The sequence below is a fragment of the Blennius ocellaris genome (genome assembly GCF_963422515.1).
Source record: "Blennius ocellaris genome assembly, chromosome: 9".
Lineage (NCBI taxonomy): Eukaryota > Metazoa > Chordata > Actinopteri > Blenniiformes > Blenniidae > Blennius > Blennius ocellaris.
The window spans coordinates 20,654,654-20,776,549 of NC_137658.1; the positions used below are offsets into that span (position 1 = coordinate 20,654,654).

At 42.6% G+C, this 121,896-nt stretch overlaps 7 protein-coding genes across 9 annotated transcripts; 3 read left to right on the forward strand and 4 right to left on the reverse strand.

Annotated features, from left to right (window-relative positions):
• Nucleotides 1–62,806: 62,806 nt before the first annotated feature.
• Nucleotides 62,807–73,895, reverse strand: hspa9 (heat shock protein 9). The gene is made up of 16 exons (XM_080502753.1): nucleotides 73,564–73,895; nucleotides 71,863–71,921; nucleotides 71,689–71,776; nucleotides 69,907–70,088; nucleotides 69,675–69,799; nucleotides 69,528–69,601; nucleotides 68,620–68,726; nucleotides 68,360–68,522; nucleotides 67,478–67,570; nucleotides 67,189–67,398; nucleotides 66,420–66,647; nucleotides 66,115–66,337; nucleotides 65,248–65,342; nucleotides 65,080–65,172; nucleotides 64,764–64,904; nucleotides 62,807–63,389 (listed from the first exon to the last, which is right to left on the reverse strand). The coding sequence occupies exons 1-16, from the start codon at nucleotides 73,642–73,644 to the stop codon at nucleotides 63,303–63,305; spliced, it is 2,049 nt and encodes a 682-aa protein (XP_080358879.1). The 5' UTR covers nucleotides 73,645–73,895; the 3' UTR covers nucleotides 62,807–63,302.
• A 1,218-nt stretch (nucleotides 73,896–75,113) lies between these two features.
• Nucleotides 75,114–79,039, forward strand: rab33ba (RAB33B, member RAS oncogene family a). The gene is made up of 2 exons (XM_080501724.1): nucleotides 75,114–75,420; nucleotides 76,742–79,039. The coding sequence occupies exons 1-2, from the start codon at nucleotides 75,193–75,195 to the stop codon at nucleotides 77,237–77,239; spliced, it is 726 nt and encodes a 241-aa protein (XP_080357850.1). The 5' UTR covers nucleotides 75,114–75,192; the 3' UTR covers nucleotides 77,240–79,039.
• A 180-nt stretch (nucleotides 79,040–79,219) lies between these two features.
• On the reverse strand, nucleotides 79,220–83,179 carry LOC308134145 (uncharacterized protein; the record flags this gene model as incomplete). The annotated part of the gene is made up of 6 exons (XM_080501775.1): nucleotides 79,220–79,332; nucleotides 79,644–79,701; nucleotides 80,015–80,161; nucleotides 80,784–80,915; nucleotides 81,039–81,098; nucleotides 83,015–83,179. 6 exons carry the CDS (start codon nucleotides 83,177–83,179, stop codon nucleotides 79,220–79,222), a joined length of 675 nt encoding a protein of 224 aa, XP_080357901.1.
• Nucleotides 83,180–83,861: 682 nt separating this feature from the next.
• setd7 (SET domain containing 7, histone lysine methyltransferase) lies at nucleotides 83,862–90,692 on the reverse strand. 2 transcript variants are annotated; one of them, XM_080502102.1, is made up of 8 exons: nucleotides 90,570–90,692; nucleotides 88,270–88,399; nucleotides 87,702–87,903; nucleotides 87,442–87,631; nucleotides 86,404–86,485; nucleotides 86,008–86,125; nucleotides 84,702–84,859; nucleotides 83,862–84,628 (listed from the first exon to the last, which is right to left on the reverse strand). In XM_080502102.1, the coding sequence occupies exons 1-8, from the start codon at nucleotides 90,607–90,609 to the stop codon at nucleotides 84,454–84,456; spliced, it is 1,095 nt and encodes a 364-aa protein (XP_080358228.1). In that variant the 5' UTR covers nucleotides 90,610–90,692; the 3' UTR covers nucleotides 83,862–84,453. The 2 variants fall into 2 exon arrangements, with proteins under 2 accessions (XP_080358228.1, XP_080358229.1); XM_080502103.1 differs by lacking the exon at nucleotides 83,862–84,628 and adding an exon at nucleotides 85,835–85,903 and having other exon boundaries at nucleotides 84,729–84,859.
• A 1,849-nt stretch (nucleotides 90,693–92,541) lies between these two features.
• Nucleotides 92,542–96,191, forward strand: mgst2 (microsomal glutathione S-transferase 2). Its single transcript, XM_080502732.1, has 4 exons — nucleotides 92,542–92,621; nucleotides 93,707–93,806; nucleotides 94,760–94,912; nucleotides 95,005–96,191. The coding sequence occupies exons 1-4, from the start codon at nucleotides 92,561–92,563 to the stop codon at nucleotides 95,120–95,122; spliced, it is 432 nt and encodes a 143-aa protein (XP_080358858.1). The 5' UTR covers nucleotides 92,542–92,560; the 3' UTR covers nucleotides 95,123–96,191.
• An 899-nt stretch (nucleotides 96,192–97,090) lies between these two features.
• LOC308134881 (short coiled-coil protein B-like) lies at nucleotides 97,091–99,955 on the forward strand. 2 transcript variants are annotated; one of them, XM_080502721.1, is made up of 4 exons: nucleotides 97,091–97,199; nucleotides 97,870–97,938; nucleotides 98,008–98,088; nucleotides 98,617–99,955. In XM_080502721.1, exons 2-4 carry the CDS (start codon nucleotides 97,923–97,925, stop codon nucleotides 98,757–98,759), a joined length of 240 nt encoding a protein of 79 aa, XP_080358847.1. In that variant the 5' UTR covers nucleotides 97,091–97,199; nucleotides 97,870–97,922; the 3' UTR covers nucleotides 98,760–99,955. The 2 variants fall into 2 exon arrangements, with proteins under 2 accessions (XP_080358847.1, XP_080358848.1); XM_080502722.1 differs by lacking the exon at nucleotides 97,091–97,199 and having other exon boundaries at nucleotides 97,282–97,938.
• Nucleotides 99,956–101,326: 1,371 nt separating this feature from the next.
• Nucleotides 101,327–119,821, reverse strand: LOC308134146 (alpha-1,3-mannosyl-glycoprotein 4-beta-N-acetylglucosaminyltransferase B; the record flags this gene model as incomplete). Its single annotated transcript, XM_080501776.1, has 15 exons — nucleotides 101,327–101,421; nucleotides 102,378–102,490; nucleotides 103,017–103,080; nucleotides 104,274–104,361; nucleotides 106,415–106,608; nucleotides 108,750–108,857; nucleotides 109,431–109,561; nucleotides 109,650–109,764; nucleotides 110,752–110,827; nucleotides 111,003–111,116; nucleotides 113,550–113,596; nucleotides 114,375–114,508; nucleotides 115,932–116,042; nucleotides 117,193–117,360; nucleotides 119,728–119,821. The coding sequence occupies 15 exons, from the start codon at nucleotides 119,819–119,821 to the stop codon at nucleotides 101,404–101,406; spliced, it is 1,575 nt and encodes a 524-aa protein (XP_080357902.1). The 3' UTR covers nucleotides 101,327–101,403.
• Between the last annotated feature and the right edge of the window lie 2,075 nt (nucleotides 119,822–121,896).

Below are 121,896 nucleotides of genomic sequence, written 5' to 3' on the forward strand. Positions count from 1 at the left end.
TAATGTGGTGCAACAAGCTCTCGAGGACAGGACCAAGGTGAATTGGGAAAATACACTTTGAAACAAAACAACCTATGTAAATATGTTAACAAAAAAAAATGGGATCATATGGTATCTTTAAAGGCAAAAATAACTATGAGTCAGAACAATTTCAAAAAGTTGCATTTTCAGTGACCCCGAGCACCACTGTGGTGTAAATGGTGTAAGTGGATATCAATTAAAAACATTTTTGTAAAAACTGGGGTTGTATCACAAACCACAGCACCAATGTGAAACGGTGAAAATATTTTAACTTTAGAGTGGACACATGAACCACAGTTGAACATATCTCCCACGTCACATTGAAACTGGCAAACTGCATCTTGTTTGTAATAATAGCTTGCAAATAAAGACAAGCTCAGTCTGTAGTTGTGTCTCGTTGTTCAGAAGTCATACGGGGAAAGTCTGGTGACAAACTGTACGGAGGGAAAATGTGAGCTGAGTGCAGCTATCATGCACTTCACAGCCCCGCTGAGGTCAGACATTTGCTCAGCCCTGCTTACCACACTTCAGCTGCTTCACCAATTACCACACACACACACACACACACACACACACACACACACACACACACACACACACACACACACACACACACACACACACACACACAATATATATATATAAACGGACACACATGAGCAATCCTGTCCAACCCTTCTCCATCTAGGTCAGACTGTAACTTAGCCCTGCTTACCACACATCAGCAACTTATTGAACACACACATGCAAGCACAGACACACACACACACACACACACACACACACACACACGTCTTTGATACATTCTGGGGGATTCACACTCCTGTGGCTGTCAGTTACATGCGCCCGCATTTTCTCTCGCTCAAAAGAAACATCTTTCTGAACTATGATTTGAACTATACTTTGATTTTTGTTTTTTGTTTTTTTGTGGGTTTTTTTGCCCACAGTCTGATTTCAGAACACATCACTGTTTGTCAAAGATTGAGGGGGGGCTCTCTTGAGTGTGCACCAGAGGTAAAAAATAAAACATTTCGGACATTTCTCCACACACTGTAGCCCTTCGAGCCTGCAGCATTGCTGCCACTCCGCTGCTGAAGCAACATCAGCAAAAGGGCAGCAGCAGTTTAAGTCCACTGTTTCCGGACCTCGCTGTACTCTCCAACTCTTCAAACCAGGTCAATCCCTATTTATATGAGACCGCAGCCTGCTGTCTCAAGCAACACGTACAGTAACAGCCCTCACAGCAAGACTCCACGATTGGCAACGTTACCAGAAAAATCAATAGTTGCACAAAGAGCTTGGATATTGAAGTTGGAGTGCCAGAAAAAAGAAAAAAAAAACAACAAGATGTAGATCTAAAGAGACAGGCAGGCTTGGTTTTACACATACAACATGGTGAAATCACAATGTTTGTTACTATTCGGGCTTTTGAGCCCACTGCACATTCTCATTGAAGCGTGGGACCAAACAGGTCAACGAGAGAGCCACACATCCGAGAGAGGCAGCCACTGAATCGGTGAAGTGCATATACACCTACACATCTCGAAGCCTTGTTATAGACTTTCTCTCCAAATACAAACCTTAGAAATCCTGTACCAAGAAAGTGTTATGAGCAGAATGGTATTTCTGGGCATTGGTTCCCAGGGGCCCTGAGGTTCTCTTGAATTCCCTTGAATTGACAAAGCACCGTAGTGAAGCCAAACATGGCAGACACGCACACTTTTAAAAAGTTTACTCCATAGTGTCTTCGAGGAAATTGCATTTGTGCCATTATTGTGAGTTCATGGTGTGACATTTTGAGCGAAGACAAAAAAAAAACTTAATCTGAGCAAACAAAAATGTACTCTACAAATTTATTTTTAATGTTTACAACTATCAACAGACACATGCAAGCCTGTTTTTCATCTATTTCCAGCAAATCACAGACTTGTACAGGGTCGTTCTGCTTGGTTGAGTCTATCCAATCAGGTCTCTGTTTCACCCTCCTCTCGAGCGCTTTTACAAAAGATACCTGAATCAAATGGAGTACTGTGGTTTACCCTGAATTACGACTAATTTTAGATGAGTCCTTTATTTTTTGCAATTCAATAGTACAAATACTTGCTGAATATAAGCATATTCATAAAGTTCCACCTTGGAAGCTGTTTCCAAAAAGTCACATATTCAGTTGCTCCAAGCACCATTGACATGTAAATAGCAACCAAAAACACTACAGAATTTTTCCATTTTCACTCAAAAAATGTTGCGTTAAGAAGGCCTTTTGTTATGTTAAACTGTCACCTGGTACAACATTAAAGGCTCATACATATGCTTTCGTGTGATTACCATCCCGGAGTCGGTTCTCGCTCTGGTTTGTAGTCGGAAAGCATGTGTCTGAACACCTCGCTGTTCAGACTATAGGGATAAGATGGTGTTTTATTTATGCGCAATGCTTCTTGCTCGTCATGCAGCAGCCCGCCAGTAGTAGGAGAGACACAGCTGTCGGAAGGCAGTGCTCGAGAATATACCAGCTTTCAGGCAGCACAAGCAAGATGTCCTCGGCAAAAACTTTCACAGGGTGCCAGTACTTCATGAAAACATGTAGCCGCCGCAACCACATGAAGCCACCACTTAAAGCACTTTTCCACTAGCTCCTATTGAGCCTTACTGGACTTGAATCGACTCGTCTCACCTTCTATTAGTCAACGGAGCTTTTCCCTGTCATGCACAAGCAATCACTCCCGACATGATGAGGAGTGAACGTGCATTGGCTATCAGCTCAAATAAGAAATTAAATAGGATATACTTTTATGTGTTTATTAACAGTATTACAAAATGTGGATCATTACGATGGTGCGTCACTGTTCAGTGTTTCACTGGTGTCCCTGTTAAGTGGTGTCTTCCACCGCAAGCTGTGAGTAGCAGCTGATGTTAAGATAAAACAAACGAAGAGTACGATGCTTCAGGCTTTAATGGAAATGCAGTTAAACAGCGTTTGCCAAGACAACTACGGATTTTGGTCAGATTTTTAACATCTGCTGTGAAAAAGGGACACTTGAAGAAGACGGTCACCAGTACACAGGGAAACCAGCCAATCCAAAACACCACGGTTTGGAGACCTCCTGGTATTTGTCGTTGCTCCACGGGGTTTATTCCTGTGCGTCTGTCTGTTTGTGAGCACTGTTGTTGTGTTTGGGTTTAAAAATGTCGGGGTGAAGGAGCTGCCCTCTGACTCATCTGTGTCTTCACGACAATCAGCGGCCTGCCATCTGCCGACGTCATATTTTCTCCTCGCCTTAAAGTTTTCAAGAGGTTACTGGTAGATGTTGAGTCTGAATACAGGCTACGAAAACAATGCTAAGTGCTAACCTCCAGAGTACTGCATGGAGCAAAGCACTCCAACTGCCGCAGACTTGCTTCAGACTCGCCTTGATTAAAAAAATGTTTTCATTTGAGGTTTCATTTTCTCCAAACATAATTACTGGATGGCCTTTAAAAACAGTAAGAAAAGTAATTTTGCAGCTCCAAAACACTCTTTGACCTGTTGGGAACATGAAACATGTTTTAATCTCAGCCGGGAGATCTCGAAGGGCTGCAGTGTTTTTCTTAAGGGCAAACAACATAATTATGATAATATTAACTATATTAAAAAAACTGGATCCAAGAGACAAATGGAATTGATAAAAACTTACAGTATCACCTACTGTTTGAAAGTCTTAAATAACATTTAAATACCTTTACGCCTTGAGACAAAATTTTCATTCCCATCTGACTTAAATATATATGTAATTATTTTTCTTTTTCCCTTGTTGTTGGATTGCTGGGATTAGAGGACAGGAGTGAAGAGACAGCAGAGCAGCCTGAGGAGGCAGCAGGACTCCGTAGACCCCAGCAGGGGCCCTACGGACAGAGGAGGAGGAGGCCTGGCGGACGGCTGACAAAGCGCTACGGACATGAAAGGAGGAAGACCCACCGTGGCCACAGCAGACCAGAGCGCATAGGAAGGACCGCAGGCTGTGAAGTACGGCCCAACCGAGAGTCTGGGCCTGTAAGGCCCCACAGGAGACGGTCGGAGGAGGCATCAGGATTGTTGGAGGAGTGGTTCATGCAGTCAGGGATGTAAAAACACACCTGTATTTCACATCAGAAGATTTCATTAAAATTGTTTTTATGTTGAGATTGTAGTCACTTTAAGTAGTACCGGTAATTGTTATGTTTTGTGAGAATATAGACATTATCATCACATGTACTTGAAGTTTAAATCTAAAGATTATTATGGCAGTTTTACCAGTCCATGCCTGTCAAGATGAAAATGTTTGTGGCCCGTGAAGTACAATGAGTTTCATTATCCTGGAAAAGAGAGCCAAATGTTTGATACATGCTCAGATATCTCTTAACTATTTGCTTATTGACTGTATTAAAACAACTACTTAATTCATCTACAAACCACCACGGTTTGTTCGTGTGTTCACAGGTGAACTCGAGTCATATTCATCTTTAAAGAGAAGCACAGCTCCAATCTGGAAAACTCAAACCTCGTGCTCCCAAACTTCAGTGAGAATCAGCTGCTTCTCATCATATTACCATCACACATGCTCACTCACGCAGCGTCCTCAGTGATCCGTCGTCCACGGCAAACATCCGGAACGCGGAGTTAAAGCGATGAAGCAGTTCATCTCCAGGACAAACAGTCGAGGACATTGTCGATCAAAAGTCTGCTCCCTCCCTCCTTCACTCTCATATGCTTTCATATGCCTTCATTTTGATGTGTGTTGATGCAACCAAAATGTAGTGGAGTGTGAGGAATGAAGTTAACCCAGGACACACACACACACACACACACACGCACACACACACACACACACACACGCACACACACACACACGCACACACACACACACACGCACACAAGCTTACGACTCTGGCCTTTTCATTGATATAAAGCATTTCCACTCATTTCACTAATCATAGCAATGTTGAAAACTTCACCTCATTTACCTCATTAACTCACCACGTATATACTCTGAGACAACAAAGGGAAACTTTTACATTTAAATTAAAAGGTTATTATGGCACTGCTTTACTGGTCTGGCTCACTCAAGATGAAACTGGGATGTATTTGGCCCCTTAACTAAAATGTGTTTCATCTAACTGTGCAGAATGAGTTGTACTATGGAGCTGCACATGATGATGGAGGAAGCCATAACAAATAAATCCAAATACCGCAAAAAGAGTAAGAATGGGAGAGGATTGCAATGTGCAGGTTGTGTGATGATAAGAGCAACACAAGAAAGGCCTAAGAAGGGTTACAACAAAGGAAATGTCATAAAGTCAGTAAATGACCACAATCATGTGAAATGTTGCTTATAAAAATAAGATGCACTTTGCCAAGACATAATGTCAACACTGTATTTGTTTGTCTGAATACTAATGAAGACAGAGTTCATCCCCCTCACGGGAACTCATGTCAGTGTTGAAATGTCATCATAAATCCATCACCCGCTGCACTGTACACAAGGAAAATCTTTCATAGTCGGAGTGTAGAATGATAAACAGTCAAAAGTTGAGCTAATTCTACAGGAGCTCTTCTTCTCATTATTGAAACATAAATTCAGTCCTGGAAAAACACTCTGAACCACATGTTGACACAATGGACTCCCCGACTTAGTTTTGGTTGGACCCTGCAATGCTTTCAAAGTAGGAATGCACAGATACCAATACCAGTATCATGTATCAGGTCTGAGTACTCATACTTAAACAGGCCAGTATTAGCTGACGGCATCCATCAGCAACAAGTATGTATTGATATTAGGCCTAATAACGTTGATTTAGTACTCGTATCAGTATTCGGTATCAGCAAGTAGCTAAAGGTTAGTAATCATACTTTAATAATGTGTTATCGGTGAATTCCTATTTCAAAGCCAGTGAAACAGAAGCTAAATCCATATTTAAAAGCTTCAAAGTCACACTCCAGCTCACACACCCATGATATACTGTTTTTAGTAATTCACACTCAGGTAATTCTAAACTGGTGGCAAAAGGGCATTTGGATGAAATCTGGATCTCCGGGAAAGCGTCTGCCTGTTTTTGGTGCTCGTTTACCTACATGTTCGGGTATCTACGCAAGAACGTGTCTGAAACCTGAAGGAAAAGTCCACGTCTCTAACCTTATTGTAACCCAGTGCTTCTCAAATGGTGGGGCGCGCCCCCCTGGGGGGGCGTGGTGGGGTGTCAGGGGGGGCGCGAGGCGGGCGCGACTTTCAGTATTAGTGTCTTTATTCATGCTTGAACAATAAAAAAAGGGCCTCCAGCCACTAGGTGGCAGCAGTGCTCAAACTAATCAACAGGCTGCCTGTTCAACCAGTAGAGAAGAAGTACTACACATGAACACCGGTGTACAGAGCTGGAGGAGGAGGAGAGGTGGAGAAGTTTCTGACAGGAGTGAAAAGAAAAAAGGATGAGGCATCAGAGGAAAAGAAAACAGGTGACAGTAACCGGTATAAACCTAGTAAGAGCAGGAGATATGACGATGCTACATAGCCCTTGGGTTTACCATGAACACGGTCGGAAACGAGGAAACACCCGTTTGTGTTTTATGCCTAAAACCTCTGGCAGCGGAGCATGAAACCAAATAAATGAAGACGGCACCTGGAGACCATACACCATACACCTGGAGACCATGCACCATACACCTGGAGACCATACACCCATTATGTCAGTAAGCCACTGGAGTTTTTTCATCGTAAACTCCATGAGTATCGCCAACAAGCCGCTCATTTCGTCAGCGCGGCATCAGTAAACAAAAAAGCACTGTTAGCCTCTTACAAAGTTGCCCACCACATCGCAAGGTGCAAAAAACCTCACACCATAGCAGATTTATTTTGATAATCAGGCGATTGTATGCAGAATGCTGGTGCCAGCAACTCATACAGTGGTTTATACAGATAAATAAATATTATCAAGTTCTCAATGGTAGTACAATATGGGGGGGGGGGGCGCTGAAAAAAATTCTGTCCTCTAGGGGGGGCGTGACAGAAAATAATTGAGAACCACTGTTGTAACCCAACCTCATTTTATTCTCAAACTTAACACAACATCTGAACTCAGTTACTTACTTTTTAGAGTCATAGCTCGTTTTTATCAAATAGAAGTTACAGTTAATGTTGGAGTAACTCAACAGGAAATCAATATATGCACAATGAAAATACCCCGAGGCGAAGTCTGAATTGTTTTAAACATGTTTGTGTGGTTTTAGAAAGCTTTTTTTGTGAAAACTAAAGCATGGGGAGGTTCTGGTCCGGGTCGGGTCAGTTGGTGGTGATGCTGTGAAGCAGAGAAGCCTTGGCTTTGCTTTGGGGCTGAGTCGGGACCTTTCTGTACGAAGCGTCTATGTTTACTCTGTTTCTGCGTGGGTTTTCTTCAAACTAGCTTCCTTCTGCAAGCTAAAGAAATGCTGGATATGTTATGTGAAGACTTCATAATGTGGAGAACGTGGCCTGTATGTTTACTCGATACACAAAGGATACGTGAAGGCTCCGCGTTGCTGCAAACCTCCTCCACACAGCCTCTGTGCCGATGCTACGCACACCTCCAACAGCCTCTGTCTACACGATCGGCACTAATCGCCATAATAATACGCAGATCAAGGGGCATGTGAAGAAAGTCTATAGCTCGCCACTACAGTCTGATGGTTTCACCCAAAGCTAAAATTCACATTGCCACTGTCAATCTTGTGACAAATTGATCGTTATTGGCTGTAAAATAAACGCTACCAACAACTTTTGACGCAGTTTCAACTAATCCTTCTACGCCGCCTAGCCTTATGGCAGGAACTCCGTTGCAGCACATACTGTACAAAATGGCACAGAACCTCCTGGGTGGAGTGACTGAGTAGAGGCTACGCACTGCCCTATGTACTGTAGAGCAGCACTCCCCCATGTTTTCTGCACCACGGTCTGGACACACTAATAAGAGTACAATATAAACTCATGTTCTCTTTACCTTTACTTGTAAATGTAGGAATGTTGAACCTAATGTACTCAGTCGTTCTCTCTACAGAGAGGAAGGTGAACTAAACTTGCTTACTTCCACATATTTAATTGTGTTTAAAGTAAAACTGGCAAGACTGAATATCTTATTGACATATAATGTGTTACAATCCATGATTTCTGACGTCCGCCAAAGGTTGACCTGGACTCAGAAAAAAGATGCGTTTCCAGATGACTTTCAAAAATTAATGGAATCTTCAATAGCCTATCTATCTGTGGTGACAATTTAAATAAAATCCAAACAGTAGTTTTGACATAATCTTGCTAACAGACATACAGACAAACAAATATACGCCAATGATTTTAGTACGTCATTGGAGGATGAAATTATAGAAAGTACAATGGTGACTAGTAGTGAGAAAGCTATACGGTAAACTCTGAGTGCAATTTGTGTGTGATTCTGTGATCTGAGGGCAGGTCCAGCTCAGGGTTGCCTAAGTGTTTGATTTGAATGATGAAGAAAATACATTTCAAGTGCAAATCTGCTTTAAAATATTTCAATGTTCATTTAATATAATGATTATTTGTGTTTTAAATCACTGCACCGCATGTTCAGCTCAGCTTGGAAAACTGTGTGCGTGCGTGCGTGCGTGCGTGCGTGCGTGTCGCTTCTTTTGATGCATTGCCCTGAAATCCCCAGAAACTTTTGCTGCCTAGAGATTTGAGTTTCACACTTTCACCCTCTCGTTGTTCTCTGTCTGTGCTAAATGAATTACTTTGATCTCCTGGGTGCTCTTTTGTAAATCTCTCATCTGTGTGTCCCAGGTTATATTCCAGCGTGCGCACACACACCCACACACACACACACACACACACACACACACACACACACACACACACACACACACACACAGAGCAACAGAAGAGTGGAAGGTTCGGACATGGTGAAAGAGGGATGGATGAGGGGGTGTCACCAGGGACAACACGGTTCCATAAAACAGAGAAATAGAAGCAGACGTGTGGTTAGGGGGTCAGCGTGGCCCTCCTATATCACAGTCTCAGAATGTCATATATGCTGCACCACACGTGACGTATTGTGTGTTTGTCTTCGGTTTAGCCTCAATGCTAACAAGCTGCAGCACAGGATGAGTGACAAAATAGAGTTGGTGAAATTTGTCCTGCTTTGCTTCCAGATATGGACACTTGCGACTTAAACACAAGTGTTGTGTAAAAAGAAATGCTTTCTAAAGGGGATGGAGGATGTGAGCGAAGCACATTCTCTGAGGTTCACTCTCACCTGATGACACATTTTTCGTACAGTTTACGCAATACATTTTCAAGTGAAAATATGATCTTTTTACACAGCAATGGTGCTCAGAGTCACTGAAAACACAGCTTTTTGCAAACAGCTCAGAAAGTGGAACTTTTGCACAAACGCTCCGACTCTGTGGAGATGGTGCTATTTGTCATGTGCACCACGGCCGTAGTGACTAGTTGTTCTGCACGTGCTCAGTAGATGACCAAGTCTGGGACTTGGTAGTTTTATTGTTGATTTCACTGTAATTGTCCATACAATTGAGAGACTTATTTCAATTTTTCTAACATAGTGTCCCCTTCACATATGTGTGTGGTTTCATTACAAAAACAGACAACAGTATCCACCACTGGGACAACATGAAACTACACAGTTTTCAGTGATTCTGAAACACTAAAAACTATGTAGGTTCATGTTGTTTCTGTGTAAAGGGACATTGTTTTCAAAACTGTTGAAATGCTAAACATTTCTGAAACGAAAACTAAAGACGCTGCGCATTTACTGTAAAAGTTGTTGTGTAAATTGGGCTTTATTCTTTTAACTGAGGGCAGTCAGTCCTTGAATATTCGAAGACCAGACTTAGGATTGGAGGTTTGCAGGTTAAAATCCCACCGATGACAAGTCCTCCCTGTGCCTTTCTGACCAATCCCGGTGAGCTGTACGGTGGCAACCCACCGCTTCTCGCATGGAGAATCTGATTAACTTTTAATAGGATGGTTGAATGCATAATGGATCTCTGTCTGCGGAATTGAATGGAGAACCCCTTACCCTTACCAGAACCAGGGTTTGAATCCCTCTACACAATCTGTCTGTCAAATCATATTCCCTCCTGGGAGCCAAAACCCAAGAAGAACTACAGAAAGTCTCCAACTCTGAATCTGGTTCTGCAAGTTTCCCCCCTCTTTTCCATCCCCTCAACCTGCTCATGTGTAATTATTGAGTTTTCTCCGTAAAAGTGCCTTGAAATGACTATGTTGCATTTGGCGCCATACAAATATAATTTAATTGTATAGGAGTACTTTCTCCAAGATAATAAAGTTTGCTTTCACAGTGTTCTAATGTACAAATTGTCCATCAATGACATCAGTGCTTCAAAAGAGAACAACCATTTACCTAGTGTCTATTTTGACTTTCAGGTCATTCGGAGCACAAAGCACTTTTAAGTTTAAGAGTCTGAAAGAGCCAGACAGATAATCAGCGTTGTGTAAGAGAGCACCTTGAATATCTGCTCTCATCTGAGCAGGTAGTCGATGGACAGAGGACAGCTTATGTACTCATACTTACCCGCTCCACTAAGAATACAACCTGCCTTTTATTGATCCACCCACAGACCTTGAAAACAGTCTTCAGACAAACCTGAGCAGAAAAAATTACAGTCAATGGGTTAGTGTGATACAAACAGCATTATGGCAGATATATGACTGGCTCGATAATTGTGAGACGGAAGAAGGCCCATTTATTTGCCTCATTTGTATGAATATCAAATCCTGTTGAGGGTATCATGCATCAGACTGAAGCTATCCCAACAGCAAAGTCATCAGGTTTGGTTATTTACAAATGATCTTTTCTGTTTTCTATTATGACATTATCAGTGTAACTGCAAACCAGAAGTAAAAGAATAAAAGGTGGCGCCATCAGAATTCAACATCCCACCCAGTGGTGCCAAGTTAGAGAAAGACCAATGGTCCCAAAGCAGAACCTTGAGGAACTCCATGCTTGACAAGACAATGCTCTGAAAGATATACATTTTCAAATGTTATACCTAAAATAATCTATTAAGTAAAACACACTGATCATCTGCATCAAAAGCTAAACTCAAATCCATTACCAATAAAACACATACAGACTTTGATCCACAGTTGGCAACAAATAACAATACACTATAAACACCAAGTCAATGAGAGACGGTTGGCACTGACTAAAGCAATATCTTTGGCCAGAGGGAGCTTGCCAAAGAAAATGATGTCATTTTATTCACCAAGCGTGTCAAACTTTCTTCTTGTTCTCAGGAAGTATGACTTGCCCTGTTTACATGACAACATTTTCAAGTGAAATTGGAAAATTTCCATTTTCATGACAACGGTGTTCCGACTCACTGACAACACAACTTTTTGAAAATGGCTTCCAAAGTGGAACCTGTCCTTTTTGGGGGCCCGCTCCCCCGAGGAGGGACAGCTCGCTCCCCGTGTAAGGAAAATGGGAAACCACGGTGAGTTTAAGCACCAAACATGAAACTTGAGAATGAAATCAACACATGAGTTTTATTACAAAGCAATATATATAAAACTTACAGAAATATTTCTGGGTTCGAAGAGCCGTTCACCACACAGGTGGATCTTGCTTCTCTGAACCAAAAACCGGACCCAAGTGGATACGGCGGAAGAAAATGGCAAAAGAACCCTGGCTCAGAATTACTGCCTCCTTTTCTCTATCTCCTCCAAGGTCTTCCTCCTGTCCCCTCCCGTGCTTCTCCAGTCACGGGACATCAAAATGGAGGAGTAAGCTGGTTTGCACCGGTTCTTATCAATTTTAGCAGGCCCCAGCCAGGACAACTACAGCCCAAAATCAAAACAATTTTAACAATTTTTGTAGGTGGGGTCAATGGGAGCAGTAATTCTCAACCCGTGGCAAACACATACATCAGACCATCATTATTTTAATAAAACCCACACTATCACTAAGTCAGAGTAATCACACATTACTAAGACTACTTTAACCTTTTAACCTTAAATCAATATTCTTCGTGTTTTGTAGGTCCCTCTTTTGGAGTGATCCAATCAATCACTCCATAAAACCTTGTAAACACAATACAAACAATTTTTCTGGACACAGTTTTAATTAATATATTGCCATGAGAAAATCCTTTGATCATAACATGGGCCTGATAAGTAAGCAAGCTGATTCAAAACACATTCTTCACGCGAATCAAAAAGCAGAAATATAAGATTACATGAATGCTGACCCACCCAATACCTCACAAAACCTGGTCTTCTAAATGCAAAAAATCAACTGTCAAAGGGATGATGTTCCGGCCATACGGGCCTTCAGACACTTTAATTGTGATCTTAATTTTACTTTAAAGCTTTGGACCTCCTGGGTCGGTCTTGCACCGTATCCAGGAGGGAAGGGAATTTTAACAATCCCTCTCTTGATGTGTGTCATCACACATCATATATGATCATCCTATGGGAACGCTTCGTCTTCTGGGTCAAAATTACCAGGTTCGCCTGTCGGAGTTAATAGAGCCGTGTTCACCACATTTCTTTTGTCGGGTGATATGGCAGTATCAATCAACCGAGTGAGAAGGGCTCTGATACATGGAATACAACAACAACCACAGAGAGTAAGAATGGCTGTAAACACTGCAACAGAAATCAAAACCGACATCACCAAGTCCTTATACTTACCAAACATGTCAGTCCTGCCATCCCACACGGAAGTGTCTACACCTGAATGATCCTTCATGTTTTTGTTGAGTGTGCACAAACCTTCCAGGGCCCTTGTTAAAGTGCCATCTGCTGCTGTGTTGTTAGGGATGAAAGTGCAACATCTATCGCCGATGTGAGTGTGTTTACGGGGTCTAAATACACTAAGGAGCTAGTACCTTTGTCTGTGGGATGAGTGGGCTGAAACATGTACCAAAACCAGGGTGACAGAACAATTAGCAATGCAAGTATGAGTCCACACAAACATTTCCATGATCCGTACATACGGGGCCCCCCAAACAGTTTCTCCAACCAGTCCATTTTCTGGAGAGTTCTTTGAAAGTTCTTTTGTAGAGTATTTTTTTTTAAAATTTCTATATCAGTGCTGCTCCTCGGAGATTTCGTGTTTTTGTGTGTTACGCGGAGAGGATCAGGACCACCCCTGTCCTCCCGTCTTGCCTTAACAGTGTCTCAGAGGTGGTGTGCGCCCCCTGGAGATCCCTTATCGCCGGTGTCCTCTGGACACCTGCGATGATCTTCTCCTGGTGCTGGTCCCGTGCAGGCTGTAGGCTCTTTACTGTCGCTGAGGTCGTCCTGGTCGTCAGATTCCCAGTTGTCCTCAGGAACGATGATCTCTCTGTCAGGTGGAGTCGCCTTGGCGCAGTGATGGAGATGGAACCACGCGTGATGACCTTCGATCTTCACGGCGTGTGATGTCTTTTCTGTCACCCGGAGTGGATCGTACCACCTCGGATTCAGCCAGTGGCGTTTGAACCTTTTCATCCACACCCAGTCGAGATCTCTGGTATCAGCACCTTTGGGTAGCGGACTGCAGTCCAGTCCAGTGCTCTCTCTTGGAGTGTCACAAGGTCATCCTGGGTCATCGCACCGGCCAAGTCATCATCAGTCTGTTCGTCAGTGTCAGCGTCCTTCGTCTGTTTTGTCTCTGCTAACAAAACATTGTAGGGAGTGAAGCCTGCTGCGGCCTTGGCTGCTATATCAGCTTTATTGTTTCCCAACGAGTCTTCATCAGTTCTGCCTGTGTGTGCTGCACATTTTCTTACTGCAAGCTCGGTAGGTAACATGATAGCGCGTGCAAGTCTTTGTACCAAGTCTGAGTGTTTGCATGGTGTTCCTGATGTTGTTTTCCAGTCAACCCTTACCATTTTGGTCAGTTCTCTCGTGCACAATCCATAAACATACATTGAGTCAGTTACGACTTCTCCTCTCTGACCTTCCAGCAGTTCTAATGCTGTACCCACTGCTTCCAGCTCAGCCCTTTGTGCTGACATTCTTTCTTTATCATCTAGACTCTCAGCAACTTACTGTTTTCCAATCTCTTCCTTCTCTCTCCACAACCGCAAAACCTGCTTTCAACATTCCTTTCTCCATGTCCCTATGACAACAACCATCCACAAACAAAACTCTCCTATTGCCTGAGAGTGGCTCTGTTTTCAAGTCTGGTCTAAACCTCACATCTTCCTCAACTCGAGGGGCACAATCATGTATGGGAAACGATCTCACTCCCGACACTGCAAGGTCATCTGGGGCTTGGAATGTTATGTGTGGTTGTAGAATGATTTTTCTCAATCTTTGTGTCCGATGTATGCAACTACTCCATGTTCAGAAAGAACACTGCTTTACCGTTCCCTCTCTGTTGAAACAAAACTGCATTCACAACCCCGTTTTGTTCAACAACTTCTAGAAAGAATGGTTTTCTTACAGGGAGCAGTGGTGTGTTGGACCGTGAATCTGTAGGAATCAATACTTCTGCACTTTTTAGGCCTTCAATTGTGTCTTTGATGCCTAAAGCAGCTTCTGGTTTCATATGGTATTGAGGTTTATAAATGTAGTTGTGAGAAAATGACAGTTCAACAGGGGGAACGTCAAGTATTCCTACATCAAAAGAATGTTTTTACACATGGGTCCTAAGTTTTTAGCCTGACTCTTTAAACGTACTGCTAGTGAACAATGAGGTACAGAGGTAGATGACATCATGTACCAAGTGATCTGGGAAGGAGTCAAATCAGCAACAGCAGCAACACCCTCTGGGTCCACAATAATGTCTGAAGTAGCTACAGTTAAATCAATAGTGGACGAACAATGGTCCCATCTCTCCTGGTAGGCCTCGTCAGGGTCTTGGCGGTAGTACAGGGTAATATGAGGCGGGTCAGGGGGAGGCACATATTGTCCACATGCATCAATCCACGGCTTCCACAAAAAATGCATTAGTCCCAGAGCGGATCTCTTCTCAGGTTCCAACAACAGCCAATAGATATGAGCTGGGTCAGCTGGCTCATCAGGCACATCAAACGGATGCAGCGCATACATTGTACAATCCGAGGCAGGGCTGGCTGTGTTTACAACTGTACCATTCGGCAAAGTCACAATAATTCCATCCGATTGTTTTTGTGGCGGTTGCTGTGGATACTGTGGGGCCATCAATGGCGCTGGAGCCAAATATGGCGCCTGAGATCCTTGTGGATGGTTGTGAGGTTGGACTTGACCTCCAGTCCATGGACCAGGGGGCTGAGGGACATAGGGCTGATAGCCAACAGCTCCTTGAGGACAATTGCGAGCCCAATGTCCTTGTTGTCCACAGACATAACAACAATCGTTGTTGCCAGTGCGGGGGCCTCCCCTGCCTCTACCACGGCTACCGTGACCTCCTCCCTGACGAGGTCTGCCCTGATAAGGCAGTGGCTGTTGATAAGTCACAGGTTGCACAGACATAACCCAAGCGGGCATTGTGAGACCAGCTGTTGGAGCGGCGGCTGAGGCTGAGTTATCTGAATGTCTTGTTTTGAAATTGTTTTTGCTATTCCATGTGTTGAGATTATCATTTTTGCAAAGTGCTTTTGCTACTGTTACAGTATCTGGATGTTTTGTTGGTACTATTTCTACCCAATTAGAGAATGTGTCTATTTTCACTATTCTGGTTTTGGAAATTTACCTCCTTTTTTGTCTTCTGTTTTATACAGATTATACATACTGCTCAAAAAAATATATATATTTTTATTATTATTTTTTATTTATTAGTGTGCCATCCCTCCTGTTGAGGCATGGCGAATACGCCATTTTGATACGAGTTGCTCACCAATCTCTATTCTATCACCACACCAATTGTCCGGTCATTTGGAATTACCCCGTCAGACTAGTTCTCTGTAGAAAATTCTATTTGGTCCAAAATCTGCCAAAATTCATTATCAATTTCAAAATGGCAGACTTCCTGTTGAGCTGTTGATATGAGTCCACGAGACTTTTTTGTGAGGCTTGGGGTGTTACATATATGGGTGTGACGAGTCTGTCGACTTCCAATGCTCTAAGCAAAGCGGGATCTGGGGGCTGAATTTTTCAAATGTTCCAGGTGGCACAGTTGAGCCTTTTTTCCAATCACGTGTGATTCCTCCAAATCATCACATTTGTCTGATGACCATTGCAAAAGTTATGTATGTTGCAAAAAGTTATGTATATTTAGCCCCTCAAAAATGCGTTTTCCCATAATGAAGAAAGCATAAGAGTTAATAATAGTTCATAATAGTTTTATCATTAATTCACAATTCACACACAAACACCACAACAGTGAATTCTAGAAGTCTCTTCCATCATAATCTAATATTTAACATTTTCAAAGAGATTCAGATTTTCACCTGCAACCATATCATCACCCTGTGAATCCACTAAAATCCTGCTCTGGTGTCTGGTGTCTCCTCCTAGGTGAATGTTTTTACTCTGTAGTTCCTCATCATATATATATATATAAAATACAAATGGTCCGTGCTTGAAATAGGTCATAAACAGATGGGGTGGCTTGTCTCTGGTCAGTGCAGCTCTGTGATCCTTACACAGTGAGGAAAAGAGAAAAAAAAAAACTTTTTCACACACACACTCACACCCTTCAGGATAAGCTTTAGAGAAGACAACACATCAGGGAAGATGGTCTGGTTTTTAGGGCTATGACATTTGAACCATCTGTGTTCTTTTTATATGATCTATAAACATTCTATAACATTTTTAAATCTGATTTTGTTAGACGGATAACGTTTTTGGTAGACAGTCAAACTGTCATGTCTCGCATGATAAGATAGTTTGTTTTGACGTAATATCACAGACACTGTGTGCAGTACTTTCAACGTTAGTGGTTGAAACAGCACCAGTGAAGCCTGCAGTGCTCCACCGAGGCTCCTCCCACCACTTGTACACACAGACAGCGCATGTGATTCACTATCAAGTTTCATAAACTAGCCAGATTATGCCTGTTAATCATTATTTTGTTTATGCAAAGGTAACAATCTATTATCTTAAAAAAAATTGAGAATAATTTTCTTAGTTTCTTATTTTTTAATTTCTTGTTTGAGGTTTTGTTTTCTTGTAAGCTGACTCTTTCCAAACTTCATCTAAATGTTTAGTCTAGTTTTAGTCACTACGTTTGTTTAGTTTAGTTTCACTAATCTATTGTTGATTTTATAAACCATTTAATTCCTGGACCTCTGTAAAAGGTCTTAAATTTCATTGCACACATCAAATTCTAATTTTGATCCTCAAACTCTCAAGTTTAAACTTCTGCCTCTTTGTTCCTACTGGAATGTTATTAACACTGTGTGTTTGAATCCCTTCATTCTCCCACTGTGGGTGTGTGTTCTCATGGTACGACCTTGGCACGCTGAAGTGTATTTTACGTCGCGACACGGCATGTTCGTCATTACGTTGAGAGTTTCCATGTTTGTAGTCCAACCTAGCGCCTCCACAGCCTCTCATTCCTCCACCAGCAACGTCTGGTAGAAGCAGAATGGGATCGGAGCTGTGGATTCTGTTTTCTTCAATGTCCTCGGTTTCCATAACAGCTGTTTGATAAGGAGGAGCTCTGATTCATGCATATACACCCAAAGTATTTGTTCAAGGATTCCTTTGATTCATTTATTTCATCCATTTACTTTATTCAGTTAATTTAGCAATTTTTATTTATAGATTTTTTAAGTTTAAATTCCAAATATGATAAGTTTATTTCCTCACTAAACACACTAAAGTAGTCTCGAACATTACTTAGTTTTCGAGCAGCTTTAAAAGGTTGCTGTTTTGTTTTTGTGTTATCTCGTCTGAGGCCGTTCAGTGTGGAGACGTGTCTCCTACACACACACCGAACTGTCTCTGCTTCCCTCTTTCCACGTCCGGGCGTGCAGCTGCTGAATTCCTATTCTCTTTTCGGTTTTTTTTTTACTCCTGACTGTCTCTCTTGTACTTTAAGTTGTATAACTAATTTTACACACTCTTCTGATTGCAGTTTTCATTTAAATCTGTATTTCTTTTGCTTTACTGTTTTAGATATTGAGTCAAGCGAGGGTGAGTTTAACTCATAAATTTGTATCACCAACTTCATCACTAATTAGTTTTTGTACAACAGCTTCCCATATTTAATTTATGTTGCCAGTGCGATCTCACTTCTTCCTTGAAAGATAAGCTTCTAGGGCACAGGAGTAAGAGCCGTTTTAGATTTTACCCCAATTTCACCTGATGAGTCAGCAATAAGAGATTATTTTTACTCCCCAGATAGAGCTCAGTTGACACCGTGATGTTTTACCGATCATCTGGGTTTCGAAAATAATTTCTCTTCATACACACAGTCCTTTGGTCAGTCACACAGTCACTCGAGTACTTTTTGTTGTTATTTATATAGCGCTTACCATTTTTGTGTGCTGTCATAACCTTTTTGCATCTTTTTAGGATCCTTTTTAGTTTTTTCTTTAATCGCATCTTGTAAAACTGTTATTTTATTTTATTTTTTTATTGAGGCTCCCGTCGAAGCCATATTTTGTAATCAAGTTATCCAAATGTTTTACATTTTCTTTGCTGCAGCGTTCTACATATTTCCAATCTTTACAATTTAATTTATCGTGCGGTTTAGATTTTTTGGTGTAAAAGAGGGCTCTAAATAAGGTGGTGGCTTGGTGTACACTTGCGGTGGTGCAGAGGAGGCTGGTGCTTGTGTGGTAACTAGGAGCTGCTTCCTTTTCTTTTGTGGAAGTTTCTCCGGAAGACGGTCCCTTATATACGGGTGTCTGACTAGGTGGAGGCCCCTCATCCTTGTGGGCTCCCTCCAGTTTGATCATTGCGTCTCTGATTCCTTTCAGTATGCTAATGTGAATCGCAGAGGTATATTATTTTTCCTTGGTATTTATTTTGTTTGCAAAATAGTGACCTTTTGGCAAGTTCTTTTTCATATTGGAGTTTGTAATGGTCCAAGGTCATTTGTTCAACAGTCAGTTGGTTTTTAAATCTCTTCAAGAATGGTCCTGTGTCATGTGCTTTCGGCCACCATGGCTTCTTTTTTTCTATTCCTTCAAAACATTTCAGTCTGTGTCTCAAGGTCTCCGGTCTCTGTATGTTGTCAGATGATGTCAAAAATCGCTTTACAGCGTCCCACATATTTTCAAAAGTTGCCATAATCTTACTTGTTGCTTACAATGTTATATTTACACAAATTACCACACTTCGCTGTCTTCGCAGGTAGAGGTCAGTGCCAGTAGTGTCCACTCCAATAGAGGAAGCTTCTACACAGCCGGAGCTGTGCGCCTCTACTCTGGGGGTTATTTCCCGGAGCAAAACACTACTTTTTCTACCTTTGATAAAACAACGACAGAACTATTCCAACCCACAATTTCCCCACAGAAATGTGTATTTTTCAGAACATTAGCCTGATGCAAAAGCACAAACACACATGAACCTCCCACACATTTCCCTTGTCAATAAAACATATTAATACACTGCAGGTTTCTCTTTTTTTTTTTTTTTTTTTTTTAGCGCTTTTCTAATCTAAGCATCCCAGATGCTGTGCCCCAGGCACTCGGTAGGATTATCAATAATCCTCCGAACTAAGTTTGGTAGTTCCCAGAACTTCAAACTTAGCGGGTCCCAGACCCTTGAGTTCCCAGAACTCCTGATTATAATGGATCCCAGATCCGGAGGTCCCAGACCTCGAGAGGGTTCTAATAACCACTCTCCTTCGGCGAACCCCAGGCTCCCGGTATGAAACTCCGTTATTCCACTCTCAAGTTATTCAACTTTTATTATTTTTAACGTTTATTCTATAAAATTTAGCACTATCTCACGGCCTCAACTTCACGTACCACAGAGCCAATTTAGAATCGCCAATGTGCAGTTTTCGATGAAACAGGAAAACTGCTTACCTTACCCGGGTGGTCGGCTCTGGGAAACGTTGGGCTGGAAACCGATACTCACTGGACCACTTCGTCCAAAACTTCCTTTTCCTTACGATTGAAGAATCCTGCCGACAACGCCAAATTGTCCTTTTTGGGGGCCCGCTCCCCCGAGGAGGGACAGCTCGCTCCCCGTGTAAGGAAAATGGGAAACCACAGTGAGTTTAAGCACCAAACATGAAACTTGAGAATGAAATCAACACATGAGTTTTATTACAAAGCAATATATATAAAACTTACAGAAATATTTCTGGGTTCGAAGAGCCGTTCACCACACAGGTGGATCTTGCTTCTCTGAACCAAAAACCGGACCCAAGTGGATACGGCGGAAGAAAATGGCAAAAGAACCCTGGCTCAGAATTACTGCCTCCTTTTCTCTATCTCCTCCAAGGTCTTCCTCCTGTCCCCTCCCGTGCTTCTCCAGTCACGGGACATCAAAATGGAGGAGTAAGCTGGTTTGCACCGGTTCTTATCAATTTTAGCAGGCCCCAGCCAGGACAACTACAGCCCAAAATCAAAACAATTTTAACAAACCTTTTGAAAACACGCCATAGAAACGCTGCTAAGTGTCCTGCGCACCACAACTGTAGTAATTAGTTGTTCTGCACATGCTCAGTAGATGGACAATGAGAACATCATGACTCCCAGTCCATATTCTCCTGGGACTTGTTTTATAGTTGACAGTCGCTATAATAACAATCCAACTTGGCGGTCTGTCCATAAAAATGTCCTTGTACTTCCATTGTTAATGTTCATAGCGTTTATAGTTCTCTGCACCCATGTGAGTCTGTTTTCACACAAGACAAAATGCTCCAACATGAGCAAATGAGTGGAATGGAAAAGTGTGTCGACCTGTGAAGGCTCTCATTCCTCCCACCTCTCTCTTCGACTTTGTCATCCTCTGCTCAGTGCGGTTCTGAGGTGGAGAGGGAGTGAAGGGCGCCTGATGGAGACGTGGCCAAAAGGACTCTGCGGTGACGATCACACATGACTGCTTGCTGCTGTCGTCCATTCAACACACGCACCAGCGTCTGGAGGTGTGCTGAGCGCTGTGAGGCTTCTCATATGGTCCCACCAAGGACTAGGTGCACACACACACACACACACGCACACGCACACACACACACACACACACACACACACACACACACACACACACACACACGCACGCCGATAATCTCCCCCTTGATTTCGTCTTTCTAGTTCAGTAGCTTTTGACCTCCCCCCCCAACTCACTGCAGCAGAATCACTCTTAATACTCTGACGGAGGATGAAAAATATGTCTCCGCCTCAGAAGCTCCAGCAGCCAAGTTCAGATCGTAAATCTAAATTAGTAGATTCCAATAATTTGGTGGTTTTACTCAGAATAAATGATTTGAAAAAAATCCTAAATAGTGGTGTTCTGCTAAACACTAAAAGGTAATTCGGGGGTGGGGGGGGGTTGGATGAATTCATTTCTGTGGTGGAAATACATTTTGCTTTTATCAAAACATTATAATGTGAAAAATTTGCTTAAAGATCATTTGCATGGTCAAAAAACAATCCCTTTGACAAAGAAGAAGTCGGGTGGCTCTTAAAAATGACTTCTTTATTGTCTATTGTTGAGGGATCAAAAGGGTAAGACTGTGTTGGATGCATTTCATGGTTTGACAAAATTAAGACATAGCCAAAGTTCAATATAAGTCTTAGCAGCTGAAAGGGTTTTGACTGACCCTCAGTCCGCTGTTCGCTGAGCCACTGACGTCAGTTAGCTTGTTACCTTAGCCCGTCAACTGTGAGCTGTGAATCCGTCCGAGCAGTCCTGAATCTCTGAAAACAGACGAGATCAATGCACTTAATCCAAGACCACCGGAACGAGTCCTGGAATATCTGCATTTTTCTATACGGCCAGGATCGCGCTGGACCTGGTTTCAAGAACAATAAATCTAATCCTCTGACATCACAGAGCGGATGGGGACAGATTTCTTGTCTGAGACAAATAAAATAATAATAATTCTGTCCTGTTCCATTCTGTTTGCAGCATGTTTAAAGGCCCGTCCATCGTTTTCTCTGTCGGACCATCTGCTCAATGCAATCTGGCTGATTGGAACCAATTTGCAAATGACTTGCGACACACGCACTGTTCCACTATACTTCTCTCAGAAAATGTCAACATTTGTCAGAGTCACTCCACTTACCAGATTACTATAAATAATGCTGTGTTCACTGCTTGAATGTAACTGCTGCAGTTTCTCCTCTTTTACTTCACTCACATGAAAAAAACACTATGATCCTACGTAATCAGACACAGGTGGTTTGTTGTGTGTGTGTGTGTGTGTGTGTGTGTGTGTGTGTGTGTGTGTGTGTGTGTGTGTGTGTGTGTGTGTGTGTGTGTGTGTGTGTGTGTGTGTGTGTGTGTGTGTGTGTGTGTGTGTGTGTATGCGAGTAAGGCAGACTTGTCATATTTAATCAGATACTGTGTTCAACCTTCCTTTTGGCAAGGTTATAGTGGAATCTGCACACACACACACACACACACACACACACACACACACACACACACACACACACACACATACACATGGACAGAGAAGGATCAATCAATATGTAAGGTATAATTTCTTCTCAGTCATATTAATTTAAAAAAAGAGACGTGTAAATATACAAATAAATATGCACATACATTATATAAAGTAATAATATAGATTTATTCTTAAATATTTTAAATGCAATCTTTTTCACCTCTAAATGAGAGATCCGTTGCATTATAATAACACAACGATACTTTATTGTTTTGGTGTTCTTTTCTTTTTGTTTTTGAGAATTTACTCAGAATAATGTTTTAATTGCATTGTTTTCCCAGAAAGTACAGTATTGAAAGCCATCCATGCATCTTCCATACAGTTTTATCCTGTTCAGGGTCGCAGGGTATTGGTGCCAATCTCAGCTAAATGTCGGGGAGGGCATGGTTCATGGAGACCAACACACTGAGAGAGACAACCATACACAACTTTCCAAACATTTATAATCATCATACTCTCCAGAAAAATTCTGCGAAAGTTAAAATCCAAATAAAGTGTAACTGACTATGAGTTCAGGCGTCTTAGTAACTGTTGCTCAAACTGCTGCAAAGGTTATTGCTTGGACTTGTGGGGTTGTTTATTCTTCAGAACAGCTCGACCCGTCTCCCACCCAAAGCACCATCACACCGAGGTCAGAATTGATCTGAATTTAGCCACAGAGCAGAGAAAGAGGGTGACTTGACCTCATGAATCATATTCTCTTGGACTGATGACAGGGTGCATGTGTGTGGCTTACCTCGAGAACACATTATACCAGGATGTACTGGAGTGTTATGCTTCGGGCTACGTCCTGCTCTGAAACCTTGGGTCCTGCCATTGAGTATCGTTTCAGACATTGTACACTTTCATGGGAACACGCTTCCTGATGGCGCTGGCCTCTTGTAACAGTTTTTTTACTTTAAAACGAAAAAACTATGACTATCTATTGACTATCTATTGACAAGACAATGGTGCTCGGAGCCACTGAAATCGCAGCTTGACAATGCACCACATGCATGTAATGCATAGGTTGCAATACAATAAACCACTTTGTTTCAAACCTAATAACTTGTTTTTTTGATCTCACAATATTTCAACATAATTCAAATGATGTTGGGATTTTAGTGTTGCTGTTACGATTCGGTTCCCCAATATGGCCCAGACTCGCCAGATTTAAAACACCTTAGGTCATAAAAGGTTAAAGTACTTGGTCAAAACTATGTTGGAATCCTCCCAAACAAAACCATAACCATAAGTTAATGAAAAGAAAACCCACGTTCACAAATGAACCTCAAAATCACCTAAATAATAAACAAAATCCTAAACCTTGCTAAAACTATAATGCAACACCCTCAGCTTGCTCTTCCTCTTGGTTTAGCCCAGAACCATTTTAAAGGCATCTGCCTCCTGACTGGTGACGCACCCCGAATGGACCTACAGCAACAAAAGTTTCCGATAAATATTTTTTAAATGACAGCCATGTGTAATCTTTTATATGTGCAACATTTTGCATTATCCTCAAAGTGCTGGTGGTAAAGTGCTGTTTCTCTACCAGAGACAGTCTGAAATCGTTGTCCATACGCATTCTTTTGACAGCAGATGTCTTCCCTCGCAGTGCTTTTGTCATTTCCAGAAATGGTCATCTGTGGTTTATCAGTAAACCAAACAGGGTTTGTTTTTTTTCTGTTCTTGTATCTTCGCCCACCTATTTTCTCCTTTGAGAGGCAATTTAGAGAACTGTACTCTTCATCTACTAGCAGCTCTCTGACAAGACTTGAGCTTCTCTGAGCCGGCAGTTCTTTATTTAGTAAATTCTGTCTGTGATGGAGCTGCTTTTCTGTCTTTGAGCAAACAAAGCTTGATGTATTGATCTGATCGTGTTTTGAATACAACTGATTGCCACGTACTGGCCTCTTAGAGAATATTGACTTCTGACGCTCTGAGTTATTTTGATGTTTCACAGCAACAGTTTCATTTAGCCGAACCTGAAGTCTCCGATGAGTTATGTTTGATCACATTTTCAATGAAAGAATTTTTTTTAAACAGGGAAAAGCAATGTTACAATTTTCAGATACAAAATCCCCCAAAACTATTTTGTGTAACGTCGAAATGTTTCACAAATTTGTTTGGTTTGCTTTCACACTTTTGCAGTGGTAGCAGTGGTGGCCGGTCAATAGAGGGCGCTGGGTGGAAGCAAGAAGAATTCTTTTTTTGACATAAGATATAAGATGAATAAACTGTTTAATTTGCTTCTCTAAACATACATCAGTTGTTGCTTCTAAACTGTTTTAATTTAATTAATTTTTTCTTGTCATAGTTACTTGTAGAGATTACAGTACAAGGTTTTATAGCATCTGTTTTATTCTGTTTAGTTATCAAAAAAATATGTCCTAACTTAGCTTGCACGATAACACTTCCTTGGCTCATGAGAGTATGTATGTATGCTGTAAATACCGTTGTTTTCCCCCAACGTTTAGCTCTACGTTTCCAACATGAACTGAATGGATGTAAAGACGAACTGTGAAAGCTGCAGGGTAAGTGCACATGCAGATTAAAAAAAAAAAAAAAAGCAATAATGTAGATGCTGGAAAAAGGAAAAGTAAATGCAATTGTAGAAGTAGCAGGAAGAAGAAAATCGATGTGGGTCAGGAAAAATATTTAGTGTGAACAAAAACATCTTGTCAAGGGAATGAATCAGTCGGTGAATGATGGCAGCCCAGTGCTTTCCCTGATGACCTGCATGTCACCGTGAGAGGAGAAAAGATGAGACATTGAGTGCTACGTACAGTGAAAAGACGAGATCCTGTGATGGTAGCGATGCACTCAAACTATCAACACAAACTGAACCAAGGTGTTTATGCATCTATCCAGTCGTTCCTTCATCTATACAGACTTCAACAATAAAATAAGTATTGACTGATCTCAAGAAGTGATGCTGAGTTCAGTATGCTGGGAGTGTGTGTGTGGGAGGGATTGGTGTCTTGTTATATTACTTTATTGTTTTATTGTAATGAGATTATGAGTTTGTAAATGTATTTTTTAAGAGTAAATAAACCTTGTCTGAAAATCCTATTTTTGACGCTTAAAAGACGATAAAAACTCGAACAGGATCTTCATCAGTGTCATTATTTCTTTGCTTTCTTTCCTCAATGTCTTGTATCCAGCACGTGATCAAGTGTACTGAGACAATGTCAAAGAAGAGGTGGCAGCGACCTGCTTGTTCCCTGATCCCCACTCCCACAGTCATGTGGCTGCATGCTAAAGACCTCCAGGATTCAAACAACCATTGAGACTACGGGAAGCAGGTTGGAGAGGCAGTCAATAGGATCTGAGCTCACCCAGTCATCCACCTTCAGCATCTGTCCAGGTGGTGAAGGAGGATGAGTTCTGTCCCAAACACACATGTCGAAGGAAAAGGAAGAGGGGGAATTGTTTGAGAGATCAATGGGGGAAGGGCCGGGTCACCGAGTTGACTGCAGAGTGACTGCTCTGCTTCTCCAGCTACGTGATGGATCCCACTTGAGGCTTGATAAATGTCAAGGAGCTTAAGGGCTCAAGGCACCATTGAAGGTAAGTGTTGGCATCAAGCAGAGCATTCAGGGGTGGAGTGTACAGGCTCCCAGCTTTTCCAGTCAGCATTAACTAACACGGCACCACACTTCTTCTGGACCTTCCTTTCATTCTCCTACGCTTCAGGATTAAGATTAAGTTATAGTCACTGTAATTATTAGAGTTTTCCCCTTCCAGATTAATCTGTCTTTCATGGTGATTTTCTTTTTGCCCTTCACCATCTTTCATTAAATTGATTTTATGTTAAACGTGCAGAAGCGTTGCGGCTTGGATTCCATGTGTGGAGATTTGAAACCCAGAAGCAGACCAGGAGGCAGAGCAGGTGCAATTAGCAATGGTTTATTGATATTGCAAGAGCTGGGAGATGAGGAACGGAGACTCCGGGGTGCAGAGTGCACAGGCGAGAGGACCGCAGCAGGGAGGCGTGCCGCACGGGGAGGAGGTGCGCTGAGGACGCACGGAGTGAGGAGCTGTGAAGCGCATTCAGGACCTCAGCAGGAGAGAGCACTGTGTGGAGAGGAGAGGAGAGGAGAGGAGAGGAGGCTGGCCGAGGACGCTCAAAGCAGGGCGTCGTGGAGCGCATTTAGGAAGCAGGTGACTCAGAACAGAGACACAATCTTCTGGCACCACAGCCACCTCACTGCAGGGCTTAAGGGGTGGGAGCAATCTATTAGCAAATTACCTGCAGGAGTGTCAGTGAGGGAGGATCCGGTGCTGGAGCGAGGTGTGGATCCTCACAAGAAGTGGATGTGGAAACAATCAAATTCACTGGTGGAAGCAGAACTTTTGTCCTGGCTGTTGTGGTTTTCGTTTGGCATGACATAAGGTCGTTATTTTTAGCCAAAGGCAACATTTCAGAGGTATTTCTCAAGCCAGAAATATATTTAGATTATTGTCTTTTCAACACCACGCCTTTGTCGTATCTGCTTGTGTGTGCATTAGGTTTTTGGAGTCTCTTCTGGGGGACAATATCTGCAAAAAAGTTCAAAGATGCCGAGAAAGTTTGATTCTAAATGACCGAACAGGCCTGAGGATGGGCTCAATTTTGTAAAAACTTTTAGTCCCTTTTCACAGTCCACCTTATCTTCTTTTCTTCATAGGGTCTTCATCTTGCTTCTCAACTTTTTTATTTTCTCCAGAGAAGTCCCATGTGCTCCCATTTCTATTTAACCATAAATTTGAGGGGGAAACCCCTTTGACCAAGAACAACAAGGGAACTTTCATTTAAGCAGCACAAAACACACGCACACACACACACACACACACACACACACACACACACACACACACACACACACACACAGAGAGATACATACCTTTCTTTCAGCTCTTACCAAACACCAAAAGCGAAACGGACCACCACCTTTCACCTTTGCTGTAATAAATTAGCTCGCAGTGTAGCACCAGGAGGCGAGCAGAACATTCTGGCTTCCAATAAAGAGGAAACGTGTAATTAAACCAAATATTTCATCCCAACTAACAACATGTAATTTAAGTTATGCATCTACCTACTTTATTGCTTTCAGCTCTTTCTTTAACTTTACTTGTGTAGTTAGTGTATTGTGTAACTTTATTGTTATTGTGTAACTTAATGGTCATTGTGTAACTTTATTGTTATTGTGTGACTTTATTATCATTGTTTAACTCTATTGTTATTGTGTGACTTTATTATCATTGTGTAACTCTACTGTTATTGTGTAACTTTATGACACATATATACATATACAAGGACACAATGCTGCTTATGGTTTTCAAATCCAGCTCGTATTATTTGTTGAACATTTTCATACCAGGCCATTTCATGTGTGATGCAATATAGAAATAGTAGGTAGTGAAATGCAGATCATGAACAAGCATCCTACAATAGGGTGTTACTGTATTTTGGCTTTTTATCGATCATATCCAGTGACGATCACAGCGAGCGATTCACCCTCTCGCAGTGCTAAAAGACTTCATGTATGAAATAAACTGCTCCAAAGCCTCGAGGCATCAACAAATAAATCAAACAAGACTAAAAACAACTTCTGGCTAACCTGCATAATAAAGGTTGGTCATGCTGGTGAGATAGAATATTGATGAGGACTATTCCCTTTCTAACCACAAAAGTCAATTAAACTTAAAGAGTTGTATGTTGTACTGTGTCTGTGATGCTGCTTTCACTTGTTTTGCTGAAAAGAATAAAATGCCTTCAGATGAATATTTCTACCTTCACCTTTAGATGGCTGCAGGGGTTAGAGATGGAATAGAATTAAATGGTGCAGATGATTTTACGATTTTGCGTCCTTCAAGTAGTTCAAGACTGGTACAACCAAGACGTCCATATTTTCTCAACGATAAGTCACAATTTTTTAATTGTTTGGGTGGTTATGCAATTTATATAAAGAAGTAACTTTTTACATGAAAATATACAGTACACACCATCTGTTACCACCGGATGGCCCTTTTGGTTTGAAGATCAATGCTGAAAGACTGGTAATGAAGTGTGTTTTCAAACATTTGTTAAACAGACAGCGCCATCTAGTGGCTTCAGAAAATGAAGACTGTGGTTCACGAAGCTTCATTTGACCATCACTGGGTCTCTTCATTTGTGAAGGTTTGAAAAATCCTGTAGTGTACTTATATACATATATACCGTACATACTTCTGTCTGTCCCAATATATTTCTGTCCATACAGTTTAATTAATTAATTTTTTCCTAAAGAAGGGGACTAAGTAAGTCGAGCTGTCACGCGTTGCCAATCTTAAGCGGAAAAGAGCAGGACGCAAGTCTTCAAACCAGGAGCCATCATAGCCACACCAAGAAGTGTGCTTGATACTCGGACATCCCATCGTCTTACGAGACGGTCAGAGGGCGACGACGACGACAGTTTCATACGGTGACTATATTTTACTAGCAGGCAGGAGTCAGCTTGTTATTCTGGTTATTGGATAATTCCACAAGAAATCCGATCATTTTGAATTGATCTTGCGTTGTCTTGCAGAAGTGTTGTAACAGATCCAGGAACATGAGAACAGGATGTACAGGGAAGAATTTGTGCATCCAATAAAACATGTGTCTGCTTTTTCTGGTTTCACCCTTTTATTAGTGCAAAAAAAATGTGTCACTCATCAGTGTCTGTATTCTTGTCAACTATTCACCATTCAGTATTTAATGAAGTTGATTTTGTCTGTTGTCCTCAAGGTCCTTTAAGATAACCTAAGATATCTCATCTTACAATACATTTTATTACAAAAGAAGAAGAAAATATGAAAGTAATGAGTTTATATGAGGGAGGAGCATGAAAAAAGTGTATGTAAGATTCTGTTTTCTTGTCATTAAAACCCCTCAGTCTATTTAATTGGCTTGTTATCTCTGCAGAACGTGTTAAATAAACAAATAATTAGCTGGCTAAACTGAGTAAAACTCAAGTGTATTGCTTATTTCATTTAAATAAATGCAATTCCTCAGTTAGGAGTCAGACTGTCCTTGTCCGTGCACTGAGAGTTGAAATGTATTTCACTATGAGAGGAAGCAAAAGTTTAAACGTTCTATATTGTGACTTTTTTTTTTCTAGCAGCCAGTACAGGGTGTCCTCAATGCTAATGTTTGTAATTTTGTTACAGTGAAGACTATATCTTGATTTGCATAATCTTCACCATGAAAAAACAGGTCTGCTGTTTGTATGCATGCCTCTTTTAATGCTACTTAGTCTACTTAGCAGAAGAAGAGCCACAGCCTCTTCCTCTGCTGTATGTAAGGGTGTGTTTACACTTAGGCACAATGAGTCACGAATATCATTTTCCCATCAATGACATTATTTATGTGACATAATGTATCTGAATAAGATTCTTAAATGGGCTTGTCTGTGACAAATGAACAACAACACAACAGAAGTAAGACTGTGTGAATGTTTCTACAACATGAGTACCTGAGTTTCAGGTTAGCCAAAACACATTACAGTAGCTGAGCTGTTAGCTTCAATGATATGCAAATAGAAGTAGTGTTCTCAGTTTCTTAATTTCTTTTTAACCCAACGTGAAGCTTTGGGATGAATAATGCTGAATTAGCATCTTGTCGGTTAATTTTGAAGGATGGTCATGAACGGAATTAATAGCTATTCCCTGCTGTTCACAATTCATGTACCCAGAGTGACCGTCAAGCTGTGTGTGTGTGTGTTCATCAAGACCTCCATCGTTTACATCTGAGGAAGAGGAGAAGCATCCATTAAGGCCTCCACAGACTGAAAATCAGAGTGCAGACGCATCAACAGTCATCCGAGGTTTTAGTTATAAAAACAGAAACCAGTTGGAAGTACACCTCTTTGTATTATATGACTCTTATTGTGTGCAGGAAAAGATATGAAGAATTGTGTGTTTGAAGTGAAGAGGTCCATTAGTCTGGGCTTCAGTGTCTTGCTCAAGAACACTTCAACATGTGGACGGGGGGGGGGGGGGGGGGTGACTACTTCTGTGCTACTTCCAACCAGTAATTTCCTCTTCTGAAGTGTACAGGTTTACATAAAAACAGGAATATGACAACCTCCTGCATTCGTTTATAATGTTTCAGCCCGTCCTATCTATGTTGGACATGCTGGTATAAGAGCAGTGATCCAGCACGTCAGCCTCCATCAGGTGGTGTCATGTGGCTTTTACAAGTGGTTTTGAAGGGAGCTGGTCTGCAGCTCAGTAAAAGATGTGTAAAAGATGTCAGTGCGTTTGGACGGGAGGATAAAAGCTGCTCTGACATGAGAGGACAAATGCGTCCTCCTTTCAAGGCTGCGACCCCCCCCCCCCCCCCCCCCCCAGAGAAAACTCAGTGAAACCATTAGTGGCCTTGTTCATCTCAGAAGCCTTTTATTGTTTTATCTTGTGCACAGAGAATCACCTGAGCAGCACCAGGATACAGCACCGGATACGGTTTTGTGATTATGTTTGTTCTTGTGTATGCCTCTTTAAGAAGCAAGACCTAAAGATTACTATTCCCAACCATGTCTTTTTTAATCTTCTGGCGCTGTTTTTTGGCGAGTACCTAGTCCCCACACTGTTTGGAGCACATGCACAAAAAGTACATCAAAACATGCAAAAAATGTGGGAATGGTGCGCTATGAAAAATGTGAAAAACGGCAAATAATCCTACATTCAAAGCAGATGGGATCCAAATGAAAAACAAACAAAAAAATATCCTCGCTTTTCAACATCAGGTGGCAACGCCATACTTTCAGCTCGAGACTATATTTCACTTTTAAAACATTGCCACTCTTCTCCTCTAATCAGACATGAAAATATTTTTGATATCTCTGCCAAATTTTACTTTTACTGTAAGCATTTGTACGTTTGATAAAGTTTTCAGCTTTGTGCAGCATTTTACAGCAGTATGGATTTAATCTACAAGTGATGGTGAGTGCCATTTTTTTTTTTTTTACTTTTTCTGGATTAGATTGGCGCTGGTGTTGGCATTTGGTGCAGTTTTTTAATTGTAAAGTGTTTTTTCCCATACAACCGTGCACACAGACAGACAAGCGCACATGCATGACAGTGGTGCGCGAGAGATTTTATTTTCATATTCAATGTTTTTTGTTTTTTGTTTACTTTTGCTCAAAAAAAAAACTTTTATATATATAAAAGTTTTTATTTCAAGCACAAGTAAAACTTTTTTTTTTTAAAGCATATATATATATATATATATATATATATAATAAAATATATGTATAAAAAGACAACATTTAGCCCTTTTTTAATATTTTTGCCATTTCAAGCATGGTAGCTATTTTACCTAAGATTGTTGGCTTCTGGGGGCCTTGAGCGGCCCCCCACATCCCCTCAAAGCCCACCCCCACCCACACCTACAAAATCCCGCTTTCCTCTGACGTCACCTCATGACCTTCATCCGAATGAGACACGGAGGAAGAGTAGAGCTATGGAAGAGCCATGGAAAAAAATATTCCAAATTGAAACATGAATATTTCAAGAATGTGTGTATCTGCCAAATAGCAAGGTTGCAGTGGTGTTCAAGCTTTTATTAGAAGACATTCGACTCACAGAAATGGTTCCTGAAGAAGATCGGGCTTTGTTGTGGACTTATGGGAGGAAACTAGTGTCGTAGCCATGTGGTCCTAAATCAGTCAATATTGTCTTAGCCTAAGCCATTAGCAGAAAGACAGGAGATCTGACGCAGGGAGATTTGTCTGTTGTTGTGGGGCGTTCCTGCTCTGCAGCGGTCAAGGTCCATCAAAGACAGTTCAAGAACAGACAAGTCCTGTACTTAAGGATCCGTCGCTTCCATCACTGCCACAGTGACCACACCTGGAGACGGTTTCAAGGACTTGTTCGAGTCCAATATGTAACAACGACCCGAGTTGTTATAAAATAAAATGTAATAAAACCTGAAATGTAGTAACTGGTCAATAATGTAATAAAAGTGCTGAGTCAGAAATGTAACTTTTTTTTTTTTTTATATATATATATAAAACCCAAAATGTAATAACTGGTAAATAATGTAAAAAGATTTAACAAGCATTTAAATGTGATCTTAATATGTTTAACGCTTATACATTATTTTGTGGTGATGATTGGAGAATTTGATTTTATTTAGAGAACCAAAGACTATATAGATATATAAATAGATAGAGTCCAAACTTTTAGAACTCATTCTTTTCATGTTATTCAAATTGAAGCAGTTCAAGTACAAGTCTGAATGATAAATCATTGACTCACTTTATGAAGTGCAGTTATTACTACTTTATGAAAGGAAAAATATTTTTGCCTTGCCAATGATGTAATGTTAAAAACGTTTTAAGTCTTGGGCCTTGTTACATTATCAGTTGTTAATTACATGTCAGGTTTCACTACATTGCATTTTATAACAATTTGGGTTGTTGTTACATACCGGGCTCTAACAGGACTTCATGTCTCCGTTGGTCAGGGCAGTTTTGGCAGCAGAATGGGACAACGCATTATCAGGTAGGTGGTTAGAAAGTTTTGGCAGGTCTTTTGTGAATGTCTATGATCCATAGAGGATCTGTGCCTGTCCCTGATTTGCAGAAACACCATCCAAGTGTTTGAGGAGACACAGCAGCTGCTGGCATCGGGACATAACGAGAGATGAATTATTTACTGTGCGGGAAAAATCTGCTCATCTTCTTTACAAACTTTATCCAGGTGAGTCCAGCTGGATGTTATTCCAACCACATGTGTCCAAAAGGTACGGTACGTCCAGCACCAGCAAACACATAGAGACAAATCTTATTTGTATTTATAAAACAATAACTATATTTAGAAATGGAATAAATCCTGAAAACAATGTGATATTTAAATTGGTAAAAAAAAAAAAAAAAAAAAAAAAAATATTCAAAGAAACATTGAGTTAAAAAACAAAAACAAAAAAAATGTCTTAAGAGCATTAAGCTGCCATGAAAACTAGTCTGTAAAAACACCCATAATGCAACAGCTAAAGGAGAAGTTTTCTGGGCATTTTAGTGTATTTTGCACCAGATAGTTTGATTAAAAATGGCTTTATGTTGAGATTGGAGTCATTTTCAGTTGTAATTGTTTGGTTTTGTGAAACTATAGACATGTTCATAACATACACTGTGCGCCACAACAATTAGAGGTTTAAAGTTTAAATTGAAAAGATTGTTATGGCACTATTTCACCAGTCTGACCCACTCAAGATGAAACCAGGCTGTGTGTGGCAAGTGAACTGAAATGTGTTTAACACTAAAACTGAAGGATTCTTTGTTTGTCGCATAGTCAGGTACTACTGTGCAGCACCCAGGAAGCCTTAGAGAGCCTTAGTGACTTTAACTTGGAGATTTATCTACATTTTCTTTCAAGTATAACTCTTTACCACAAGTGTATGTTGCATGAAATGTAGTTCTCATGACAGTGAGAAACCAGCTGAGTGTGGAGGTTTGCTGTCCTGGTGTTCGGGGACGAGGTCTTCTCGGCTCACCAGCCTGGGAGAGCGGGGGGGTGGTGGGGGGGGGGGGGGGGGGGGGGGGGGGGGGGGTGGCGGCAGTAAATATCACTCCCACATCAAAACACGTTACATAAAAGTGGGCTGAGAAACCACAGGAGGCAGACGTGAGGGAAGGACACCAGCTGACGCACTACCCCAAATGACATCTGCCCCATCAGAAAACAACACCCCCACCCACCCCGAACCAACCCACCCCACCTCAAACCACCGCCACCACCCTTCCATCCTCATGAATACATGGAGGAGTCTCGTCCCAATGCTGTGTGAAAGCATTTCAGCCACACCTTGTTGTCTCTTCAGGACACAGACGCCTCAGTGATGAAGGTCAAGGCGATGGTGAGGAGAAGAGGAGCTGCTGCAACACACACACACACACACACACACACACAAAGTACAGTCACAGCTGTGGGTCAATCAGGTTTTCATCACAATCCGAAACAATGAAATGTTCCCAAACATCATTTAGTCCCATAAAAGTTTTTCATCTTTATTCTTGGGTTTTGGGATTTTTGTTTTGTTGTTCAGATTTACATGGCTGCATTTTGAAAATGTTGTCTTTGAAAAAAGAAGCAACAACGCTAAAAACGATGTAGTTAGAATTCCAGGCCACCAGTTGTTGTTGTTGTTTGTTTTTGTAATGAAACGACACACACACAAGCAGCAGAGAACAATGTGCTGTAAACATTAACAATGGGAGACAACCGAGTTGGATTGTTATTACTGTGACTGTCAACTATAAAACTACCAAGCCCCGGGAGAAGATGAACTGGGAGTCATGACACTGGAGGAAACATTGCTACCCGGTACCCGGTAAAATTTGAGTTTTCAGTGACTATGCGCACTGAACTTGCGTTCACTGCCTGCATCCATTTTCTTAGATATTCTTCGATATTTTACCTTCAATCTGAAATGTTCATCTTTATTGCCAAAATGTTGACTTCATTCTGAAACTTGGAATTCACTTAAATTCACAGAATTTGAATTCTATTGGTTCACATGCATTGAAATCCTTTCGTTATTACACTTATCCAAACGATTCAGCTGATCTCGAAGACTGTTCTCCAAATTCCTGACTGATTTTCTTCTAATACAGACACAACAGCTCCAACAAAAGACTCCCTTGAATCTTTTAAAATCCAAACACAAGAAATCCACGAAGAAAGACTCATCAAACGGTCTCCAGTGAGACGCTTTGTGCCGTCGTGGTTGGTCTCTCCTTCCATCGCTGTGCACAAATCACGCCGAGCTGCAGAAACACAAACAGCAGCATCAACTGAAGCTGGTGTCGATGCAAAGAGAAAACACACCTAATTAGTGGTCAATGAGCGTCTAACACTCTGCTGCTTTACACGCATCAGAATTACACAATTAATACCAATAATCAAGTTACTATTACTTTTTATTGCACACTATCAGATTACAATACATGGAACTGCAGATTAGATTACTTTTAGTTGAGTCACATTAAATACAAGTTCAGTGTTTGCACGGAAGGTGAATGATCCTTTGATTATTTAATGAAGTTCACATCCAAAAGAGATCATTTTCTTGACGTCTTTGCGTGCACGTGCAATAACACACAACCGACACGCACAAGGTGAGGGCAGATATCTGATGTGACACTGCCCCCAAGTGGAGGGAGACGTGCAGGAACAGCTTTACGTGAAGCGCGGACCCTCATACTGTATTATTCTCCACTGGGTGCATGGATTCCTGGAGAGGCTTTACGAATGGCCCCATGACAAAGCTCATGTGTTCTGAATGTGACCGAGTCACTTTACTGCGGTTGAATTGAAGGAACTGAGGTGTGTTTATTCAAGATATTCTGTGACTATCACCAGAACCATATGAAGTGTGTCTGTTCTTTAGAAGATGTGATGCAGCCGTAGAACACCCGACACACAAACTGAGACTGACCGGCACGTCTTTTCAGGTTCAAACTGCCAGGTGGTGTTACATCCAACGTGTGAAAGACATTCAATTAAAGTGAGAGTGTAAAACATAAGACCTGTAGTCCAAAACCCATGAATCTACCAATCAAATTGTAAAATATAATGTACGGAAAACAGAGATTTCTTTTCACAAATAGCTTAAGAGAAGCAGAAACGAGACGACACTGAGGCCCAAACTGAGATAACTTTATTTGTACAGCACTTTTCCAAACATAGTTACAAAGTGCTTTTACATTAAAACCACAATAAAATCTGCAATAATGAAATACAGATCATAGAAAAGAAAATTAGAACTCAGAGAAACAACAAGAGCGATATCAGTGATGCTGCCAAGAAACCCAGCCGCAACAATAGCCGTTGCTATCAAATTAGCCTCAAAGCCATGCTGTCAGGGTGAGTTTGTGAAAACATGCATATTCCAAACATTATAGTAGAAGATTCCTTGACATTTCACTGAGCTACAACAAATTAGATCTTTACTCTGTTACTATTTTACCACCTCAGCCCACTCAACATGAAACTGCGCTAAAATGTGTTTGAGTCCCAAGGACTAGTCCACTGCAGGGCAAACACAGAGCAACAAACAGTAATATATCTTTGGAGTCATTAACTAATCTAACATCCATGTTTCTTTGAAGCGTCAATGAGAAATCCATGTGATCTCCACAGAGAAAGACCGAGCTGAGTCGAACCATCAACCCTCAACTTCCGATGATCAAAATGTACTCTTTCTGTATAAATCTGTTTTCCACAAAATCCACCAGCAGGGCGGATGTCCAGCTGTCAGAGGGGAGTCGGACTGAGCTGACAAAATGAAGCGTCAGCACATTTCAGGGCTTAAAAATCTGGCAAAAAATGCAGAGGATACATTCCTCGTCCTCGCGGAGCTTCCACCTGTTTCACCTGAGGAGGTTCAGCTCTTCTGGACGCTTCAGAGCTTGGAGGGACTGAGCAGGTTGTGGTCGATCCAAACAACAAACTCTCTGCTCTCACATAGTCGACGAACAGATTACTGCAGTAAGATATGTATGAAAAGTAGGTTAGATTGTGTGTGTGTGTGTGTGTGTGTGTGTGTGTGTGTGTGTGTGTGTGTGTGTGTGTGTGTGTGTGTGTGTGTGTGTGTGTGTGTGTGTGTGTGTGTGTGTGTGTGTGTGTGTGTGTGTGTGTGTGTGTGTGTGTGTGTGTGAGAGAGAGAGAGTGACTCACCTGTATCATACCCCTGCGTGTTTCACTACACTACTTCAGGCAACGGCGGGGGCAGCACAGGATCACAAAAAGGTTGTCGGTGTGAATACCCAAAGCGGTAGAGAGCATTGCAGGATACAGGGAAAGACAAGTGGTGGTTCTCCCTTCCACCATAACAAACCGTGACGTGCCTCAAGGCCGTGCTGTGGACTGGGAGAGTTTAAACGCAGCAGGGCCGGCCAGGCAGGGGAAAGTGATCTAACGATGTAAATAGTCTGCAGAGAGCGCAGTGCAGAGAACTGACAGGTGGTGCAGGATCGGTGGGAGGTGGAGTCTGCATGGAACAGTGCTGCGTTCACAAAGTCATGAAAGAACAAGATACAATGCAGGAGACCGCATCTTTTTCTTTACACGCTTTTTATAAGGAAGGCTGTTTTTACTTGATTTATTTTTGTATTCTTCAATGACACCACCATCTCCTCCTATTTATTTGCAGCACCTGCAGAGAAGTACAGAGGCCGAGGAGGGTCATCACATGGACAATTAACAACAACGCAAAACAAAAATACAGAAACCACAGGACGAAAATACAAAAGTCACAACAAAAACACAACAACCAAAATTAGCCAGACCACAAATAAAAACTTGCAGTACAAATGTAGCACAATTTTAAAAAACATATAAAAAGACACTACAAAAGCTACGACACAAACAAAAAAGCTCCCAAACTAATAAAAAAAGCTACAACACAAATACAAAAGCTCCCAAACTAATACAAAAGTTAAGCAATAACACAAAAGCTACAACACAAATACAAAAGCTCCCACACAATACAAAAGCTCCCACACAATACAAAAGTTACAGCAATAGCACAAAAGCTACAACACAAATACAAAAGCTCCCAAACTAATACAAAAGTTAAGCAATAACACAAAAGCTACAACACAAATGCAAAAGCTCCCACACAATACAAAAGTTACAGCAATAGCACAAAAGCTACAACACAAATACAAAAGCTCCCAAACTAATACAAAAGTTAAGCAATAACGCAAAAGCTACAACACAAATACAAAAGCTCCCACACAATACAAAAGTTACAGCAATAGCACAAAAGCTACAACACAAATACAAAAGCTACAACACACATCCCAAAGCTACAACACTAATACAACAGCTGCAACATAACCACAAGTCTCAACACAAATACAAACGCCACATGGCTACAAGCCCCACAACGTGAATGGAAAGCCAGATTGAAGTGAATGAGCAGATGAGATGGCAGTTTGCTGGCTAAAAGAAAGAATTTTGAGAAGTGAACCAGACAGACTGTACCATGTGACTAATAAGTGATTCAGTCCACCAGTAAAAACCCTCCTGTTCTCTCTGAACTGGTTTCCTTCATGTGTTGTGTGTTTTGTGGATGCTTTGTGCCTTTTCATTGTGGGGACTTTTCTGGGTCACTGTGAATTTCAGCTTCTCCTCCATGTGCATGACTGAAGACACCGCCATAATCTGCTGCTGACATTTATCACCGACATCTTGCAAGTCAAATTCCAAAGAAAATGTCAGTTACAAAAGAGCAAACCGTAACATAAAGATCTTCGGCGCGGTTCAGCGTGCGGGAGCAGAGGTTAGTCCTGTACTTCACAGGAAGAAGATCATAGTTTCAATCTGCTGATTGATGCTGCCTCTCTGAAACAGCGAGATGTGTAACACTGCTGAAAGAATACAAGTAAAAGTGCTAAAAGGGCTATAACATCCTAAACAGCTAAAATAGACAAATGGCGTCAATAATAGCTAATCAAAGAACTAAAATGACCACAACAGCTTTAAAAGACTCACAATTGAAAGAGGGCTAAAACTGTTAAATATGATAACATGCCAGTAGTTCCTAATTGTAGATTTTAAATTTCATGAGACAAATTGTGTCTTGATAGTTTTTTGTTTTGTGAATATTAGAAGATTTATTTGTTTTAAAAGTTTAAAGATAACTGGCCTTTTTGTTCATAAAGGTTGTGAATCTATGCCCGAAGCAGAACAAGCTAATATATAAGACTACTGAATCAAATTAGCTTTTAATTCAAATTATTGTCTCCCAATTTTGTCAAAATGAAAGACAATGACACGCCTGAGTAAAGCAGTTAGAAAAGACAAGGCAAAGGCAGAAACATCGGAAATGAACCAATGTGCGCAAATCTCTAGAAAATGAAAGAACAGAACCAAAACAGAGGTTAGAAGGCAGGTTGATAGAAATGCAGTGATTTTAAGCAGGAATAAATCAGACCTTAGGATGTTGATGGCAAAGATACAAACCTGTTTTAATCTGGTCAGTCTGAAATGATGAGGAAAAAGTAGAAGAGAAACAGCCGGTGGAAATTCTATAAAAAGTTCGAAACAAACTTTGTGGGAACAAATACGAGACATCCATGAGAATGACTAAATGCTGTGTGTATCTGTGATGCAGTAAATGCTGAGGGATAGTGGTGTTTAGTGGAGGCAGGCCTTCCCTCATTGCAAATGACAATAAATGATTGGAACCATAAAGAAGAATGGTAACGATGGCTTGAATCAATGCTGCTATTCATCACAATGGAATTTACGTCTGCTCAAATCCACCGTGCCATTCTTACAGCGGGGAGAGAGAGACCGGAGGCGGCCGAGAGAGCGAGGAAGCATGGAGTATTTGTTTTCATTCTGTGTCCGGCTTTTGTTGGAGCCAAGGTCCAAAGATACCATTGATCTGTTTCTCTTCTACTGTTACATTCTCTCTCTGCTCCCAGTTTTCTCTTCTTCTCTTCAGCATTCTTATACTCCTCTTGAAAATGTCGTATTCCACCTGGGTGCACGGTGACAGTATGGCGAGCAAAGCAGCCAGGACGTCAATGTCCTCTGCAACCTTCTCCAGGTCCTATGAAAGAACCCAGAAAGTCCCAGACCAACCGACACATCCTATCCCAGGTCTCCTCCCAGGTGAACCAGCCTGGTTCATTAGGAGGAGATCAACTGCCTTCCTAATCAAATGTCTGAACCACCTGAACCGGCTCCTTTCAATGTCTTTGGTCTTCCTGGATGGTTGATGTCCTCAAGATGTCCTGTGAAGGAAACTAATTCCATCTGATTGAATCTGCAATCTCATTATTTCAGAATGACCCAAAATCCTTGAGCATAGCTGATGGTGAGGATGTACATCAACCCATAAACAATGAGCCTTGCTTCACAGCTTTGCTCCTTCTTAACTAACCGAACTTCTGAACTGCCCTTTGCGTACTACAGACGAGAGAACGCCGAGGGACCGAGCTCAGTGTGTGCTGCCACACAATCCAGCCCACTATTAATGTGCATAAGTCATTCTTTAATCCTGTGTAGCATGGAGCATCGCTGGTGGAGTCCACAAATGCTTTAGCATGTAGCATGCAGCATGTAGCATGTAGCATGTAGCATGGCTCAGAGTTCCGTGCTGAGAAGTTAAACTCATGAGCAACATCAGGCTGGTCCAAACGTCTCTGCTGGTGAAGTTGCGGGTGTTGTATGATCTATTTCTCTCATCCTCTTGATACTTTGGCAGAACACCATTTATACTGTCTTATTTTTGTTTTCTCAGTATTATTAATGTATCTCCATCCTTCAAACTTCACTCCTCCTGCTGTTGATGTTGCTAATGGTTGACATCACGTACTCGCGAGGTTGCATGGAGGAGCTTTGTACATGTGTCAGTACACCATGCAGTATCGGGCCCGACAACCGATACTAGTATTGGTGCAAATGAATCCCTAGTGTCAAGCAAAGGCTGAAATGATGGTGTTAACGTTCATCCTGTTTTGCAGAACGCGTTGACTTTAAAACATTTGAAAGAACAATCGGAGCAGATACATCGATTTGTCATCCATCAACATGTCATCATCCCATTAATGCGTCTCGCCTCACTGCCACTCGCACTTGTTTGTGCATCCGCGTTGCCACGGCGGCATGTGAGCAGGTGCACTCACGTTCAACGCTGGCAGCTGTCCACAAAGATTTGTCCTCCGCGATCGGCCTCTTCAGCTCTTCAAGCTGTCTTGCTGAGGGGCACTTCAATAAAAGGACAGGGACAGACGAGCGGGACAGCGACGTCACTCAGCCTCCTCTCTCCTTCCTGCCGCCTGCCCTGTCAAACACACTGCTGCTAGACATTACATCCACCACCTGCATGTCACACACGCAGCAGCCAGTGGACACCGGCCTGGACATGGCGGGCCGACGTGCTACACTTTCCCATTAGTGCCGACAGCAGGGCCATTGCACGCCCCATAAAGTTTGTGTGCCTTCACCCCTCCTCCCATTTTTTTTTTTTTTCGCAGCTGGCCAGCGTTCTGTCACACACCCTCAAAACAACACATCATCTGGATGTGTGCTCGCCTGCAGACACAACAGAAAGACATTTGCTTTAGTGTGTGTGTGTGTGTGTGTGTGTGTGTGTGTGTGTGTGTGTGCGTGTGTGTGTGCGTGCGTGCGTGCGTGCGTGCGTGCGTGCGTGCGTGCGTGCGTGCGTGCGTGCGTGCGTGCGTGCGTGCGTGCGTGCGTGCGTGTGTGTGTGTGTGTGTGTGTGTGTGTGTGTGTGGGTAGAATAACAAAACCCTGATCTTTCTCCACACTTACTATATGATAACAGAACAACAGGGAATAAATCTTCTTCTTATCAGATCACGAACTACTCGACAGCTCAAGCTACAGGAAAAAAAATAAAGACTTTCTGAAAATCATATTTCGAGTTCATATTTCATTTCTTGGCTGTTTCCTTCCACTTTTGTCCAGACTGCCCCCTCTACTGGCACTGATAATTAACCCATGAACAAGATGGATCGTTGAAACCTTGTTCCGTTCACCTTCTTAAAATACATTTGATTCAGGTGTTTAGTCAGTGTTTACTTATAAGACGTGCATTCATTCATTTATATATATATGGAAATATCTTATTTAATATATTTCCATATATTTTCCTATATGTATAACATTTGCCTGTAAAGGAAAAACCTTTCTGAAACAACATAAAGAAAAAGTTCACTTGAAACGTGCAAACAGGGTCTCATGCTAATCCTCCTGTGCTGTCGCTCGTGGTGAGAAGATCATATAAAGCAAAATCGTAATCTATTTACACGATAATTCATGTCGCTGAGTGAATCACACCCTCGTAGAGTCCGGCCCTGTTACAGGTTATAAAAGAAAATCTTCAGAGAAATGTGTCAGTGTTTTTCCATTCTTTTTTTATTCGTCTTCCATTTGTCGTTATTGTAATTCAGCCTTTCCTCGTTCCCTCCATGCTGTTGTTCTCCATTAGTCCTTTATGTATTCCATCTGACTGTGGCCTCTCGTCCGATTCATCTGACTCCTGCAGCCCTGCCAGACACCAGCATTTGAATAGATTACAATACAAAGGGCATTTTCATTCATCTTAACTCTGCAGCAAGTCTGTTTTTGCAGGTTTGCTTTATGCGTCTGCAAAAGCTCCATATATAATGTTTCATGGTTAGCTCCACCTGGGGTTGGAAGCACTCATTCATAACAGTCACAGATGTGGCTGCGTTGATATATTGGGAAGCCACAGCCATGAAACTATTGTTAAATGTTTTCCAATCCAAATCGCATTTTCATGCAACAAATGAGAAAAAGACTGAAACGAGGGATCATCATGTGGATTTATGGTTCAAACATAAGGCCCGCAGGTTAGAACAGTTGCACAACAGGGTTCATTCCACATCAACCTTGCAAAGGTTTGTCTTTTGTGTAGCTTTACTGCTCCTAATTTGTCGTCTCATCACACAAAGATGAGACAAGCACACAGCACTAAGACCCTGTGTACTCAACATTTTCCAGTCAAAATGAAAAACTTTGTATTTTTGGTGTCCGTTTCCATGACAACAGGGCTTGGAGCCACTGAAAATGCAGCTTTTAGAAAACAGCATCCAAGGTGGAACATTATCAAAACACTCCAACTCCGTCTCCGTGGACACGGGGGAAAATTCTACTATTTGAGAACGGTGCTACTGGTCATGCACACCACAGCTGTAGTAAATATTTGTTGAGTTCAGTAGATGGACAATAAGAACAATGTTTCCTTCAGACTGTCCTGACTCCCAGTCAGTATTCTTCTGGGACTTGGTGGTTTTATAGTTGACGGTCACTGTAAGAACAATCTAACTTGGCCGTCTGCCATACGAATGTCTGTGCTCTCCCATTGTTAATGTTTAGGGCTTATTGTTCTCTGCACACACGTATGCTATTTCATTGCAAAACAAACAACAGCAACCACTAGTGGCCTAACATGTTAACTACATTGTTTTTAGCGAGCTGCTGCTTCCGTATATACGGATATTGTTTTGCACACATCGTGGAAATCAGAAGCTTTTCTGAAACAAAAACAAAAACCCCTGAGAGCCAGAACTGGAAACCTTATCACTCGCGAAATACGTGATTTGCCAGACAACATTATTCAGGATGTATAGGTCCAGTACATGTCCAGATCCCATACAAAATCTGAGAGATAATGTATTTCCGCTTACATTGTGCCCAGTGAGCAACATAATGAAATGATGGATTTATTCATGGTTCCTCCCAAGGACGTTATAAAGTCATTTCAGGCAATAGTCTGAGGACTCTATTATATCTAGAGATGAGGAGTTAGACTAAATGGAACACAGTCCAGCAATGATGGAGGTGAAAAGAATTGTACTGAAACACAAAATAATGCCTTCAACATAGAACACTTTAGGAAGTGTTCTATGTTGGGAGTGGATTCTGCCATGGGTTGGCTATCATCATGGGCTGAGATGTTTATCCTGAAGACTCATGAGCTCATGAGAGGGACTTTCAAGCCTTGTTTCCCCTGTGCAGTATCTACCGGTACGGTATGGCACGGCAGGGTACAGCAAAGCACACCCAAACCCAACTCTGTTGTGGGGCCCTACTGCAGAGAGTACATTTAAAATGTAGGCGGGGTTGTGAAGGCCACGTAATGACGCAGGTATGTGACGTCATCACGCGACAGTAAACATTTCAGGACCAGCAGGGAACACTTCTTTTTCTGTTATTAGCACGGAACTTGCTTGTTGAGTTGCAGCTCAGGCACCCGAGTGCAAAGCTGAACATGTTAACAACAGAGGATTCATACAGCCGACATATTGAAATATTGAGGGCGTGAAGTAAATCACTGACCAATCAGCAAACGACTCCTCAAAACCAGACCCATTCTGTTGTCCTGAGTGCCCCAACGGAAGGGTGATGGAAGAGTGTCAACCTTTGGAGTGGTTGTTTAGGTACCATCCACAATTCTTGCGGTGGAAACCCAAACCGTATCGGACCATCCCGTTCCATCCCTGTACTTTTTGTGCCACACAAATGGGGTTTTGGTTACGGTTCTTTTGGTACCGTCCACTTTTGCAGTGGGGACGCATGAAAACCCGAACCGTACTGTGCCATACCATACCGTACCATACCGGCACATTCTGCACAATGAAAACAAGGGCTTTTGGATTGGCTGAAATTCAGGACATAGGCTGAGTTTAGAGAAAATGCACTTTTAATACAATGTTGTTGGACCTCTGACACCAACGTGAAATTGTTGAATAAGTGTATAATATAGGACCTTTAATTCTGGAGAGTCAAACTTCTGTTCAGGGGCCACATGCATCTCGCACAATAATCTTTAAAGAACCGCAATACTCAGTAAATAAATACCACATTCACAGTGTTATTACTCCATTGACATTAAATCCTTCTTCGGTTTTCCATTGCGTCCATGTGTGTCAGTGTCCTTGGAGAGATGGTGAAGCTCATGTTACTCCCTGTGCTGCGAGTGTGTGAATGGCTAAGTCAGAGCCCGCTGAGTTGTTGGTCGATATAGGCAAATGCTAAAGGTGCCTCCAGGGGGTGCCACTCAATTGAGAAAAAATTCACTTTCACTATAATTATCTTAAAACTAGTCATTACTATAAACTCATGAAGTGTAAAAGCTCAGTTGAAGCACATTTCTACAGAGCAGGTTCGTGTCATCACAACCTCCTTGAATGATCCAGCTGAGCCTTTGGCTCAGACTCTTTATACCTACAAAAGAACTCGTCCTTCCAAGACAACATCAATGATAGTTTATATTCCAGACGGGAAGCCCCCCCCCCCACTTTGTCTGCTGTAATTCAGAGCCAGCTGCCATCTAACGGCCCGGCTGTGTTCTGGGACCAAGACAACAGAATATTATCTGGGAGGAAATCATAGCTTTATGATCCTACTTTGTAGATAAAACTGGCAGCCCCAAACAGACTGGCATTTTCACTGTGCAGATTAGAATGAAGTGAGGAAGGGAAACGGGCCCGGCACGGGGGGTTTCATCTACAGTCATAAATCTTAACCAGTGGCCACTAAATGAAGACTGAGTCCTCCTCTCAGTCCACTGGGTTCATCCACACAGCTCTTTATTCTGGGTGAAGAGGGAAAAGGTGATTTCACTGGAATATACAGCTCCTGCTTTCTTGTTGCTTTCCTGGACACTTTATGTTGCTCCTGTTAAACAAGTCTGCAAATGTCAGCGACTCTGCCTGATGGTCCAAGATGATAAATACATCAGCTGTTCGCGAGGTGGACTTGTCCCCGAGGAACTATCCTGGTGTTTAGCATACTGCGCTTTATTGCAACAAGGACTGGAGGTACATACTGATTTAGTTTCAGGAGTGAAGGTGAAGATAGCAGGACAGTGTAGAAGAGTCTCAGGATCTAATTGCACGTAGGAAAACATAACGGTGAGTGTACAAACATACTGAAGCCACTCTGCAATATGTGCCAATATGGTAAGTTACGGTTTCTGTTTTTGTTAACTCAGTTTATTGTAACATTGGGTCTTTGCTTGGGTCCGAGCAGGGCTGCATCGACTGTCGCTTAATCATGCCAGATACCTGCGTCATTACGCGGACATGATCAGCCCCGCCTATGATTTAACCGTACTCTCTGTGGTAGAAGCACACAACAGCTTTGGGTGTGGTTATGTTTTAAATCGAGCCACGGTCGCACCGCACCATATGTGCCAGGACGAGGCAGGACGGGTCTTCATGCATCCCCACTGACAAAACTTAGAATGGTACCGAAAGAATCAGACCTAACGGTTAGGATTTTTCATCACACCTCCATTGAGGTACGTAGCACTACAGAACAGTTCTCATAAAAGTATGGTTTTAGAATATTTGTGTACATGTTGGCAAACAATCTCTATCCAATAGTGCAAAAAATGTGTCCTTAGTTTGTTTCTTTTCTGTTTTTGATCATGGTGATTGGCAGATGGGAGGAAGATAAAACTGAGAATCGGGGCCTCATAGGGAGAGATTGTCACTGGAAACAAGATCCCCTCAAGTGGGTATTGTCAGCTCTGTTGTGACACACACACACACACACACACACACACACACACACACACACACACACACACACACACACACACACACACAATTAAGCAGGCCATTTAAGCTCTAATCACAACAACGACACCTTGTTTGACTTGAATTATTCAAAAGTGCTAATTTTCCAGTTATCAATCATTCATAGGCCGCCGGTCAGGCGTGACAGCGTCTACGTGCTCTCCTGCCTGACGCTGACAGATGCATTCAGCACCCGACAGCCTGTTGTCATCCTGTCTTGGAGGACATCTTCTTCAGGCCATTTCACAGTCTCAGCCTGTCAGAGTGGAGTCCAGAGAGAGGGGGGGGGGGGGGGGGGGGGGGGGGGGGGGGCAGGGACGCAGACAGCAGCGCAGACAAACAGATATATGGATGACCGAGTTGAGGAGGGAGGAAATGTCCCAGACAGAAAGGCATTTAATCACACTGCAGTCTCTGCAACAGCAGCCCGGAAGAGGATCCCGCCCAGAATAAATCACAGGTGCACTCTGGTTCAGAGTTCCTCATGAACTTTATATTCAAGCCGCTCTGCAAGACAACTGAGTGCAAATGTTTCGCTCACAAAATCTCTGCTGTCGTAGAAGGGTGTGTGTGTGTGTGTGTGTGTGTGTGTGTGTGTGTGTCTGTGTGCATGTGTCCACTGCTTTCATCCATCATATCAGAGGCTGCAGCCAGTATGTGATCCTACATTGACAAAAGCAAAAATCAAAAATTGATCGACGATTTTCAATTATAGTCCAACTGTATCGACATTATTTACAGCACAGACAGTCGGGGTGGGGTGTGGGGGTTGCGGGGGGGGGGGGGTAGTAACTCTACAGACACCTACAACCTTAAATATCCACAAACTCACCACATCCCAACACCACAGTTTGCACTGTGGTGACCTTTCTGTCAATTCAGGTCTTTTCTCACTTGCCTACATGTTCACCATGTTCCATGGTTCTTCTCACCTGTGTCTCATCGTCTTGACTTCCTCTGTGTTTTGAGCTTTTACATTACAAACAACATGCTGTGTCATGTCTTTATTTGTGCAAAATATTTTGACTATTGGCATCGTTATTATAAGGAATATAACTGTAATCTCAGCCTGGGCAGACTTTACTGTAAACAGACACGAATGCTGCCATAAATGTTGGTAAAAGTTTTCAGTGTTGACTTTGGTGAAGCTGTAGGGACTATGGTGGCAGTCTGCCGTCAGTGAATAATGGCAGACATAGAAAGTGTGCAGTATTCCAGAGGGTCACTGAAACGCCTCCGGACTTCAAGCGCGGTGGCGTAATAAAGCAAGTGGAGCACCCAGAATAAAAACTGACATCCAAGCACAAATCATACTGTTATGATAACACAAATACAGCATCTACAACAAAGATCCTCATACAGACTGCAGGGAGAACTAAAGAAAGTGATGTTCAATGTATTATTAAATGCGATACCTGTCAATGTAGAAAAAGTCAGAAAATTCAAACCAATAAAACTGAACAATAACAAGTACAAAGTTGTTTTATCCAATTTAATGAATGTAAGTCAATTAAATCTTATACAGACAACATAACTCAATGTGATATATTTCACCAAAATGTGAGTCAATGTCAAGTAATTCAAATGTCAATCAAAGGTATTGCAGGTGAAATAAATCACTGTAATGTAATTCAAGGACAAATAAGTCAGTACAATCTAATATATCAATGTAATAAAATCTAAATTAATACCTCAGTTTTATGTAAATCAATATATTGCACCTCGATGTCATTGTGAAGTCAAATTCAACAAGCGTTGGATTGTTCACCCACTAATAGTGAACGTGAGCTGTATTTAGACCGTCGTGAGCCAGGTTAGTTTTACACTACTGATGATGTGTTGCAATAGTAATCCTGTTCTGCAGTCGGTGAGTGGAGTCAATAAAGTATGAATCAATGGACAACAAGCTAAGGGAACGTGGCTTTATATGTCAATCACAGTTCAGCAATAATGTAATTCAAGGTGCTTTACATTAACAAACATGTACAGTTGTCAATGGAATAGGCAGATGAGAGCAAGAAAAAGGATGAAAAAGTGGATGAAAACCATAAAAAGCTGAATAAAACAAGAAAATGGTGGATACAATGAGAAAAGTGTGTGTTAAAACAAGGGAAAGTTGGATTAAAACAACATAAGTTCATAAAAAAGATAAAATGACAAAAAAGGTAGATCAAAACCAGGAAAACTGTGGAAAAAAACAAGATAAAGGTTGATAAAAACAAGACACAATTGGATAAAAACAAGATAGCAGTGGAGAACACAAGAAAAATAAATACTTTGTTAAATCAACCAATACATATAATGCTAATTGAGTATATTTGATGCAAGTCCACATACAGAAAATGAATTAAGTTGTTAATAAATTTCAATCATAGGTTACGTGAGTTAACATAACATTTGTGAACAAGAAGATCAATATAATTAAGTTAGTGTAACAAGTAAGACAATTCAATGTGATGGCAGTGAATGTTAATGTGACCCCAGTCAACAAAACTTTTTAAGTCTGTCTAATGTGAGTCAATAGGAAGTACCGTAAATGAATAGTGGTGAAGAGTCACTCCAGAGAAAGGATGAGCTGGTCATGTTTGACCGGGAATAAAAGGGAATAAAAGAGTGGACAGTTCTGGTTTTCATCTCCACTAGAGTCAGCACACTGTGTCACATTAGATGTGAAAGCTTTGGATCAAAAGGTCACCAGTTCAAATCCCTCAAATAGAATCTGCTTATTCACTTTACAGCCAGATATGTTATTTATTCTGCAGAACTCATTAAAAAAAGGAATGGAAGGTATTCATGATAGACAGTTGCTCCACGTTGCTTAGTATCTGTAATATGCAAGTGTTTGAAACACCAATAAGCTCTCCACCATGTTTCTCTGCATTGAGGTTTCAAGCCTCTTGGCATGAGCTGTCAGCAGCATTTAAATCCATTAAAATAATTAGTGGTTGCCAGCCAAAGGCATACATGCTTCATTCTCAGTGACCTTGCTGTTTGCCAGTGTTTCTGTGTTCAGAACCGGTGTTGGGAAAGTTCAATTTCTACATGAACTAGTTCAAAGTTCAGTTCCCAAATGTTAAAATTAACTAGTTCAGTTCATAGTTCATAATTCAGTTCCAAACATGAACAAGTTCATTGTTCTTTTGTTTTGTCAATATGTTGCAGCGAGCTATTACCCTCAAAATACTGGCATTTCCCTCTTGTTGCCCCCCCCATTCAGTCACACTAGTAGCCAGCTGCAGCTTCACATACCTACAGTATATTCTCCTAAACCTGAGGAAAACCTGCTTGAATGGTCTTTTTTAATGAGGAATTATTAAAACAAACAAAAAACGAGAGTCCTTCAGGTCCAAAGGAAAATATACCAAGCATCTTAAAAAGACAAGTGAAAGGCTGATATCCTCAGATTATCTCAGATTCAATCCAAAATATGTCAACTACGTCAGATGTGGGGTGCGTGTGAAAAAGCTCAATTTACACCACTACACATGACAATATCTCACTTCTTACTGAGGAAGAAACTCAGAAGGATGTTTAGTCAGTTGGTCGGATCAGTTGATCAGCCAGATATTTGGTTAGCTGGTTGCTTCCTTGGTCAATTGGTTGCTTGGTTGGTTGTGTAGTTGGTTGGATATTTGGCTGGTTGCTTGGTCGGTAAGTCAGATAGTCAACTGGGTGGTCAAGTCAGTTTGTCAGTTGGTCGGTTCGTGCTTGGCTGGCCATTTTCAAAAAAACTGGAATAATCCTCTTATGATTGCATCTCTTCTCCAACTCTTGAAATTACAGGACTTGACAAGAGACACAATACAGAAAAGATCATATAAGAAAATACTTGAATAGAAGTTATTGAGAGCCAGCTGAGGAAATCTCTCTAAGTTGTATCGATGTTGATGGTTTGTTTTCGTACTTCATAATTACTGTGTGTATGGTGGAGCGATTCGAAGGCACTTTTAACGTTGTATGACACAATGACAAAGAGGAATATATTTATCTAATGTGTATTATTGTGCCTGTTATTCAGTGGGTCCTGCTAGTGGATCAGCTTCCACGTGCGTTTGTGCGTCATCACATTTGCACTGTTCTTCCACACATAAAACTTCAATCAGACCTTTCGTGTGATGAGAGTTTGACTTTGGTGTTTGTCCCTAATTCTAGAGGCTAGGGGGGGTGGGGGGGGGGGTACATCACACCCTTCGTGAAGATAAGAAATGTACAAGTAATGAAGTGCAGACTTTCCCAAGATACTGCGAAAATTGGATGAACATTAATTCAAAGTGGTATTTCACCTCTGGTAATCGCAGATTAATCAATTCACCTTTGAACAAGAGTAAACATGCTTGCCAACGTTAAATAACTCTGGAGAGTTTGCTTTAAGAATGAACATAAGAAAAAGAAAATGCAATGTCCTTGGGGGAAAGAAACACCAGTGAATTCTGATTGGTTAATTAAAAAAAAAAAACCTTTTCAACAAAAAACCCACAGACTTGGACATGATGCACGGTTGAATGATGATTTTCCAAAAGGAGTAATCCCGAGAGACAAGCGGCTCATGCTGCTGATGGAGAGTGTTGTGAAGTGTTGACTCGCTCTGTCCGAGTCCTCCTCTCCGCTGGCTTCCACTCCGACTCTGCACAAAGTTTGAAACTCCCTCCTGCAGGCCCGGGCTCAAAGTAAATACTGTGAAGAGACGAACGCAGCAGTCAGGGCAGTCGGCTTTATTGCAGAAACAGTCAATGATGGAACTATTGGAAACACAAGACTGGTTTGCTTTCAGCTCATCCGCAACACGAATTACAAAGAAAAGCTGATTAACTTGGCAACAAATGGGAAACACAGTTCACATTAAGCTGTGATAAAACACAAACAGCAGCAAAAGATTCAACTTCGAGCTCCTTCCAGCGTTGTCCAGGATCTGATGGCACTCTATGAACTTTCCCTTAAAGCTCACCTTTCTTCTTCCTGCGCTAAGGTTCCTGTGCCCATAAACCTCCTGCACATGCAGGGTGCAGGTTAACCTTTCAATGACTGATCCCCTTTAAACCCCCATTACACATCTGGAGTGAGCCCACCACCCAAACTCATCAGCACAGTAATCGCCTTCCACCGTTGTCCTCTTCCACCGCGGCTCAATAAATGTTGCTTTCCCATTGATTCTAAAAACGTTTTTCAGCCCAAGTGTTTCTTGATTCTGGACAAACTAATTACTTTCAGAACATCCATCAGCTTATAGAAGCAGCGAAACCTTGTTTAATTCTCGCACAGCAAGCTCCGTCCCAGCTTATCAAGGAATAATCCAAGTGTTTCAGGGTCGACGAGGCAGACGAGGGGAGTGTACGAGACTTCTTCGTCAGGCCTGATTTCTCCAGGGACTCCTAAGTGGACGTCGTTCATCAAGCGCCATGAAGGGCTTTGTCCTTGTCTCGATCCCATTCTGCATTTAGGTGATTTGATTCATGGCCAAAAAAAAAAAAGTTAATTCCTACTGTTCATCATCAAAAACAACAGAAGCCTCTGGTTCGTCTTCATCTGTTTTCATCGGCACTCTCATCCTGTAAAAACTAAAGTATAACATGGAATCTGTATAAATGTGTACATATATTACAACCTGAAGAGGACATGATCCATATAGGGTTGGGGTAGAAGGAGGGTGGGGTTGATGACTGGATTATTACAACTTAATTTTCTTGTGGGTGCACCAGAGATCAAAATCTCTTTTTGTTGCACACCCATTGAGATATATATACAGGACATCCAGGCGTGCATGGGTTCCATAGTTAAATGTTTTTTTCTGTGACATAAAACACAGGACCACACATGCTTTCACCTGATGGCCAGAGAGGAATGTACATAAATATACCACTAGCATCCAACAATAATATTTCTAAACAGCATCTATTTGCACTTTCACACTCTTAAACTCTTGGTTAACTAATGCACCTCTGATACGCATACCGAAATTCTACACATGCTACATAATATCGACTTTATGTTGAGATTGTAATCATTTTCAGTACTAACTGTTTGATCTTGTAAAAATATAGACAGTTTCATTACAGACACTGTGACCACAACAAAGAAAAATGTTGAAGTGTAAATTTAAAGGTTATTACAGCTCTCACACCAGTAACATTGCTAAGAAAGCAAGACAGTGCCTCTTGTGTTTTTATACAAGCTCTGTGGTTTTACTCAAACTGCTAAGATTGTTTTAAATGTTTACTGTTGTGTAAGTGAGAGTGTCTTAACCAACTGTATTACTGTGTGGTTTGGAAATCTCACTCTGAAAGAAAAAGCAGCCAGCAGGACCATTGGCTGTACTTTGCTGCTGCTGGAGGACACACATAAAGCTGGACCCTTGAATCCAGCTGTACAAATCATGAATGACGCCTCTGGACACCCTGTCGGGGTCATTTTTGAAATGCTTCTTTCAGGGAAAAGATGTTGCTCAATCAATTGTTCCACTGCTCACCATTCAAACAGTTTCTTTGAATGAGAAGCTGTGATGACTCTAAACAAGCCACTTTCACCTTGTATGGACTTTTTATTGTACAGTGTTTTATCCTTTGTACCCTATAGAATTGTATGTGGCATTGATTGACTGATCGTCTGTTTTGTTTTTTTTAAATCAGGAAATGTCTTTTAAATGTTGACAGTGCACTTTGAGCTCCTTGCACATTTTTCTTTCCCAATGTGGTTTACATACTACAAATGGCTAATAAACTGAATCTGAATCTGAATCTAAATAAAAACATGGTTAACAGCCTAATTCCAGTTTATTGCAGATCTTCGCCCCAGTGTTGAATGGACGTCATAAACTGACACGCAAACCATCAATGGTTCATTAAATATCGAATGTTCAACATTCCGTGTTTATTTGATCTTCCCTCCTTCATCATGCGTCAAAGAGTGACAATTGTGTAACTCTATGTTATCATGTAAGCTCTCCTCTGCTTTTCTCCTTCAGTCAGCATGAACGACAAAGTGACCCTACCTCAAACCAATCCAAACTCTCTTTGTCCATGCAGCAAACACTGTGACGTTGAAGAGGTCCTGATCTGACAGAGCGCACCGAAAGCCCCCAAAAAGTCGCAATCACCTCTGTGGAGTCCCGAATAACCATTCAGTCAACCTCTGCTGTCATTCATTCTGTTTCCTACACATTGGTTGGGTTCAGACGCTGTTTAGACCCAGTGTTACAAGTCAAAAGGCATTGCTTTTGCCTTTTTGTTTTAAACATGTTTCACATTTGCACAACGACGTTTTGAAAACAATGCACGTTTACATGGAAATGGCAGAAACACTGAAAACTATGTAGTTAGTATAACAGGCCACGACTTGTAGCTGTTGTTTGTTTTGTGATGAAACCACACACACGCACACACACACACACACACACACACACACACACACACACACACACACACACACACACACACAGCAATAACAGCATATCAGAAAAGCTGCATTATTCACCATTTCCAAGTTAAAGGATTCTGAAAAGTTGCGTTTTCAGGGGCCCAGAGCACTGGTGTTCCAAAAACCAAACAGCGCCTCAGTCTTCATGTCTGTGTGTGTGTGTGTGTGTGTCGAAGCCTCACTGTGTAGGTGTAGTGGACTCCTCTCCACCTCCTCCTCCTCCTCCTCCTCCCTCCTGCTCCCTCTCACTCTGCCCGCCCAGTCAGCCTCTCATCTATAAATGATCAGCTTTGGTGCATTAATATGCTTCACTTATCCACTTCTAATTATCTCCCACATTTGGGCCACAGCCAGACCACCCTGCCTCAGTTAAATGGAGCTCCAACAAGCCGGTGCACACACACATTTAATGACAGAGTGGGTCACAATGTCGCGGGGAGCCGTCACAACACTTCACAACACTTCACAACACTTCACAACACTTCACAACACTTCACAACACTTCTTAATGTGGCTCATAGGGGATTATTGGAAGTCAAACTGGTAAAGTCAACATGTCTGATTGGTCATAGCACTGAATATGAATGTAATATAACACTTTGTCCTTTGATGTGAGAAAGCAGAAATATGAACTTGTATTATGATGATGATGGTGATGATGATGATGATGATGATGATGATGATGATGATGATGATGATGATGATGATGATGATGATGATGATGATGATGATGATGATGATGAAGACATAAGAGGAATTAGCAAACAAGGCTAACTGATGATCACTGTGAAGGTCCAACTTTGCAACTTTATGATCTTCTGTTAAAACTATTTAGGCCACTAATACAAATACTTTCACATTTTCAACTTAATGATATTCTTAAAAGTATTATATCAAGACCGTTTTGTTCACTTCAACGGTTTAAATTAACACGATTTAGGTTGATAAATACTAATGCATTGGGCAGTGTGAGGTCTTTTAAGTGTTCATTTACCACACCGTCATCTGGATCTCATGTGGAGTTTCTTAACATGATGTCGTAGAAGCTAATTCAATATTCATCTTTCTATCTATCATGACATTCTGGATCTATCATGTGCATAAAAACACATCTAACAGCTGGACTGTGTAAGTGAAAGTTTAGGCTTTAACCAGGCGTTTTCTTCTGACAATACCACCTTCTGTACTAAAATACCTCCTATCTGTCATCCAGCCATATATTGATAAACGAACTGATGTCTGAAATGTAGTACGAAATGAACTAAGATAAATGAAGTGTAGTCCTGCTCACTGACTGAACAGACAGAAAGAAGAAAGCTAGAAAACTATTGATTAAAGAAGGTGCAATGACACTGAGCGAAGGTTTACTTTGATATGAAAAGTTGACCAATACTCGGGCTGCGCTTTCCCCTGAAGGCTTCCAGGACAAGTGGAAGGTTTGTGCCCACAGAGAGCGCTGAAGCTGCCTCTTCACCTCACAAAGACAAGTACGACAGATCAAAGTTTGCCACGTGGCAGATCAAAGATGAACATCAGCCATATGAATAGATCAGTCCTTCGCTGAAACTCCTGGGGGTGTGATGGTGTGAACAGAGACGGCATGAAAGAGGTTTGATGCAACCTGCTGTAAACCAGACCGAGGCAGCAGGGAGGGAACAGATCTACTGGAGTGGAGTCTTTACGGTGAGACACATCCAACTTCGCCCACGACCAGGAACATTATGTACAGCATCATTAAATGGATCCTCATCCGATGCTTATCTTGTAAAGGGTCACCAATTTTCACCCCCAACGTCATGACCACTGACCAGTCACGTGAATATGATACGGCACGTTATCACTTTGCGTCTGAAGCTTTTGATTATGTAGCGCGTCTCTGATCCGCTTTGCAGAAGTTAGCATTTGGCTTTGAGGCTAATGCTCGTCTGGGTCTCAGAGTATTTCATTTCAAAAACTATGAAAAAGTCAATGTTTTCTGTTTCTGATGCTGTCATTTCAGAGCTTCTCGACACCCCTGATCTTCACCCTGGAAGCTGAGGTTGTATGAGCTGCGAAGTAGTTCACCACCATAACACTAGGGGGCTGGGATGATCGGATAAACTGCATTAAACTCATTGGTAGTGTTTATTTTCCAGTGATAATAAGCATTGTGTTACAAAGATTGACCGTGGCTGTGAATTCTTGCTTTGGGTGCCAACCAGCAGACTGTAGCGGCGAGCTACAAGCCAGCCTCCTGCATGATGTCGGCCATATTATTGGAGGTGTACAAAGCATTGAGGACAGAACCAAAACTATAACGCTTTGTCCTGCACTCTTTAATCTAACAGCTTCTTCAATAAAGTGCAGAATTACTACACAATCATCTGGATGACGGAGTGGAGGACCAATCGCAGCCTCCGTGGTCCATGACATAGTAGAGGTCTCCGTACGTCCCCTTGTATTCTGTGTAGTTTAGAGCATGTTCAGAAATTGATGGAGGTGTGCATCGGAGGTGGTTCGCTGCAACATGTATCCTTTGCATCTGGAGCATGAATTAGGCTATAAAGGATTTAAAAGATTTCACAGAGGTCTTGTGAAGTCAATGATTCCGGGCTCTTTTGACAGCAAGATGCAGGATCTATACAATATCAGGCAAGTGGTCCTGATTTTGTAGTCGAGGTATTCTTTGTGCAGTTGGGTTCGTCTCAAACTCCTGCACTACTTAATGAGTGAACGTGACCGTTGTGATGCAGTATGGTTGTTGTAAATACCTCTGCTCATGTCACACTCTGTCAGTTTTCACACCACTTTGTCATTTTTGACGTGGTCGGTTACCAAACTTTACCAGAGAACGGTTCCATCTGTCTGAAGGCTCCTCTTCAGTATCTGATGACCAGATCTACTGTCGTTCAGCTCTCGGGCCGGTAAATCTGTTGAGCTGATGAGATTGTAGTGCAGTAAATCTGGATCGAGGCACGTTTGTGCTGCAGAAGAAGTGGTAGGGAGACTCTGAGACCTGTGTGTGTTTAGAGGATGTGGGCTGCTGCTGCTGCTGCTGCTGCTGAAGCACCAGTGGAGCTAATTAAGTGACCGGCTCTTACATAATTTACAGTGTTTTACGTTAATGAGGCAGAGGAATGACGGACGGCCTCCTGGATGCCGTTTCTGGGCCAGAACCAGAAGGATTGATGCCGCTGCTCAAGACTTGTGGTTGTTTTCCCGGAATCTCCCCTGGCTCTGGCTGCCTCCGAATGTACACCCGCCACTAATACAAAGTATTCAGCCACTTTAATGTTTGACATTTTGTCAATTATATAAATGGAATAGGGGTCAATAAGGTGAGCTGTGTTTTTAACAGATGGCTGGAGAAGAATAAGTGACTCTAAGGTACAAGTGTGTGTGTGGTGGTGGTAAGCACTCTTGCTTTCTGTGTGGAGTTGGCATGTTCTCCCTGTGCACCACTATTCCCTAAGGACTCTCATTATTCCAGTTCCCTGTAGTCCAGGCCTGAGCAATTAATATCCTGGTGAGGACCAGAGGTTCCAGGAGAACAATCATCTCCAAACAATGGGAGGACATGACATTGGTTACGGTTATTATTACAGTGACTGTAAACTATTAAACCACCACGTCCAGGAGAACCTGGCCTGGGAGCCATGACACTCTGGAGAAAACATTGTTGTGATTGTCCAGCTACTGAGCATGTGCAAATCAGAAACATTTAGGTATCTTCTATGTGTTTCCATGGCGACTGTGTTAGAGCATTTCCAAAAAGTTCTACCTTGGTTTTCACAAAGTTTCCTTTTAGTAGTGATGGCCAAATGAGCTACATGAAACTCTTTTTATTTTCTGAAGCCACGAGATGACACTCTATCTTCAGACACTCTATCTTCAGACACTCTATCTTCAGACACTCTATCTTCAGACACTCTATCTTCAGACACTCTATCTTGAAACCAAGAGCGCCATCTGGTGAGGTCAGGAAATATAGAAAGTGGTTCATGAAGCTTCATTGAAGCCTCATTAGGCCATCACTGCCTTGTAGACCCTGTTCACATGAGCCAACACAGTCTTTTTTTTTTTTCTTCCCATCATTCTGAAACAGTTTCCACACACCATGAAAACGACTGAAAACAATGCAGTATATATGCCAAATTTATAGGTGGCGCTGTGACTCTGCCACAAAAATACACTAAAAACAGAAAAGAAGACACGGAGCGGGCAAAAGTCCTTGTACTGGAGAAATCCAATAATGACAATCGTTTTCAGCAAATATGCATCTTGTCTCCACTCCGGGATCTGTTTTCAAAACAACTTAATTTTCAGACGTCTAAAAAGCTGTGGATGATTGGCCCGACACAACGTCATGGAACAGCATTCTCGTGTGGACAGGGCCCGAGTTTCTCTGAGTTGTTGTGTAAACAAAGACCTAAGACACAGCAAGTGTTTTCCGTTTTCACTTGAAAACAGCCGAATGGTGCTGCGGGTTTGGGGCAGAGCAGTCTGATGTGTTTCTTCGGATCACATTGCATGAGAGTATTAAAAATAAAAATACCTTGACCTGCGTGGCTGTCTTGTCCATATCATTATTTTTGCTGTAGGCAAAATGTATCAGCCTGTCTGTCAAAATGTCAAACGTGAGCAATTAAAAGCAGTGGCTGGGCTTCATTACTTCTCTCTCACATGTCTGGATTCTCCCCTCGGGGCTGCCAACGCTAATTAGATAACGCTGTAATGTGGATGTAATGAATCTCCAAAGAGGAAGTCATTAAAGGATGCTGGGAGATGTCACAAGGTGACAGGTGAGCGCTTACGCAATGTTTTGGGAGGAAAGATGAAACAGTGAAGAGTGGAGGTGAAATATAATGGAGAGTTTCTGTGCCGGGATTCCTCCTGTTTGCCCCGAGACTCCGAACAACTTTCAACCATCTGACAGTTCATACGGAGGCGAAGGCACAGAAGAGCTGCTGTCAATCTCACACACACACACACACACACACACACACACACACACACACACACACACACACACACACACACACACACACACACACACACACACACACGCACACACACACACACATAAGAGGAGCCAACATCTATCCCAGGGTTATGTTATAATGAGAGCAGAGGTTTGTGTGGGTGAAGGAGACTCTTTGACTGATTTTCCTTTAATGTCATATTTCTACTCCATAACAAATCCATAACATCATCTAAATAATAAAGTCTGGGTAGCATTTTTCAATTAGATGATACGTAAGAGGAAACTCCCCAATTGAACCAGGGTTTGAAGAGAAAGCCTCCAAATCTGAGTCTGGTTCCATAAGTTTCTTCCTGTTCAAACAGGGTTTCTCCATTTCCTTCATCTCCTCTACTTGCTCATGTCTAATTGTAATTTTATTTTATTTTATTTTATTTTATTTTATTTTATTTTATTTTATTTTATTTTATTTTATTTTATTTTATTTTATTTTGTTTTATTTTATTTTATTTTATTTTATTTTATTTTGTTTTGTTTTGTTTTGTTTTGTTTTGTTTGATTTGATTTGATTTGATTTGATTTGATTTGATTTTGCCATCCATCCACCCATCCATGCATCCATACATGGATGGATATTTTATTTTATTTTTATTTGTACTAAAATCAAGAGTCTAAAGTCCCATATGTTTTGATGCTGCAGAGTCAAAGCTTCAATACTCGCTTCATTTTTGCTTTTTTGCTCTCACAATCGACGGGACCCGAGCACAACCAAAGGATGCACCTGGGAATTATCCACAGAACGGGTACAATCATGAATTAAAAATGTTTGGATGAATGGGACAGAGATGGAAGCAAATAATCATATTAAATATAATGTGTGAAAGAGAAACTAGCCTCCTCATGGTGAGAAACTTAAGAATTTATCGTAATGTGCAGACTATTGAGCACACCTAAATATCAGCCACACCTCCCAATTAAAAAAAAAAAGAAAAGAAAGAAAGAAAGTGATGCACCTGAACACATCATTGTTGAAGCCGTAGGTTTCAAAGTCTGTGGAAAAATGGAGCGTCTTCTGGTACGGATATTACGGTAGTTTCATAAAAGATTGAAAAAAAACCACAAGAATCAATCATCGACAAATGTTAACAAGATCCGTCCTGTAATATCATTTTGTGCCAGCAGGTGGTGCAGTGAGTCACTCCATTAGTCTTCTTACCTTCAGTCAAACCAGCAGATGAGGAAGAAGTGGCAGATTCTGAAACTGTGGCTCTCTACTGTCACTCAGTGGACAGAGGCGGTATTATTTACATCAGGTGCGATTACCCACGAGGAATCCAAGGGAAATGATATGAGTTTTCTCTGTTTTTGTCTTCTTCTCTCACATGTACGAGCAACTTGTTGTGCCTGCGTGACGTGCAAACACCTGAAAAAGGGAGACGGGACGTACTTTGTTTTCTCTGTATCGACATTGGGAGTCTGAGCTTCTCCACTTTCTCTCTCCTGAGCTGAACTTTGTTGATGCTCATCACACAATCAGCAGCACTTTGACATTTGCGTGACATTTTGCACTCCGGCTGGTCGTTTTTCTCCCCCTGACGGCATCGCATTGTGATGGAGAAACATTCAGGCTGCCCGCTGGCTAATTGTTGCTATTCTTCATTCAAGCCAACGAACACTGACGTCATTTAAATGCTTTGTTGAATCCAAATGAACACTTTTGGAGAACTACTCAAGAAAAAACATGCCAAACATCCATTTTTCTTTTATCATGATCCAGTAACACCACTGATCATGTGGTTGGATTAAATCTTAATGTAATTATTTTGCACTTTGAGCTGATTTTTGATCATTAGAAATGCTTTTTTTTTTTTTTTAACAAGGTTGTCAGAATTTGTATTATTAATGAGAGCCTGGGCTGTTTTAATCAACAAAAGGGCCATTGGAAGGGCTTTTATATTTGAAAGAAAAACAGGAAGTAATGAAGTTTAACATTTATCAGCTCAGTTAATGTAACACTGGTTATTCTCACTCAAGGCTGAATATTTCTTTGTGACCTCGTGACTAAGAATATCCTATTGTTGGAAAGTCATTTGAATAGTGCCACACATATGAGGAGCATTTGTTGGATGAGCAGCTCTTTTCTTTGCTGTTTGCTCCTGGTTGGTAAATAGTTACCAGCAGGGAAAAATTGTTTTCTTCCCCTTTTCCCTTTTTGCCATTTTATTCCTCTTTTTTCCTTTTGCTTTTATCCTTGTTTCTATTCAATTTTTCCTCTTTTCTTTTTTCCCTTTTTCTTCTTTCTTTTCCTCAAAGCTACAGCGGACTTATCTAATCCAATTTATTTATTTGTTTCATCCTGGAGAGTCAGACATTTTTTTTAAATTGGGGAATGCAAATAAATGTTGCTGCGATATATTGTAAAAGCAAGAGAGGAGCTGAAGAGCCACATGGTCATTTGACATAAGAAGTTACTCATGCTGTAGTGTGATCAGTTTTTGACAACACTGTTTCTTTATTTCATTTCATTTTATCTATGAGGGGCACTACTTGAAAAGAAAATCTGACTTCTTGAGGTATTGGATAATTTTGGAGGAAATGTAATGAAGTATAAAAAGAAAAACTTGTACATACCACCAGCGACCACTAGATGTCAGTGTCAGACTGTGTCTGGTTTAAGAAATACTCTTTCCAGTTAATTTCGCTGAAGGAATGTTACAGTAAAAAGTCAAGTTATTAAAAAAGACAAATGTGTGGTTGTGGAAAATGTAAGAAGTGATGCAGATGTCTCCTGGATAATCTTCCAAGTTCCCCTCCTGAATTTTCAGTTGCTCATTTCCTGCCTCTTCTCTTCTGTTTGTATTCTGTTTGTAATCCTCCTGACTCTTTGATGGCAGCAGCAGCAGCATTCAAACACTCCAAATGACTTTCAGAGAAGTCGATATTAATCAATCAGTGCTGTGCAGGAACCACATTCATGTATCTGAGCCTGTGTGGTGACTTTGCTCAGCATCACGTCTCTTTCACGGGTCCATTAAGCTCCTTGACGTTGACGGAGGAATCCTCCCGGAGGAAGAGTCTCCTCTGGAGGTTGAAAGGTGAAGCCATGCTTCCCCCTGATGGATCTGTGCAGGTCTCAGTCAAATTGCTTCATGTTGTGATTATAGTAATTTTCTATAACTTTAGTTTTTGTGAAAATTGCACATTTTCATCATGTAGAAACAACAAAGAAAACCTCTAAAGTTTAACGACTGAAATTATTTCAGTGGTCCAGACCACTCCAAGGTGAAACTGGGCTGCATGTGGCGGCCGAACTAGTGTTTGATGGCCCGAGTTTACACCAACAATGACAAACTGCAGTAAACAGACTCTATGAAGGAAATGGGAGCAGTGAAAGTTTCTCCATTCGTCATAAAGCACTGTACTGCTGAGAACATGTTATACTTTATAGTAACACTGAAAACCAGCACATCATTTTCTAACTACACAGCCAGTAAGTCTAGTTAGATTTTTGTAAACACTTATAACAGGAGCACTGTACCTAATCAAGAATAGGTACAATTTAAGAACCACTGGAGCCATTTACACTTTTTGAATTAGAAATAGCGACATTCCCAGTTTTGGTCACATTAGTATCGTAAAGTGGAAATCAAGTATAAATTATTTTTAGTCGGGTGATCAACTTCAAACTAAAATAAATGTGTAGATTTATTTTTCAATCCAGATTCCCGTGTTCGTATTTTACTCTCAGCCACCCAGCGTTCTCACAAATAACCACACATTGTGTCATTTGAATTTTATTAGAAAAGACAAGTTATGACCCTCACTCTTCACTACAGTAATATAATCACTTTTTTCCAACTCCACCCCCAAAGGAAAACCCTCCTCGACCCCCCCTGTTGCCTTCTGTCTGCCTCTGTGGATCACTATCTGGCAGGCACACAGCCAAAGTCACATAATACAGAGAAGTTTGTGGCAGCGGAATGACATGACGGCCGGGCTCGGTTTTCTCCCAGCATGCACTGCTCCTCCTGCGGCTGCTCCTCCTCACAGACGTGGGACAGATTTCCAGAATATGAAGAAAAGAAGCGAAATGAAGCAGAAGAACTGTACAACTTGAAGTGAAGCTCAGAAAACAAAAAGAAGAATCTGATATTGGGATTGTGGAACAGATAAATTACAGACGTAACCGTGGAGAAGGAGACGATTTCTTCTACTACTGCCAAAACACAGTAGAATAATATAATTGGAGTAAGAATGACTCGACGTGCCCCCCCCTCCCCCCATGTCCCCATGTCCCAGCCCAACAGTCCTCCATTGTCATGGCAACCAATAGACAACAAAGTGCAAAGTGTCTACTGCTGCCCCTCCTTCTTCTCTCCCTCCGAGCCGGACGAACTGCTGCTGCTGCCGCCGCTGCTGCCCTCGCGCTCCGACGCCATCTGAGGAGGAGGAGGAGGAGGAGACCAGGAGGTTAGAGGGGGAAGAGACCAGAGGAAGAGGTTCGGGAATCTGATCAGGCTTCACTGCTAAAACCCCTCGTCTTGACACGCTAAACCAGCAGAATCATCCTGTAATTTGACACCAGCACCAGTCCTGCATGTACAGGGTTTCCTCGACATTCATTTAGTAGTTGCGGGCCGCCTTTCCGAAATCCTCACTGCCGCTCCTTCAAATTTGTCTTTTCCCCCTTTTCCTTCTTTAATTGAGGCAAATTACATCAGCGCCACAAGCCTCCACCTTCACAGCAGAGTCCTGCACTGGGCCAGGTAATGGTGAGCTCGTCCTCCGATAGGGGGGGCGGGAACACACAGCCAGTATTTTGGCTGCTAAATCCAGTTTAAGTAGCAGCAGCTCCATTTCGGTGCACCGTTTCAGGCAGCGAGCCTCCAGCCGTCATTTGAACGGTCAATTTTTGAAAGACGGCTGAATAAATAGCAGTTTGCTCAAAGCCGTCTCCAACATGTGTACAGTAGAACCTTGGATGAGGAAACCCGATTAGAGGCAAGATGGAGGTTTTAACTGGTAACGCACCGAAGTGAAGGGCTCTCCCATAACATGACACCACTGTGACTCCTCGGAGTTTCACTTTAATACACCAGGAGTCAAACATAAGGCCCGCGGACCAAAACCGGCCCCCAAAAGGCTCCAATCCAGCCCCACATACCAGCAAGCAAGGTGGTTATTAGAGGCTTCTTTTCTTTGACATTTCACTGTATTTTGGGGCAGAATGGGTCATTAAAATTGACTTTATGTTGAGATTGTAATCATTTTCAGTAGTAATCGTGTGATCTTGCAAAATTATAGACAACTTCAAAACATACACTGCAACCTCAACAAAGCAAAACTTTAGTGTAAATTTAGAGGTTATCATAGCAATATGTTACCAGTGTGGCCCACTCATGATGAAATTGGACTGTATGTGGAGTATTTATTTCATATACCTCTTTATATATAGTATACATCATTATATTAGTTCAGTTATGTGCTTTTAAACATGTACATTTGCTCCATAATATGTTATTTGGCATTTGGTTTGCTCAATTCAACTGGTCCTACAAATTATCACGTCACAATGTGATTTTTAGTCGTCCACAGTGCATCATGTACCATTTAAGGTTTATTTTGTTTCAAACTTTTCAGGTGTTTGGGAGTGGGGGGGACCAAACTTTATATTCCATATATTTCCAGCCAGCCATTTGCACCAGGCTTCCACTGAAGACTGATTACATGACATGTGAAGACGAGTCTCCGTGTGACGGCCAAACTTCATGATCAACATCTGCGCCTGCATTCTGGGTGTCAGCCGTTCCTACCTTCTTGTAGGCCATCTCGAAGAGTTTGAGCGAGGCCTGCTGCAGATTGGTGGCCGCCTGCTTGATGTTCTCGCCCGTCTCAGAATCCTTGTTGGCCAGAAGATTCCTGACCTTGGAGATCTCCTCCTTCAGCTTGGTGCACTGCGAGGAGAGAGCAGCCGGTGAGGAGAGACTGGAGCTCATACATTCAGGGTAATCCACCCGATTACTTTTGAATCTTCTGACAAATTCACATTGTGGGACTTTTTCCTGAAATTGGCATGAGAAATCATGGCACTTCTCCCTTCAAATAATCATAATGAGAGTGAAGGAGTACCTCATCAGCAGGAAGCTGGTCCTTGAACTCCTCCATCTTGGACTCTGTGTCGTGGACGATGCCCTCGGCTGTGTTGACTGCCTCCACTCGCTCCTGCAGGAGAAGAGAAAGAGGTGAGGAGTTCTGACTTCACTGCCTGGAGGAAGAGCAGGTGGTCTCCAGACTGACCTTTCTCCTGCGGTCCTCCTCTGCGTACCGCTCAGCGTTCTTGACCATGTTCTCGATGTCGTCCTTGCTGAGGCCTCCAGAGGACTGGATCACGACTGAGGAGGAGGAAGAGGAGGTTAAGACTCTCCAGGGTTCACTGAAATGAAGGGCACATCTGAATAGTCCCTCCTTTCTCCTTTCCTATCCACTTTTCCTTAAACCCGTGGATGACATCACGGGGTTAAGAAACGGTGTTGGGAGGCTTCCTAAAGGAGTTAGTGAAACACTGGTGACGTAATAATAGTCAATCAGCAGCGAAGGTAAGTGATGTTAATTATGGTGAGAAACGGAGTAGAAAAAGTGCATTTATATCACTTTTCCCTTCTAACCACTGACGTGTCAAATACCACACAGTTGGCAGGTGAATAAATAACCAATCAAACTGAGAATACGCTGCACAAAAAGTTTACAGTGTTCGTTTCACAGCTTCTGCATAACGTTCATAGTTTGGATCTGGGTTAAGATTATTTAAAGTTGTTTAAGGTATATTATTGCATGGGGAATTTAACATGATCTGCGGTGAGTCATCATGAATTTCCGTGAACACTCGGATTAACGGGTCCCTTTAAATTTTGTGGCCATAAGGGATTGTGGCGCAGCATGAGCTCGCCTCTTTTGGTAAAGGAAGCATCAGTGTTTCCTAGGCTAAAGGAGGTTATAAAGGAAGCATTGAGCCTCCTTTCCTCAACTTATTGAGAATTTGAACGTTCCATATCATGGCTGCCACTTAACCACTTCCAAGGGTTAAGGAAAAGTAGATAAGAAAGTCGACGGAAGGGACTATTGGGATGCACCCGAGGAGCCCCAGAAAGAAGACGCTTCACTCACTCTGCTGTTCGCGGCCCGTGCCCTTGTCCTTGGCCGACACGTGGACGATGCCGTTGGCGTCAATGTCGAAGGTGACCTCGATCTGGGGGACTCCCCGGGGGGCCGGGGGGACTCCCACCAGCGTGAACTGACCCAGCACCTTGTTGTCTGCGGCCATCTCCCTCTCACCCTGGCACACCTTGATCTCCACCTGAGTCTGCCCGTCGGCCGCGGTGGAAAACACCTGCGGGAGGAAACGGAGACGCCGTGAGTCCACACCGAGCTCAATGTTAAGTCGACATCCCGGCGGGGGCAGCGGCTCCTACCTGGCTCTTCTTGGTGGGGATGGTGGTGTTCCTGTTGATGAGTTTGGTGAAGACTCCTCCCAGGGTCTCGATGCCCAGCGACAGTGGCGTGACGTCCAGCAGGAGCACGTCCGTCACGTCTCCGGCCAGCACGCCGCCCTGGATGGCGGCTCCGATGGCGACCGCCTCATCCGGGTTGACGGACTTGCTGGGGGCGCGGCCAAACAGGTCCTGGACCGTCTGCTGGACCTGCACGAGCCACGAGAACCTCATGAAGCTTCCATCGAGGGAAGATGGGGACATTTCTGAAGCAAACCGACTTCAACAAAATTTTAGGAGGTGGGTGATTTCAAAAACTGCTCCAGGTCCTAAAACCTGCTCTGGATGAACATCGATGTGGCTCACATGTTTAGAAAAGACTCAAACATCAGAACAAGTCCAAACTATCTTTAAATTCAAACTGAAGCAGCTTTAATTCATAAAATGTCGAGTGTAATCCCATGTCTGTCCACCAGAGGTCATAATCCACCACTAAAGAAGCTTCTGATAATAATGTCCATGACTTCATTTAAAGGACATGAAGAAGTCTGGGGGAGGAAGTCTGTGTCAAGTATTTTTTTTTTTTATAGTTAAGAGATCAACTGTTTTGTTTTTGTTTTTTAAATACAACAATGTTCAAATAAGGTGATAGTCTTACATATTTGAGGCAGCGTCATGTAGATAAGAAGCTCAGTCTGGTGTGTTTTGAGTTGTGTTCACTGCTTCGTCCTCACAGGTCCGTGTTGCGTACCTTGGGCATACGGCTCATGCCTCCCACCAGCAGCACTTCTCCGATGTCTCCTTTGGACACCTCGGCGTCCTGCATGGCCTTCTGGCAGGGCGCCACGGTGCGGCGGATCAGGTCGCCCACGATGCCCTCGAACTGAGCGCGGGTCATCTTCATGTTGAGGTGCTTGGGCCCCGAGGCGTCCATAGTGAGGTAGGGCAGGTTGATGTCGGTCTGCGAGTGAGGGGACAGAACGTGTGAGCGGTGTCACACCACTTCTTGCCAACATCATCCCAACAGCGCTTCTCATTACCTGCAGGGACGACGACAGCTCGCACTTCGCCTTCTCAGCAGCTTCTCGAACTCTCTGGACGGCCATGTTGTCCTTCATCAGATCCACACCCGACTGAACAGAGAGACAGATGAGGATCAACCACACCACAGGGAAACTTGCACGCTGACCTGCTCACACGCTCCACTAGGGGCACAACGGTACTGCAAGCCAACGGCTGTCGGAAAATCGGTTTTGGTCAAGTTGTTCTTTCACTGGTGTTGCCTTCTCAAGTCCTCAACTTCCAGAAAGTGTCACCTCAGGACTCTCACGTGACTGATACATGCTCATAATGCCTTTTAATTATGGGACATTACAAGCAACATTTATAGGCAGTGATTTTTATGTAAACCATTTTCACTCCCTGGTCGCATCAACAGTGAAACTGAAATGATCCAGTGAAAATACAGCATTCAGGACCTCCCTTTTCTGAGGAACCGTAACGCAAGACTGAACGACATGTCAAGGCAGCATTGGGGAGATGTGACTCCTAAAAGACAGAGAATTTAGGACACAGCGGCACAGAAGTAGACAGCAGAGCGCCTGAAGGCAAAATAAAGGGAGGGAGGTGGTGAGCAGGCTAAAAGCTAACAACGACCTGCTCTTCCAGCTCCGTTTCTGTCTATCGTCGCTTCCTGGACAACAACATCCATCTGCTCAGGCCTGAACTTTCACAAAGGGATGAGGAATTGCTGCATCTATCTGCGCACTGAGTCAGTCTGAACATACATACAAAGTACTTTACCTCTGCCATGCTGAGCGCAATCATTAACAGTGATTAGACATCAACTCACTGGGAGGGACACAGGCAGCACATGGTTCAATATTTTACAGAGAACCGTTGCACCCCGACCACATACATACCTCTCTCTTGAACTCCTTGACGATGTACTGCAAGAGGTGCTGGTCGAAGTCCTCTCCTCCCAGGAAGGTGTCACCATTGGTGGACTTGACCTCAAACACTCCTTTCTGGATCTCCAGAACGGAGATATCGAAGGTTCCACCTCCCAGATCATACACTGCAATACTACACACACACACACAGGAGAGTAAACCTAAATGTAACTGCCTGAACTCCATTAAAACATTCGTTTATCATGCAGAGATGTTCCTCTTCCACTCACATCTTGTCTTGAGTTTTTTCCAGACCGTACGCCAGAGCAGCAGCTGTTGGCTCGTTGATCACACGCAGGACGTTCAGGCCGGCGATCTGACCTGCGTCTTTGGTCGCCTGGAGGAAAGAAAAATCAAACATGACGAGACTAAATGGGAAAACACCAAATGACACGTTTAAGAGTGTGTGCTGTTCTTAACTTGTCCACTGAGTGTCACCATTTCAGAAAATAAAAATGAGCACTATGAAGTAAGGCTTCACAGATTCCCTTTTTTAAAAGGATGTGTACAAGTGGGAGGACTAACCCTTAGCTACTTGCTAGGTTAGGATCTGTGGTTTGCATTCATCTACACACTGCGCTGTGTGTACTGTAGACTGTAAGGCTGACAGACCGAGCTTGCTGCTAATGGGTGTATCAGTCCTACTTTAATCATGTGTAACATCGCTGGTCTATGAACCCTGTGAAACCCTTTAGCATCCAGCACAGCTGAGTAAACTCCTCCTGGATCCACTGAGCAGTTAAACTAAGGAGTGACATTGGCCTAACTCTGCTGGTCCAAACGTCTCTGGTGTAGAAACTTTCTCCTCCTCTTGATATTTTCACAGAACATAATTTATCATCCGTTTAATTTATATTAAATAATCTCCAAACTGCTGACATTGCCTGTTTTCTCTCGTCTATCTGCTGCTGACAGACGACGTCATTCGATACTTGTATGTATGGGGGTGCTTTCACAAGTACGTTGTTCAGTATCAGACCTGGTATTGGTGCATCCTTACTAAGAACCAGAATTGAGCAACCAAGGGCAGATGATACTGAGGTAGCGACCTCATTGCTAACAATATAACATTAGCTTTAAAGTCATACAATGGGTAAAAATGCAACAGTGTGTGATTTTAATCCGTGTATGTGTGTACCTGTCTCTGGGAATCATTGAAGTAGGCGGGTACAGTGACCACAGCATTCTTCACACTGGTTCCCATGTAGCTTTCTACAACAAAAAGCATTCAGTCAAACTTCTTTCTTCTAAAAACCTGAGGAAGGCAAAGCTGAAGCCTTCCTACCTGCAGTCTCCTTCATCTTCATCAGAACGAAGGCTCCAGCCTGGCTGGGAGAGTACATTTTCCCATGAGCCTCCACCCACGCGTCACCGTTTGATGCTCGCACGATCTTGTAGGGGACGTTCTTCCTGCGGATGACCGACGAGGAGAGAAAGAGAATGTTCATAAACCGTTCAGACAGTGGAGACGTGAGGTTGTGCCTCCAGACCCGTCTGAAGGAAAGAGAAGCACTCACATGTCTTTTTGGACCTCGGCGTCATCAAAGCGCCGGCCGATCAACCTCTTGGTGGCGTACAGTGTGTTCTGAGGGTTGGTGACGGACTGGCGCTTGGCGGGCATGCCCACCAGACGCTCCCCTTCTGCTGTGAAGGCCACAACGGAGGGCGTGGTCCGAGCACCCTCAGCGTTCTCCAGAACCTGGACAACACACGGAGCTTCAGATGACTGCTGTTCTAAATTCATACCCACTGCAACATATGATGCATGGTATGCACACGTATTACTTCATGATCTGTGTTGTTATGGAGAGAGAAAAAAAACCTGGATTTTAACAGGAGAGAAAGCAGCAGCTGCACCGACCTCTGGATGGGTGTGTCCTAAATATTTACAAGTAGGTCACAGGTGTTTGAAACTTCACAAACTTTTTTTTTTTTTTTTACCTGAAGTGCAGCAATTTTTCCTGTTTTAAACCAAAGAAGAAGCCTGTGACTGGAAGCTGGAGAAGCTTCAAAAATATATTAAACTGTGCGAGACTTAAGAAAAACGTTCTTCATGTGACGCACAAAGTGAGAGAAAACGTTTCCCGAGAAGTAGCAAAATCCTCCAGTGTTACAGTTTTGACAGCAGAAGCAATCAGTTTCTATACACACCCCATGTTTCACATTCGCATTAAAGGAGGTTATGCATCGATGTTAATTTGGGAGGAGCGATTTGCCCCCCCCCCAAACATTTTTTTCTTTAAATGTTTTTTAAAAGAAAAATACGAGTTACGATTTGATTGTCTATTGTTTTTTTCTCAATGCACTTAAGAATGACTGCAGACATCCAATATATTGTCAAAAGGGCAATTTTATTACTGCAATTGTCTTCAGAGTTAAAATGCATAGAGATCATGCCAAAATAAAAAGTAAATGAGGCACTGTCATTCAACAAATTCAAGATTTAATCTAGGTCGAAGCAAAGGTGCAACAGCAACTATGGAAACCCACAAGGAATGGTAGAACGAACACAAAGGCCACAAACACAATAAGGTCCTCAGTAAATTTTGAAAAGCAAAAGAGCAGTGGTCCCAATGAGGAACGAGGTGGGACGCCTGAACAGCATCACATCAGACAGTGGTTTAATTCAGAGAGAGGATGTGGATGATCCAGGAGCACAAAGAGTGAGAGCATTAGGAGCCGCTGTGTACTTCATAACCACACACACACATAATCGGGGTAGTTCCACCTCAGAAATCTTCATCAAAACATCAACGTGCTGAAAAGGTTATTTTCTTGAATTTTGCAGCCAAAAGCAATTCAGCTCGATTCGCAAGTTTCTCTCAAAGAAGGAAGTCTAGTTAGCAACATCCAGACATACGATCAAATCACACAAAGTCCCAAAAATACCCAGGAACACCAATCATATCTCAAACAAAGAAAGCCAGCTCATTTTATCAATGTAATACAAATGACCAATTTCTTCCAAAAGACAGATCAGAAGGCCAAACCAAGCTGTGCTAGCAGTATCAATCGGACGGTGCCAAATATAGTGAAACGTCCCAAAAACCTCACCTATAGGTGTTACATTGTGCATTTTAAGAAATTTCTTAAAAACACTTTTTTTTTTTTTTTAACAACTTGGTTGATGGTTTAACCAGATCAGCGCCTCTTGCTGGCCGGTTTTGGCCCACGGGCCTCATGTTAGACGCCCCTGCTCTACACACCACTGCTGTCACAAATGTGTTGACATGCGAGGTCCTGCTGTGTAAAGAATTTAAAGGTCTTTAAAGTTTCCCTGTCAGAGATCTGCTGCTCACCTTGGCCTGCTTCCCTTCCATGACGGCCACACAGGAGTTGGTGGTTCCCAGGTCGATGCCGATGACGGCTCCTCTGATGGCTTCAGACCTGAAACATGCGTCACAAATCATCACGTCAATGATTCACTGTATGATCCTCAAAGATCCCAACTATATCATGATGGAAATACTCACGCATAGTCCCTCCTGGACAGAGCTCGGAGAGCTTCTGGCTGGAAGCCGTTCCAGCAGGCCTGGAAACAGATAGACACAAGGCAATTGTTTTAAGGCAGCTTTCCTCCCATTACCGACACACTGAAGAAGTTCACCACTGTGGAAATGACCAGACTAAACCACAATCGAGCTGTCCTGCTTCAGTTAAATGAACCGTTTACCAACATGCATGAAGCATTTGTGAGTCTAATCACAGAGTAACTTTGTCTCAGCAGTTAATCTAATTTCAAACGAGGCTATAAGTCATTAAAAAAAAGTGGACAAAAGGAGGGAGCACACAAAGAAGTCAAGACATGTACAGATTGGCTCAAAAACACTTGTGAAAGAATAAAAGATACTGTGTCTTGTCTCTGCGGTTCCACGGATGGACCAAAAACAGTCTAAATATAATAGAATAGATTACATGTCTAAATATTTTTTCTTTACACCTTTCATCACAGGAGTCTCTCGTCCTGTGTATTAATGTCTCCCCTTGCTGAAGTGGGATTTCTTGCAAAAGGATGATGTATTCAGTGTTTTGAACTGGGGAAATGTGCAGAACAAGAAGAGTATGAATTAGCACACCAATAAAGTCTGAGTAAAGTCGCATCAATCTACTGATCAAAAATATTTAGTCTTCTACAAGACTGAATACACATGACTGAGTATCACAGTCTGGCTTTTTAAATTAAGTTTTTGAGTGAAACGTTCCCAAGATATGACTTGGTGAAAGCTTTGGCCATGCAGTTAAAAACTTGGATTACGTTTAATTGGACAAAGCTTTACTCAGTAACCATTATTAATATCATTATGCAAGTGTCTTCATAAGAACTGAATGAGAAAGAAATTTTGCTTTACTCTTCTTACAAGGGTGAAAACAATGAAATGTATATAATGTTCAAATGATTATTTTTAAATGGTACTAAACATGGGTTAAACGAGGCATACATTGAGTGTAGAAATCATTGACAAACTAGTTCTTTCTGAGATGTGTTTCTATTGAAGACATGTGCTTGTGACGTAAAACAATATACACATTCATCACAAGCTGAGATAATGTCCAACACATCAGTAAACTCACGATGGAAACAGGTTAATGTGCCAAAATATAACCTTCCAATGTTTCCAAGAAAAGTACACTCGTGTCCGGATTATACACACGTGTGGACATGGATGAAGTTTCTAAGTGAAATGGATCAAAGTGGAGTGTGTGCGGACTGGACTTGGGAACAGAATGTGAGCATATTGGGGGTGGGGACACCTCAATGAAGGTCACAGAGTTGATCTCTGCACACAGTCTCCTGGCGACAAGAAACACACATGGACAGGTGGAGAGTACCGAAAACTAACTTGTTTAAAAGGGCTGGTAGGAAGAAAACGGAGGACACACGTGTGACCGAAACCTGCGTCACATTAGCTTAGCCAGAAACACATGACGTTACGCAAGAGCCAAACTCAAACGACTCTGGTGGATACATAAATTGTAGAAATGAGGAGAAATAAATGCCCGAAGTGTCACTCTTCATAATCTAGCTGCTAAAGGCCCGGACGTTTTAAGTTTCAAATCAGGCGATTTGATGCTAGCATGCTACCGGCTAGCTGTCAAGTCTATCCAAGTACGCGACACGCAGCGCGTTAAAACAATAACGATAAATATTTGACGCACGAATCGTTGGGACTTACCTTTTTCACCAGGGAGGACACGGTTCTGGCGCAGTTCCCTGTCGGGAGAGTCCTTGAAACGCTTTTGGCGACACTCAACATGCTGACCGGTGAGCTAACGAGCTAACCCGAGGACTATTGGGAAAAAAAGACGAATGGAGAACGAGCGAAGAGCCGCGCTGTGGGACGTCAAATACCGCGGTGAGAGCAGGACAGAGGAGCTCGGAGCGGAGCGGAGCGGCGTGGGTTCCGTGTGTGTCTGGACGTCTGAGTGTCAGTAGGTCACTGCAGCTGACCGGCTGGAAGTCTGCGAGCGGAGAACTGTGGAGCTCTTTCTGGAATTATCCAACACATGCAGCACCATGCACGGCTCTAGGACCCCTCAAATGAGCTGTCGAAATACTGCCTGAAGTGTTCGCCCAGAAAAAACAAAACAAAAATAGTTTAGTTTCATTAACTAAATATGATAATTCCATAGCGTATAATGTAATAACAATGTATTTTGTGTGTAATTTAGTAGCGACGTATACTTTTTAGTTTGTGCATATTTTTTCATGTTGGCGATGGTGAGACAGACTCAGGCAGTGGGCAATGTGAAGGTCATGATGTAACGGGGGAGGTTTCGCGTGCGTTACATCAGTGACGATGCTGAATGAATTTACCTGTGTGTTATTACACTCTGCTATTGCTTCTGCCTCAAATATAATATTATTACACCTTTACTCTGATCCTGAAGCAGCTTGTTTGATTTCCCCCTGTTAATATTCTCAAGGTCGGTATTAAAGATATTTCGTTGCGCTTTTCTGTTTTCTCGTGTAAAATCACTGTACATGTCCATGTTAACAAAGTGTCAAATATTAAAGCCACATATTTGAAAGAAGACTCCAATCGGCTGTGAATGCTCCATTTATCAAAATCTTTAAACAAGCTGACGTAATCTCATCCCAGATTTCCTCATACAGCAGGGTGACCCTGTTCAGATTTTTATGTTTGCATCACCAAGATGTAATTTTATAAAAAAGACAATGTGTTCTGTCTGTTTAGAAGTGGGGGTAATAACAATACAATGTATATCTAATTCTAAGACAAAGTGGTGCCTATTAAAATAATAACATATACCAATTCATCAAACAATTTCATCCACTCTTCATTACTGCTCTACCTGACCCTACATAAAAGATTGAACTGATATTCGTGCAGATTCCGTGAAAAACTGATTACAACAGAGGAAAAAACTTTTTTTTTACTTTTTGTGTCTCTTTATCATCTTAACGTCATGAAAAAAATCGAAAGAAATGCAAACGGAATCCTATAAAACAATCTAAAAGGTGAAATTGTATTACATTTGAAAGAATGGAAATTTAACTGTATGCATTGATCTTGTTGATATATTTTTTGAGAAATGTTTCACGGTTGAGGTGAAATAAAGCTAAAAACACATGTACTATGAAAAAAAAGACGAGTTTTGCATTTAATTTTACATAGGGTCCTCACAGGACAGTGAATGTTACATCTCGCGAGAATACAGTTTGTGTCCGTGATTGTACGAGACTTATTGGACCGGATGTTTTAAGAGGATACTGATGGCGGACAGAGGTAAAATAAACGCCTGGGATCAATAACTGCTGCCACTGACTGACCGGGGCAAAGATGTCGGACAGCGCCCCCCCGGCCGCACCCGCCGGCTCCCTCACCGGCGCCACACTGCCCCCGCCGAGGACCCGCATCTTCAAGATCATCGTGATCGGGGACTCCGGGGTGGGGAAGACGTGCCTGACGTTCCGCTTCTGCGCCGGAAAGTTCCCCGACAAGACCGAGGCCACGATTGGAGTTGACTTCAGGGAGAAGCTGGTGGACATCGACGGAGAGACCATCAAGGTGGGCACTGGAGGAAACACCCACCCGGAGCATCCACACCCATCAGCAGGAGGTCCTGGTCTCTGTGACTGGAGGTCCTGGACTCTTGACAGGAGCTTGAACCAGTGCAGATGTTCTGCTCAGTGGCACAATAACTGTAGATCTTTTGCATCACACTTACACCTTGATCTGTTTTTTAGAGAAATCTGCTAATCCACGTTAAGAGAGGATTCGTTTAACAAAACCTGACACTACTGATCTGATTTCCTTTGCGGCCTTATCTCTTTCAAAACCAGTCTGATACCAAGACACCAAGAAGACGAAATACACCAACCAGCAGGACATAAAGGCTGTTGAAACGTTGATCATAATCTAAAAGTACTACACTCTAAATACTTTTACATTATATAGATCCTAAACCAGAAATACAGCAGCAGTCGTGATATTTACAGAATCCTTTATTAACCTATAAGTGCAATCAAACAATTTTGATTTGTCAAAAAGTTAGCTGTCAATTTAACAATTTCCAGTCATTTGATTGGCGCACGTTGTGAAGTTTTGTCTTTGTGGTCATTAAACACACTTGTAAATATCAAATACATTTTCTAAGTATGTTTAGTGAAGTTGATCTGCCTGAGGCAACACCGAAAATCTCTATTGTGTTTTGGGCGTCCGTTCACGCGACAACGATGTCTCCATGTAAATGGGGTAGAACTAAACCTTTCCAAAACGCTGCTACAGGTCATCCCCACCTCAGTCGTAGTAACTAGTTGTTCTGCACATGCTCAGGAGGTGGACAATAACAATATCTCTTCCAGAGTGTCATGACTCTCAGTCCATCTTCTCCTGGATTTGATAGCTTTATAGTTGACAGTCACTGTGATAACAGTTCAACTTGGTTGTCGGTTCATATGAATGTCTGTGTACTTCCATTGTTAATGTTGAAGTCTTCCAGCCTCTAGATTCATTTGGCCATAACTTGTTTGTGGTGTATTGTTCTCTGTGCATGTGTGTGTGGTTTCATTACAAAACCAACCAATAGCCCCAACCCATGGCCTGACACACTTAACTACATTGTTTTCAAAACTTTACTGTGCAAACATAAAACCTTTCTGAAACGATGCGCTTTCACCTCAAACGTTGGAACGTCCAGGAACTCGGTTCACTTGGGGATGAAAATGTTCACAACTTCATAACAAAAACAAACAACAGCACCCACTAGTGGCCGTACATGCTAACTACAAGATTTTCCGAGAACACAAATCCGATGTGTGCATCTTGTAAACGGGGTCTGATTGTGGTTTTACATCCAGATCTGACCCGCCTCCTCCCTCCCCCACAGATCCAGCTGTGGGACACGGCAGGCCAGGAGCGCTTCAGGAAGTCCATGGTGCAGCACTACTACCGCAACGTGCACGCCGTGGTCTTCGTCTACGACATGACCAACGCGTCCAGCTTCCGCAGCCTCCCCGCCTGGATCGAGGAGTGCAAGCAGCACGCGCTGGGCTCCGAGGTGCCGCGCATCCTGGTGGGCAACAAGTGCGACCTCCAGGACTCGGTGCAGGTGGGCACGGACGTGGCGCAGCAGTTCGCCGACACGCACTCCATGCCGCTGTTCGAGACGTCGGCCAAGAGCCCCGGCAGCCAGGGGGAGGGGAGCCACGGGAACAGTGACCACGTGGAGGCCATCTTCATGACGGTGGCTCACAAGCTGAAGTCCCAGAAGCCCTTAGTGCTCAGCCAGCCTGCTGAGGCGGCGGCAGTCACTGTCAATCTGAGCAGCAGGGGGCGGGAGGATGGAGGAGGCGGAGCCAGGAGCTGGGGCTGCAGCAGCTGCTGAGGACGGAGGAAGGGGGGGGCGGGACTCGTAGGATGGACATAAAGAGGATGGATGGAGAGAATATGGCTTTTCACTACATGCCTGTGCTTGACTTTATATGTGACCGTTTCCAATCTGATTGTTGTTTCGGGTAATTAATGGTTTGTGGAAATGATTTTGAAAAATGTGGTTGAACAATCCAATCCTATGTATGATTCACATACACACACCTTCCTGCAGGGGGCAGGCAAGCACACAACAACACTTTATGATTCATGACTAAGTCACTTTTTTTTTAAGTTGTTCGGCTGCTTATGTGACTTAATTAGTGATGACCAAATGAAGCTTCAATGAAGCGTCATGAATCACTTTCTATATTGTCTGACTCCACCAGATGGCGCTCTTGGTTTAAAGATCGAGTCTGAAAGACTGGCAGTGAAATGTGCCTTCAAACATTTGTTGAACAGAGGGTACCATCTCGTGGCTTCAGAAACTAAAGACAGTGATTCATGAAGCTTCATTTGGTCGTCACTGGACTTGATACACCAGTACACACCATCTCGGGCCACTACATGTCACTGTATGACAACAGTAGATAGTAATTCAGAAAAACTTCATCTCTATTGTATTTGACTAACAGAAGAAATGTCTCCAAAAAGAAAAAGTTCCACATTGCTGTTCCACTAGTCAAGTCGTCTTCATTCAAATTTTAGCAGGTAACTTGTCGTCTTTTCTTTCAATTCCTCTTCTGTGTTCTCATGAGTTTCAGAGCTCATAGTCTGCCAACACTGCTTTTTTCACTACAATATTAAATGATCCGAACTGAAACCACGTTAGTTCATTCTCAGCAGCCAGACCTCCACCAAGCAGTATTACTGATGGAACTTTTTTAGCTTTTAAAATGTTGTCGGAACGAACACACACTTAAATAATTCTATACAGGTCAAACCCTGAACAGAGCTGAGCATTGAGCTCGCATGAAATCTCGAGGTTGAAGTTCACCTTCATGTATCTTTCATGTTTTCAGGAAAAAGTGCTAAAATAATTTAAATAATTCTTAGGAGTTGCGAAATGCCAAAACATTCGGTACATAGTACGAATAATGAAAGCAAATGATGCTACGCTCAAGCTCAAAGTCAACAGGTCTCGCCGAAGCTAGCGTTAGTAATTTTATTTCGTGAAATAGTGAATTCAAATTACACAGTGATCAATAAGAGAAAATAAGGTTTGACGGGCTAGTTAGTGGTCAACTACAACAATGCTGTAAAGTATAACGGGGGAAAAGGGATAAAAATAAAATAAAATTCTATACTTTCCCTGCACATAAAGTAGAAATGTGTGTAAGTTTGAAACTGAGAAAAAACATTAAAAAAAATGATCTGGCGTGTTTTGATCATATTAATGCTAAAAGGAGTGGATTTTATACTGCAAATAGCCAGATGGGGGCGGGCGACAAATCAAGTTGAGTGTGTTTGTAAAACTGTAAGCACGAGCTAATCGGCTAACAGCTAACATGAAAAATGTGAAGCCAATTCAAAATCTAGTGGCCATAAGCAAGTATTGCAGCCTTAAAAAAAAAAATGTTTTTTATGTTTTTATGTCAAGTCTTTTTCATGTGTGTGCTTGTTCAATAGCAGCGGGACTCTATAGAAGGATTTAAAGGGAATCTGAGTGAAAAAAAATCTTCATCCAACGGATTGCTTGTGGTTTGCATGTTACCGAGTGTCAGGATGGACATGGCGTGGGGGTTTGCTTTGTCTGCAAGTGTCCTTTGTTCTGTCTCTTTGCCTTACTTTGGTCCACTGAAGCCGCAGTCCGACCTCCTGCAAACAACTTCCCAGGGAAACGTGAAGGACTGACAAACGCGAGCTTGCAATAAAACCACCCAGAGCATTCAAATAAAGCCACACCGAGTCTTCTCTCCTTCACAGTTCAATTCACCTTTATTAAATAAAATAAACAAGTTTTAACAGTGTAGAAAAAGGGAGATGTGGAGGTGTGTCAGCTCATCCGGCTGTACGGAGGAGGCTTGGACGGAGTGCCGCCATCCTCCTCCTGAGAGCTCCGTCTGTCAGCGGGAGGAGGTGGAGAGTTGAAGAGCCGCTCGTCGCCTCCTGCCAGACCCGTCACAAAACCCCCACAAGTGTTATTTATTCGTGTCACTGTTTGGTTCAGCAGAAACAAGAAGCCCCGTTTCACCTACAGTGAGCCGAATCAATAAAAAAAAAAATGTTTCCACAAACAGAAAAAAGAAACAAATTCTGTGCTGGATCAGAAAAAAAAAACCTCAGGCAATCTCGGATTAGCAGTGAGTTTTGGACGATGCAGTGTGGGAAGATGACCACATCACACATTGATCTGCTGAGAACTAAAGTATGGAGTTGTTGATTTGAAGCTGTCAAGAGAGGTTAAAGGTAAGCGTTACCTCGATATGTGCACACCAGCTCCGTGTCCCCTGGGTCACACTGAGGAACCAGAGTCTCCTGCAGCACACAGACACCACAATCACAAAAAGGACCGCAGGATCCCTCCGCCGCCACACGACCGTCACTCCATCAGCAACCAGATCCTCACACGGTCGCAACTCGAAGGCCGCTTGATCGTGTCGCTCCACCACGTGATCGATAAAAGGATCACCACCCGATCGCCCCATGACCGCCGCTCAATCGCCACCCCATCAACAACAGGATTCCCCACACCATCAACAAGATCCCCCCCCCCACACACCCCGATCAACACGCCACCAGCACAGGTCAGCAGAGCTGGAGCCTCCCTCGGCGAAGGTGTTCCACCTACCAGTCCGGTCCTGGAGTCGTAGCAGCCGCAGGCCGGGAGGCTGCGGCAGCCCGTGTAGGCGATGAGGCAGGACAGCAGCAGGCCCACGCTGCAGCACAGCAGGATGGTGGCGTTCGCTCCTTTCACCATGCGGTGGAGCACAAAGGTCTGCGGAGAAACACGGGGCGGGACAGAGGTTCACTGGACGAGAATGACCACGACAACACATGCAAAGGTCTCGGAGCTGCACTTCAGCTGTGAAATGGTCCGTGTTCTCTTGGTGAGAGAACCAACCTGCTGATTTACCCAGATCTTTGAGGAGAGCATACAAACTACTTATGTTGAGAGCTGCAGCAAGATAGAATCTCAAAAGACAACCCGCTGAAAAAGCTAAAGTCATGGGGGGGGGGGGGGGGGGACAAAGGATAAATTGGCTATAATAACCAAATAGCAAAGCACTAAATCCACCAAAACATCTAAAGTTGTGAGAAAAGATCCAAAGGAAAAAAGAGCTGGAATGGCTCAAAAGCTATACAAATGGCTAAAGAGATTATTAATGATTAAAAATGACTACTTAGTGCCCCGGAAAGAAACTTAAATGTATAAATAAACAATAAAAGAGCTAAAAACCAACAAAAAGTATAAAAGCAAAACAGTTGGATAAGGAGATAAGTAATCAAATACTTTTTGAAAGGGGTTCATTTGGAATGCTGGATAATAGTGCATAAAAATAGTTCGGTGTGGAAGAAGCAAATGACCGCGTGTGTGTGCGTGTGCGTGTGCGTGTTACCACATCAGGATGGTGGTCATGGAAGAAAACATCTTCATCTTCTTCTCCGTAGGTGAGGGTCAAACAGGCGTAGGAGGCTGTGAAGATGGTCGTCACACAGGAAATCCCTGCAGCCGCCACCATGACGCTCACCTGAACACACACACACGCACACACGTACTTTTACTCTACATTAATTTCTTTTCACCATGATTTCTTCCCCTGTAGGGAATCTAATCCTTCATTTTGAAACTAAAACCCTCCATGAAGACTTACCAGGACTGAATGTTTCTTCTGAGAGGCGAACAACGCCAAAACACCCGGAGAGGCCATTATCTGAAGGAAACAGAAAAAACATGGGGAAGAATTCACATTTCATTCACAAAAAGATACAATTTAAACCCTGAAAATTTTCATGCACGAACCAAGACCCAACATTCACACCTTCATGCTTCAATAGAAATGAATGTCCCATGGTACTTGTGGTCACTTCACAATGGTCACATAATAACTCAAGTGGTTCTAGATTTTAACCATTTAGAGGCCAGGCGCTCACATCTGGAAGCTGCCCCCAAACTGATAAAATTCAATATCAAATGCAATATTTTTCCATTTAAATAAATATTCATGAGATGACATTTGTGCAAGTGACACTTTCTGCACAATAAAAAGTAAAGAGAGACAATTAAAGTGTGACGCCAGCCTTTTACACAAATACTTTGTCTATTTTTTTATTCCCAATTGAGGAGAATTTTACAAGCATGAATGATCCGTTTAAAGCACTCTAACAGACTTTTAATTTGATTTTTTTTAAAAAGGTACTTCAGATTGTTTAAAGTCTTGAATTGGAGCAAAACAATATTTTTAATGTGGGTCAATGATGTATTTGATCTGCAGCTAAAACAGTCTGTCACAAAATATATCAGTATGTCATGTAAAATTGGAATGGATCCACTTGTTTGTCATATCTGCAGTGACAAAGCGGCTCATTGACATTTTAGTTCCTTTTCCCTCATGAGGAAGTGGCGATTTCAATTCAGTACGTCCCTCCAATCTTTCTTGTCTGTAAGTTACCTCCAGCAGTTTTACAAAGAAAAATGTTTTGAAGAGAAGCACAGTAAAAAAAAAAAAACCTAACAAAAAAACCGAGTTGAATTCAAATGTATCAGATGTTTGTTAGTGTTTCAGTGAACTGTAACATTAACTTGTAACATGATTACAGGCCGGCAGGTTTGTAAAGTAGTTTCTCTTTGCTCATCTTGTTAAACAGTTTTAAAACATGAAAAGAGCAGCAGGGACAAAGTCCAGCTTTGGGCTGATAATGACACACTGAAACCAAAAAACAGATGGAATGTGACCTTTTTTTCTTTGGTATCCAACTGTTTAAGACTGAATCCATTCCTTTCAAATCAGTAATCCTCAATCATGCAAATACAATCTGACTTGTACAATAATTCAGTGAATGAGACGGCATCAAATCTCCTTCCCAAGCGGTCAACCGAGGTCAAAATCACATGTCAACAATGGCCGAAACTCGATGTCCATCTCACGCACAGGTATAGCGCAAAGAGCAATGTCTCGTGAAAAAGGCCACACATGACTTTCACGTCTCTATTCAAGTTTAAAGTGACAAACATCACAATTCAGATCCTGTGTGTATTCTGTAGGAAACAGATGAAACAGCCAAATCATCTGAATTGGCTAATCAAATTACACAAGAAGGCCCAAAGTTTTAATAAGTTAACTATAACCTTTATATATTTTTGTCAATCTGATTTTTGTTTTCGTTTTAAGCCTGTGAGACCACTGCATGCCTGTAAGGGTCTGTGCCGAGCACACAGGTTTATTATGTTATATTAAAATATTATATTAACCTTATTAATGAGCCTATAATGTCATCTGTATTTCATATTTTGAAAAGTACATGAGAAACTTTGTTTTATGCAAAAAAAAATCTACATGAAAGATTTTTTTCCTGTCTTTTCGGGGGGAATGGGCATTAAATATTGTGAATTATGAGTCGATACAAGTTTAACAATGTTTTTCATTCAAGCTAAATCGTAGCTTGTGCGAGTAGAGAATTAAATTCAGTGTGTAAGCTGGTAAACAATGAAACCTGGAGCGTCTCTGGTGGGTTTCTGCCTGGCCCTGGCCGGCCTGGCGTTTGACACCCTGGATCCACGCTCAGCGATCAGGGTTGCTTTATTGTTTTAACACATGAAGAGCCGGCCAGGTAAAAGTGTCCGCCTCACCAGTCCTCCCCACACCGGCGTCCTGGTGCTGCTCAGCGGGGTGTCCTTACGGAAAGCCGTGTCCATGATCCCGCAGATCACGCAGATGGACGCACAGGCCACCTGGACGATGCCCAGACTCAACACGCCCTTCTGGTTAAAGATGAAGTACCGGTACCGGTCCATGTTTCAGAGAGAAGCCGCGGGGGGAAAAAAAACCCCGCCACAGCCCGCGACTACCCCCCCCCCCCCCCCCCCCCCCCCCGGGGATCCCGCTGAGTGCGAGCCCGCCCGAGGAGACACTTCAGCGGGGTGAGCAGCTCCGCGCGGGTCCGCAGATTCCCGTCAAAACATGAGATACGGGTCGAAGCGCGAGTGTTTAAAGCTGCTGTTTTCTCCTCAAACAGCAGGAAGTGCGGGTCTTCCGGGCTGCCGCGGGTTTCGGTGCTTTCAGCAAGTAGTTCATCATTAACCTGAGAGAGGCTGACCGGGCAGGTGGAGGGAGGGGCCGGGGCTGAGGTTGACCCGGCAGGTGAAGAATGGAGGGGGCAGGACCGAGGTGACGTGAAATAGTAAATGATAAGAGGAAAACCCAGAAAATAGAAGAGAGAGGCTTGTTTTTGTTTTTGGAGCGGTTGGAATGGTCTGGACTAGCTGGAACCCGCAGATGGCGGTTGTACAACTTCACAGATGACTGCTGTTGAACCCAAGAAGGGGGGAGGGGGAGTAATCAGGGACAAAGTGTGTGGCTTTCATGCCAATAAATATAGACAGTTTATTAGTCTGAGATAGAAAGATTAGTAATTTATTCCCCCATCACAAACAAAAACATAAAAAGGCCCATTAATCAACTGTGTTTAAAGTTTATTTTGGAGAGCACATGAACACAGATAAATAGTTTATAAACCTGGAAAAACATCAGAGCTGTTCGGAAGTGAGATGTGCATTGGTTCTCTGAGTCTTTTAAAATAATTCACAGAATGTTTTGTAACAATGTTTAATAACAGAATACCGTTTGTAACAATACCTTTTGTAACAGAATACGATTCGTAACTAACCTCTTATTTGCTATAAATAAATTATTGTTTGACGTTAGACTAGTGGGTGGGGCAAGACGACCTTGTGATACACGACTCACAAGAGTTTAAAGATCACTGAGAGTTAGATAACCGGTGTCGAACAGAGAAATGAGTAGTAGTTTTTATCCACGTTGACGCTTCAGAAGCACCAGTCGTGACGGTGTGACTCCTGATTTCAGTCTGTGAAGGTCACGAAGAGACAGACTGAGCAGCACATCTCCAACATCGTCAGGTTTGCATAGTTCTGGTGTTTGGGTTTCCAGCAGCTTCCAGTCAGATTACAAAGGTCCCCCATATGAGCAGAGGATCTTGAGGCGCCACGGGGCTCACAGGACTCTGTGGATGTGGGGACTTAATGTCCGGAGGGGTTCGCCTGCGTTCTCATTGTTTGTGCTGGAACGCCTCCAGCTCTCGCTTGTACCAGTCTGGAGCCTCCGGGCCGCCGCTTCCCGACGCCTCGTGATCGTAACCGTAGGCGACCGTTAGCTCCTCGTCTTTCTGGACTGCACGGAGGGTCCGGACGCACTTGATGGGTCCGAAGCGAGGGTGGACGAAGCTGCGGGAGGCAGGATACAGATTGAGCACATCAAGAGAACTGATTATGGCGTCGGCAGCTTGCTTGCACTCACGGGTCGTATTTGCAGTTGGGAGTGAATGAGTGGTTGGCCTTGTGACCCAGAGAGGCGCAGTATCTGTCCGTCTGGTCGAACGGCTGAGGGACGTCGATCACCGTGTCCTCGTCCAGTGATATCGTGTTCCCGTTCAGAGCCCAGTCTCGACCGTCCACCTGAGGAGTGACAGCCAACGCTAACTGGACGTTTCACTTATTTAGCACCAACAACCTTGTGATTGTATGACGACTTAGTCCATCATCTAAACAACTTCCAAATAAAAAATCTTCACAAAGGATTTAAACTGCTAACTTTATTTAAGGAAACCGCTTGTTTCCTTGAATAAAGTTAATGAACACTAAGCGCGTAGCCACCAGCTAACCGTAAACATGTAGCCTCCAGCTCACCGTAAACATATAGGGTACGTCCAAATTGTCCTTCCTATCTCGTTATCTATTGACTTTCACTTAACCCCTTTAGCATAGGAACGACTGATGCATCCTTTATCAAAGGAGGCAAGCTCATGCTGCCCCACAATTCCTTGCGGCGACAACATTTAAAGAGACCCGCTCATCCGGGCATTCAAGGAAACTCGGGATGACTGAAAAAGGGAGCAAATCAGGCAAGTTACCAAAGCAACAATCTGCCTTGAACAACTTTAAATAATCTAAAACCCAAATGCGCTTTTTGTTGTCCATTTTCGGAAACTCGTAGTTTCTGCCGTTGGATGATTATGACGTCACTAAGTGAAAGTGCAGTCCGACTGCCACACCAACGTGATCGCCTTCCCCCAACTCCTTTAGGAAGCCTCCTAACACCTTTCTTTAACCCTGTGATGTCATCCACGGGGTTAAGGTAAAGTCCATTTATAAAGGATAAAGGAGGGACTTTTCGGACGTACCCATAGCCACCAGCTAACGCGAACCATGTATTCACCAGCTAATGCTAAATATGTAGCCACCAGCTGAGGCTAAACATGCAGATACCAGCTAACACTAAACATTTAGCCATTAGCTTATGCTAAACAGATTCCTAATGTAATAACAAAACATGCACAAATTGAATAAAAGTGATTTTTATCATTTAAATGTCATTTATTCATCCATCCATCAAAATGTGCTTGAATTGAAATAAATGTACGTGTTGCTCACTATTCATTCAGTTAGTCCCCAAACTGTCATCTCGTGAAGTACGTGGTTGCTATGGTGATTCCAGCCTCTCTGGGGAGGAGAGGTCATCAGTATTTTGGATTTCACCACGAAAACTGGTGGGACGGTTCCAGTCCACGTCAGTTCAAAGGGCACGGTGTCCCGATGTGTCGTACCTCTGAGTGTGTGATGCGCACTCCGTTATAGAAAGCCATCACAGTGCCGGCCTCGGCCTGCATCTTGGCGAACAGGCCCTGTCCCGCTCCTCTGATGATGGAGTCTGCTACAAACACCCTGGAACATCAGGAGCAGAGCCAGTTAATACCAGTGATGGCCAAATGAAGCTTCATGAACCGCTTTCTATATTTCCTGACTCCACCAGATGGCGATCTTGATTTGACAATAGAGGCTGAAAGACTGGCAATGAAGTGTGTTTTCAAACATTTGTTGAACAGACAAGTGCCATTTAGTGGCTTCAGAAAATAAAGACAGTGGTTCATGAAGCTTCATTTGACCATCACTAGTTACTGCAGGATTAAGGAGGACGCCTGCTTTGTTCAGAGTGGACTGACCTCTGGCTCTCATACGGGTCTGGGAGCAGGGTGTGGGTGGCGAGGCAGCTCGATGTGGATTTGTCGTACGAGTACACAGCACCTTGAATAAAGAGAGAGAGAGACAGAGAGAGCGACAGGAGGCGTCATGGCTGCTGACACACACGAAACATATGGAGATGCACAAGTTATCAAGTATGTTCAGGGAGTTACATAAATTAATGATTCAATGGCCAATATGTCTCAATTCTTGAGATTTTGATCATCCAATCCAGCAAAAACACCAAACGAGATTCGAAATCAAAGAAAAGGTAGAAAAAGGAAAAAAGAGGGAAGAGTATTCAGGTCTTAAAATGGACATCCATGGATCCCATGACAAATGACCCGATTGGATATTCCGATCCAGCCTTACAGCTTACAGAAGTAAATATGGATGCTACACAGGTCTGAGCGTCTGCATCCACCTTTGAGTGGTTGTGCAATAAGAGCCGAAAAAATGACGAGGGAAAGAAGAATGAGATCGAGAAAAAACCGGGCACAGCTTTGAACATTTTGGCGGAGCAACTTATTCCGGTGCAGATTCCTGACTCATTTTTACATCAATGAGGTTGAAGGCTTCATACATGTGACTTGACTAATTCAGGCAGCGGCCGCATTGAAAGACATCAGATACATACCCAAATTAGTACCACACGTGACGGAGACCTGGGTCTGGCGTGCAAAAATCGGATTTGTAACATTCACGCCGTCACAAGGCAGATCAGATATGAGTCACTTGTGAGAAGGAAATCAGAATTGGGTCGCATCTGCCTGCAGTGTGAACGTTGCCTTTGAGAACAGAGTGGCTGTAGTGATGGCCGAATGAAGCTTCATGAACCACTTTATTTTCTGACTCCACCAGGTGGCGCTCTTGGCTTGAAGACAGAAGCTGAAAGACTTGGCAATGAAGTGTGCTTTCAAACATTTGTTGAGACGGCGCCATCTCGTGGCTTCAGAAAATACAGACAGTGGTTCGTGAAGCTTCAACTGGCCATCACTAACAGAGTTGTCTCTTCTTACTGTTGGCTGTGGTTTCAAAGTGCGGCCTCCCGGTCTGGTTGGGGATCAGATCTGCGAGCCGAGCCTCGATCAGCTCGCCATCCACAAACGTCCCGTAGAGCGCCGTGCGTCCGTCCGGGTAGACGTACGCCACAGAGTCCCCGCTCATCTCCCCGTCCTTGTTCACCTTCCCGAACACGCAGCCCCCGTCCTGCGTGACACACGGCGTCATCAGTTCACGTGCGCATGCACACAAACAAACAAACAAACAAATGACTCACCGGATAGTAGATCCAGCACTCCCCAGAGCGGCTGTTGTCTCTGTACTGGCCCTTGAACATCAGACGACCCTCTCCGTCAAACTCCTGTGCCGGCCCGTTCAGCTCGCCCTCCACGTATGTCCCGGTGAGGACGGCCCCGTCCTCGTACGTGTACACGCCCTGTCCCTGCAGAGCGTCGCCCACGTAGAACCCCTCCAGAGTGCTGCCAGGAACGAAGACTTCAAGTCACTACATTTCTTTACAAACACATACCAGCACAAATCAGTGGGGCTCAAACAAAAGAGCAGCAAAATGTTTTAATCTTTTAGTCAATGCTTTGCTGGATTTTAGGAGGCGTTTGATCCCTCTGAGGACTTCACCAGAACGTAAAAAACACTCAGAGAGTGGATCTTCCCTCTGTTCTTTCTCTTTCCATCCAGGGAATCTCTGGAGGAAACAAACCAACTCAGATAGTCTGAATTCATCTCAATCCGCTGTAGAAAGGATTGAGTTTCTTTGAGTGGCCCAATGAGTCGAGACAGAACTCTAACGGTCATCAATATTGAAGAGGGACTTGTCTTTGCGGTACCTTCCATCAAAGAAGAAGAACTTTCCCTTGCCATTCTTCTCTCCATGGGTGAAGTGTCCTTGGAAGCGATCGCTGGATGAGTAAGTGACTGTGCAGAAACCGTGAGGCTGACCGTCGTCATCCAGCGGGCCTGAACACACACACACACACACACACACACACACACACACACACACACACACACACACACACACACACACACACACACACACACACACACACACACACACACACACACACACACACACACACACACACACACACACACACACACACACACGCACGCCACAGGGTTAAGGAACGGTGTTAGGAGGCTTCCTAAAGGAGTTAGAGGAAGGTGATCACGTTAGGACAGTCGGACCACACTTCCACTAGGCGAAGGTTAGTGAAGTTTGCTGTGGTGAAAAAACTACACATTTACGAAAATGAGTGCATAAAACCCATTTCTAACACTTTCCCCTGCTAACCGCTGATATAATCTCAAATATAAGGTTTGAATTGAAATTAAAGGAAAAGAGGCAACCAGGAATTAAAGTGAAACAGCTGCCAGGTGAATAAATCACCAATCAAACTGAGAATCGGCTGCATGAAAACTTTACCCTGTTCGTTTTACAACATTTGCATAACATTCATAGTTGGGACATGAGGGATAGATTATGTAAATTGGTTAAAGCATATTACTGCATTCCAAATTTAACATGATCTGAGTTGAGCCATCATGAGTTTCCCTGAACGTTCAGATGAGCAGGTCCCTTTAAATGTCGCCACAAGGAATTGTGGGGCAGCGTGAGCTCGTCTCCTTTGGTAAAGGATGTATCAGTGTTTCCTAGGCTGTAGGATGTTATAAAGGAAGCATCGAGCCTCCTTTCCTTAGCTTATTGAGAATTTGAATGTTCCTCATCATGGCTGCCACTTAACCACGTCCGGGTTAAGGACGAGTAGATAGGAAAGGAGAGAGGAGGGACTATTCGAATGCACCCTATGAGCGGACAGCAAAGCAGACACTTGGGCTGCAACTGCAGCTGGAAATGACTTGAAATGTCGCATCCTGACACCACAGGGACTTGACCTCTGGCAGGACAATGTGATAGAAACGGTCTGCTGAAGTGGGCTGAAGAAAATATAGGAATTCATTGAATTGAATAAAGTGTGACTATGACTTTGGCAGTGGAAAGACAAAGAACCGGTGCCAAGTCTGGCTCTGGCCCCGAACTGCCAACTGGTCCTTTTTGGTGGAAAAGGTGCGAGAGGTGCGTCTGCACCTCATTGGAAGACCAGGGAGCTCTGCAGTGCACAGATGTTTCAATGAACCGAGTTAAAAAAAAACGACTTGCGCAAAGAGGCGCAAGTGGACGACAGGAGGGTTTATATGATCGATGAGCCATTTATATATTGCTGCTTTTCAAAAATCACAATCTTCACTACCAATCCGCAGATGGCTGTGTTGTAGCTTCTCCTTATGGAATATGTACTGATACGCTATAGTACCTCAACTGAGGTGGGGAACACACAACAATCCGTACCAGCACATACTGCGCAGTGGAGAGACTTTATCTGCCAGAGTTCAGTTCTCCTAGCAAGTTTATGATGTTGTAGCCCTCCTTTGCAAAATTATTTTCAGTAAATTTTATCATATATATGTTTTTTTTATGTTGGTTACACGTAACTTGGTGCTTCTTGGCGAGGGTTACCTTGACAAAGATATCCTGAAATCACAATGGTAATCATCTGGTTTAATAAAAGGTTGAATACATTTTTAACAACTTGTATTTGTTTGTGCAAAATGTCACAAGCACATGAGTCTTATTCTTACAAAGCACTTTAAAACAACTACTGCAAACGAAATTAATGACGGTAAAAAATAAAAAAAAAACCTTTAAAAAGGCCAACAGACTAAAAACATTTAGAAATGAAAACAAAGAATACCAAAAATAAGCAGCCCATAGATTACTGTCAGCATCGTCCATGCTCTTTGAAGTAAAAGAGGTGAGTTTTAGGATTTAAAAAGAGTTAAAATAGTGTGGTGTGCTTGTTTCAGGAGCTGCAGTCTGCAAACACACCGCATGTCTTTATGAGTTAACAGCTGTCACGTGTGTTAGCACCAAGCTAATGCTAACCACAGAGTAACTTTCAGCGGGGCGCGGAGAGCATGCAGGCCGCTCTCAGCCGCCCCTGACGCGGATTCACTCTGAAATCAAGCCCAAGGCTTTCAGCCCTAACGGACTGGCTGACGGTGATTTGGCGGAGCACTAAACCGGGAAAGAAACGTCTTCCAGTGGGCGTATCGGAGGCGTACGTACCTTCGACCACTTCCTCCACGCTTTCATCGTCGCTGTCCATGTTATCGTCTGTGCGAGAGGCCGCCGGAGCACCACCGACGAGGCGCCGGAGAACCTGCTCTCCGTCAGTCACAAGGCGGCACCAACCGGAGAGGGGGAGAGGGGGAGAGGAAGCCCGCTTTTGGGGAGCAGCTGACCCCGATGAACCGAGTCCCGACCCCGACGTCTGTCCTGGAGGCTGGGTCGAGACATCAACAACAACAAAAAAAGTCCGAATCATTCAGGGAGAGGTTTCAAGGAAAAGAACTGACTGAATTCTTAATATTTTTCTGTTTCAGAAAACAGTCCGAATTCTAATAAATTGTACCAGTATTGAAAAAGAGCATTAATTAATATGACTCAAATTATGTTTAGAAAAAAGTAATACAGTCGTAGGTGAAAACAATAGAAAAATCCGAGAAATTAAATTAAAACACTTTGAGAAAAGATCATAATTGTGATTTTAATGATTTCGAAAAAAAAAGTCATGTCATACAATAAGTCATAATTCTGACAAAAAAGCATACATCTGACTTCAGTCATAATTATATAATGAAGTAAAAAGTCATAATTCTCAACTAAATCAGATTTTCAAAAAGTCATCCCTATGATAAAATTGTAATTAGCCTAAAAAGGATCGCGATTAGAAAATAAAAATAGGTTATGTTTACATAGCAACTTTTCAAGTGTTCATGTCGGATACGTTTTTGTATTTACACAGCAATCACTTGAAAACTACATTTTGAAGAAAAGGGTGGAAATGCTGAAAAAGATGTAGTTTTAATATTTGGCTATTAGTGTGTGCTGTTGGTTGTTTTCGAAGGCAAACCACACACTCAGCAGAAAACTATAGGCTATGAACATTGATGCATTGATACCACTATTTTAAAGGACAAGTACGAGTACAAACTCTTAACGCCTTGCTGATACTGAGTACAGTATATCATAAAGCCTAATTTAAACTCCCTGTGCAAGCTGCTTTGCGTTGCGAACGACTTCCACACAGCCTCTGTGTCGATGCTACGCATCACCTCCAAGGGCCTTACAGTCTCCAGTAAGCAGAGCGCAGAGCGGAGCGTCTATCTACGCAAAGCGCTTTGTGAACTGGAGATTGTGGACCGAGGGACTGAGCTCGCTGTTAATGAGTATATCAGTCATACTTTAGTCATGTGTAGCATGTAGCATTGCTGGTGTGTGAGCTCTGAAATGCGTTAGTATGTAGCATGCACCACGGCTCGAAGTCATGAGCTGGGGGCCTCATTCATAAAGGTTGCTCGCGCACAAAACGGGTCCTGAAAGGTGCGCACGCCACTTCCCATTCAAAGCATTGAGCCAGATTCATTTCATACATTTAATATCTTCAAATATGAGACTTAGAGATCCAAGTAACCATAAACAGCTAAGCTGCAGTGTATAGATGTTTCTTTAATGAGACATTACTACTGAATCAGCAGCTCTTTGTTCATATGTCAATCTTTCCTTGGGTTCCAATTCCAGGTCCTTTCTGTGTGGAGTTTGCATGTTCCTCCCTGTGTGCGCGTGGGTTTCTTCCAGGTGGTCCGGTTTTCTTCCCACAGTTCCAAAAACATGCATGCGAGGTGAATTGGTGACGCTAAATGGCCCCTCGGTGTGACTGTGAGTGTGGATGTTTGTCTCTCTATGGTTGTCCTGTGATGGACTGGTGACCTGTTCAGGTGTATCCTGCCCTCACCCAGCTTCAGAGCCCCGCCACCCTGGATAGGATAAGGGGTATAGAAGATGGATGGATGGATTTGTCCTGTATATGGAGCTGTGCTGCAGGTGGATCTCCTGTGTGGAGGCAGGGTGGGGCTGTCAGGGCTCAGAGGCAGGACTCGGCAGGTTGTGGGCTGTACTTCTTAAGGACTCTTCAGGTTGTGGGCTGTACTTCTTGCTTCGTTCGTTCCACGAACTTCCTCTCTTCCTGCCTTATGTAAAGCTGAAGAAGCTCAAACATGTCAGCAGACTCCGGCTTGTTGTTGGCTGCCGTGTCTGTTCTGTCTGCACTTCAGATGGGTGAGTAGAGCACACACACACACACACACACACACACACACACACACACACACACACACACACACACACACACACACACACACACACACACACACACACCTGCAGCAGCGAGCTGTTTGCTTGTTTGAGTGAAACATGTTTATAAGGCTTTGCTGTGCTAACTGACTGTGGGAGTGTTTTCACTTCACCTCGAGCCACACAGTGTACCACTGTACTGGGAGGAATTCACTGTCAAAGCTTCACATTTTACTCATTATTCTCATTATTTAACTCTCTAAGGATTTTTTTTGTACTTTGGAGGGCCAACCAACAGAGAGAAAATGCAAACCCCCACTTAAAAAGTTTGATTCAGACACTCTGACGTAAACGTCCGACCTGAAGGAATCAATCCTCCACAAGGCAGTCATATCATTTCTTTTGAAAACAGGGTTTATTCCACTATTGAGTGTTTCATTAAAGTTTTAACATGTCATTTACGTCAATGAAAGCCTGTTGGAAAGTTTAAAAATGAATAACAACTTTTTCCAAAGAAATAATCTGTGAATTTGATATGTGTCGCTGGATATCTTCAAACGATTTCCTTAACACTATTAAGTCTTACTATCATACAATGTAATGTGTAAATTATATATATATATATATAAAAAAACAACAACAACAACAATACAGCCCATATAAGACTTAGTTGATGGATTGGAGATTTTTTTTTTAAATGACGTGACACAAGTGGACATAATAAAGAGTTAAACTCTTTAAATTCCATTTCCAGGCTCTACACTCAACAAGGCTTTAACTGAAATCAGGTTATATTGACCTGTCTGCTCTAACATCCTTTAATATTATTTTGGATTTTATGTTTATTTTTAGCAATTTCATCATCAGGCTGAACCAAAACAATATCAAATAAAAATATTTCAAAATACAAAAGAAAGCAAAGCGGTCATTTGAGAGAAACTCACACGATGAACTCTAAACTCACACTGAGTGATTTTGCTCAAGTACGTAGTTGTACATAAAATAAATATATACTATAAATGACACTTGTTGACCCATGTCCAATCCGACACGTACTTCCATTCTCTCAGGCTACCTGGCTCGGCAGGTGGGATTATCTCGGATGGCCCATAAGGTGCTGCCTCCTGCCGTCACCGGACCTCCAGCGTTTGAACGGGCTTTCCGCGCACAGTAAGGCTCGGTTTTTGAAAACATTCGGACTCGTTCTCCGTGTCAACGGGGGGAAAACGCAATTCTTTGAAACGCTCTAAGTCTGCAATAATGGGGAAAATCTTGCTGGGTATGTTGCTACTGCTCCTGCGCACCACAGCCATAGTAACCAGTTGCTGTGCTCAGTAGATGGACAATAAGGACAATGTGTCCTCCAGAGTGTCATGACTCCTGTGGAATCACAGGAGTGCCAAAATTAAAAGGAAATAAATGTGGAAATATAAAAAGAATCAATAATACCCAAAAATATACAAAGGTAGTCATATTCCTTTTCTATCTTTCTTTGCTTTTTCCATTTTGGCAATGCCTCTCCTGTTTTGTCTTTGTCTTTTCCATTTGCTTTTTGTCATTGCATTTACTGAATGAGTCAAGTCATCTGGAAAAGACAAAAGCAATACAATGCAAATCAGCAAGGGCTGTGGGTGGGGCTTCCTGTTCAGGGTGAGAATTATTGATTCTCTTTATATTTCCACATTTATTTCCTTTTAATTTTGGCACTCCTGTGATTCCATAGGACTCCCAGCCCATATTCAGTAGTTTACAGTCACTCTAATGACAATCCAACATGGTTGTTTGCTGTGTAAATATGAAACTTTTCACTGAGAAAAATGCTGAAATGATGCATTTTCACTTGATATGTTGTGTAGAACCAGGCCTCAGAGACAAAACGGGGAAGAGAGCTTTTCACTGAGCAGCACATGAACTCTACTCAGACTTTTTTTTTTTTCACAGTGCAATGACTGTAATCCTCCAGGTTCAGAGTCTGTGAGGCACCACTAACATAGACACTGTGTGTGTGTGTGTGTGTGTGTGTGTGTGTGTGTGTGTGTGTGTGTGTGTGTGTGTGTGTGTGTGTGTGTGTGTGTGTGTGTGTGTGTGTGTGTGTGTGTGTGTGTGTGTGTGTGTGTGTGCAGTCAGAACTGTGTGGAGTGTTACCCCCTCTTCCTGGTGGTGTTGTGGACCTCCGGTCTCTTCTTCCACGAGCTTGCTGCGGTCGCAGGAGGACTGCTTTATATATTTGCCCGGCAGATATACTTCAACGGATACATCAAGTCCACCAAGAAAAGGTCTCGTATCAGGTCTTTTTTTACATTTTTAAACAGTTTGCCGGGGTCCATGAGACGAGTCTGTGTGTGAGGGCGTGTTCTCTGGTTTGCAGGTTGCCCGGCTTCTATCTGACTCTGGTGGTCTTCTTCTCTCTGGCTGCTCTGGCTCTCCTGGGAATAACACGTGCAATCCTGCACGAATACTTCCACATCAATCTCTTTAAGTTTTAACATATAAAAGAGCACAGAGGAGAGGAAATAAGAGTCATCCGTATGAATAAACTGCAATCAGTCCAACAAGACAAGCCCACCCGTCTTTATTTTAGTATCGTCACAACATATAAGGATCATGTAGCACTAATCCAGGGGGTCAGGAACTGATTGATCACAAATTGTGACAAAGTGTGTAGCAATCCGCCTAATTTCAGAGTAGTCGCCAATTTTTAATTTTTATTTTTTTTATTTTTTTTGCTGGTGCTTTGGAGGAGCTTGATTTTATAGTGACGGTGCTGGGATCTCTAGTTTATTTTCTACTGGCACACCGTGCATGTAACAGTCGCACACATACAGTAAAAACTCCGCTATTTAAAACAATAACATGCCACACAATATGCAAGATATTTTGCCAAAGTGAAAAAGATGAAAGGTTTACAAGTCTGCCACTTAAACACACCACTGAATGCAAACTTTAACACAAGGATGTCACTGATGGAGCCTCGACGGCAGCAGGAAGCAAAACACACTGCAAGTTTTCATTTAGGCCTCAAACACAAAGACACGAACTCCTGCTGCCAAAACCTCCACTGAATGAAAAGTATTTGGTTCAATGGATCTAATGACAGATTATTTAACACTGCATAGAGAAAACCAGGAGCCAGAGTTCGAATCTCAAACACCAAATAGGCAATAATCATCACTCGCCATGACATGTCAGAATAAAATGATACATTGGTTGCTGTGGTTTAGAGCGACGGCATCAGTGATTTTGCTCCCTTTTTTTTTGTGTGTGCAAAAAGCGCTCCATGATTCCTTACTATTAGTAAGTGACACAAAAAAATGTGCTTATAATAACAAGCAGTTATAAGTTCAAAGGCCAATGCGTGCTCTGTAGCGGTTGGCTGAATCACATTACACTGCTTTTAGTTTAAAATATATACATAAATACGTGTTTTATTGGTGTGTTTATCATTGAGTTCCACCTGTGCCCACCACTTCCTAGTGGATTTAAGCCTCCCGTTCTGCTTCAGTTCATTTGGTCAACCTGTCTCGTCCCGGCTCCCCTGTGTTACCCGACTCTCACTACCGCATTTAATAAAAGTTCTCAAACAACTGTCATCTGGTCATTCCTATTTGAGTGGTTATGAAAAACTGTGATTGGAAACAAATGTGGCACAACTGTAGTATGTTGACATTCTATTGTGTAACGCATAACAATACTGCAGTTACTCGGGTTTTAAACTTTACATCTGGATTCATTAGTCCCAGAGAAGATGGTCCCATTTCTAGATCTGTCTGGTTCTGAAAAGCTTTTCATAGCCAATCATTTTACAGTTCACCTGTTATGTAGATGACTTGGGGAGTATTTGAGTTTTCCTCATCTGATGCTCCCAATGTCCATATGGCAAGGCAAATGTATTTATAGAGGACTATTCAGACAGGCAATTTACAGCGCTTTTCAAAAAAATGTAAATACATACACTTTTTACAAATAAAGCAAATACATTAAAACTCAGACAAAGTAATAAACGACATTAAAACAAGCAATTTAGAATCTTCATCTTGAGCCATCAAGAGTATAAAATACTTTAAAGCTCCAAACATATCAATAATCAAATGTATTGCGCAAACTCATACTACTTTTTTAAATCATAAAAAAATCCCGACGTGAGTTTTGTCTGAATATGGAGTTTATAGGATCTGTTATTGCATAATATTGTTTATGACTATGACACTGTTTATAATGTTCCAACTGTGGAATTGGGTTTATTGTTTGAGTTGCAATTTCTTTAATTTAAAGAGATAATTATCTCACAATTTTGTGAAGAAATTATTTTAATAATAGATAATCATAGATGACCTTCCTAAAACTATTATATTTTGGCAAATAGTGGAAATTGTTGCTCTTCGCATTATTTACTCTTGTCGTCTTCCCTTTGTGTAGGTTTGCGCCCCCTGGCGGCTGCAGTGCACACTGTAATGCAGTGGGCGGAGTCTAAAGCACTGTGCCCGCAGCTCTCTTCAATCAGTTAAATACCTCTAACCTTTCAACAGCTAGAGGGTGAAAAATCATTATTTGTCACGTCGTAAGGTGGGTGTCCATTTACGTTGCTCCTGGCTGGATTTAGTCTGTGAGTATAGATTAGCTCCGTGCGGCAGCTGAAGCTAAACAACGTCCGTTAGCATGCTAGTTAGCACTAGGCCCAGAGTGAACGCTCTTCCTAGCATGCTAGTTAGCTCTGAACGCTATACTCCGCTAGCCTGTCTCCTCATGTTTCTGTTCGGTAGACATTAAAACCAGAATAACAGCGCCGTACTTTTCTTAGTATTTTGAATCGGATTTACTCGATATACCCAACTTAAAACGCGTTTTTCGAAGTTTTTTTCTTCTTAATCTCAGGGTTGATGTATGACGCATCGCAAGCAGGTCACATCTCGTAACAGAAGTCCCGTTGGATAGTATGTGATTTTAGTTTCTTGAAATGTGTTCCTGACACAAATTTAACATTTATTTAAAAGCAAGGTGTGTTCAAGGTAAATTCGGATTAGATATAATTCAACTTTAAACGTAATATATAGTCCATTTAAACCTGTGTTTACTGAAAGAACATGCTTATGAGGATTAGTATGAAGATGCCTGCTGTCACTAATATTTCACTTGGTTTTAAAATTACCTGTATAGGTAAATCACCACTTTCTATACAACATATTTGTCAATCTGGGTTTGCATTGTGATGTTAATGTCGTTGAATATGATTCAGAGTCCTGTAGAGTCGCAGCCCTGCATTCCAAAAAGGAAGACGAGTACTTCACCATGAACTCAGACGATGGTGAGACGCGCGCACACACACACACACACACACACACACACGGGGTTGACTTGATTGCCTGTTTTGCAGGTGATCTGGAGAACCAGGCTGAGCTGGAGGAGAAGACAAGGCTCATCAACCAGGTGCTGGAGCTTCAGCACACTTTAGAAGGTACGACACACACTCGTACACTTGCGTTTGTTCCTATCATGAAGCTGCACTGTGAAGCGCAAGCCCCTTCTGTGTCCATGCTAATTTGACACAGAAGGCAATAAACACGAGTGAGTCATGTATGGTCTCACTGTGTCAGAACTCTGGTTGCTCGGACTTCCTCGTAATCTCTGGTAAAGTTTATCTTGTCTTCTCAGTCCACAGACTGTTTTCAACACCACAAAACGACGAGATTTGAACTCTTCAGATCATTCCACAATGAAATTCTGCCTTTTTTTAAATTCAAATCTATTGTCACATGATGTTTGATGTGGGAATGCTCCGATACCGAGAGCAGTATCTGGTCTGACACAGCACAGCGTACCCTTAACTGATCCTGGCGGGTATTGCATAACATCATGTAATGTCGCTAGGATGAGCGACGCTCTAAAGCTTATGTTTCACAACATGCACTGATCAGATGCTGGCGCACCCCCCCCCCTCCTCCATCCAGGTGGATGATGTTTCCCCTTCCTCTTCCTCATCCAGACTTGTCGGCCCGGGTGGACGCTGTCAAAGAGGAGAACCTGAAGCTGAAGTCCGAGAACCAGGTCCTGGGTCAGTACATCGAGAACCTCATGTCGGCCTCCAGCGTGTTTCAGACCACGGACACAAAGAGCAAACGAAAGTAAGGAGGGAGCCGCAGGGCTCCAACCCGCACACATTCCCTGTACGCTGACCCCCCCCCCCCAAGCCGACCCGGAGGAGGAGACCGCGGAGCCTCGAACCCTGCCGAAATCCTGCTGCGGTTTCCGCGATGTGGCCACCAGGGGGCAGTGCTGCACTGCAAGCGGGATGTAACTTGAACTCCACAGGACACTCCTGAGCCCATCGCTTTTAAACGTCTCCCAGAGCAGAGTCCCTCTTTCAACCTGGACTCTCAAGTCGGATATGTTGTCCGCTTTCGTCAGACTGGAAACTGCCAGCAGATTAAAACGGGATCCAATCAGGGAGAATTAACTGAAAGTGCACGCATTGTACTCAAGAATCAAGCTGTTAATGACACTAAACGGCTCATTTACAAAAGATGTGCGTGACATCTCGTCTTCAAAACCAGCTGCTCTGCTCATTTTTAGCTTTTTGTGAAATTTGAGGAAACCAGAATGAAATTCTGAGAGCATGTCATGTCATATCAGCCGCCGTTCTTATTTAATTCCACTATATTTTAAAAATGTTCACAGCACACTAGTCTGAATGTTCTTCAGTATTGCTTTCAGCCTTCAGCACTGTAACTTTAATATTGTGACAATGACTATGAAAACCCATGACTGGTCCTCTACAGTGGCTCCACTAGTTTGTGGACGGACTCATTTTCTTTTATTACCAATAAAGTTCCATATTAGTTTCTCTCGAACGACTAACAAAGCTTTGACGTTAAACTACTAAAAGGGCTTGAGCCAATTAAGAAGAAATCACAAAAGCATCATTTTGTAATAAATCTGACTTTCAATGAAGTTGAATTCGATGAATTAAACTTGATAGATTTTGTTGACTCTGACAAGATGAGATGTTTAAACAGAGAAGGTCTTGTGGTCACCTCCGGTGCTTCAGCCTCTGCTTTCAGGGCACTTAGTTGCTGGAGGTCAAAGGTCATGGATTGAGCTGTTTGTGTTTCAGTGTGGACTGCAGAGACGGTAAAGGTCAAACCACATGAAGTGACTCCAGTGTGTTCTGATGGTTTCACATGAAGTCCTCCGTTTACCCGGAGAAGAACAAGTGTTATTTATTGCTCAGTGGTGCTCACACTGACTCCGCCTGTGCATTGTTTACATGTTTGTGGCTCATTTGGAAGAATTTCGGTTGAATAAAGTGTTTTTTTTTTTCTCTTTTTGATGCGCTGACGACGTGTCTCATTGTTTCCACACTCGCAGGGTGAATAAGACGTCTCGCAGGGAGAAGTGAGGCTCTGTGTCGGTGCAGCCGCGACTCCACACACGTCTGGATTAGAGAGAACCTGTGTGTGTGTAGTTGTAGTTCTGATGTAGAGCAGAAAGATGAACACTTTGAGATGATTCCCAAAGCTTCTGCAGTCATCTCAAACTCCAGTTTCTCATGTGTTTGTGTTAGAGATGGGGAAAAAAGAATATTGGCCTCCCCCAGTTTTATTACCTGTTAGACAAGATAATTAATTACTTCCTCCTCTCATTCTGTTATCTCCATCTATTCCAAATATTTAATAACCAGTATTGTAGTCTCATTTAGAGTAATCCTGCAGCCAATGGAAGTGTTTCGTTTCCAAGACCCACCCTCTCCATTGTGGATTATTAACAAACTGATGACTGGTGATTTCTTTTATTGAACACTCCTGTCACCTCAGGCGAAGTTTAAACTGATAAATCCTGTCTTTTAAATTTAACTGAGAAAAGGCAAAAAAAAAAAAAAGGCTCTTCTGAATAGTCCCTCTTTTCTGTAACCCCGTGGATGACATCACAGGGTTAAGGAAAGGTGTTAGTTTTCCTAAAAGAGCTCATGAAAGGTGTTAGGAAGTTTCCTAAAGGAGTTAGGGAAAGGTGTTAGGTTTCCGAGACGAGTTAAGGAAAGACGATCACGTTGTGACAGTCAGACCGCAATTTCACAAGGTGACACAATTCAATGGCGCTGCAGGTTAGCGACGTCGGCCGGGGAGAAAAATAAAACTACACATTTCTGAAAACTGACTACAAAAAACTTTCCCCATCTAACCACTTATATAATTTCAATTATTACGTTTGAATGTAAATGAAAGAGGCTGCCAGGCTACGAGGAACTAAAGTGAAATGGCTGCCAGGTGAATAAACAACAAATCAAACTGGGAATCGGCTGCACAAAAAGTTTATTTACCCTCTTCGTTTTACATCTTCTGCATAATAATCATAGTTGGGATCTGGGTTTTAGATTGTTTAAAGTTGTTCAAGGCAGACTGCTGCATTGGTAACTTAACATGACCTGCGTTGAGTCATGAGTTTCCCTGAACGCAAAGAACGGTGCGTTTCACATAGAACGAGAGTGTGGGAGTCCATGGATCCTGTGGACACGCATGTTTCACACGTTTGTCATTAAGTTTCAATACATTTTGATATTAATATCAAAATTTTGATATTAATATAAAAATGTATCCCATAAAATAAAGAAAAGGAAGCAGTGATTTTACGGAGCACATATTTTACTTTATTACAAAAATAAAATAAAATCCAAAATACAATACAATGAAACTCCAGATTGAGAGCGATGGTTCATTGTAGTGGCAACCTCTGTCCAGCAGGGGGAGGTGGGGGGCCTCTGGCCTCGAACCAGTCTTCACAACTTCACGTGCACCTGACAGACGAGACAGGACAGTGTTCATCACCACAACACACTTTTGTCACTCTTTGTCAGAAATCTGCAGTCAGAAAAAGCAGCGGGAGCCTCGGCCTTGGTGCAGATTCAGTTTTACCCGTTTCTCTGACAAGGAATCCACTGGACGGCTCAAGACGGCGTGTTTCAACAGACACTAGACATGTGCGACTTTGTAATCTGATCCTCTGCTGAGTGGGGAGCAGTCACCTTTCACACTCAATTCAGATTAGCATCCGATTTATCTGATCGCTGTAAACTTTCGTGTTTGTCGGCCACGGTTCCTCTAGTGACTGAGGAAACGGCCATGTTTGTCTTCAGCGTCTATTGGTTGTGACTCCAAGCAGCATTTGCTCCTATTATAGATGTGAAATGAAGCTTTTCTTCCTGCAGGCAGCAACAAGCCTGAGTTTTCATTAGCATCATCTTCTTGTACAATCAGAGTGTGTGAACACTTGTTGTCTGGATCGTTGTTGGAGCGGTGTGCGTTTGTGTTGTGATCCTGCTCCTCAGTGTGTTTCCACAACACCTCTCAGATCGGCTGACTCATGTTTACGAGACAGTCCCCCTGGCACCGCTTTAAAAACTCAAACTATACAAGACAATCAAGACAGTGAAACTAGAGAAGAAAAAAAACACACAAAAAAAGAGGAGCAAAGTCGAGTAGAAAATGAATTTTAAGAGCAGTGAAGCAGAGTTGAGTCCTTTTAAAGTAAATCGAAATCAGCGTTCTGCCCGAGCTGACGCATTAAAAAAAGAAAAAAGATTGAAGTCTGATTTTGAAACCCAAGTAAGGAAGTGAAGACGTTATCAGACACTAACCAGCCACAGCGATAAAAACACTAATCAGAGCGAGCGCAGCACCGACGTCGTTGACGTTTTGAATGTGTGATAGAGATTAAAAAAAAAAAAAAAAAGCTTGGGAGCGCCGTTCAGACCTCGCTCAGCAGAGCCCAGACGTCCGAGTCGGAGTGAACCACCAGGCGCAGCGCCGAGACGGGCCGCAGGGCCGCGTCCACCCGACCTTCGGCCACGCCGTTCTCAAACCGCCCTGAAACACAGAGCAACAGTCCTGAAGCCTCCAAACACTAAAACGCAGATTTGAGGATGCTGCATTTCATTTGACACAACTGAAAATCTAACCGTTAAAACTCAAATGGCTGGAAATTCTCCACCGTTTGAATTCTTTAATGTTTCAGAAAACACCAGTTGTTTTGTCAGCAACGAAACCGTTTATCATCTGTCGTTTCCACAATAATAAATAAATATCTATACATTCATGGATGGGTTTTTTTTATTTACAAACAATATTTACATACACACAGGTTGACGAGAGTTGAATATTTTTATGGATTGTGTTTAATGGTACATTCACAGATAATGAGGAATTTTGTTTCCTATTCTCAGTTGGGGGGGGGGGGGGAATATTGATGTTGTAAAACTTGTTTGACATCACTAATCACAACCGTGTCACGCTGTGATACACAGGACAGCGTTTCCGGTTAACCTGTCTAAATTATTTCCATGATGAGTGTCGCGATAAAAGTCGTCACCGTGTGCTCATTTCACACGCTCACCGACGATGACGAAGCCATTGTCCGATTCTTTTTGGTGGGAGGACTTCTGGTGTTTTGCTGATGCCTGAAAGAAAGAAACAGATAAAAGAGTGGCTTCTCATCATTGAGATACACGTTTTATCTGGATGTCCCGTGTTGACTTTACGGCAATGGTGTCTGCTCAGGTTATTATCTAATCGCTCATTCAACGGCATGCAAAGTAATAGCACTTCAAAGCACAGAGCATGGCGAGATCAGTATTGAGCTCTTATTGTGTTAGCGTCATTCCTCCCCCCTGCTCCCAAAATCTAAGTCAGAGGAAGTTCATTAGAATCACGTAAAGAAGCCCTCGATTTAAAATCTTAAGCACAAATTTAGCTAATTTAAACTAAAGTCCTGAATTATCGTACAATTCTTTGATTAGTTGATGCGATGCATTTTTACACAAAAGGAGAGCAGTTTACAAAAAAAAAAAAAAAAGCTAATTTGCAAACACCCAATTTATTCAACGATTTCAACAAAAAAAATGTAAACCTTCATAGCATCAAATGTCAGACGTGTGTGGGGCTCGTGCAACTCGTAATACGAGGGGATATCAAATATAGTGTCAACCATATTTAATATTTTATGTTTTTGTGTCAAATGTACTTGTCTGTTCACCGTTTCTGTTGACAAAGGGAGACTGTAAAACTAGATCTGAAGCTTCATTTGGCCTTCACTTATAAACACTTGATGCCACACGGCCCTTCAGCGCCTGTTGATCCGACGTGCCTACAGCGCCGCCATCTTGGGGAGGTCTCCCGCTCGCGCTAAACATATAGATTCAAGGCTAGATTATCCATAAAAACATTCGTAGCTCGCTTGCTCATCCACGTAGCAACACAAATATCACCTCGCTTTTAAAGCTGAGGAAAAGCTCTATCCCCTGGAAGATCCCCCCCCCCCCCCCAAATAATTTTCCCATGAGGTGGCGCTGAAGGCACGTCACCGGCGGCGCCTTGAGGCATCTCGCGTTTTATATTTATGAAGCCAGCAGCTATAATGTTAAACATGGAGCCAACACCGACCCACCCATACGTCCAGACCAAAGTCCAGATTAGAGTTTACGTTTCCATGGAAACCGCCAGCTCCCATCACCCACATTACAGTGATGTACTTGTTTTCATGAATGAGCCCAAAGTTCGTCAACATGAGACAGCTGATACTATCAGGATCTCACATGCTCCACGCCTTCACCTGCCCGAGATATCGACACCTGAAACACACACCTACACACACCTTACTCACGTTGCCCGGCAGGACTTCCACAGTCGTGTTGTAGAATTTATCTCCGCTGGTCTCGATACTACCACTTCGGAACAGAAACCTGCAGTAAGACACCAGAGTTGGGAGAAATTCAAGAAAATAAGAGTCCACGCCAGCGAAAGAGGATCTCTGATCAGCCAAAACTTGGAAATACAAAACATACAGAGCAACTTTTTCATGTAGATAAGCACTCAAGTAGTCAAACACATTTCAGTTCAGGGGCCATAATAACCTTTAAATGTAAACTTTTGGGGAACCATGACCCTGAAAGAAACACAAAAAATAACCAAGAAAAGACTAAATTCTCTCCTGCAAACATGGACTGGAAGCAAGTTTTCAATAAACCTCTCGACACTGAAAAAAACAAACCTTAAACAATCAACAAAAACTTTTAAGCAACTCACAAGTCCTTCTCTGAACTGAAAGTAATCTTAAAAATATAAAAAGGGTTTCTTTGCTGAAAACGTAATGCACCCACCTTACAAAAAATATCAAACTTCTGACAGTTCTCAAAAAAAAATAGGTACAATAAATTACAATAAGGTACAAAAAATGATTTACACTGGAATAAAAAAATGGACCCAAGATTAAAATATGAACCTTCACCAAAATAACAATAAAAAAATTTCGATAAATAATAGTTCTCTCCAATGCCAAAGCAAAATCCAAAAATCTTTAAATTGGAGTTCTCTATAAAAGCTTCTCTGAATGGAAAATAACCTTACAAAAACGGTTTGACAATAAAAAGGTTCTCTACATTTCGAATCTTCAAATCATTTTATAGAAATAAATCATCTCTGCAGAATCCAGCACAGCTCATCAACATGTTGGATTATATTCAGGATTATAAAGTCAGTTACTGTATATTCCCGCAATTATAATCTCAAGATTAAATATTAACCTATAAGAGTCATACAATGTTTGTTTTGTTATCTATTCTGAAATGTCAACCATTCAGGATCAGCGCACACACACACACACACACACACACTTTCCATTGAACAAAACCTGTCAATAAATAACCACACACACCTCAAACAATCCACTTCACACACGATGCTGATCCAGACTGTGTGTCTTAGTGGTCATAATACCTGAATTAACTCAGGGGCCCCACTGAAGTAGAATGTATTTATGATGATAGTAATAACATTTGAGCGTATTTATTATTATTAACAACAACACAGTTTATTTATATAGCACCTTTAACAGAGAAAAAGTGCTTTACATCATCAGTAGAAAAAAAATATAAAGGTAGAACTAAAATCAGTAAAAGTATATGTAGTAATAGTGAGATGCAGAGCGGCAGAACACCTATAAGCAAACAAATAAACAAACAATCAATCCAATAATAAAATCAAGCTGCTTCAAGTCAAACAAAGTCTGCACTTGGTTTGTGAGACTTGCCAGCAGCTTGTTGGTCACGCCTGAGCGCTCTGTTTGGGGCATAAGGGTGAAAGAGGTCGGCAAAATAAAAAGGTGTTCGACCACGCATGGCCTCAAACGTTAGCACCGGTATTTTCAAATGAAAAGAAACGCAACGAGGAGAAGTGAGAAGAGAGGATAGGACAGCAGTGACGTGTGATCTGGGGATATAGGATGTGGGAATGAATAACCAGCATACAGATGATATGACATCCCACTAAAACGGCTGATCATCTGACCCAGTGGCAACAAATGAAGTGAGAACAGCATTGGACCCAGGACAGGACCCTGTGGGACACCACAAGACCCGGGGGCGGTGTTGGACATGAACTGGCCCAACCAGTGTAAGACACAACCCGAGATAGCCACCAACTGCTTCAGCCTGTCCAGCAGAAAGTCAGAAGTAGAAATGCTCAACAAGTACCAATAATGAGCATTTCCCTTTAGCGAGAGCCGATTCTGCCGTTCAGACTAGAACGAGTCCTCCATGCTACGTACAAATACAGCTCAGATTGGAATGACACCACAGTAATCTTTGAAAATACTACCAATCAGTACAGATATTTCATTTAAAAAAAATAAAGTTAATTTGCGTTTTCAAACTGGTCACACATATTTTCTCCACAAATTATTTGAATTTGCTTCATTTGGCGCGCATGTGTGTGTGTGTGTGTGTGTGTGTGTCTGACCCGGTGGCGTGTACAGGTGGGGTGAAGTTGATTAGGATGTAGTCGCCGTGAACGGGCGTCAGCGCCCAGAAGAAGTCGTCGCCATTGTAGAGCCTCTGCAGGCTGTGCATCTGGTAATGCTTCAGGCTGCTGCTGAGCGTCGCCGCCGGGTTGCTGTGAGGCGTGTGCAGCGTCTGCTTCCCAAAGTCTTTATCCTGTGCGTACACACACACACTTTGCTTTAAAAACACTTTACTGACCAGATTAATAAATACAGTATAACAGAATTCCAATCATTTACATTTAAACACAATTCAAAGTGTTTTCAGGTTATTACTTGTTTTGCTTTGTTTTTTTTAAGCTTTACTATACGAGAAGCCGATCTGTGTCATTATTAATGATTAAGGTGCAGTGTCCACACTGACAGTCTATAATTGCTTTAGTGTTCTTACAAATATTTCAGCTATCTGTACGTTTTTACTTCCACGTACATCAGTACTTTTACCATCATGTCTGCACTATTTCTTCAGATACTCTTGAGACCTTGTGCTTGTGGAGATTATTGAGGTGAAACAGGTGCGAGAAGCAGAAGCGACATGATCCTGTGTTCTTGGTGACGCTGGTGAACACGAAAGAACTGGAAAGACATCAGAGTTTAAAGTCGATCCAGGGAGTTTCCCTCTCAATAGCTGTGATGCAGTGGATCATCAGTAATCTGATTAACAGTGCATCATGTATATTTGATTGGACCTGATTGAGTCTATGATGGGATTAGAGGAGGTGGAGAAACCCTCTTTATGATCAGATCAGAGTCGTCAGGTTCAGTCAGTCATATTTATTTTACGTTCTCGGCGAAAGCAACAGCATCCTTTCTGAGATTTCTCTGCTGCGGCCATTAATCAGCGCTGCTTGAACCTGCTGTCCTCTGAGCCGCCGAGCACAGTCACTCTGTCACTCTCAGAAACGTGTGACTTTGGGTCTGTCAAATGTCTTCCTGTCACAGTTTCGGTCTGAGTGTCTCTTGATGGCAAACGAAACTCGACTCACTGACACCTTTACTTTTTCCGACTTCCTCTGCAGGAAAGACCGACACTTTCTGCCGTTCAGGAATGTTTGGCCCTGAAAGAGTTTTGAAATGCACACGATTTTTCAGCCTGTTGTCGGGCTGGTTGATATGGCCTTTTATCAATATGTGGATATTCTGAGGCCATATCATGATATATCTCTCGACGCTTTGCCTGAGCCTGAAATCAGCACTTTAGATGCATGCAATCACGCTAGTATGAGGATTCTACGTCTGCACTGAAACATTCATGTTCATACTACATTAATATATGCTAATACTTAGGTTAGATGTAATCGGGGGGAAAAATCACAACAAAGCGAGTCTTGCCAGAACAGTATTTATTTGACAATTCATGAATCCACTAGTATGAGATCCTGAAGTGATGCGCAACCAAAACAGCCTCCTCACTTTTTTTTCCTGAACTTCATTGAAATGACCCCCAGCTCTTATTTTCTCTTCCTCATATTGTTGTTTTTGTTTTGTCTACGTTTAATTACTCATACCTGTTAAATGACAGCCGTGCTGTCCATACCAGTATTATAACTTTCTTGTACTTATACAACCCTAACCCTAACCCCAGGTTCGTGTGTGTGTGTGTGTGTCTGTGTGTGGGGAGGGGGGGGTTCTCAATAAAAAGATAATTAAAAAACTGTATTTATTAAACAGCACAATCATGAAATTGTCCTTTTCACCCCTTTCTTCTCACTTGAATAAACAACGCGGGCAGAGCTTTCTCTGCGAAATGTTTGCGACCAGTGTGACAAGTGTGTTGATGAGTTTTCTGAATCCGGACTTTTCAACCACGCTAACCGGGACCATGTCTTCTGCTATGTGGCGGGTTGCTGCGGACGTCATCTCCTTACGGTTTGACTATTTTTGTCGATGTGGAAAGGGAAGACGCCAGAGTCAAATGCATGAGCGCCGGCGTTTCAGACACTCTCCAATTTGTAGTGGAGGGTTTTTAAATGGTGATATCATTTCGTATGTGTTGCTGCCTTTTGTGGCGACGCGACTGCGGCATATTTTGAACAACACTGTTTGTTAAACATCTTCCTTCTTGAATCCAACATACCACGGATCCCATGCTCTTTTTCTTTGGAATCAACTTCTGACCGGTCGTGTCTGAAGTACTTGGAAAAACAGTTAAACATTTGCAACAGTGACTCGTTTCCATGAGAAGCTAACAGAGCTTTAAACCCCCCCCCCCCCCCCCCCCCCCAAAAAACAAAAAACAAAACTGCTCTTCACTACTTCCTGGTGAAGCCGGATGTGGGGGTCATAGGCTCTCACCTTGAGGCGCTGCACCTTCCCGGGCAGGGAGGAGTGAAGGCCCACGTGCTGGAAGAGCGAAGGTTTGAACCTTCGCTTCATCGACTCCTTCTGCTTCGCACAGTCTTTCTGGAAGAAGTCCAAGTTTATGAGGACAGGGGAACCAGAACATCTGCTTTATTACCACATGTTGACAGATCTCAAGCAGTTACTACTGAAAAACTGGAATCTGGTGAAGGAAATTCAAAGAAAAGTTTGTGTAAAATATTGTCTGGTGATTGAGGTTGCTAGTGCGTCGTCAAAATTTGTTTGTCTAATTTAAACAAATAAAACCCACAAGACAGACACAGGGACAAGGTTGAAGTCAGACACAGTGTGGCTGCTGCCTGTGTCTCATCACAAAGGCCACAAAGGTTTACGCAACAAAAAATCCTGAAATGGGAAAACATCTGTAGTGTTTTGGGTGTTTGTTTACACAACAATGGTGCTCAGAGCCACCAAAAATAAAAATGTCACGACTCCCAGTCCCATATTCTCCTGGACTTTGGTATTTTTACAGTTGACAGTCACTGAAATAACAATCCGACTTGGTCGTTGGTCGTGTTTATAAGTTCTGTCCTCATTTTCAGCTCTTCCCATATTGTTCTGTCCCAGCCCTCCTGTCCAGGTGTTTCTACGCCTCTCCTTCCACCTTGGACTTACTGCGTCTTTCTCTGGGTTGCAGACTTTGACCCACAGGATGTGATCCAGCAGCCAGTCGATGGGCTTGTCTCTGTGGAACATGAGGAAGAACTCTGCGATCATGGGGAGGTCACGTGTGCGAAACATCTTGCCTGGAAAGCCACAACAGAGCGAGGTTGTTATCTGGGCTACAGGGAGGCACTCGTCTTCATGAGGGTGTTTACTGCGTCACGTGCACACCTATAAACCCGAGCAGGGAGAACTCCAGGAAGAGCCACTGCTTGGACTCCTCCTGGCCCACGTAAGTCTTCATGCTGGTGTAGTAGTTGGCCTTCGCCAGGACGTCGTCTTCCAACTGGGAGACGGACAAGAAACAGCCATCAAATCACATTGCATGTCTGCCCAGATGTTTCAAACAACGATGAGCTCACATGGACGATGCCAATGCCAGAAAATTGTCTGAGACAATGTGCAAAATGCGAGAGATCAAGACACCACATTTCATCAAAACTCACGAGACAAGACAGGTGGGGAAATGTTTAGCAGCCATTGAATAGTAGAACTGAATGAGATGTGTCAAAAACCTTTTGTAACCTGGCTTTAATAGATTATAAAGCTTTAAATAATCAAATTCTAGATTTTTGCAAGTTACACAACATACATGTGGCATTCTGTGACTTTAAGTCCTTCAAAATACCATTTAAGCCTGTAACATATTTCACACAATGACTAAATTGACAGAATGGATACAAATAGGTGGAAGCTACTTAAGAGCACAGAATACATATCATGTACATAATATAACTATATACAAGGACATGATATGTATTTTATTGGGAATTTATTGGAATAGCGTTACCTCAGGATATTTCAATACATCAATACCCCCCTGTGTCATTTAGACATTTGATTTGCACACATTTTGCCATTTAAAGCTCACCAAGTCTTAAAATTTGACAAATTTCTCTCTGGATTCATGTAAAACGATGCTATAGAGTACTACCACTATACTAGAAATTGTAATATTGCCACAAAATCTTGTTGAATGTCCTTCCCTGAAAGCATTCAGGAAAACGATGAGGTCACCCCCACCACTCGTGTGTACAGGGCCTCAGTGGGTTTGCTCTTTGTGAGTGACGTATTCTATATGACTGACAATGTTTATTCACACAGACGTTAAAAGGGGTGAAAGGTTAAGCGGCATCTGAGGCTTCATGGTCGAATTGCATGTCAGAGGAACTGATAACAGCACCTTGGAAAAAAACAAGCTGCCAGAAGCTGGAGAGGGCCGGGCCCCTGACAGACAACAGGCTGAGATTATTAGTCGACATCAGACACCTGCCTGAACATAATAGGTCCCTTTGTCCTGAGCGTAGAGCATGAGGAAACTGAAGTCCAGATTCTGCTTTGTTCGCCACCTGTATAACAAAAGAAACGCGCCATCACCCAAAGTCTGTTCTGATGAGAACCGATTAACACACCAGACGATGGGAACCGCCAGCAAACGCATCACGTCTCTTAAAAATCCAAAGTGTAGGAACGTTAGAAGTGAACGCCACACTGGGAGGATGTGAAGGTGGGTGGGATTCGTACTTGACTCTCTCCTTGGTGTCACCGAAGGTCTCCCTGACGGCGGAGAAGTTGGGGTAGTAATACTGGGAGGGGGAGACCACCTCCAGCAGTCCAGACTGCGCCTCCTGGGGAAAACTGCCGAAGGAGAAGAAGAGCAGGTTATTAAAAAACACACGAAACAATCACAGAAACATCTATCATAAGCTCCTCTGCTCATATTATTTCTATGCTGGATGTGTAGAGCGAGTTCGATGTTTGTGGAGATACCTGGAATAGCGTGATGTGTGGGGTTTTCTGACGAGAGGACGCAATACTTTTTGGGACGCCAAATATCAATATAGGAAAAATGCAAAGTGAAGTTGATCCAATGAAAAAGAGAACAAGAGAGAGAATGCGAGAGGTCTTAAAGTATCAATCACTCACTGGGGAAAGAAACAGATTTTCCAACAGAGTCCAAGAAAGGCGTTTGTGTACTTCCACTCCTGCTTATTTGTGTATTTTACTCATTAAGTGGCACAGCGGCCCCAAAGAATCAGCACAATGAAGTGAACATGAAAGGTATGACACAAAACCACAAAAACTGAAAAAGCCAGAAATAGATATATGTACATATGTATGTATCCACAAAGCCAAAAGAAATAAAACAGAGAAAACTATGTACAAAATAAAGAATATTCCAAAATACGCAAAAAAAACCCCACGAGATAAACAAAGATAAAATAAAAACAAATCCACAAAATCTCAAGAAATAAAAGTAACAAAACACAAAACAAAAATGCCACAAAACCCCCAAAAGCCACAAAAATGTTTGAAGTAGTCCACAAAGCAAAAAAAAAAAAAAAATCCAGCTAATATTTACACAAAGGAGCAAACGCAACCAAATCTAAATGCGGACGATGCCGTTCTGCAGCATCAGTCATAAATATCTTTTAGGGCCTCTTTACATGATAAAGTATTGTTTTTATGTTTCATTTCAGAAAAGTTTCACGTTTATCTGGCAGCATTTTGAAAACACTATAAACATTAGCAATGGGAGAACACAGACATTCGTACGGTCAGACTATAGGTTTGGATTGTTATTACAGTGAGTGTCAACCATTAAACCACCGAGTCCAGGAGAAGATGGACTGGAAGTCATGACACTGGAGGAAACCTTGTTATTGTCCATGTACTGAGCATGTGCAGAACAACTGCTCACTCCGGCTGTGGTGCACAGGACCAGTCGAAGCGTTTGAGAAAAGCTGCGTTTTCCCCGTTACCACAGAGGCAGATTCAGCGTTTTCCACTTTGGGAGCCGCTTTCACAAAAGTTGCTTTGTCAGCCACTGAGAGCACTGTTGTCGTGTAAACAGACATCCAAAACACAACGACAGTCGACCGTTTTCACTTGAAAACGTTGCGGTGTGAACGGGGCCTCAGCTCGTTTCAATGACAAACTTTTGGGGAGAAGGAGATCTTGAACCGTTCCTTCAGAGTGAAAACTTGAGACTTTCTGTTGCGTAACAGAGAAAGGAAGCCAAGGTGAAAGACTCCAGAGAATTCTGGGGCATGGTAACTAAAAGGAGAAGCAGATCCTCAGTAAATCAGGGCCCTTGGGAACTAGAATTACCTACTCGCAGACAAGAAACGTACATCTGACCCACATAAGAGAAGCAGGGAGAATCACGCAGTCACTGTCCTAAAGTATCACCTGAGGCCCATGCCTTTGCACTAACTGTTCTCCAGGAGCAGGACCGAGCCACACCGGGTCAATGTGATCTCTCGGTTAGACAAACGGATGGCCTGGAAATACCAAAAGCTCTTTCAACACTCCCTGCATTGTTTTCTGATGAACCACTGCAGTTTCTGTCAAACAGAGATGAGGTACTTCACCACGCTTTAACATATACATTTTAAAAGAGAAACTGCTGCTTCATTGAGTTGATTTACATTGAATAGCAACTCTTCCTTGAATGAAAAGAAAAGCACAAATTCAGATGTGTTAGGATAAAGAATGTAGCATGAAATCAGGAAGGAGCAGGTGCAGCGCTTCTGCTTTCTGTCTGGATGATGGGTGTGTGTAAAGATCATATTTACACTGAATATAAACACGCCAGCTCTTCATTGTTTAAATGGTCTTTGTTGTTGGTCATATGCAGCCATTTTAAACCCTTTGATGTGAACGCACGGCCTCCTGTTTGATCTGGTTTTATAAACGAGACAATCCAAACAGTACCCTGAAGACATTAATGCCTCACCGCCAAGAAGAGCAGTGACGCAGACGTTATGGTTTCATGACGAGAGATTCAAACCGTGTTCAGGCGTGACAGAGGAGGCTCAGAGGAAGGAGTGTGGTTTTCCGCCGAAAAACCACAATGATTGGATTCCTGTTTCTCTAGCAACCAGGTTTGTTAAAGTTTGCAAAGTTATGTGGTCACATGTGACATGAACCTGCTGCAACAAAGTAACTTAAACCCGACGGGTCCGTGTGTAGGCCCCTTGAGTCGGAAAGAAAGGGGTTGGAAACATGAGAAAACAGCAGCGACGTAAGAGTGAAAGTCCCTGCCGGAGGCGGCGGGCGGCCACTCACTTCGTCCTGATGGAGTCTGCGACGACGCCCACGTAGTCCGCGTCCGTCTGCATGGCGAGAGACACAGTTTGTCAACATGAGCTGGTGGACAGTTGTTGCACAACAACAAACAAGACAATGTACGAGGGGCATCGTGCTTGACGAGTTTGTTTTTCCACATGCATGAATGGAGAACAAATAACCAGCTCACGCTTTCAAATTAAGGTGTGTCTAAGTCAAGTCAGGAATCTCAATTCCGGACCACAGAGCGCCATTGTGACGGGAATTATACGAGTCAGGGCCGAGGCGTCACGGACAGTCGTGACCTGTAATCATGCTGTACAAGTAATGGCATGAACCGGTGGCGGAACATCAATATTGTTCCTCGCTGATAGGCGCCAATGCGCCGGCGTGCCACGTCCAGGGCGTGAAACAAGCTAGGTCTGCTACTCGGTATATCTATGACTCCACACACACCCCAGGTATTCTACCATCAGCACTATAGGAGAAAAAAAAAAAAAGGCAGTTCATAATGTTCAAAAGGAGCCTCAAGGTCAGGTGAGTCTGCTGGAGAGCATTCCGTCATTTGCATAGGCGTGTGGCCGCACGGTGCGGCAGTGGTTAGCGCTCTTGCCTCATAGCAAGGCGGTCATGGGCTCACACACAGCCCGGGGCCTTTCTGTTGTGGAGTTTGCACGATCTTCCCGCGCGCGTTTTCCTCCGGCACTCCGGTCCCCGCCTGAACGCGGCGCTATATGGCCGCCTCCCGATGGGTGAAGTCGGTGAGGAAATGTCCACGAGGTTGAACGCCAACGCATTTATTGGTGCACGGCGTGCGTCAGTCACCTCTGCCACGAACACGATGATGAGCACATCTCTGCGTTGTGGAGCAGTCAGACCGTACAGCAGAGAGCCCAGGGTGTTCACCAGGTAGCTCTCCTTCGCCCGCTTCACTGTGGGAACTCCCAGCACTATGGACACTGAGGACGCACACACGCACACCTTGGTTACGTTATCAGCATAGAACGGCGGCTGCGGCTGGCTCACACATGAAGTGATGAGCACAGATGCTACCACAGTTAATCTGAGGTGAGGACCGTCTATCCTGTGATTGGGCCATACTTTGATGTACTCACACCGGTGGAGCCACATTAATGCTACTTCTGAAACGAGGCGTGTTCAGGACAAAGCAGGTCGGAGGACTTTGGCTTCTCCTTCTGATAAACACATGTGGTTGATAAAGTAGACAGTTGGAGCTGCTTCAGGCCTACCTAGAACACTTTCAGGTTTTTTTTTTCGAATCGTCCAGCAGAAACAGAGTCTCCACACCCAAGTCTGGTTCTGCTGGCTCCTCTTCACAGTCATTAAGTTGTTTGCTTACTCTGTAAACATCTCATGAATGTTCTGTTGTACCTGTAACAGTCTACATAAACAGAACTGAAAAAAAGAATGCGACATGATCAGGAGGAACCGTTGGCATGAAAACAGTTGGTCAGGATCTGAGATCTTCTTGTCCACTTTTTCCACTTACACAAATAGAGGAGTGGTCACACTGGAACGGGTTTTGTTGCCACATAATAGGTTCAAATAACTTCATTCTGCACGGTGTGTACCTGTGCCAACCTTTTCTTGATACATAAATGTGCCCACACGACAGTTAAAGGGAAGAGAACATTGACATTTTAGAATGTTTTCTTTGAAATAAACCTGTCAAATGAAACCGTCAGGTCTCGTTCACACTACAGCGATATGATGCACATCTGACCTGCTTTGTGGCCGTGTGAAAGCTCCAGTTTGGATTGTTTTCCACATCAGACCTCCATCATAAGTGGTACCAATTCAGATATTTTTCTATATGCAACGTATTTGTCATTGACATGTGACTGACGTCATGGACAAACGCCGGTGCAAGTGTCTGTATTTTCTTTTGGCTCTAATTTAACAACCACTTGGAAATTGATCAACACGCTGGCCTGTGTTGCCAGATAAGGCGATGATCCTTCAGTTGGGGAGCCAAATTCTCTTACCTTTTAACTGTGCATTTGTGGAGCACATAGTGTGTTCTTTATTGCACATATCACAGCTTTACGGTTTGAACATGACCCCTGCAGAGGCTGGTTTTTTTTATTTTTATTTTTTTATGTAGGTGTGCGATTATATTTGCTGTTGTTCGGGCTGTAAACGGTGAGTCACATCTGGCGACCATGCTGACCAAGTCAACAGCGTCTTCTGCACATAGAGGCAGTGTTTAGAAAAATCTAAATTGAGCATCAAGACCTGTAGCTTTAGACTATGAGTTGTACTTTGTAACACATTAAAACACATCATCAAGATTGCAGTTTCATCCGTCTTCAAAGCAGGAGAGGGCTTTGAAAGTGAAGCTGAGGGCGTTTGTCTCCGTACCTCCGCGGCGTCCCTGTCCCAGCACCACGTTGGGCACCAGGCTGCCCGGATGCTCCCGGAGGTGTGGCATGTACAGGTGAATGTTGGACTGGATGAAGGTTTTCTGCTTTCCTGCACGGACCAAAACAGTTACATGTAGCAGAAGCGAGTGTTTTTCTAAATACGCAAAACAAATATGGAAGTAAACCACACTGAAGGAGCCTGAAGGGGATCCTCAGATATGGACCTCAATCCAGACATCAAATAATTCATACAGTCATTCAATGTCAATCTCTTACATCTTTGGCGTTTTTGATTCCATATGAATCCGTTTTTCATTTACGTACTTTGAAGCAATTCTAACCAGACACACCCGGTCCGTGTTGGTTTTTATGGTTTGAACTTCTGACTTCCAGTTTGTTGGCACCATTTTCTGTGAAATATTTAACGCACCATCTGATTGGTCAACTACCACAGGCGTTATAATTCTTGGCGACAAAGGTCCAACAAGGCTCTGCAAAAGATCCTCGAGAGTTTCTGGTCCATAACTTCCCACACGAGCTGCAGGTCTGCGGTCTGAACATCCATGATGTCAATCTCCTGTTCCTCCATTTCTCAACGTTGGACTGAGATCCGTGACTGTGGGGGGGTCTTTGGGAGTCCAGAGAACTTCTCATCATGTTCCAGAAACCAGCTTAAAATGGGAGGCTCTTAAGTTTAGCTGGACGTCTCCATCTGAAGAGATCAACTCAGGTAGGCTGTGGAGTTTCAAGCTGATCAGTTGACAATAAATAAAAAGACTCCTTCAGCAGCAGCTGGACTGTTGCTACCAGGCAGGATGTTCCTCCAACCAGCCCGTCCACTGACTTCTGAACTCTCTTGGTTCCAGCTGCTCACTTGGAGAGCTCCCGCTTCTCAACCATGGAGGTTCAAAGATCGGCCTTCATCGCGGTGCTCACTTCCAAACGCACCGAGCTGCTGACATGACTCAGCTTTCAAGTATTTTGATTAGTAATTGAACCTAATAAACTGGCCAGTGAGTGTGTGTTTTCATGCAAGTAAACGGAACCCGTGACCTTTACAACAAGAAGAAAACTATGATGAGCTGAAGTTTTTTTTAGTAAATTATATTGTTACTCACTTCCACTTGTGCATGTATAACTGCTGTTAGATGCAACGCTTCCCTTTTTTGTTATATATTGAAGTTCATTACGTGCAAAAAGATGGCCGTTTTCCATCCAGTAATATTTGTTTTCCAGGGGAAAAATAATTCCATACGTGCCTGAGGGGACGCCGGGGTGCGAGCTATTGGAGGAAGAAAAAGAGGAGGAAGAGGAGTCCTTCATCTGTTCCAGGATGCTGCTGAGGTCCCGGTTGACCTGGACCCCCAGCTCCTCGGCCACCAGCAGGCGCTTGTGCAGAGTCTGCAGCTCCGAGACACTCTGAGGACCTGGACACATGGGGGGTGGGGGGGGGGGGGTATCAACTCTGACATCGTGGTGTGCTCTCAGACTCTCTCAAAGCTCTTTCACTGTCAGACCCTCCCTCTGATGTTTAAACTCAGTTATTTCGTGACCTTTGAAAGCAGCGTCAGTCGTCCATCACCCTTACATTCGTTTACCTGGACATGGCAGCTGGAGGACTTCAGCACCACATGTCCGTCATCTCTGAAGTGAGTCAGCCGTCATGTGCAACCACACCTGCTCCCGTCTTCCATAGCAGAAGTGAGCATTAACACGAGCATTAGCACCTGCAGTGATCTCTGTACACCCGCCAGAGTAGTCAACGTTACTGAACTCACTCACTTCCCACCACCTTCACACTTTTGTATCATCTCTCTGAGCAGGACGTCCTTTAAAGTCATGAGAAATGTATTCAGAGCATCAGAAGTGAAGCGCGGATACACACACTTCCTTTATTTTGAAAGTTAAAGTCAGATCAATGGCCCCTTTTACTGTATGAGGTCATGTACCTGCTACACTTTGTTTGATTATCATTACATTCAGGTGTAGAAATGTGAACACTTCACTATATATTTTGCAGTGCAGTTATATTATATAGTAGAGTTACAATTATAGTTTTCCACAGAAAGATGTTTTTATTTTCGAATATAACTAGTTTTCTTGCGTGTAAGTTCCACATTACATGTCCTCTCAGTGGATTATGTTTTATTAAACTTTCTAAACATGTTTTTTTTTACTTTTTTTTAGTTTTAAGTATTTTCAACACACTAAACTTTCACATCTTTCAGAACCAGAGTGAAAATAATTCAACTTCCGTCATTTTAAAATCATCATCTCATCTCAATTAGATCTATCACACCACACTTAAGAAATAAGTGGAAAATATATTTGAGGTATATTTTATATACATTTAGAGTCCTTGCTTCCTGGTTGTTACCCGATCCGTTACGCTGGGGAACTTTTACTTTCAGGAAACATGTCAGGACAACAGCCCATGCAAAAAAACACAAATGTGAAGAGTGTGTGTGTGTGTGTGTGTAAAGAAGCTGACATTTGCAGGCAGTGTGTAAAAACAGCCTGGGGCTGAAAGTCAAGGACATGAAACCTGACAAACAAACAAACAAACAAAATCAACCTCTGAAGATTTATCTTCACAGGTTCCACCGAGAAAGGAACTAATCAGAAATCAACAAACTCAAATACTTAAAGGTGGAAAAGTCACACATTGAAAAACAACACCAGGATAAGTCTTTTCATTGTTAAGAAATGAGAACAAAAAGATTAAAAATGGCTCACAATTTCATAAAAAGGCTTTAAAGTGATTTAAAATACAAAATTCAAGAACTTTCATCAAAGTCTTTCAATGAGATCACAAGTAACGGTTGATAAAGTGCTTTAACCTGGCGAGATATTCAGAGATTACTTCATGTGTAAGGGGTAAAATCTGAATTCTACATTACATTTATGCTCTTAATTTCTAATCATTCTCACCAGCTTTATTTTGATCTTGATTAGTTTTTAGTGTGAACATTTCACATCTCATCGGATCATTTTCTCTTCATTCCAACTTCATGAAAACTTTAACGCAAAATTAACATTTCCGACATTTAAATCTCAATATTTTGTTTACATTTTGAGTTTTTCATTGATTCTCAACGGTCCACATTATTTCACCTGATGCTCCACTAACGTTATCTGCACTTTCAGTTATTTCACTCCACAGTCAGATTTCAACTTTGATCTCCACATTTGAGCTCATCGGTTTTCATTCAACACTTAGGATGACATTTTGCGGCCAGCTCGTTCACTTTCCTCCGCAATGCGAGTTTCCTGAACATCAAGAATATTTGTTGAATAGCAGCATACATATAAAGAATTATGTCGACTGTCCCACTGCAGAGGAGATGTTAAAAGCGATTGTAGAAAAGCTTGTCAGTTCGCTGCTCCTCTAATAATCAGCCGTCAGGTTCGGAGTCACTGATCAATAATTCAGCTGGACACTTTCTGACCGACTCGCCTGAAATCCACCGCAACACTAATTAGATGCAGCCGCTGGGGATCACTGCCAAGAGGAGCAGCGTCAAGTCACCCCCAAGTTATCCATCACAGTCACATTTACCCCTAACTTATCCAGAAGTTACACCCAAGTTACCCATCACAGTCACAGTTACCCCTAAACTTATCCAGAAGTCACCCCCAAGTTACCACTCATTCAACCTCAGTCAGTTACCCTCCTGAGTCACAGTTGCCCCTTCCGGGTGTAATTTTGTTGAACAAGTTGAACACGTTCTTCTCCTTCATGAGCGCGGAAACCATTTGAAGAAGAAGTAAAAGCGGGTGCACGCGCCGCTCACCTCCATCCTCCTGCAGTGACGTGATCCAGGTGATCGAGAGGAAGCAGCAGAGAGCCAACAGCAATACTCCGCACCTGACGGGGTGCAGCCTCATCTCATGTCCGCGCACAATCACGCAGAGTCCCGCACAGTACCGGCAGACCTGCCCGGAGCCGGAGGACGGCAGGTGTCTGTGCGCGCGGTGCGCGGCTCAGGTGAGTCGGAACGCACGTGGACGCTCATTGGCTGCCGGCGGCTGTGACATAATAATAATAATAATAAAAAAAACAAAACCATAGAAGGAAAAGAGAGCGTGATCTTTCAATTAGTTCCGCGCGTGGACCTCAGGTGAGGCAACATGGAGCAGGAAGAGGGGAGGGGCTCCACCTGCTGGTGGAGGAGGGAAATGCAGCTGCCGCTTTGACTGAAAATTCATTGTTCAATATAGCAGAAAATTTATTAAATCGAAATTGATTATTTTCAGGCTCAGTTTAGGTTCTCTGATCAACCCACACTTGCAAATTTGTACTTGTCCGACTTTCAAAAAAAAAGTTTGATGCTGTATGAATTGTATTATTTTCTAACATTAAATAAAGTAACGATTTTTCGAACAAAACCAGCCAAATCTAATGTAAAATGAACGAGTCCACTGACAATTTATATATAGTTATGTGTCAGTGACCGTTCGTCTGGGGATGTAGCTCAGTGGTAGAGCGCATGCTTTGCATGTATGAGGCCCCGGGTTCAATCCCCGGCATCTCCACTTCTATTTTTTTTTCTTTCGTTTATTCGCTCTCACCTTTCCGGGACAATTTTGTTGCCCTGAATTTATACGACATAAACGTTTTAAACCAATATACACAAACATATTCCATAAACAACATATTCATGTTTGATGACGTATGGAGTTAAATCCTCATGTTGACTTCCGGTCAAATCTGACACGCACACACGCACACACACGCACACTGTGTCTGAAGAATGTCACAATATGATTCTTCTGAATATTTCTTATATTGAAATTATTCAAGAAATTATGTTTTTAAAAAAACACTGGAAATCAAGAAAGATCTCATAAAAATAGAGAAGATAGAAGTTTAAAGTTGTAATGTTCACAAGAAGATACGTGTTTGAAAACATTTATTACAGAGAGTATTGATCATTTATGTCTATTACACTATTTATGTTGAATATTACTGGACTGGGAAAACAAAATGGTTTCTCATGAAAGGAAGAAAACATTCTACCAACAAGACAGAGCTCAACTCCTTTCATCTCATGTGACGTAGATTATTTAAAATATTTAACATCTTCTCAATGAAGAAAAAAGTGATGGAAAAATCCATTAATTAAACAGGTCCTTAAACCTAGACCTGTGTTTATTCTAATGATTTGAATTCTATAAAATGAATCAGACTTTAAACTTAAATTAGACACTTTAAAATACACCTGATTATTTTTAATGTTATTTTTTAGATATAACCAAGACTCTGTAAACTCCACCTGGATATATTAAGAAACCGAGAATCTTTCCATCATATATTATTTATATACAGATGGAAAAACAACAACAATGCGAAAAGTGCTTCACAGACATTTGTAGTTATTCCACAAACAGACCTGGACTCATTTAAACTACCCTGGGATATTTATTCTTAAATCATTTAACTCAATCCAGATCATAATAACCTAAACTGTTTCGCTAGATCCTTCGTGTGGGTAGATTTCTCAAAGGGTTTAGTGAAAACTGCTTCAGAAAGTTTGGGTTCCACGGTTAAAGAAGTAATATAATACATCTTTTCAACCACTTCACATGGTCTTGTTGGTCCAAAAACATTGAATTGAAAGTTTATTGCCCCAAATCCATCTTGTCCTTGATTTTCCTCCATTTGAATATTGGATCATAGGAGCTGCATACAGAATCTGCTGTGTCTGTGTGAGTTGGACTGACTCCTCCCACACATGCCCATCTTGGAAAGAGGAGGAAGTACCTGACAGTACACGAGATCTTTAAAAAGCATTAAAATGTAGTTCAATTTAATTTTACAACGTCTGGACAGACTTTCACATTTCCACCTTTCTGTGTTTCTTATCTCAGCTGTTTGTTTGCTTTTAGATGAAGTGGTGTCGACTAAACACGTATCAGCATTAACAGTATCTTTGTGTGACAATCAGTGCCCCTCATCACAT

What these genes read in the sequence shown, in the direction of transcription:
- hspa9 (XM_080502753.1), bottom strand. Translation starts at nt 73,644, where the DNA reads ATGTTGAGTGTCGCCAAAAGCGTTTCAAGGACTCTCCCGACAGGGAAC. An exon ending in TGTCCTCCCTGGTGAAAAAG is followed by an intron (nt 71,922 to 73,563) that starts GTAAGTCCCAAC and finishes ATCTGTTTCCAG; the next exon opens with GCCTGCTGGAACGGCTTCCA. An exon ending in AGGAGGACCGCAGGAGAAAG is followed by an intron (nt 65,173 to 65,247) that starts GTCAGTCTGGAG and finishes CTTCTCCTGCAG; the next exon opens with GAGCGAGTGGAGGCAGTCAA.
- rab33ba (XM_080501724.1), top strand. Translation starts at nt 75,193, where the DNA reads ATGTCGGACAGCGCCCCCCCGGCCGCACCCGCCGGCTCCCTCACCGGC. An exon ending in TCGACGGAGAGACCATCAAG is followed by an intron (nt 75,421 to 76,741) that starts GTGGGCACTGGA and finishes CCTCCCCCACAG; the next exon opens with ATCCAGCTGTGGGACACGGC.
- setd7 (XM_080502102.1), bottom strand. Translation starts at nt 90,609, where the DNA reads ATGGACAGCGACGATGAAAGCGTGGAGGAAGTGGTCGAAG. An exon ending in CTTTGAAACCACAGCCAACA is followed by an intron (nt 86,486 to 87,441) that starts GTAAGAAGAGAC and finishes TCTTTATTCAAG; the next exon opens with GTGCTGTGTACTCGTACGAC. An exon ending in CCCAACTGCAAATACGACCC is followed by an intron (nt 84,629 to 84,701) that starts GTGAGTGCAAGC and finishes TGCCTCCCGCAG; the next exon opens with CTTCGTCCACCCTCGCTTCG.
- mgst2 (XM_080502732.1), top strand. Translation starts at nt 92,561, where the DNA reads ATGTCAGCAGACTCCGGCTTGTTGTTGGCTGCCGTGTCTGTTCTGTCT. An exon ending in TCTGTCTGCACTTCAGATGG is followed by an intron (nt 92,622 to 93,706) that starts GTGAGTAGAGCA and finishes CCATTCTCTCAG; the next exon opens with GCTACCTGGCTCGGCAGGTG. An exon ending in ATCAAGTCCACCAAGAAAAG is followed by an intron (nt 94,913 to 95,004) that starts GTCTCGTATCAG and finishes TCTGGTTTGCAG; the next exon opens with GTTGCCCGGCTTCTATCTGA.
- LOC308134881 (XM_080502721.1), top strand. An exon ending in GCTTCAGCACACTTTAGAAG is followed by an intron (nt 98,089 to 98,616) that starts GTACGACACACA and finishes TTCCTCATCCAG; the next exon opens with ACTTGTCGGCCCGGGTGGAC.